Source organism: Amblyomma mixtum, chromosome 6 (assembly GCF_055824585.1).
Source record: "Amblyomma mixtum isolate Tamu chromosome 6, ASM5582458v1, whole genome shotgun sequence".
NCBI classification, from domain to species: Eukaryota; Metazoa; Arthropoda; class Arachnida; order Ixodida; family Ixodidae; genus Amblyomma; species Amblyomma mixtum.
In genome coordinates, this window is record NC_143017.1 from 102,176,206 (window position 1) to 102,312,103 (window position 135,898).

At 46.2% G+C, this 135,898-nt stretch overlaps 4 protein-coding genes across 9 annotated transcripts; all 4 read left to right on the forward strand.

Moving 5' to 3' along the window:
* The first annotated feature begins 1,112 nt into the window (after positions 1-1,112).
* LOC149339874 (transmembrane protein 192) lies at positions 1,113-17,560 on the forward strand. Of its 2 annotated transcripts, XM_089548553.1 has the most exons (7): positions 1,160-1,278; positions 1,767-1,833; positions 3,114-3,251; positions 4,594-4,828; positions 6,388-6,543; positions 12,558-12,666; positions 16,896-17,560. In XM_089548553.1, the coding sequence occupies exons 2-7, from the start codon at positions 1,789-1,791 to the stop codon at positions 17,035-17,037; spliced, it is 825 nt and encodes a 274-aa protein (XP_089404679.1). In that variant the 5' UTR covers positions 1,160-1,278; positions 1,767-1,788; the 3' UTR covers positions 17,038-17,560. The 2 variants fall into 2 exon arrangements, with proteins under 2 accessions (XP_089404680.1, XP_089404679.1); XM_089548554.1 differs by lacking the exon at positions 1,767-1,833 and having other exon boundaries at positions 1,113-1,278.
* A 10,410-nt stretch (positions 17,561-27,970) lies between these two features.
* Positions 27,971-56,401, forward strand: LOC149339875 (uncharacterized). The gene is made up of 10 exons (XM_089548556.1): positions 27,971-28,171; positions 32,475-32,502; positions 34,611-34,716; positions 36,118-36,203; positions 40,650-40,736; positions 43,469-43,617; positions 43,994-44,087; positions 46,985-47,078; positions 54,718-54,810; positions 56,207-56,401. The coding sequence occupies exons 1-10, from the start codon at positions 28,169-28,171 to the stop codon at positions 56,373-56,375; spliced, it is 909 nt and encodes a 302-aa protein (XP_089404682.1). The 5' UTR covers positions 27,971-28,168; the 3' UTR covers positions 56,376-56,401.
* Positions 28,192-31,101, forward strand: LOC149339876 (sorting nexin-19-like). The gene has a single exon (XM_089548555.1). It carries the CDS (start codon positions 28,374-28,376, stop codon positions 30,927-30,929), a length of 2,556 nt encoding a protein of 851 aa, XP_089404681.1. The 5' UTR covers positions 28,192-28,373; the 3' UTR covers positions 30,930-31,101.
* A 16,823-nt stretch (positions 56,402-73,224) lies between the features above and the next one.
* On the forward strand, positions 73,225-120,523 carry Galphaq (G protein alpha q subunit). Of its 5 annotated transcripts, none has more exons than XM_089548558.1 (9): positions 73,225-73,334; positions 73,601-73,828; positions 79,580-79,764; positions 84,620-84,774; positions 91,765-91,893; positions 94,324-94,453; positions 97,826-97,979; positions 109,554-109,661; positions 115,941-120,523. In XM_089548558.1, exons 2-9 carry the CDS (start codon positions 73,708-73,710, stop codon positions 116,021-116,023), a joined length of 1,065 nt encoding a protein of 354 aa, XP_089404684.1. In that variant the 5' UTR covers positions 73,225-73,334; positions 73,601-73,707; the 3' UTR covers positions 116,024-120,523. The 5 variants fall into 5 exon arrangements, with proteins under 5 accessions (XP_089404684.1, XP_089404683.1, XP_089404686.1 ...); XM_089548557.1 differs by having other exon boundaries at positions 73,268-73,334; positions 73,394-73,828; XM_089548560.1 differs by lacking the exon at positions 73,225-73,334 and adding an exon at positions 103,785-103,892 and having other exon boundaries at positions 73,341-73,828.
* Positions 120,524-135,898: the final 15,375 nt, after the last annotated feature.

Consider the following 135,898-nt stretch of genomic DNA (forward strand, 5'->3'; position numbering starts at 1 on the left):
TGCACACTGCTTGTTGAAGGTTATATTGTACCCACAAAATAATTATTCTGTCTCGCACAAACACTTTTTTTCCGGTCAATTAAAAAAAAATGCACGCGGGGCGTGCCCAGAAGCGGGGCGGACTACGTCTCCGTCCGCTTTGTACGTGTGTATATGTAGACCTTTGCTTTCTGGCTTCCGCTTTTGTTTTTCGTTCTCCACTAATAATGACATTGTCGGTGCGTCGTCGAGTCATTTTCTAAAGCACCCGCTAAAGTAAGGATACGGCGTGCACCGCGAACGGCTGTGAAGGTATCAAAGACTGCGAAACAATAGGATATCCACTAACGATTAAAAGAAATGCAAACACGGCGCGTGGCTTGCGGCATAATCGGCACAGCCTCCAACCGCGCTAGTCCGAGGTTCCTAGCGCCACTTTGGAGATTAGCTTCGGCAGCCAAAGCATATATTGCAATGCAACACGAATCATTTTCGCCTCCATTGATGAACAGCTGCTAAGAACTGTGCGCCGCAGGTGGTCGCACTGCTCTACCAGCGCCTACGAGGTACACAGAGTACAGATTGTTTATTTTCCAAAGTTGCTGCTATGCAGAGCGCGGTGCTGGAGGAGAGCGACGGAATGCCTGCTATTCGCAAATAAATGCGTAAAAACAAAATAAATGCTAGCGCCTAGGCGCTGAGAAGCGGGGTGAGCTCTGCGTAGACCTTCCTCATTGCTGTTGTGTTTGATTCGACAACGTTCACCACCTACGTGCATATTCGTTGACATCGCCTTGGAACCTGATGCCTCCACACACCTGGTTAGCACGGCTTTGGGACCACAAAGCAGAATTGCAACGCGAAGTGATCGGACTCGCCCTGACCGCCACCGAGTCCCAAGGGATTCTGTCCTACGATTAGGGGAATGAATGGCGGTTTAGGCTAAAGCCATCTCACCCGTCATTTTTGCCAACTGCAAATAAAAGTTATTTATTTCTCTCGCTCTCTTGGGGCCGCGGCGCCGAGGGAAGCAGACGACGCGCCGCGCTGCGTCACCGTCGCTATAGCAACGCTGCGCATGCGCAAGGAGCAGCGAGGGTGAGATGAAGTGATGAAAGCCTCTCCCTGCTGCCGCGATCGCCACCGCAATCATGGAGAGGCGTTCGGTTAACGTTGTCAAGTGTATTCTGATGTTAGAGTCGTGTCCCGCGTGTGTCACTGCATAATGCTTTTGGTGTGATCGTTTCGAGAATCGAGAAAACAGTCATGGTCAGCTTGTCGAATCATGAGACGTTTGAGGTAAATGTTTTTACTCTCTTGAGTGCCCTGTTTGCGAGCGAGCTTCAGTTAAAGTTTGGTTGAGAAATCTGCCGTAGAGCTCTTTAGGTTGGTTAGTTGTTTTTGCCCACAGTTGCTGGTGTTAATGCACTGGTTTTAAATACTGTTCCCGCAGTTGCTGCATGAATTAATTCTGAAAATCAAACATTGCAATTAATCGAACCATTTTCAGCGACTCGATCCTGCTTGTATTCATTACTTTGCATAAAAACTCACCATCTGTCTGACCGACGTATCACTTGTGTAAAAGCGCTGCTCAGCTGTTGCGATCCATGGGTGACGAGTTGACAATGTTATCATTGTATTCTAGAGGTAAGAACGCCGTGGCCGTATCTGTGGACGCAGTTCAATAGTCCGTCTCTAGCCCTCTGGCGCGTCGATCGTTTGCCTACCTAGAGGGGCAATTTGGAGGGCGAATAATCCTTGTTGTAGCCAGTTTCGAATTACAGTTGCGGTTGACAATCTTTGATCATGAAAGGTGTGTGGGAGTACTTGACGAACCGCGACGACTTAACGGTATGCTATTGGATATTTTCTTCTTTTCATACAGCATTGAATCAGCCGGTTGTTGTTTGGGAAGGGCAGCCGGTTGTTGTTTGGGAAGGGGGGGATTGGGGGGGGGGGGGGGGGGGGGGAATTAATGATCGAGCAGTGTGCTGTCAAGAGAGAGCCGAATACCCCACTGGTGTAAACAATCGCGCTCGAGAGGTGTGGCACTTGGGGATCTAGATCCGATGAGCACGATGTTATTGCTCGGGGCTTTGCCGCTTAGTGTCTCGCCGTTCCATTTTGTGGCTCATCACGTAAATAAATCAGCGCTGTCAATGCATGCGAATAATGCTGCATTGTACTTCGTAAAGCATAAAGCACCGCAGTGGTGCGGAAGTGTTGTTGTTTGGTCCACATTTTGCGCCGCATTTGGACAGAAATGCTGCGCTTCCAGTCCCGAATTCCGTATTCTCAATTTTAATTGTTAGCCTGTGGCTCTTTTCAGAAGTTGTTACGTACAAACGAGAAATAAAAATGAGAAAGTAGCCATCTGGCCGCGACAGGGCCAATAGTTTTCGTCATCCGAGAATTTCCCCCATGTCAGTAGTTGCAAACCAACCCTTTGTTGAAACGATACAAAGTCGATGTGCATGGTGACAATGCCTTCCAATGCTGTTCATGCAATGCTATGCATGCTAGATACCTGTGTATTCTACATTTTACTGACCAAACAATGCACCACAATTCAGCATTGTACTGCTTGATCTAAAACAGTGAAGGTATTGTGCAATCTGTTAAATAAATGAAGTTTTTTTTTTTTATTCACATACCCTAAAGGCCCTTTACAGGCATTACATAGGGGGTTAAAGAAAAACAAAGCAATCGTATTACATAACACAGTGAAAATATCACAAAGCATAAACAAACATGAGCTCAGATAAATAGGGAAGACTCTATTGGGAAGACTCTATGATTGTCATATGACAAAGCATTGTAGAAGAAACATGCACACATGCTTTTCTCTTGCATTAGTGCCACTATGAGAACATTGATTCATTAAATGGTGTTTGGGAGAAATTACCTTCGTAATTCACTTAAGTGCAATCTTCAGACAACACATCAAGAATCTTTTTTTACCGACCAGAAATAATTGCATCAGAAGGTCCTAAGCTAGGCTAAATTTACAACTGCTGCTAAGTCGTGTGTTAATTTACTCGCTGTTCATGCTCTCAGTGCCGCTTTGTGCTGTTTCGTCAGCTAACAGGTGAGCCTCTTATTCTCTGCTTGCCTGGCTACCTCTCTTGCAGGCTTCTACTGCTGAGAGCGTTAACTTTATGTACAAGGATGCGACACCTCTGGTCAACCCATGCTCTGCACCTGACCTTGAGCCACCTTTCAGGATTGTAGCGACCTCAGGAGCTATAATTTTTCAAGCTTTAAGCCTTGTAAGTATGACCAACTTTTTTAATTTGTGCGCTCAGTATTGTGTTCCTCTACCTTACTGCTGTGAATTGCAGCAAAAAGGCGTGAAAATTTTGTGAAAATTCTGCTTTTATTCACTGTTCAAATATTCCTCAGAAAAAGCAGAAACTGCTGGTAGCTCTAATGATGTAGACTGCTAGCGACTGAATGTTGATTTTCAGCTACTTTGTATGTAAACCGTGGACAACGTGCTCTGTACATTGAACTCCAGCAGTTCATCACATAACTGTTTAATGAATGTCATCATGGCCAGTCTTAAAAAATGCCACCCATTAACTGACTTACGTCCGTGGTAAGTTGTCCAGTTTTTGTGAGCATGAAGAAATGTTACTGAGTGCAGCGCTTTATGGATGCAGGAATTCATTTGCGGGCTTTTTCTTCACTTACACATCTGATCTGACACCGTTTTGTCAGACCCTCCTGTGCTGATAGCCTACTACCTGTTATGCAGCACAAAAATTTGCTGAATTTACTAATATTGGCTGAAAGGTTCAGGCTCCACTGTCATGCTACCAACATCTGCCTCTTGTCACCAAGGGCCAATTTGATAAAAGAGATAGCATCACTTTTTGGAGTGACCCCTGCAATTATAACATCCCTCGTTACAACTATACTAGGTTTGCATAGAGTGGTTAAGTCATCCTGAAAGACAAGCTGGAGGAGTCATGGAAATGGCATTAATATTCACCAAAACTGTCACACATTATCAGCTGTTTTCACAGATGTGGATGCATTTTGAACTGTGGCTTCAGCTTGCTCAGATAACATTGTTTTTGCTTGGTTCTTGCAATGCCTGCAGCTTTTCAGACAGAATGTACAGCAGGAAAAAATAAAAGTGCTGCCACTTTAGTTAAATCCATGGAAATGTGAAGCTGTTATACTCTTGTGACGCAAATAAGTGTCAATAATAAGTGTCAAAATCCTTAAAAGACCAGCAGAAGGAACACTGAAGACAGCACCATCCAATTTTTGTTCTTATTAAAGTTTGGTTGTTTTGCTTTTTGTCGCTCTTCTGCCATTCATTTTGGCAGCGAAAATTGTATATATAGCTGAGAAGTTTGGAGTTTAAACTGTGATACCACTTCCCGCCATGTAACCCAAACTTGTGAGAGCATTGGAGACTAAAGGATTGCTGGTGGGAGTGGATCTCAGCGACCTGCATGCGAACCAAACATTGACGTCATTGCACTTTGCTTGCGAAGACGGCTGGTCTTTCCTAGTTTCTTCAATGGTTTTTTTGTCATTGGATATAAGCTAGCTTCATTGTGTCATCTAAGTGGCCCCGCAACCTCTCTGCATGTCCAGGTTGGATTGGTCGTGCTGAGCTTCGTGCTGCCCGGCATACCTAGTGGCAGCGGCCGCTCTCCGGTCGATGCCTACTCGATCCTCCTCTACACACACAGCTGCCTCTGGACAGCCATGATGCTCATTGATTTCTACCTGCACCGACAGCACAGCATTCTTCACTGCTGCGGGTACATATCTTTCTACCAGCTCACCAAGCGCCTCCGCCGGGCAAACGTCTACATTGTGTCAGCCGGTGAGAGAAATTTCGGATCCCTGATTTTTTTAGTGGACTGCTGCGTGCATTCGACTATAACACTGGACTCTCCCACCCTGTCCAGTGCCTGTGTGCATGCTGGATCGTTATTTTGTGTGAGTGGAGGTGCACAGTATATTCTATTGAAGCTATCTTCTCTGTTTCCTACTTGTTACTCTCCTCCTGTGTATCAGTTATGTATGCAGGGTAGCTGTGCACTGCAGGTGCAAAAATGGTGCTCCGAAAATTCAGCATGCAAGCTCTGCAGTGCAGTTCTGCAGAAATGAATGAAGCAAAATGTATATGTGCATGTACCATATTTACTCGTGCAATTTGCGCACCCCCAATTTATTACCCGCGTTTTTATAGAAAACTTTTATGTGCATACGTTACGCTCCCTGGTGCGTCAGACCACCAGCATGCACGCGCATGCGTGCGATGCAGGCTTGGGAATATCAACACAGCTGCATCGTCATGTGCAGCTGCGAAAGGTGCGAGTGTCAAAGGGACGAATTGAGTGCTGTTTATCTAGCTCACTTGCGTTGGTGGTCGCTCTCCCAAACAACCAGTTGCGTGCTGGAATCCAGAACTGCCGATTTGTTTACTGTTTGGTTTATCGCTAGTTAGCTGGGTGCTGCACACGAGTGTGCCATTTTATCACCCTTTTATCTCCATTAGCCTCTGACTGCTGGTTTCACGATTACATTTTTGCGCGTTTATTGCTTTGAGCTGAGCTGAGCACGCATCGTCATGCCATCCTGAGGGGAACTACATAACATAGGATGGGGTGCGAGGGAATATGAGGTTTTTATTTAGAGCCAATTTTTTTGGCCAGCGAGGGTTGCAAGTTGGGGGTGGGTGTGTAAGTGGCAAAATATGGTATATATTGCGCGTTATGACTTTCATAGAGTTTTTTAGGACGTGTTCACAAAATTTTCACGTGATATTTGCACCCTCTTTTTGAAACCTTAATTTAAAGAGAAAAAAAAGTGCCCAAATTATACTCATAAATGTGGTACTTATCACGGTGCAGCTAGTTGCTAGGGGGTCGTTTTGTGTATTGTGTGAATGTTTTAAGTGGGGCTGTTGACTACTGCCAGGTTTGCCTTGTCTACAAGTTTTGACTCCGGTTGACTAGCCTACTGCTTCAAACTTTAACGGTAATGGATAGCAGACGTAGAAGTGCCTTGTTAAGACTCATTCACAGTTGATGTTCCACAAGTTCTGTTCACTGAGACCTGATGGTGTAGTTTTCCTTTTCGTCACTGGTTTAGTACTTGTGGAGCAGGCTGTGCGTATCAGTGGCCGTGTGGTTGCAGGCATTTGGCTGCTGAGAACGAAGCTGCAGGATTGAATCATGCTTGTTTGCTGTGCAATGCCAGTGTAGGTTGGAGGACTCCAGGTAGTCAAAATCAATCTGGAGACCTCCGCTATGGTACCTCTGTCTCTCTGCCTTTCTTCATCCCCTTCATCATCCCTTCCCTCATGGTGTCCACCGAGGAGTGAGCTTATTACTGGACCTTTCCATCGATTGTGACCGGTGTTTATTCCTGTGCCAGGAAGCACCATGCTCGTCCTTCTGGCCGTCCTTGTCGACAACTACTGCCATGACCGAGGTGCCTGCCCGGGCTCGCCGCTGAAACCTGTCCACTATGTACAGATTCTCCTCACGCTTGAGGCACTCGTAGCATTGCCCTTCCTGCTCAAATACCTTGGTAAGTAGTAGTAGTAGTAGTAGTAGTAGTAGTAGTAGTAGTAGTAGTAGTAGTAGTAGTAGTAGTAAGTGGTTTTTATTAACATGGCAAATGGAAGGAAAACGATTGTTGCTAGCCCCGGCATCTGCTATCGCTACTGGAAGCACCTGAGCTGGGGCAGCGGAAATAAAGGATAGCAGGCAGTGTGTAGAAGTGGAATGAAAGAGGTGAGGGGATAGCAGAAAGGACGAAGAGAGGTACACTGGCAATAAATATATTTACATATTAACATAATAACATAATAACATATATACAGGTCGCACGCACGTGAAGGTCTTGCAGAGCACAGTACAAACACACGCGCATGACACAAAGCACAAAACAGCTGGAGTGGGGGCATCCAGCTGTGCATCGTACAAGGCAGCGATGAACAGCTGAACGCCCCCACTCCCGCTGTTTTGTGCTTTGTGTCGTGCGCGTGTGTTTGTACTGTGCCAACGCAGCGTTTTCGCCTCGATGGTTGTGCACTTAAACGTTCGATTAGATTCAGCCTTTTGGGTCCTGCCTGAGCTTGTGGTACAACATACGTGGTTTCTACTCATGACTATTACAGCACTCATGAAAGCTGCATGTCATGCATATAAAGAAGAAGAGATTAAAGTCGAGCTTGGCGAGCTGTAAGCTTGTTTTCAGTAGCATGAAATGTTGCTCTTCGCAAATTCATAACGTTTGTTTTTAATGTTCAGCTTGCGTCAGTGGTGTAATTTTCAAGTCTTCTTCTCCAAGAAAATAATGGTGTAGCCTGTGATGTCGTGCAGACATTTGGTGCAAGCTTTTAAGTGTTGAAATGTATGGATAGAGTTCACTACAGAAGTGTTAGCCGAAATTTTAAAGGAGTATAAAAATCAGAGCCAATAGACCAGGGAGGTGCGGAACTTCCCCCTTTTAGTGCATAAATTTCCGTTTAGGACCACTTTACCATGCACTGTGCTGTGCTGCTTTCCCTGTTCTCTTACATAGCGCCAAGCGGCTGCAGTAAACACAGGCACGCTATGCTGTTCCAAAACACGTCCTATAAAACGCTGCAAAGGTCGTACGCAATATATACTGTATATCGCCGCCTATATGTAGGTCCCCCCTTTTCTCTCACCCCTCGCTGGCCAAACGGGCGGGAACTACATTTGCACGAGAAAGCGTTCAACGGCGGTAGCCACGTAGGCTCTTCCCTCCTCCCTCCAGCGATTGCAAGGATCATAGCACTTGGTTTCTACGGGCGTACATAAAACGATTTCGCCATGGTGGTCCATTTGCGGCACTTAGGACGAGGTTTCACATCGGTTGCCTCAAAGTATTTTATTTTTGATCGGACTTTCGGGCATGTTTTCATAGTAAACACCTTCTGGATGACGAGAATTCTATCATTGTATCTGTTATTTCGGCAATGATTGTGTCGTTATATATATGGTTTGTTTTCACAAAGGGGCAATGGGAGAATTGATAAATGTTAAAAATTTTGATCGTTATAAAGGATATATCGTTATATCTGGTATTGTTATAGGTCGAATATCACCCTGTTGTTATAGGTGGAATATAATCACCCTGTACCAATTCCGTTCCATTTTGTTTTATTCCCCACCCTTCACCATTGGCCTAAGCAGTGCTATGGCCGCGTTTCGATAGAGGCAAAATGCAAAAGGCATCCGTGCACTGTGTGGCGTCAGTGCAGTAAAGATCCCTTGCTGGTCTGAAATTCCGTATTCTCTAGACTGTAGTCTGCCTCCATTTCTTTTTTCATTATTTTTGTTTTTATTATTTTTTCTTTAAGTTTGTATTTCTTTATGTGTATTTATTTTTCCTCTTTCTCCCTCCATTTTTGTCATTATTCTTGTTTCTATTTATTTTGTTTAAGGTTTGTATTTCTTTATATATCTTTTAGTTTCCTTTTTGTTTGTTTTTTTGTTTATTTACTTATTGTTTTTAATTACTAACTAATGAGTGAGCCTTTGTGTGCATTGTTATGTGGCTAGTGTTGTGTTGGATTGGCTACGTATCTGTGTTGCCAGACGAACGCCACTGATCACCCAAGAAATGCTTTCGCATTTAAAGTGCACGGATGTGGGCTGCTTCCCTGAAACGTCTGAAGAAAATCTGGGCTACTCTCTGAAAGATCAGCAGACTATGTAAAAAACTTATTTTCAGCCGAAATGCATCCTTGTGGACTATAGACCGGGTGTTCACTATTAACTTTCTATTTTAGCTTCGAATTTCTCCTGCAGACTATACACCGGGTGCGGTCTATAGTCAGGAAAATACGGCAATCTAGAGCCCTCCGCTACGATGTCCCTCGTAGCCTGAGTCACTTCGGCACATTGACCCCCATGTATCGTACCGTACCATTATCAGTGGGATTGATCCAGTAATGAAAAACAAATGCGAGGTAATAAGGGAGTAATTACTCGTTGACATCCACCCAAGCACAGCCATACGGCTACAAAGGAAAGCTGTGCAGCTTTCTCAGAAACTTGGCAATTAAAAAAAAATTCGTCCTGGTCCGGGGTTCGAACCCAGGACCACCGCTTCACCGGAGCAGTCGCTGTACCAACTGAACTAACCGAGACGGCAGGCTTATGGTAGGGCAAGAGCGAATTGATGGGTGGAGTTCAATGAGTAATTACTCCCTTATTACAAATCTAATCCACCTTCGGGGATTCCTCTAAACATTTGACCAGCAAATGCAAGGTGTAGCATTGCTTCAGCCTGTGATGAAGGTTGTGGAATACAAAAATGAAATCAAAATGGTTTCAGAATCCCTGTATACTACTTCAGCCCTTGTTCACTTCAACTTTTATGTTAAGGAGGTGTGCGGGCCGTAAAACTATATATTTTTTATTTAAGGTGGGATTGTTATTACAATCACACTGTTTTTTTTTATGTAAAGTCGAAATATGCAATTAGAGTTTAAATAGGACAATTAGAGTTTGAGTTATGAACAGTTTTAAGATTTTAATTTGGCTCTTCGTTGCAGGTCATTATCCAAAAAAAAATTTATAAACTATTTGAAATATTTACAGAACTAAATCACCCAAGATGCACTTTGTGTGGTGATGCTATTTTTGCACTTGCCTCTATGAAAATACATTGGTAAAAAATCTGTAAATAGAACATACAAAGTGGGTTGGCTAGTAATTTTGGAAAGAAACTAAGTTTAATGCATTATGTAAAAGCCAGTAAAAATAGCATCACTGCACAGCTCTACTCTTCACGAATAAATTGATGCCGAGCTCATTTCAGTTGCACTAGGGAACCAGAGAGAAAGCCCGTAAGGCAGCGACTGTATTTGTAAAATTATGAACTGAGGTAAAGAGGCTTGAAATCTTGTGCACTCATTGAGTCGCAGGAAAGCGAATTGTGAGAAAACACGTGTAGCTGATGCCACCTTGAGAGGTGACAAACGAAAGGGCACGAAACGAGTTTTCAAGCGGCAGCAAAGTGGTGGTGGTCAGAGAGCGGTTTTGTAATTGCAATTGCATTAAGCAAAGCGTCATTTCGAAGCTCACGTAATATTCGTTGTAGGGCTGGTTGGTCCATTCCGAGTTCTTTTTAGCACCCTGTCCTGTCTTCTTTGTGTGCGCTAAAATGTACTCTGCAAAGCTCACGCTTCATTTTTAAGCCGTGTGACTCTCTAAATATTCAGTTTTTGCAAACTTAGGGATCGTTTTGAACTTGAATATTTTGTGGAGATATAGTTTGAAGTTTATTATTCAGTACGAAAAACTGTTTTTTCTTTTTTTCGACCTTAAAGGTGCACTGAAGAGGAATCTGAACTCGTCTTTTTGCCGCGGGAACTCGATCTACACATTCCGAGCTTTCTCAGAAACTTTGGCTTATTGCCCCTGTGTGGCCGATTTCCCTAATTAAATCGAATTAACGTCTGGCTCCCGCCTTTTTCTTTAATTCTCCCTCATACGGTGGGCGGAGTCGACCAACGCGTGGAGTGCCTTGCAGCCAGCTCCGCGGAAGCTTTGTTTTCGCTTTATTTTGTTTTTGAGGTTTCCGTGAATAAATAGTTTCAGTCGCAGATAATATAGCCGCGAAATAAGCCCACAGAAATAAAAATATGCGCGAACTATTTGCTTCTACGGACTACTACGTATTATTCCGCCGATGGCAGAGCGGCAAGCCGCCGCGGAACTGGCTGAAAGGCCCTCCACGCGTTGGTCGACTCCGCCCACCGTACGAGGGAGAATTAAAAAAAAAAGGCGGGAGCCGGACGTTAATTTGATTTAATTAGCAAAATCAGCCACACAGGGCAATAAATCGAAGTTTCTAAGAATGCTCGGAACGTGCAGATTGAGTTCCCGCGGCAAAAAGACGAGTTCAGATTCCTCTTCAGTGCACCTTTAAGACCTGCATCCCCCCTTAGTTACCATTTGAGATGAATCCATACAGCATTGGGACGACACAGGAGAGGTTGCAGAAGTCTTCCATCATGTTCTGTGGAGTTGCGGAGGCATAAAGCCGGCAGAGTTGGGAGCCTAGGATTGCAGTTGCAATTTGCGAATTGCGAATTCATTTTAGTCGTAACTGAAGATACCGTGGCGTGTACAGGTGGAAGCAGTATGAGAGGGAACACGGGAGCACGTGGCCTCTGCACTTTGCAAAGTGCTGCCACCAACCAAAATGGGTGGCATGCACAGAAAGAGCAGCTGGCCATGTTTACTGCCTTTGCCGCCGCTTGGCTACAGCGGTCCGTGAAGAGGGGCAGCCAAACGCTCCCGTGTTCCCTCTCGTATTTGTTCTACCTGTACTTGCAGCCACAAGCTAAATTTTCTGCCCTTTTTTCAGTCATACTTGTTTGCATAGTTGTCTGCAAGGTCCTGAAAGTCCGTTTGATTTTCTGGTTTTCATTACTAGCTTCTTTTTGGACTAGGCGAGCATTTTTGAAAAGGTATTTGTTGTGAAACATTGAAGCAGCAAAGCTTGCATTTTGAAAATGGAGCCGAATTCTTGAAATTACAGTCTAGCCCGGTTATAACGAAGTCGGCGGGAATCGGAAATCACTTCGCTATATCCGCTATTTCGTTATATGTGGACTACGAAAAAAAAAATGCAAACATCGGCATACCGATTTATTGCCGCTGAAAAAAGTCGTCCAGCGTCCCCTGAACACATTTCGCGAGTGCGGACTTCAGGATTGCGGCTTCCATACCATCCAACTGCGAACCAAAGATCTGGTCGAACTCCGCTATAACGCGATAACGATAAAAATGAGCCACGCTTCCAACATGCACAATACTGCCGCGCTTTCTCCCTGCCTTGGCACCGCGGCACCGACACAAAACAAAGCGCGCGCTGCCACACCTCCTGCAGACCACAGTCCAGCCATGGCGCCGACTGCCTGGGAGAAATAGAGAACCGAGATTGGCCAAGACGGCCGCTCTCTGCGACGTCATTGAAAAAAAAAATCGTCTCTGTTCTTTTTTACATTTTTCCCCTGCACGGCGTGCTCTACTGCTTTACTCCGTGACGCCGTTCAAGGACGGCGCAACACGAGACCGGCGTGCCATGCGATGCAGTGAAGCAACCTTTCGCTCCGCAGGAGAGCAGACGACGCCACGAAAGGACGCCGTCAGCCGAATTTTGCTCTTAATTTCGCGGAAAAAATCGCCTCAAGGACGCAAAAATGTGTTGATTGGCAGATTATTTTTCGGTTGGTATTAAATCTCTTCGTTATATCCGCTGACGCGCTCTTATTTACTTCGTTAAAACTGGACCCAAAATGTATTGAAAATGCAAAAATGAGAATGGGAAATTGAAATCCCTTCGTTATAACCGCTATTTCGCTATAAGTGGCTTCGTTATAAACGGGCTAGACTGTATTTGTACTAAATGTGCCAGTTAATTTGTATTTTCTTTTGCCAATTTAGTATATGTTTCAGCTTGTGCAGGGTGCTGCATCAGAGGGCTGCGTGTAGCTGCGTATTTCAAGCGGGAATGTTTTGTGATGTTAATCACCTATCCTGCATTTTTTACAGTGATGACAGTGAATTTTCACAAGAACAAGTACAGGCTAGATGTGCAGCACGATGAGCTCCTTCTTAGCTTCATGCATTCGCAGTCCTCCGTCGGTGATCTGGGCTTTCGGTAAGTGCCACATTGGTCCACTGCAGGTGCAGAGTTAACCTCGAACTTTGTGTGTGGCGTTTAGTCTGAGGTGCTCCAGTATGGATTACCTGGCTGACTGGTGCAACATGCCTGTTTCTGTGACAGCAAACAAAGCAAAGATGGTGGACAAATAAAAGAGAAAATGATGCTGCGCTGACTGTACACCATTCAGTGCACGTAGCTGACCGGTTTTTCAGGGTCCAATAATTCAGACTTGTGCGATATTTCAGACTTCATTGAGAACCCGTTGTGCGCTTTGTAGGAACATGTACTGTCGAGTGCAAAAGTGGTGCATAACACCCGTGTCTGCATGGTTCTCTTGTGGCGCCTTTTGGCATGTGCGCCAAGCTGGAGAGCCACGCATCGAAACAAGTGAAATGACATTCTTGTCGGGAAAAACAGTGCTAACATGAGACAGAGGAGAGAGGGGACACGACAGCGTCGTGTGCCCCCCTCTCTCCTGTGTGTCGTGTTAGCACTGTTCTTCACCACAAGATCGTGCACCAAGCAGCCCAACTTTTCACCTTGTTGAAGGGACATTACTCTGGATGAAAACGGTCTCCTCTTAGTCTGTCTGGGGTCTAGGCTTTGCTGGGAAGTGGCGTAGCAGTCAAGTGTAACTGAAGCGCTGCTGTTATATATACCACTTTTGCTCCCGACAATTCATATTCACAAGTAATAGTATTTCAGATTCTGTGAAGTCCATACGTTCAATTTTTTTCGGACTAAAATATATGCCAGTAAGACTGTTGTGTCCAAAAGTTCTATTTTTTAACCTAACACAGACATGAGCAAATATTGCTCTTGAATTCAGATGGATTTAATCCAACAGATTGGCTTGATAGTCTTAGTAATTTCTGCTCCTGATTAGTATTACTGCTGGAGTTAATGGCACACACTTCATCCCTATTGAGGTGGCTTACAAAGAAGGTGCGCGATCGTATTGGTAACAGGATGGCCGCCGCAGACGCCGCTTTCTGTGGTGCGAGAGGTGGGGGGGGGGGGGGGGGGGGGATGATGGCTGTTGGAGGTTCTCGCTTCAGTTACTGTCATTAGGAGTAGGCCAAGAAACGGACTCTGCCCTCGCATTGCACTTGTGGCGATGTGCTTTGTGGCATGCTAGTGTGGAGTTGGTCCTTGTTGCGGTACATGGAATGATCCGCTATCATGTCGCACATTTCAGTGTCAGTGACACGTGTGGATGTGGCGAAAGCATGGTGCTTACTGAAATACAAGCTAATACTAGCACCTGCAAGCATAACACTAGAAATGGTGAAATTCACAATTTTTGTAGCTTTTTTTTTTTTCAGCAAAGTGATTGCTTTGAAAGTCGGGGTTTTTTTTTATCTGTTGAGTTATTTGGGCCACTTCTCGTGTCCCACCGAGTCCGAAAAATCGGTCAGAGACTGTATATATATACACCAGCATGTCAGTGAAATGAAAGACAAAAAAAAAAACATCTCACTTTTTAGAGTGAACTGAAAATGCATTGTGTTCCTCTGCTTTATCTTACGGACAGATCCGTGTTTAATTAACTAAGGGGACAAATTGCAAAGCATGATGAATAACCTAGACAGGCAAAGCAGAACGATGGGTCTAAAAGTTAATATGCAGAAAACGAAAGTGATGTTCAACAGTCTCACAGGGGAGCAGCAGTTCACGATAGGTAGGAAGATGCTGAAAGTGGTGAAGAAGTATATCTACTTAGGGCAAGTAATGACTGCAAATCCGTACCACGAGTGAAATAACTAGACAAATAAGAATGGGGTGGAGCACATTTGGCAGGTTCCTTAGTATCTCTCATGAGACAAGCATATATAAGAGCTGTATCTTACCAGCACTCACCTATGGAGGCTAACAAAAAGGGTTAAACTTAAATTGAGGAAAACGCAGCTGTGTAATGGAAAATGATAGGTGTAATGTTAAGAGGCGGGAAGAGAGCAGAGTGGGTCAGGAACAAACTCGAGTTGATGGCATCTAGTTCAGAAATTGGCTGTGGTTTAGCACTGGTTAATCCTGGTTGGAAGTGATAGCTTCGTACCACTGGCTACTCCTAGTTTCGCTATGGCCCAGCTTTTAGTGGCTAGCTTTGTTTTTCTTGGCTGACCTTGGCATTTCTTAGTTTCTCTTGGCTGACCACGGAGAAACGGTGTTTCCCCAGGCATTCGATGCGTTCTTCTGCTGTCTCCTCAGCGCGCCGTCTACGCTTGGTTTCATTCCATCGTGCAAGTGCCATAGACGGCCCATTGTCCTCCACAAAGGTTCATCTACTGGTGAACCAACTGCCTCTATATATACAAACCCCCGCCAGGCGGCTAGATAATGTCATACCAGATAGCGCACCGAACACTCTTGCCGATGGCGAGCTCAACGGTTAGGCGGCGTCATACCAGATGGCGCAGCGAAGCACAGGTGCGGCGGTTGCTAGGCAACGGTTCTTGTGGCGGCTCCAGTGCACAGCTGCCACCAAGGGCATACAGCCAAGGTGCGACCACGCTTGACGAGGCGAAGCGGCTGGCATAGTGAAGCTATCGCTTCAAAATCAAGAAATGGACATGGGCAGGGCATGTAATTGCAAAAGCAAGATAACCGATGGTCATTAAAGGGATACTGAACTGAACTTTTGGTGCTGCTCTTTTACATGTAAACAAGAGCTTGACTGCTAAAATTGATGAATGCGACATGCATTTTAGCGGAAAAAGGCGGATAGCACGTTTTTTTCGTGATTTATTGCCATATCGTTGCACCTAGTGGCCGCCTGTGGAAGCTGCGACTAGACATAACACCCACGTGCCCACTGTGCCCGTAGGAGCACGATTGCCATCGCTACTCGCGGGTTTTTCAGTTTTCCGTCTGTGTGTCGTCTGCTCATGGCGTACACAGATATGGCAAAGTGTTAATCGATGCTGTCTACATATCATATCCATGTGCACGCTTACATGCACTAAATGCAGCTATTTGTTGCGGACCTTACGCCGTTTCTAACATTCTCACTTTTAAAACAGAGGCGTGACGATGTTTAGACTAGTGGCGCCATCTGATGGTTAGGAGGGGAACCATTGTTGTCAACAAACTGATGCCCCTCGTAAGCCTAAAAGGGGCAGAATCGTCACTCTAAATAAAAAATAAAACAAATTTATTACTGGTGCGTTTTCTTATGAGCGACAGGAGACGAAGCGAAAGACCGGTGGCCCATTTATGGCCATTGAATGCGCTGAAGAAGGCAGTAACAACAACAAATCCAGTCCGAAGCGAGGCGTCCTGCATCGAAGGGCGCCACCATATTTGTCGCCGTGGGAATGCAACGTCGTACTCACGGCCGATGGGAATCGGCGGAATTTTTGCCGGCGGCAGAAATCGGTCCTTGACCGGTCGGGCTTTCAGCTGGATATTTCGGCGGAATCTCTGTCGCGGTGGCGGATTCTGCTCGCTCTTGCCGCCGAATGTCCAAGTGTGAATGTGCCTCTATCGCTTGGTCTACCCAAACTGCAGTGCGACATCGCGCTTCAAGTGACGCAACCGGTTACCTGTCGGACGAGGGTGTCACGATGTCATGCTTTTCACCTCGCGCCAGCCGGGAGGGCTTGGCGCGCACTCATAAAACATCGAAAATAAAACCATCCGCTGAAAAATATGGGCAGTGAAGACTAGATTTCGGTGTAATTGCATTCCGGGAATCTATTTTCAGCATTTTTGTTCAATTGTAAGATTTTGCTTCAGTATCCCTTTAAGGTTAACGGACTGAATTCCGAGAGAAGGCAAGCATAGCAGGGTGTGGCAGAAAGTTAGGTAGGTGGATGAGGTTAGGAAGTTGGCAAGGATAAGATGGCCGGAGCTGACACAAGAGCAGTTTAGTTACAGAGATGTGGGGGAGCGCTTTGCCCTGCAGTGGGCATAGTCAGGCTGATGAAGATGCTGATAATACTGATGACGTCATGGTTAATCTCATAGGTCATGCTTCTGTGTCTGTAGGGGGCTGGTAGATACAAGGGCATTAACCACGGCTTCATGGGATTAACCACGTGATGACGATTGATCGATGCCATTGGCTGGAGAGCCTTCTTTGAGGACCATCTGCTGCTTCAGCCATTTGTTGTATCTGAGTAGAGTATAACTGAAGATTGATAAGTTTAAATGGGAAGTGTGAGAGATGGAAGTGTTAAATGTGAGTTAGCAACTGTGTGTTTAAAATGATGTTGGTCTTGCAGGGATGACACCTATCTGGAAGATATGGTGGAAAAGCAGTCGGACATGATTCGATACTTGAAGAAGTACAACGCCTTTCTTGGACGGAAAATACTAAATCTCAGCGTGGAACTGAACAACTTCAGGTCTCACACATCCTGCTAAGGACCCATGATGTGTTCCAACAAGTGTGTGTGTTTGTATGTGTGTGTGTGCACGGGCCTGCATGCTTTGCTGGCCTGCTGAATGTTTGCTTTTATTGAAGTGTTAGATAGTGAGGTTTTATTGAAGCTATTAAAAACTTTAGCATGTTGTTGTTTCTTTATTTGTATTCTTGTTCTTACTACTGGGTTCATGCCTTCAGTTGAATGTTACCATTTTTACTGAAGGTAGTTATGTTGCCTCAAGTGAGTGCAGTGCCAAGTTACTCCTTTCTGTAACTTTCAGTGGCATTTTGCTGTTTGTTCTGTCATTGCTTGAGGCTTTCAAATGGTCTGAATATGCTGATTGCTAACATTACACAAGGCTGAACTGAGGCCTACATGCTGTGATTCAAGATGTAATAAGATGTAAATTTGTTCACAAAGGCTGCATTTACTTGTCAAGAAGTTGGCAGCATATTCTGATTTTGATATGAAGTGCTTTGCTTGTAAGTTTGCGAAAATAAACCTCTTTTGTTTTAAGACTGCACGCTGTGTTGTAGATGTTTCTTAATATAGGATTGAGGTTCCACACTGCAGTTGAAATGACACCATTTCACTGTTTTTGACTGGACCAATGTGTCAGCAAGCAGTCTGTCTGGAAGGAACGAGAACATTTCTGGGCGTCTTGCAATAGGTGCAATGGGTACGTTTAAGGTGGATCTTCACAAACTCGTATGGGGCCCTTTTTTGGGGATGTATGGTGTCCTTCTGTGTTCAGATATCACTGATGTGGATCTCATTATGCAAGAAATTCTCAGTGAGATAGGTAAGAGTGCATTGTGTTGTTGAGTCAGAGATCCATATTTCATTGAATGATTGATGGCTTGAGGTGAATTCTTGGTGTTTACTTAAGATCCTGAACCGTGTAGGCCGAGTAAAACATATGCTTCTCACCTTATGGCAAAAAGACATGAGCTAACTGGAAGTGAAATCAACACTTATTTTCTGAGGCTCCGAGGACAATGCATTTCCTATTTGTCCGATTTTGTGCTGATTTGGTGATGTTTGTTTGCGTTCAAAAGACAATTTATTGTTTAGGAATTGTAAGTTGAAAATGAGCAATTTTTTATTCCATTTTATTCATACACATGACACTGATGACGTTGACAGGATTGTAGGCTCTGTGATAGGTGGCTGGAAGTGTACAGCACGATTATGCTGAGCTGGGCACCCAGCTCAGCATAATCGTGCAGTACCTTTCTTCTACATCGGGCTCTTTTTCGTGTTTTAATTCACTTTTCTCAAATCCAGATACATTGGCTTCACTTTTTGCCATTTGTGTTGTTAAAGCAAGAGCAGCCTCTCGGTACGCCAAGCAAGGTCCAACACTTGTGAAATTCCAGAACCTTTGTGAGTTCATAAAGCCTTCCACTGACGTGCCAACCATCTACTCCACTCTGAGTGGTGGCAACAAGCCATACACTACAAGGACTGCCTTCAACTGGTGTGTGAAAACTTCAGACTTCACTCCTGCAAGCGTCATTCCTACCGTGTATGGATCGTTGCTGCGAATCAAGCTACTGAATTCCTCCGGGCTTCGGTGCGGCCACATCTCCCGTTGAAGAAGAAAAGATTTCCCCTGGGAGGAGAAAGTTATCGTCCTAGGAGACCAGCCGCTACCAAAGGAACTTCTCAAGACACTGCAGCTCGGGCCAAAATATGCCTTTCTACCAATCTTTCCCTTCGACAAGCTTGCTTTGGCCAGTTCAATATCTGGCCGTGCTCGGGACGATGTGTGCACTCGTTGTGTGGATGTTGTGGCTGAGACATGCGGCCCTGATATAAGTCTGCTCCAACCAACCATTTGGCTGATTTTCTTGTCTTGCTCAAAAATGAGAGTGCTTATTTCAGACTAGGAAGGTTTTTTTTGTCATTATGCCCGAGGATATATATCTGACAAAAGCCTGAGATGCTGTTGAAAAGAATTATAATGAAGTCTCAGTCATAACGGCTAAGGTTAAGCAAAGGGCAATTTCCCTGCTCGAGCAAATGAAGCTCGATCGTTTGCAACAGCAGTGAAGGGCGCAAAAGGGATGTGCCTTGATATATTTTTCTCAGTAAGACACATAAGCCGGACTTACCTCCATGCGATTATTTCCAAGGCTGTGTCATGGCAACATGTTTTTCAGGAGGATTCCTGCTTAAGTGCCTTTCAGTTTTGGTAACTGATTATCCACTCCTGGTTCCTAATTCAGACAAAACCGTGCAAAACCTACAGACCACTAACACGATGGAGTCACTGGCTATCCCCATTGATATCGAAAGCTTGCATTATGACATCGCCCATGACGGCCTTATGCAGAGCTTAAGGTTTTGTATTTCCGATTTCAGTGGTGGAGTGCGCTTCATCAACCACTGTGGTATTCCCTGTGGAAAGTTTTCTGGAACTAGTTGCCTTTTACCTGAAGTCTGCTTTTGCTTGCTGGAGAGGTTCGTTGTACCTGCAGAAATCGGGCACCTGTATATTGGTTTCCGATGCTTTCTCACATTTTTCTCAAGCAATTAAATAGAAACATTAATGCTAACCTTGACGGTTTCTTTTCGAAAATTTTCTGCTATGTAGATGATTATTTAGTGCCAATGTTCGTTTATTTGTCTTCTGTTCGTTTCAACATTTTTAAAGGTTTTTAGAGAGTGGACTAGGTTTTAACTTCGCATTTGAAATGGCAAGTTAGTTCCCTACAGACAACAAGTATGTTTGTTGCTGCTATCACCCTCGCTCCACTAAACCTTTACTTCATTTTCACTGCGAGCATTCTAAAGAAGTAAAAAATGCTATAGTCACTCCTTGTTTGCATTCTGCTTTTCTTAAATTTTTTAAACACAAAATGAGTCCAGGCTTTCTTGACCAAGTGGCCAGATTGCCCAATGCTGGTTACCCTATTGCAATGATTAGTAGCAGGTGCAGTAAGCTTCTGCTTTGGGTAGGAGGTCATGAAGCCAAGTAAACATTGTTGCCAAGCATCAAGAAGCCTGTTGTTCTTCCCTATGTACATCGTTTCTCGCATTAATTATGCAATGTTGCTAATCGTTACGATGTGGGAACTGTCATGTCTGCTCGTTTAAAGTTATCTGGTTTGTGTAGTTTAGTTCATATAAAAGCAGAAGCTGTAATAGTGCACGTCGATGCTGAGTCAATCATAAATCCAGGTTTGTACTGTGTCGAATGTAGATCATCTACAAAATTCGTCTGGCAGAAGATTCTGTCGGGCAAACTGGTCGCTGTTTAAATGTCTGTTTGTTCGAGCATAGGAATTCTGTGAAGCCAACTGTGCTAGAAAGTTTGCCAAAACATTGTACAAATTATAAATGCCAACCCCTTTTTGAGGAGACTGTTGTGTTTGGTAAAGCATGCACCAGGGAAATTATCGAAACCTCCCATATCTTCAGATAGCTGTGTAAGCTACACATCTTTATCCGAGAGTAAAATTGCTTACCTGGAATCAGTTGAGTGATCAGCCTTGTTTTCGCGTGTTTGGCTGTGTTTATCATGACTTGCTTTTCTAAACTTATAGCACATTAATTTTACCTTCGAAATTTCCGGAGCCCTTTACTATGGCGTCCCTCATAGCCTGAGTCGCTTTGGGACGTTAAACCCCAATAAACGTAAACCTTTTTGTTTCCATTTTTTTTGTCCTATATATTCTATAGCCTTCCTAATAAAGATTCAGTTGTGAGACAGCACTCCGCTGTGTCTTCTTCCTTTGTACTCGTCCCTTTGTTTTGCTGAATTTCTGAATTTTCCAAGATGCAAGTGGACAGCAGTATGGTCTGGCCTCAGTGACCCACAAAAAAAAAAAAATGTAGCTTGCTTTCAAAAAGTGCCTGTGGTGGCAGTACCAGTATTCCATTTTCTGGCCATTTTAGCTTCTAAAAGCTCTGCTCTCTGAAAAAGTAGCCTTTGTCACTGTAATGATGTATTAAATCAGTACAGGCGAACTTCAATTTCTCTTCGTATCCCTTGGAAAAAGTGCAAAGAATTCCTACTGCAGTGTCAACCGGCTGGCTGAGGGTTCTACTTGGAAGACCTTTGAAGACCCACTGCAAAGACTGAGTAGTTGTAGCACTCTGCTGCTGAGCACAAGGTTACAGGTTTGATACGTGGCCTCCATGGCTGCATTTCTGTGGAGGCGAATTGCGAACACCAATGCCCTCATTGTTCAGCTACTGTTTTTTGATGACCACCAGGGAAGGATCAAGTGGCCATGATTAATTGAGCATCTTTCAGTATGATGTGCCTTGTACCCAAAGCTGCCATAACTCGTAAAAATCCTCAAACAATTTCAAGAAGGTTGTGAGTGTGCTTCGTGAGAAACGCCATTTCATCATGATACCGCTCCTATTTATGTTGGAAAACCAAGCCTGCATAGTGGCCTGCTTTCTGTATGCTGGAGCCTGGAAACGGCTGTCAGCTGCAATAATGGCCTCTACACGCTGTCGGAACTGATTGCAGGCTGTAATGAGATGGGTCTTTGGAATGTTTGCCATTGCATTCCCAACAGCTACCTTGATGCCTGCTGGAGTGCTTTTCAACCACCCCGCATACGTAGTAGTCCATTGAGTTAACATCTGAGGAGCAGTGGGTATGAAGATCTTTGGAACTCCACGTCGGATGGTGGCCTTGTCAACCTGCAGCTCCTTGGTGAGTGCCCTCATGGTCCTCCCAGGGTTCTTATCGACGGCAACTTGGAAACGACTTACGAATTTTGGGAACCCAGTAATGTAGGTTCCTGCGGAAAATGGCAACATCGCCCCTGCCGGCCCCCAGTTCCCTCTGTACTTTGAAGCTGAATGACCGGGCGACTATCAGAAATGCAGTGATATAGTGGATTTGAGGAAAGGAAATTGCACCGTAACTGTCTCACTTCTCAGTGGACACCTCAAGTGTGATGTTGTGAGGGAAGGGAGGAAGGTGGGAGTGAAAGAAGAAAAAGAGATGCCATAGTGAAGGGCTTCAAAATAATTTCGACCACCTGGGGATCTTTAACATGCACTGAGATTGCAGAGTACACAGGCACCTTTTGCGCTTCGGCTCCATAGAAACGCGGCCGCCGCAGCCAGGTTTAACCTCGGGTTCTCAGGCTCGCGCAGTAGCCCAGCGTCCTAATCACTAATTAGACCAAAATCTGCCGCTAATCCGTCCATACAAATTGCTTTACAAGGATCCCCGTCGCCACAACCCTCTGTATCCTTGACCGCTCTACCTGCAGGATGCCGAGCACAATGGCCATGCCCTTAAAACACTCAAGGCTTCCATGAAATCCAAGTTGCTGCTAATATGCCGCATATCTTCCTTGCACTAGGGTTTAGACGAAGCGGAGAATATGAAACTGGTACATGCTTTTATGCTTAGCCACATTCTATAAGCCACCCCATATCTCAAGCTTAACGCACGGAAACTGAGCATGTGAATTGCATGATCTGTCTTGCAACTAAGGCAGCCCTAAACGTGCCTCATAGCACTATCACAGCCAAACTCCTTGCACTTGGCATTCACAACGCCCTTCATGAACTCGGTGACGCACAACTTCAGAAGCACTACCTAAAAGTTGCCATGACCACCACTGGCCGCCATATCCTTGCCTCCTTTCGCATCAATATACCCGCTAATCAGTCAACCCTAATGGCCATCCCTCAACACATCCATACCCTTCTCGTTGTTAAACCCTTTCCTCGAAACATCCATCCTGAGTATCACATCCTTCATCGTACAGCCCACGCTAATGCCCTTCACAAGTATTACGGACAAGCCCAGGACGCCATTTAGGTAGATACCGCATGCACAGCGCATGAGGCTGTAGCAGTTGGCTACAATCCAACCCTATCCCACCCCCTAACTCACCGTCTTCCCTTGGGCTCTACGCCTGACGAGGCAGAGCAGACAGCTATCACCTTAAGTCTGGTTCACATGCAAGCAACTGAGCAATTGAGCGGCGCGTCGGAGCAAAAATTTCCAACTTTTTGGAACCTTGCCGCTCACCACCATGGCGCTGGGATTCGCTAGCATTTTTGCTTGCGTGTGCAACAGGCCTCAGCCCTTGTACATTCTGATGCTAAATACATCTTAAGCGATTCCAAAACAGCTCTGTCTAATTGCCAGAGGCAGGATTCACACCCCTGCTGGGCACTTCTTGAACACCCCAAAGAACCAATCCTTATGTATAGCGTTCATTGATTACGAGAAAGCATTTGACTCAGTGGAAACCTCAACAGTCATGCAGGCACTGTGAAATCGGGGTGTAGAAGAGTGTTATGGGAAAATATTGGAAGATATCTATAACGACTGCACAGCTACCATAGTCTATAGAAAGGGAACCAGTGAAAATAGACGCAAGACAAGAACAAAGAAGGCACACACCACAACGCTGGACTTACAACTCCAGTCCAGCGTTGTGGTGTGTGCCTTCTTTGTTCTTGTCTTGCGTCTATTTTCGCTGGTTCCCTTTCTATGCAATATGAACCAACTAGCCCAGCAGTTTGCACTCCTAAACTACTACCATAGTCCTTCATAAAATCAGTAATAAAATTCCAATAAAATTCCAACACCACCTGTTTACAGGAGGTGTTCCAAGGCCTGGATTTGGAACAGTTGAGGATAAGAGTTAATGGAAAATAACTAAGTAATTTGTGATTCACTGATGACATTGCCTTGCTAAGCCACTCAGGATATGAACTGCAAACCATGATCAGTGAGTTAAACAGGCAGAGCAGAACAGTAGGTCTTAAAATTAACTTGCAGAAAACCAAAGTAATGTTCAACAGTCTTGCAAGGAAACAGCAGTTCACAATTCGTGGCAAGGTGATGGAAGTGGTAAGGGAATACGTCTACTGAGGGCAGATAATGGCCACTGATCCCAATCATGAGAGGAATAACTAGAATTAGAATCGGATGGAGCGCACATGGCAGCTGTATCTTGCTGGTACTCACCTACGGGGCAGAAACATGGAGGCTAACGAAAAGGGTTCAACTTAAGTTAACAACAACACAGCGAGCTATGGAAAGAAAAATGGTAGGTGTAACATTGGGACACCGGAAGCAGGCAGAGCGGGTGAGAGAGCAAACATGGATTAATGACATCCTAGTCGAAATCAAGAGAAAGAAATGGGCTTGGGCAGGGCATGTAATGTGATGGCTAGAAAACCGCTGGTCCTTAAGGGTAACGGAGTGGATTCCAAGAGAAGGCAAACATAGCAGGGTGAGGCAGAAAGTTAGGTGGGCGGATGAGATTAAGAACTTTGCGGGGATACAGTGGCTGCAGTTGGCAAAGGTCAGGGTTAATTGGAGAGACATAGGAGAGGCCTTTGCCTTGCAGTGGGTGTAGTCAGGCTGACGATGACAAACACCCCCACCTAAAATTTACCGCGCAGGGTAAATTTTACCGCCCAGGCTCACTCTGGGAACCCCGGAAAAGAGGCTGCTGACAAATTGGCCCGAGGTTTGATATGCCGGGCTCACGACAGCCTCGATACGGGCTTCTCGAGGGAGCGAGCACACACTTACCCTCCCCCCCAACCCATCCCTTACCCACTCCCAACAGATCCTCTGCAGACACCTCCAGATTCGCTCATTAATCATGGCACCTCCCCTGCATGCTCACTATGCAGAGACCCTCACGCAACACTCCCACACCCTTTTCAGCTGCCCTACTGATCCTCCTCCGCAGGTACAGCTATCTTGCTATCTGAAGTTGGAAGTACTGGGAGGTCCTGCTTTAGTCCTGGAAGCAACATCGCAGCTTACTGCGGTGATTCGGCCAAAAGAGACATTAACGTTTTGACATAGTGGGACTGCGCTGTTGTCCAGGGACCGAGGGGGGTCCAAAATCACTTGGCGCATTAAAGTTTTTGTTTGTCTTTCAGAGCCACCACGGCGGGTAGCGGTCGGTCGATCTCTGAATCGGAGTGCAGCAGAAAAGGATTTAACAATAACAGTAATTTTATTTAGCATTGTTGGCACGTGGCCCTGGCATATGTGGGTAGCAGAAGGCAATACTACCCATACCACGGAGGCTAGCTGACCCTTTGCAACTACGATTTGGCGGCAGTTTGAAAATGTTTTCTGTAAACGAAACTGGACGACAGCTTACGATGCTTGAGGAGCTGTGATGCTTTCGACACTACCTGGCTTGCTTGCGCATTCGCTTGGCGCATGTGAACAGGCCCTCAAGATACGCTGGCGAGCAGAAAAGGACGCGAATAGTGCAAGGAATTCCGCTTATTGCATTGTTGACTGTTAGCTTAACGTACATTTGCATTACGAATGGCAAAAACTCATGCACGCTGTCAAGTTCTTTCAATGGTAATTGTGCCGTTTTTAACTTTCAAGCTCGAGCTGTAGACAGCTTTTTTATGTAGTTGTGGTTTGATCTGTTTGCGTCCTTGATTGAATATCAGTTGCGCAACTGATGTAATGAATTGTGAGAGAACCGGCACTGATTCTTGAGCCGACTCTGGCCATTTGAATGAGATGGGGAATTGTATCCTTCCAGCACTGCTTGTTTCAGCACATTCATGCATTTAACGACAGCAGTGCACCGTCCATATTGCCATAAACGAAGAGTGTATGATTATAGAAAGAGCTAAAGGCAGTTTATTTCTCAGCGTTAAATGTTCACCGCTGGAGAGCTGGAGCAAGTAACCGAGGCTTCCACTAGGAAGTAAACGAACTTTATTTTGCGATAAAATAATGTTCACAAATAGTGATAAAAGAAGGTCGCAGATTAAATGTATATGGGATCTGTCATTGGTGCAATTCAATTATGCTCAAAGAAGTACATGGTGCATGCAGTGGATGGTAAATTAATAAAATGGCGAATAACACAGTTCTGTTGATTGTAGGGCAGAAAAAGTATAGAACAAGTCAGCTTTGAAATAGAATGGGTTTGAGTACGTGCGAGGGCAGGCAGGTGGGCGCAGTGGTCAAGTGTGGGTTAGGGAGCCGTATTGTATATTAACGGCAACAAATTTATTACTGTTGCACGTGTATATACTGCATGATGACCAACTCCCTCGATATTGCATTACTAGCGCATGGAGCCGCCATCACTTTCATACATTCTTGCTTGTTAATTACATATACCTTCCGCCCAAATAAATTTTGTGCGTAGAATCACATCTCGTAAATTTTAGCTCACTATGGGACAAAAGCAGATTTAGGCAGAGTCGGGGACAATGCGTTGTGCAAATAACTTCTACAGCCTCCTATACGGCTCTTCATGCAAGATTTTTCCATAATGGTTCCCTGGATTAAAGTTATTAGGAAAATATTATTAGGGAATGTTTTCTTGGAGAAAATAGCCTCTCATTAGTAGCAGACTTTTCTGAATATATGGTATTCTGCACAGCGCAAAGTAACTCTTCAAACTGACTTGTAGAAATATCCCGGTCGGGTAAGAAGTCCGGACTGGCAAACACGTGACCAGTTTTTAAGCGCCATCTTAATTTCTTTGTCCTGCGTTGTTCCCGCGTTATGATTACTGTGTTCTGCCCCAGCCTTTTCTGTTCTTAATTTCTAAACAAACGAATCTGGGAACCGAGATATCCTTTATAATAAAATGTCGGAAATTCGTGTCTTATGCTTTCTGGCCTAAATTACTAGTATATATCCTATGGCTGCATGTAATAACGGACTGAACTGAAAAGCCAACACGCAGACATATGCCGTGTGTTTCTAGTGCGCAGTGGTACTAGTTAACAAATATACTTCGAAAATATTGCGCTTCGTTCGTTGGCGCTGTTCATTCCGACCTGCTAGTACACGGGTCGACCGTTATGCTTTGCAGTCCCATGCCTTCATCCTTCACGTGTTTTTCCGCTGCGACGGGAATCTGGCAGGCTTCGTAGCAGAAGAGTACCAAGTGGTCGCGGCAAACCTAGCTCATTGCAATTACGCGCGCTCGGAGCTTGCGCACGCATGTTCCGCAATTAAACGCGCGCCGCAGCATGCTTCTCTCAGCTAAACTGGCGAATATTTTCGCACAGCAATGGCACTTGGTCGGCAGAATTGTTTAATACCATAGTTTATCGGGCTACATGCCTGAATCAATAAGAAAAAGTCGGATATTCGCATCGTCTGCGGCGACAACGAAACGAAACAGGCCGCTAACTCAGCGATTGCACCGGTGGCGCCATCGCGTTCGTCGGCTACGAAGATATGCTGTACCACGAAAGTCTTCAAACTTAGCGCAGTTTTAGCAAAACTAAACGTTTTATGATTATTGATAAAGCAGTTGCTGAAGAGTCTAAGCCCCCGCAAAAGATCCCCGTCCTTCGCCTACTTCCACGGTCGACCAACGAGAAGGCGCCACCGGTGCAATCTCTGAGGGAGCGGCCTGTTTCGTTTCGTCGTTGTCACAGACGATGCGAACACCAAACTTTCTTATTGATTCAGGCAAGTACCCTAAAAATGTGGCGTTAAACAATTCTGCCGACCAAATGTCATTTCTGTGCGAAATTTGAGCTCGTAAGCTCGTACAACTCACCGGTTTAGCTGTGAAGCATAGAGCTAATGTACCTGTGAAGAGCTGGATTCACTGTAGGCCATGGTGGTGTAGAAGCGCGCGCCGCCCGTTGGCGTCTTGACGCACAGCGCAGGTCAACCAATGCGCACACCTTCTCTTCTAGCCACCATATTATCGCCAGACTTCGAAAAAGCACAGGAAAAAGCAACGCAGAAGGACACAGGTTTCAGTGGTTATTACATGTTTTTAGTCTGCCTGCTGTTTTTCTGTCTTAAACGAGTATCACTTGTCCTAAAGAAACGTAAAAAAAAAGGCTCGGAACGCGCTTAAAATAACAAGCGTAGCAAAATGCGAGACTTAAATATTTAAGTAAGTGAAAAAATTCAAATTTGCATTTATTTTTTTTTAAGTTTTAAAATACGTTGGTGTACCGGAACTGAGTCCGGTGAGAAGGCTGAATTAGCAGTACCTGAAAAAACTGAGAGCATGTGTAATAGTTTTTGAAGCTGTTTACTGTGTCTGTTTATCAACCCATCAGCATTTATTGTTGGACTGATAGCAGGTGTCTACCCCACAAAACAGCCCACAATCGTGCGCGTCATCTGGGTGGTTCTGTGAGATACCGCGTGCAAAATGGTAAGCCGATAGCGCCGGTTTGATTTCCGTACATTTCTAGCAGCCAATGAGCATCGCGGATTATCGGGTTATGCAAGATGGCGTATGTAGCTGTTGTCAGTGCTGTAGGTTGTGCCGACTTTATTTCATCGCCGTTTTAACTGGCTGCCTGTTTTTTTTTTCTGTGGAAGTATGATTGGGAACTATCTCCATCTCAGCTGTGATGCTTTCGACACTACTCAGCTTAGTTGTGCTTGCGCTCGGTCTGATGCTGTGCCATAAGTGGAACCCCTTTCTAGGAAGCGTAGTATGTAGTGTTATAGCTTTCTACGGTGTCAAGAAGTTGCTTCAGGGAAAGCTAGACAGCGTGATTGAAAGGTTTTCCAGAGCCAGTGCAACAAAATGTCGCCTGCCAAAGGACGCCTTCATTCTGCCCGACAGCACCGTGCAGTTTTTAAGTCATCTGCACGGCTTGTTCACTGGCCAGGAGGCTCCAGGCACAGATTCGCAGAGCGGCAACACTTGCCTCGCTTTGCTTGCCCGAGGGGAAGACGGCGACGGAGAGCGTCACCACACGTCGGACTGCGTGTCCGCAGAGGTGAAAGCATTCGTGGACAACATAAAGAGCCGCTACATCGACTCTTGGTACAGCGCCGTGAGCAGCAATCAGGACTTCCCCAGGGAACTGGAGTTCATTATCGAGGACGTGTTGCGGGCTCTGTACCTGCGGCTCGGTTCCCTGGATCCCTGTGACCTCCTGGAGCAGATGGTGACCGTGGCACACGCCCACTACAGGAAGTACAAGGCGTGCCTGGCGGCCGTCGAGAGGCGCAGTGGCGACGAGTCGTGCGAAGCACTGCGACGTGAGGCGGTCAGAAAGAGGTTCCCCATGAAGCACGTCGCCTTCGAGAGCGAAGCCTCGGAGCAGTGCTACTTGAGAGGCATCACTTCGGTGCTGGTCAAACTACTCGAGCCGCCTCACCTACTGGCGAGCCCGGCGACGAACGCGCTTGTGATAGACATTCTGACTAACAACGTGCTTGTTCCTACAGTCGACTTGCTGTGCGACCCCGAGTGGCTCAGCTGGGCCGTGCTTTACCTGGTTTCAATGGAGGAAGATGCAGAGGTACTTGCCACGAAAAGCCGCGGAGATGCGTGCTGTGGTGGTGCTGGCGACTGCCTTTGCAATGTAGACGCGCCTGCTGCTGCTGCTGCTGCTGCTGTAGAGGGCGACAGCGGCCACCAGTCTTCCAGTGCCATGCAGGACCAGAGGTCTAGGCCTGCACTGCCTTATCAAGGTTCTAGCTCATCGAGCCAAAGGTCGAGCAAGGAATCTGGGAGCGATTACTTGAGTCTCCCAGATGTCTATGTTGGCACGCAAGATGATTCGGTCAAAATTTTTGGTGCCAAAGACGTTGAGAAGGGCGTTGAAGCAGAAGTGTTTTTAGGGTCTTTGGTGTTCTCAGACATCTGTATAACGCGCACAGAGTCGAGGTCGGTGCCTGGCAAGGGAGTTCACACAGTCTACTGCATCAAGTATGAAGTTTGTAAGAACAGTGAGGTTGCAGCGGCACCCACAACCGAAATCCGGAAAGTGTGGAGGAGGTTTCGGGAATTCCTAGAGCTACAAGGGAGTCTCGAAAGCAACCCACAGCTGAGGAAGCACCTCAAAGGCATTCGTGGGCCCAGCCGGGGGCTAGGCAGTATGCTGTCTGACAAGAAAAATGTCCAAGAACGGCTTGTGTTTCTGCAGCACTACCTCAAACAGCTGTGTAGCCGTGAAGCAATTGTCAACAGCAAAGAGTTTCACAAGTTTCTCGATTATTCCGAGGATGCAGAAGAGCAGCAGCAGCAGCCACTGGTCGAAATGCGGCGGCAAGCTTCCTCAAGCCGTCTGGACCGGGTCTTGGTGCAGGGCGTCAAGAGTACTTTGGAACTGCTCAAGACAGCCCTGCCTGGGGATGACCACAGCATTCTAAGCCCTCTGTCCCCTCTGGAAGGTAGCATGGTGCTCCTCTCAGACTACCTGCCCGCTGATCTTGAGTATTCATTCGCCGAAGGCAGCCGGCCTCAGCAGCTGCAGCAGTGCATGTACAACTTTCTGGACAACTTTGATCAGGCGTCGTCTCCCGAGTTCTCGCCACCGCTCACACCAAGCTCCTTACCGCTGCCTCAGGACCACTCCCCAAGCACCGGGTCTCACAAGAGTTCCCAGGGGTCGCCAACTCCTGAAGTCCACTTCCCACCGACCGAGCAGGACGTTGTGCCATTGTGGAGAGGCAATGCGCCCCAGACACCCTTTGAGCGAGTGGCTGAGTCTTTGCACCTGGATATCCCTCTGTGTGCATCAGCAGTCGACTTCATGGTGGACTCCCTTGAAATTGGCCACGCTTGCAAATCGGCCCAACTTGTACTGTTTGTTGAACTGCTGTTGGGTAGGGCACTTGAGAAGACTCTGAGGGAGCAGTTCACTGCACTCTTTGGCGTGGCTAATTGCACCGTTTACTTGCACAAATTGCATGAACAGTTGTGGGGTTCAGAAGCCAGGGCTGGGGCGTTCACTGAAGCACAGGTTGCTCGAGGATTAATGAAGTTTGTCCCTGCATGGGCACACCTTGTGTTTGGTGTGGACAATGTGTGCCAAGCAACGAGGACAGTTGCGAAATCCATTCAGATTCGAGACGTGAATAAATGTTTAGTTTACCAGTTAGTGGACATCTTGGTCGATTCCCTGCTTGCTCAGGACAACTGTGATGCCAGGCTGGAGGACAATGCCTGATAGATTTAGTCACTGTTTTACTCTTTCTCTATTAATGTTACTGGCTGCCATGTTATGCCCTCTGTATAGTATGTATTGCGAGCCCTCTATTTATTTACTGGTTTCCTAGATACCTTTCGATGTTTGTTACATACACCCTGTGTGTACAATAAATTTGCTTCTCTGAGTGAAAGCACCTGTTGTTATGTGCAGTGCTCAGTAACACTGCTAGCTTCAGATCTGTGTTGACTCTCAAAGCAACTGTTTTTTCCGCTTGGGCGCATTTTCAGATGTGCGCTTCGGGCAGTTGTGTCATGTGAAAAGTATTCAACGACACAATTTAGTGTTTATAGGCACGCAGGACGCTTCTATTCATCTTAACTGCTGTCATCTATTGAAATCGACACATACCGCCGTAGCGGCTCAGTGGTTGTGACACTCGGCTGCTGGCCCGAAAGACGCGGGTTCGATCCCGGCCGCGGCGGTTGAATTTCGATGGAGGCGAAATTCTAGAGGCCCGTGTACTGTGTGATGTCAGTGCACGTTAAAGAAGCCCAGGTGGTTGAAATTTCCAGAGCCCTTCACTGCAGCATCCCTCATAGCCTGAGTTTCTTTGGGATGTTTAAACCCCCATAAATAAAAATCAAACAAATGATGTGTTTTGGCTTTAAAGTTGCCACATGCCCTAGCTGCAACTTTAAGCCTAGCTTGCAAAAAATGACGACCTTGATACCAATGGGATTCTCAGCTGCATAGTGAGGCTTTGTCATATGGCAACAACATAAGCAATGGAGATTGGACAATGCTAGATGAGCCCGTGTTCACTCGGGCTCCACATCGGGCTTCAAGGTCTAATGCACAAAGAAGTGTTACAATCAACAGAACATGATTTCAACATGTGAATGTGAACATATTGTGACCTCTAAGAATATAGGAACCGGGTTTAATTTGATCTGTGTAACAAACTATAGGGTTCGTTTTTAATGAGATAGTTCTCCGGGGTATAATAGTGAGCTATGAAGAATTAATCTCCCCAGGTGAGGGATTTTCGCTGAAGATTAACTATCTTCTGCTTGCAGTATTTTGGTTTTGATACCCTTTTAGGTGGTCACTCATTCTATGCTTTTGTCTTTTCACTGAAACTGAATTATGGTTGCTTTCATTCTACTTTTATCAATCAACTTTCTTTTGCTTAATTTGCAAACCTGAATTCACAAAGTATTCACAGCATAGTAAGTCACTCCTGTTCATCTGTTACTACCGCTGTTTCTTTAGGAGTACTAGGAGCCATATGCAACAGTAAGGTTACAAATGCCAGTGTCAAAAATGCAGTGTTATTTTTTATGCCTAAATGATTCAACTTTGTGTCTGTGAAGGTCAGTCTGTGTCGAGATGGTTTCTTATGCCTTCGTACTTGAGACATTGGAGAACTTGTGCAGAGCTTATTTTGCCCTCTCAAGCACCATGGAAAGCAGCAGAAAACTTTGATGACTTTACCATATTACCAAAGTGCAGTTTCTTGCTGTTAATGTGCTTTTCATCACTGTGCCCTTATCTTTGTTTCAGTATTCTGTGTTGTTTAAGCAGGAACTGGGTAAGTGTTGGTTCTTGGTTTTTTAACGACAGAGTACTCTCATTTGCTGGGGTGGAGCAATACATACTCTAGTGCATGTTTTGGGTCCGCCGATGATTTTGCCTGAGAAAAACCGCGCTGCAACAAAGTACATGACCCAAGAGCAAGAGGCAGGACAGCAGCAACAAAGCATGAGGCATGTTGAGCTTGAGTGAAAGTTGAAAAAGCAGATTTTCAGCCTACAGCCCACACATTGTTTTGGTGCAGGCGCATCTACAGGGTGTTTCACCTAAGACTTTCTGCAATTTTTAAAAATAAGCTATTTGAATTAGATGCCCGCTTTTTCTGGCATTGCATTGTCAGTGGTGTAGTACATCATAATGCAGCTAAGACGTGCTAACTAGCAGGCTTGTTAACCAATATGTAATAGTTAACTTTTAAACTATTACCCTTGGGCTCCTTAATTATTGAGAGGCATGTAGCCCACCGTAAGTAATGTCCATATCCGTTTTTAGAATTTCGAGAACGCAATTGTCCTCGTCGCTGTGGCCCAACAAATTTTGGCTATTTCGGTGAGTTAGGTTCACTGGAGAGGTTGCTTTGCCTGCAAGCTTCTCAAACCGCATGTATTTTGGCACGATGTAGGCGAAATTTGTTGGGCCACAGCGCCAAGGATAATCGCATCCTCGAAATTCTAAAAACGGATATGGACATTACTTACATGGTCATTACATGGACATGGACATTAAGGAGCCCAATGGTAATAGTTTAAAAGTGAACTATTAAATATTGGTTAACAAGCCTGCTAGTTAGCACGTCTTAGCTGCATTATGGTGTACTACACCACTGACAATGCAATGCCAGAAAAAGCGGGCATCTAATTCAAATAGCTTATTTTTAGAAATTGCAGAAAGTCTTAGATGAAACACCCTGTATAGAGAGGGCCCAGCCAGATATAAAGGTGTGCCCATGTGTGCAGTGTTGACCACATCTTTTGGAATAGGAGAGGTCTAAGCTGTGTAAGCTTACTTGTCATGTTGACGCTAGTGTTCTTGCAGGTCTTTGCAGAGAGAATCAGCCGCTGCTCAAACAAACAATAAATTGGTGTAATTTAGTGAAGTAAGCTGGGTACAAACACTAGCATGACCTTAATAAAAGGATCACGAGGGCAGGGTACAGATGTTTTAAGTTTGTGAGTTCATCATCACATTCAAAGTGATGTTGGCCACGCAGTGAAGTGCCCAGCATGCATTTTCTAATCACAATGGCATTAAGTATTATTGGGAAACTGTGAATGCCTGGGTATGGTGCATGGATGCTTAAATCTTGCTCTTTTTTCTTCTGGTGATTTTTTTTTTTTTTTTTTCAATGTAGCCAGGTGCCGGAAGTAGTAAGAGAATATGTCTACTTAGGGCAGGTAGTAACCGCTGATTCGGATCATAAGAGCAAAATAACTAGAAGAATAAGAATGGGGTGGAGCGCATATGGCAGGTTATCTCGGATCATGAATGGCAGTTTACCAATATCCCTCAAGAGAAAATTATACAACAGGTGTATCTTACCGGTACTCACCTATGGGGCACGTGGAGGCTAACAAAGAGGGTTCAGCTTAAGTTAAGGACAACGCAGCGAGCTATGGAAAGAAAAATGATAGCTGTAACGTTAAGAGATCGGAAGCGGGTGGAGTGGGTGAGAGAACAAACACGGATTGATGACATCCTGGTCGAAATCAAGAGGAAGAAATGGGCTTGGGCAGGGCATGGAATGCGAATGCAGGATAACCGCTGGTCCCTAAGGGTAACGGAGTGGATTCCAAGAGAAGGCAAATGTAGCAGGGGGCGGCAGAAAGTTAGGTGGGCGGATGAGATTAAGAAATTTGCGGAGATGCGGTGGCCGCGGCTGGCGAAGGACAGGGTTAACTGGAGAGACATGGGAGAGGCCTTTGCCCTGCAGTGGGCGTAGTCAGGCTAATGATGATGATGATGAGACTTAAGAGTAGTCATTCTTTTTCGTTGCATTCTGTCAAGAACATATGACTTATTTTGCTCTTGGCTAGTTGCTGCTTTGCTCTCGAATGTGTGGTCACTACGGGGCCGGCGACTGCTTTGTCGTGCTCATTTTCTTCCCAGCCCATGATGATGCAATCTGGAGCTGTGCTTGGTCAAAGTCTCCGAAAGACGGCACCCACCATATTTTGACTGGCTCTGTTGACGACACTGTCAAAGTCTGGAAGTGGTAAGCTGGACCCTCTAGCTCCGTCGACCATTTAACTCAACTAAGTGTGAGTTTCTTGCTTAGATTTAAGCCTGGCAAAAGAGTGCAGGTGCACAAAATTAATTTCATGATAGCTAGTCTGTTGAGCAGGCCTCCTATACGTGAGTTCTCCAATTCTCTTTGAAGCAAAGCCGATTATGACAGGTGGATTTATAATGTCTCACGGAGAGAGATGCAGAATGAAATATGGAAATAAGTGCTTGTAAACAAATTATTCAATAAAGAAAAGTCAAAACAATAGCAAAAAGAACGTAGGTCTAAATTTGGTTTGATGCCGTCCTTGTCTTCCACTTCAGTCTACTTATGGTGCAAACGTGCACTGTCGGTTGAAGTGGCCTGTCGGCGCATGTGGTAGAACTTTGTATTTCGTAGTTGCCTGTTCATTGTAACTGGCCTTACAGCAAACATTACAGGCTGATCAGCTTATTGTTTATTGCCTATGAGGGATTCACTAAGGTAATCACTAAACGAATCGGGGCAGCCTTCGACTTCAATCAACCGAATGATCAGGCAGGCTTTCGTAAAGGGTAATCGACAATAGACCATATTCACACTATCAATCAGGTGATAAAGAAATGCAGAGTATAACCAACCACTATATATAGCCTTTATAATTTACGAGAAAGCATTTGACTCAGTCAAAACTTCAGCAGTCATGGAGGCATTGCGGAATCAGGGTGTAGAAGAGCCTTATGCAAAAACACTGGGTGAATAAATAAATAAATAAATAAATAAATAAATATATATTTATAGCAGGTGCAGAGCTACCATAGTCCTTCATAATGTCAGCAATAAAATTCCTATAAGAAAGGGTGTCAAGCATACGGATGCCTTCTGGCTATTTTCATTCGTAGAGACCAAGTGTAACATAATTTAGTGCAATTTTCACCGTTGCCTGAAATTCCATGTGTGCAAAAATCGGCATGGGTGATACAAAATCTGCAAAAAAAAAAAGAAAAAGTCTCGCAATTAATTATTCCTACTGTGCTCTGGCTTTCTGAGTGCATTTTCTAGCAATCTGAGCATGCAGAAATATTTCAAGGAGAATGCACTGACATACAGGAACTGTGTGTCTGTACCCCTTTGAATGCTCATTTCGCTAATCCTTCAGAAATTTGGCCTCTGCTAGGAATCAGTGCTTAAATGTGTGTGTGCTTGGCCATGCAGGCATGAAATGTTTAAAACGATATTTTGAAAATTAAACAGGTTAGACAACTTTCTTTTTGTGCTTGTGGTACTAGAGCGTGTGTTTGCTAATAGATGCTGATCATGGGCTGCGGCTACAAGTGCAAAACGGCACAGGTTACTTCCCTCTGCCAAGAGCCATCTCCTAGCTTTATTGTGTGGCACCCATTCTTTCAGGGACGATGAAAAACTGGAACTGCTGCATGTCCTTGAAGGCCATGCTCTGGGCGTTTTCTCAGTTGATGTGTCTCATGATGGGAAAGGTGAGTTTCTCTTCATCACTTACTGTCCCACCTGACCCATTCTCTTTCTTCTCTAACCGTATTCATGAACAGCCCAGCCAGCTAAGCACTAGATATCCATACGTAAGGAAACCTTTGAGCTATTTCAAAAAGAAAGAGGAGAGATGCGTTAGCGTGTAATTACTTTCTATTCACTGAATAGTGTGCCTGCCAAGGTATCCAGTATCTTTCCTCTAACTGTAAAGCGTGCTGCCACGGTGGCTTAGTGGTTATGGCTCTCGACTGCTGACCCGAAAGACGCGGGTTCGATCCCGGCCGCGGCGGTGGAATTTATATAGAGGCAAAATTCTAGAGGCTCATGTCAGAGGCGATGTCAATGCACGTTAAAGAACCCCAGGTGGTCGAAATTTCCGGAGCCCTTCACTACGGCGTCCCTCATAGCCTGAGTCGCTTTGGGATGTTAAACCCCCATAAACCTAAATCTAACTGTAAAGCGCCGGCAGAGTGAGTCACAGCCAAAGATAGTCAATCAAAAGCAAACCAGGATCAGAATTTTTCTATTGCAGTACCCAGGCTTGAATGAAAAACAGTGCTCAGTAGTATAATTGATAGATACATCACTGAAAAAGAGTTCAATGCATTTGTCATAGACCCACCGTGGCAGCTCAATGGTTAAGGCGCTCGGCTACTGAACCGGAATTTCAGGGCTCTATCCTGGCCGTAGCGGCGACTTTTTGTGTGCTGTGCGATGTCAGTGCATTTTAAAGATCGCCAAGTGGTCGAAATTGTACCCTCCACTACGGCACCTCTTTCTCTCTTTCTTCTTTCACTCCCACCTTCCTCCTTTCACTTACTGTGCGGTTCGACTGCTGTGACCGGGATCGAACCCGCGTCTTTCGGGTTCTATCCCGGCCGCGGCCGGCGGTCGAATTTTGATGGAAGCGAAATTCTAGAGGCCCGTGTGCTGTGCGATGTCAGTGCACGTTAAAGAACCCCAGGTGGTCGAAATTTCAGGAGCCCTTCACTACGGCGTCCCTCATAGCCTGAGTCGCTTTGGGATGTTAAACCCCCATAAACCTAAATCTAACTGTAAAGCGCCGGCAGAGTGAGTCACAGCCAAAGATAGTCAATCAAAAGCAAACCAGGATCAGAATTTTTCTATCGCAGTACCCAGGCTTGAATGAAAAACAGTGCTCAGTAGTATAATTGATAGATACATCACTGAAAAAGAGTTCAATGCATTTGTCATAGACCCACCATGGCAGCTCAGTGGTTAGGGCGCTCGGCTACTGAACCGGAATTTCAGGGCTCTATCCTGGCCGTAGCGGCGACTTTTTGTGTGCTGTGCGATGTCAGTGCATTTTAGAGATCGCCAAGTGGTCGAAATTGTACCCTCCACTACGGCACCTCTTTCTCTCTTTCTTCTTTCACTCCCACCTTCCTCCTTTCACTTACTGTGCGGTTCGACTGCTGTGACCGGGATCGAACCCGTGTCTTTCGGGTTCTATCCTGGCCGCGGCCGGCGGTCGAATTCCGATGGAAGCGAAATTCTAGAGGCCTGTGTGCTGTGCGATGTCAGTGCACGGTAAAGAACTCCCGGTGGTCGAAATTTCAGGAGCCCTTCCATACGGCTTCCCTCAAAGCCTTAGTCGCTTTGGGACGTTATCCTCTGTGTGTGTTTAAGTGTTGTTTTGAAGTGCACAGCTTTCAAAGGCTCTGCGAGAAACCAGGACAGAGGCAGTGTGGGCAGAAGAGCGACAAGACGCCAAGTGTTCGTGCAGTGCTCGACCGTGCGAGTGTGCGAGCGATATGTGCGGCTTTATCAATGTGTATTTTAGCCCTCTGCATAAGTTTTCTGTGTAAATATAGTCTTTGGTGTTTTTCCACATATTGGTTATTTGTCTTGTAATTTGTAAATTTCTAACAAATGGCAATCCAGTCATCAGAAGTAAAGTTTCGCTTGTGTTTCCTTTTTGATGGCTCTTCATTTCACTTCTCTTAATTTTTCTTTATTGCCAATAGCACTCCCTTTTATGAGAACAGCTATAAGTACGAATATTTGTGCATTTATTACTGCTAGCTAGACTCCTCACGCTGAAAAACCAGCTAAGAAAAACTGCAAGTGACTTTCGACCTCACAGGAATACCACATTTAATAACCTAGACAAAAAAAAACAATAACTGACCTTTCAAAAATAAAATTCGGCAGAAAAATCCCAAGACTCCAACTCCTATCCATAAGTTAATTATTCGGTACTGTTCTTCATAACCTGCTTGTTCTAGAGCGAAAAGCTCTACCCTCCGCGTACAAAGCTCAAGGTCAGAACCGCTTGACAATGACCTTCAACCAGGAGGAAGGGCAGAGGTGTGGCTGTCATGTCAGATCATGTGCCTCGCTCGCCGGTGTGCTCGCTCCTCTCCGCTGCCTCTCTCGCCTTGAGTAACACGTGCACCTCCGCTCGCCGAATCATGTGCTCAGAGTGGTGAGGGACAAGATAAAAAGTGGCTGTCTGCCAAAGCCTTGCTAGATGGCATCATGGCTGAACAGTGTGCTGGACCCTCGCAGCAAATGATTTGCAATCGAAGGGAAGCAGAGTCTGATCATCCGGCTGATGTAGCTCGGAGACAAGCTGCGTTACAGCGAAAACGTGTGGCATACGATGCAGAGACGGATGAAGAACGGGAGCAGAGGCTCGAGAAAGTCGCGAAGAAGTGCGTGAACATAAGGAGAGAAAGCGCTTAGCTGAGGCCGCTGCCTCTGCTTCACTTACAGCAAATACAAGGCAAAACCGAAGCAAAACTGTGCCTAACCTTGCTTAGCCATGCATCGCCAAGCTTTTCACTCGTCTTACTAGGCTCAGCTGGGTTGAACCACAGCCAATTTTTTGATGGTCTATTGCAAGGGCTTGCAATTGGACTATCCGCCTGTCCATGCAAATAATTGCTTCCTGAAGAGCAGCTGCTCTTTGGAAACCTAAGCTCTGTCTTCCATGTGTCTGGCACAGTGCTGCAGAAGATCTAAGTGTGCACTTAATGGATAGTAACACAGGCCTACCTTTTCATAGCGCTGTTATGGTGACTCCTTGCTGAATTAAATAAATGGTTGGTTTGGTTTATGGGGTTTAACGTCCCAAAGCGACTCAGGCTATGAGGGATGCCGTAGTGAAGGTCTCCGGAAATTTCGACCACCTGGGGTTCTTTAACGTGCACTGGCATCGCACAGTACACGGGCGACTAGAATTTCGCCTCCATAGAAATTCGACCGCCGTGGCCGGGATCGAACCAGTGTCTTTTGGGTCAGTAGCCGAGCACCATAACCACTGAGCCACCATGAATGCTTTGAAGGAGGAGACATACATCCGTATAGATTCTTATACAGGAAGGCCATTAACGGTTCAAAGAAAGGCAACAACAAGTGCTGGTTGAATGACTACTATCATTGGAGGCTCACCAGGCCATTTTTTTTTTACTTCTAGACTGAAGCCAAATTATTTATTTATTTATTTATTTCAAGATACCCCTAAAGGCCCTCTTTCACGAGGGTATTACATAGGGGATGGTAAAAATTACAAATTGTATACATAAAAGGAACATTTAACATGAGTAACGGCAAAAAAGAAGCAAGAAAAGAGCAATAACTGGTAGTCAGCAACAATCGAAATGTGGTGGAACAACAAGACGCAAAAAAAAATAAATAAATAAAAACATCGGAATAAACAGAACGAAAAGCGAAACTCAAACACATTACGGTAAACAGAACAGAACTAGAAGAAAACTACACATCGCTTTGATTTTTTAAAAGTTCATGAAATGATGTCGCGTTAGTTTCAGTTGCGATTGTGGAAGGCAGCCGGTTCCAATCAATAATGGTTTTGGGTATGAATGATTTGGCAAAACTTGAAGTGTGACATGTGATGCGTTTGATCTTGAAAGGATGGTCACGGCGTGGAAACACTGCTGTGGGTAAGTGAAAGAAATCGTCGTGAAGCAAAGGATGATGGTAAATTTTGTGAAAAAGAGTTAATTGGGAGAGTTTACGACGATGGGAAAGGCTGTCAAGACCAACACGAGCTTTTAACGCCGTGACGCTAGTAAAACGTGAGTAGTCGGAATAAATGAAACGAGCAGCACGGTTTTGCAGGGCTTCTATGTTATCTTTGATGTAGGCTTGATCTGGGTCCCATATGGCAGAAGCGTACTCAAATTTTAGGTCGAATTAGTGTAATATAAGCAAGTTTACGTGCGTGTGCCGGAGCATGTCGAAGTTCATATTCTACAATAATGTACGATTGTGGCTACACTAGTAAGTACACATGATGGTGTCGTCTCTGGTGTAATGAAAAGAAAATTACAGAAGAAAAATGATAGAATACTCATTCATTTTAACCTGCTGAAATGATCAATTTTGTTAGTGCTGCTGAATGGAATGTGCCTGTGAAATGAAAAGTTTCTGCTTAATGCTTTCAGTGGCTGCCTCAAGTTCTTTGGACAGCAACATAAAGCTCTGGGACTTGGAGTCTGGCGAAGAAAAGAAAAACATTGATGCTGGCCCAGGTAAACAAATGTCCAGTTCGATTTTTGAACTATGGCCGCACATCTAAAACCAGTCACCAGTGAGTTTTGATAAGGTTGCATCTTACACTGAGTAAACTGTTTTGCCTTGTTTGGAAGAGCAAGTTTAAAGATGCTAAAGCAAAATTCAAGTTGGGACACTAAATTTGTTTCATTCCAATCGTGTTGAAAAATAAAGTTTTCAAGAAATGGTATGAACTGCCACACTCCAGCGCAGTGCTCATTGCAGTGCATGGTTGAACTGCGCACGACCGCAGCCACAGGAGCTCAAACTGTAGTGTGTCGATGACATCAGATACATGGCTGAGTTTATTTCATGCAGAAGCATACAATGATATGCTACCCAATCAAAAGGCTTCATGTTGACATGTATGCCTGATGCTAGGGCAGTTTAGCAGGTTGTGTTGTTTGGCTAAAAGTCCCATCCTGTCTGTTTTGTAATCATCTTAAATGAGCACCCCATCTCGCTGGTCAAGCAGTGTTCCAAAAAGCAGTACACCGACAGCCATGGAGTTGTCAGTACCTCTTGGAATCACGACTAATGGAAGGCAACTAGTGGAACACCATTGGATTGGACTTTACAAATGAGAGGTCGTAGTGTACTCACATGACTGATCGATGCATTTGAGGCCCATTCATGTCTGCCTTGCTGTTGTGATTTCACTGAGGGCATTACTGTTTCTTAACACGTTTCAAATGCTGTGTGCTGTCTTAACTTGGTATTGATTTGTGTACGCTGTGATATTGAAAAAAATGGTGGGGTTTTAAACCCTTTGAGGGTCGAATTATTTTGAAGAAAACTTTCCCACGTGGTCAAATTACTTTATTGCGGATCTTGAATCTACAAAATGTATATAATCGAGAATAAATAGTAAAAAAAAAATTAGGAACAGTACTTTGGTGACAGCATCACTCACAACTGGAAAATGTTCAATAGAATAGAATAGCAACGGTGATAAGCAAGCTAAGAGCAGCACCAATAAAGATAGAAATCAACTTTCGCCGCCTCTGCAAAACAGTGCCCACAAAGAGAAAACACGTTTCGCGTGACTCCGTTGCGATCCCCCGGCGGAATCGAAACCGCGTAGGCGCGTTGCCGCAGAGGGCGAGAATACCTCGCGAGCAACGGTGATAAGCAAGCTAAGAGCAGCGCCAATAAAGATAGAAATCAACTTCGGCAGCCCCTGCAAGATAGTGCTGACAAAAAGAAAAGTCAAATTTCGCGCGACTCCGTTGCGATCACGCGGCGAAACCAAAACTACAAAAGGGGTGTTGCCGCAGTCTGCGCCGCCGCGCTAAAGCTAGACATAAGTTCTGCTTATCTCCGTAAGAAGGCAGCACAAAATTCAAACACTTCTTGTAAGTCCTAAGAGGTGGCAGCACCCCCCAGTGAGCACGCATTGTTCTTTTGGCACTAAATTTCAAACGGAAGATCGAAACCGTACCCGTACGGCAAAGACCTTGCGGGACAGAAAACCGCCGCCGTACATATACGGCAAAAACCTTCAAAGGGTTAATGTAGTTAAACTGAGTAGACATGCGAAAGCATGTGCTTAGCCCGATTGGCTCATGGTTTTGCTTTGCTGAGTCGTATGCACATCTGGCGACAATATTAGACTCAGGTTAAGCTGTGATTGAAGTTACGCTGATCTGAGCTGTTCACACCGCAGGTGGAAGTTGAAGACGATGGTGTGCAATGCACAGCGCGAGAGCGTGTTGTGGTTTAACACGAGGTGTGATCAGCTGCAGCAACAGCATAGTGCTTTTATGCAGTGGCCAGCGAAGCTGATCTGTTTGCACCACCGTAGGTTCGAATCCCAGTCGTGGCAATATTTACTTCATTTATTCAAGCTCAAGGCTTCAGTGATGGCTGGGCTTTTGCAGCTTTGGCTGTGAAGTAGAACTTTTGCTCTTACAAGAACCCAGCACTGAATGTAGCTGCAAGTGTCTTGCAAAGCTATGTGTAATGTAATGTAATGTTCAACAGTTCAAAGCTAATGTAATGTTCAACAGCCTAGCAAGGGAACATCAGTTCGCAATTGGTAGCGAGGTGCTGGAAGTAGTAAGAGAATATGTCTACTTAGGGCAGGTAGTGACCGCTGATCCGGATCATGAGAGGGAAATAACTAGAAGAGTAAGAATGGCGTGGAGCGCATATGGCAGGTTCTCTCAGATCATGAATGGTAGTTTACCAATATCCCTGAAGAGAAAAGTATACAACAGCTGTATCCTACCGGTACTCACCTATGGGGCAGAAACGTGGAGGCTAACAAAGAGGGTCCAGCTTAAGTTAAGAACAACGCAGCGAGCTATGGAAAGGAAAATGATAGGTGTAACGTTAACAGATCGGAAGAGGGCGGAGTGGGTGAGGGAACAAACGCGGGTTAATGACATCTTAGTTGAAATCAAGAGGAAGAAATGGGCTTGGGCAGGGCATGTAATGCGAAGGCAAGATAACCGCTGGTCCTTAAGGGTAACGGAGTGGATTCCAAGAGAAAGCAAACCTAGCAGGGGACGGCAGAAAGTTAGGTGGGCGGATGAGATTAAGAAGTTTGCGGGGAAACAGTGGCGGCAACTGACAAAGGACAGGGTCAATTTAAGAGACATGGGAGAGGCCTTTGCCCTGCAGTGGGTGTAGTCAGGCTGCTGCTGCTGCTGCTGATGATGATGATGATGATGATGATGTGTAATGTCCTCCTTTTTTTTTTTCGCAGTTGATGCATGGTCTGTGACATTCTCACCTGATTCCCGATTTCTGGCATCTGGTTCCCATTCGGGCAAAATTAACCTCTACGGTGTCGAGTCGTGCAAGTTAGAATCCTCACTCGACACAACCGGAAAGTTCACACTCAGCATTGCCTTTGTAAGCCCCTTCCTGCATTTCAGCTTTGGGCATGCCTGCATGCAGAATGAGTAGTTTTAGAAGCATGCAGCCAAGCGGTCCTGTTAAGAAATGCAAGTTCGCAAAGACAGACAGGAAAAAGAAACAGGCAGTGTTCTTTTTGTCCTCTCCCTTTTGAGTATCATATTCAAGGATCCTGTTTTTAACAGCTTTATGCAGTGGAATGAAACCAGATTCTTACTGCTGCATGTGCAGAGTGCAGAAACAGCAGCTACCATTCTCCGATGCCTTGCTAATGTTCTCTGCATTGTTTAATGAGAGAAGTTGAGAATCACCGTGCTCAGTACTGAAGGCTGCATGCATTCTCTAGCTCATGCCATATTTTTTTATGTTGCAGAGCCCAGATGGAAAGTACATTGCCAGCGGTGCCATTGACGGCATCATCAATGTGTTTGACATCTCCACAGGGAAGCTGGTGCACACATTAGAAGGTGATTTTCATTTTTTTTTTTTCACACTGCAGTTTTGTTTTCATTCATCTCATGACTGGCTCAGCGCAGCAGTCAGCAGCTGTTGCCTTGCTTTCAAAATGCTTAATGAAATGGAGAAAAAGAATGGGGTATCAAACCTGACATGGCGAATAATTTAGCGGTTAATGCTTCTAATCTTTTTCTAGCTGTGTGACGGGAAAGAAACGAATACTAACATGGTGTCCCTTGAAGATGTCATTAATGAATGCTCTCTTGTCAGCGACTTCTGAGGTGCAGGCTGCAAAATTGCTCTGCTGACTGACTTGGAGTGTTAATGGCATCCTAAGATATCAGCTTTATGTTGCCCCTCCCAAATGTAGGCAGGCATAACCTAATTTAACCAAAACCAAGAAACAAATAAGCGAGGGGGGGAGGGGGCTGGTGAGCAACCATTTTGTTTAAAAGTAGGCATGTGAAAATAGCGAATTTTCAGTTCGAAGAGAATATGAAGTGAATAGCTATTTTGTTTGAATAGCTTCGAGACTATTTGCGAAGCGAAGCAAATAGTTTGTGGCTGGAAGGTAGTAGTGAAAAAACAAGTGGCAAGTCATTAGCTCTGAACAGCATGCGCCAAAGACTGGGTCAGAAGAATTTGCAAAGACAACTGAAATAAAAAAAAATGAAACAAGAAGAACGCTTTCAGACTTGCATTACGCAATGTTCGATCAGCAGCAAGTCAAAGTGCACTAAGTGTGATAGCCTTAAGCCTTACCATGCAGTTCGATTTGTTACATTCTGCTTGTCGTAAATATAAAAGTTGCTGACAGATTTTTCAACGTTGAAACTTCGGACATGTTTCATACTCCAGACAGTTCAGTGTATTCAAACACAGCTGAAATTTCGTACGCATCGCATCTGATGCTGCAATTTCTCCTTCCTCGTTCGTACAGCATATGGTCATGTGACTGCACCACACTGTGCATGCGTGCTGAACCATGCAGCCATTCAAGGCCGAGTTTGTGGCCACATGCCGACATCAACCGATGCAGTCGTGTGAAAGTTTCAAAACACTCAAATGACCATTGACTGCTTCTTCCAGCAGCTTACTTTCCTGAATTCCCCAACTTCAAAAAACTCCAGAAATATTCAAAGTTTTCGAATATTGCTATTTGGTTCAAAGCCCAAATCGAATACCGCATTATTCGCGTCAATATTCGAAACGTTGAAATATTCGCACAGCCCTGATTTAAAGAAACAGTGAGGACAGACTGAAGTTGGCCTGTATTGATGTGGCACCTCACTTAATCACCAAAAACGGACCTTTCATAAGCTAGAAAATACAGCAAATGAAATACAGTGTCACCACCGCCGGCCAATTTTGCAAGTAAAATGCATGAGTCACGAGTCCGAGAGGCTATGTTTTCACCTCCATTCACCTCAGATTGGTGGCAATGCGTACTGCCATTCGGTAAGGACGTCAAAAGTTTGAATCGAGTGGCGGGAGGATTTTTAAATTTAATTTTTGACCTCAGTCAATGTATCATTTGCTGTCAGACAAACATTAACATACGCAGAAAGAACCTGAGAATCAATTTTTTCTGAGAACTACAAATGCATGGTGTTGTCCTCAGTGTCCCTTTTGAACCTTTGAAATGTTTATAATTTTTTGCAGGTCAAACCTTGGCTTTGTTTTTAAATAGCTGCTGTCACTCATGTGCTGTTTGTGGCAGGTTTTCTGCATGCATGTTCAGCATTTGATTTGGAAGCACAAATCAGATGTGAGAGGCATAAAGCATGCTTTGAGTTTGGTAGTCGCCAATGCATTGCTATTGCTGCCTGCATCTCATCTTATTGTCTTCAGTCTGGTAGTTTAGAAAAATTTAGTACTCTTGTTTATCGTCGTTAGCCATACCTTGCATTGTGAGGTAATTACGAAGGCGGTCAGATTTAAATTATCCTCACTGGTTGTGCAAAGTCTTCAAGTTTGTTTTGCGATTATGAGCATGCTCTTTCGATCAAACTTCTGATTTACTGATAATGTGCATGGATTGCAGAGCCCTTTTTAAGGCGAAAGCCTTTAATGCCTCATCGTTGTCGACAGAAGGTTGTCAGCAGAGGTGTCACGCTTTTCGGTTGGTCGAAATGGTTATGACGTCAGAGTGCGCGGATTCGAAGTAATAAGGTCACCCACGGATGCCTGACGCCCCCTTTTGGAGCAGAAGACAGCTAATAAAAAATAATTGTCGTCCACTCCAACAGGGGGCGTTAGGCGTCCGTGTGGGTGACCACATTACATATCTCATTACTGCGAACAGAGCCATGGATTCAACCGAACTCATTGAAGCAGAGAGAGAGTCGTGCTAAAGAAGCAGTCAAAGTCGGCAGTCAAAGTGTGTAGTTATAACGTGTAGTCAAAGTATGTAGTCAAATAAAGCACTAGTACAGCACAAACAGTCTCGCAGCCAATGACAAACAGTGCACCAGGAAAGGCTTTTGCCTTGCAGCACTTTAGAGAGCCAAAGTGCCCCCTGAATTTTTTTGGTTGCTCATTGACCCTTCAGCATGCTTCAGTCCAGTTGTCTCAGTATTTAGGAGGTAGATCAGCTTTGATGGGAAAGAAAACCTCATCAAGGAATAACTATACGCTGTTCCAGTAATACTATGTCACGCCCCACCCTCACAGAACATTTAATAAATGGCAACTCATCTATTAGTGGGCTATGTACACATCAACCATCAGCTTGTAATGATGTTTTCTTATTGTGTTTAATGTGTTTTGACATTATGCAGCTCGAAACGTGTATTTCCTTTGTGCACCTTCTAGGCTTGTGGTGAAAATGCATTATTGAATTAATGCATAGTAGGTTAGACACCTTGGTGCATGAGCGGTAGTGAACATGGCCTCTTTCTGGTTGCAGGTCACGCAATGCCGATTCGGTCGCTGACCTTTTCACCTGACTCTCAGATGCTGGTCACTGCATCCGACGATTGCCACATCAAGGTGTATGACGTGTAGGTGCCTTCACTTTCTTAGAATTAGTGAAGTACACTGGTGCACAACTGGGAACTTTGTTGCTTCTTCCTTCGAGCATTGCAGTGGCACTTTGCGAATGTGTTGGATGTACCATACCGTATTTTCCGGTGTATAAGACGCACCCCCCATATATGCAGGCTGTCATTGAAAAAGTTATTGTATAAGACGCACCCGTGTATAAGACGCATCCCAATTTACCCAGTTAGGCTAGTGAGGCTTAATTAAACATGCTTATGCGACCATTGCAAAATGCACCTTACCTGTGAGAAGTTCTTAAAGGGGTGGAGACACCAAATTTGTGGTTCGCGCGTTCTTAGTTTCAAACGTTTCTTATGGCTCCAGGAAGCATGATACACACTCAGAGGTTCATATATTCACAGTGAATAATTTATTATCGCATTTTTAGGTGTACGATTTTCGGTTTCGGTTTCGGAACGCCGAGTTGGACAGTGACGTCACAGAGGGGGAAGATCAACTACTTCGCTTGGTCACGTGGGTCCACAAAAGTTGTGACGCACCTACTGCTGCATCGTCTGCTTTCTCACACACGTGCTGACCAGCGCATGAAAAAAACAACAGCATGTCTAGTACCAGCAGCTCGGATTCTGACGGATCTGAATCCAATGAGTGAGGACATCGACTTTTTTTTTTAGCGCACGCTAATATCACCTTCGCGGGTTCGCGTGAGGATGCGAAGCACTTTGCAAAATGCCAGTAAGCATCGCTGCGCCGCTCTACCCAAGCTGCGCCCACAACCGGTGTCACACTTCGCCGCCGTGCAGCAGCACCTGAGCGCTGCTTGGGATGGTGTACAAATATCACAAGAAAAGACAAAATCGCCTTGTTATCAGAACTGCCAGCTATACTCGAGTAGCGACAAAGCATGCCTGCTTATGTTGGGAGCTTTCGGCAACGGCACCGCTCGCGGGCGCTCCGGGCGACGAGCTCTGCTGCTGCCTGGCTGCCGTGGTCGTCGCTAGGCCTATAGCCTGTTTCGCAAGCGGCCGGCGCTTCGGAAGTCGCCTGCGCTATAATAAAAGGAATACTTTTCACAAATAGCTTTAGTGTCAACAGCATCATCTCACAATAAAATAATAGTATGGTCAATCTCCTCGACGCCTTCGGCAGCGGAGCTAGCGGGCGCCAGGCGAGCCGGACCCCAACGTCGGGCCAGCGGCAGCTGCGAGGCGGTTCTGGCAAGAAAATTGCTCATATCACCGTTGTTACCTCTACCAGCAGCTCAGTATTGGTCAGCGATCCTCAAAAATGACACTTTTTTCACATTTCTTGTACCATGGTTTATTATTTACGTCAAGAACACTCCTTAGCTCGCTTTTATGATGTCGGCAGACGGTATCCAGGCTGGCCGACCGGCTGGCAGGCACGGCGTACTTCACATCCGCACAAAACAGCCATGCTACCAGTAAGGATGCTTCCCAGATTCGAGATACGACAGCATGACTGTACTAAAAGTGGATCTTTCGGCAACGACACTGCCTGCGGCAACGCCGGGCGACGACCTGCGCGCTGGTCCCAGACTGCCCTAGTCGTCGCTAGGCCTAAGCTGGTTTCACATCCGACTCCGCAGCTGAGGGCGCTTTGGGACTGTCCAGCGCTCAGAGACGTGCTCCGCTCGGCACCCCTTTACTGTGAACTCGTCCCACAATAAAAGATATGTTCGATTTCCACGACGTCTTCAGCAACAGAGCTAGCAGACGGCAAGCGAAACGCACCAGGTAGCAGCAGCACAAAACCGGCTATGGGATGAAATTTGCTTGCATCGCAGTCATCACTTCTATCAGGAACTCGGTATTTGCCAACGATCGTCAGAAACGATGCTTTTTTGATATTCATATATCCCAGGGTTTGCTATGAACGTGAACAAACAATACTGTCGCGTTCTTCGGATGCCGGTGGTCGGCACGAAGACTGGCGCAGGCCGCCCGGCTCCAAGGAGTGCGCCCTATTTCATCATGACGCTGCCGCTTTCCGGGCTCGCATTGGCTGCCGCTTCCCGTCGTTGCGTTTGTCGCGAGCGGCTCGCCGTTGACATCTAGCAGGCCGGACGCAGGCGACGAGCTGCAATCGGACGCTGCGACGCTGTTCGCAACGGCGCGCCGCAAACAGAGCGAGTGGCGGTTAGCAGCAAATGCGGCTTGCTGGTGAGTCGACTGCGTTCACGCGGCCGTGCCCCGCTCATCATACGTCACTGCATTTTGGTATGACGTCACTAAAACTTTAATTTGTTTACCCCCTTGTGACGTCAGCGTTGATGGCGCTAGCGATGGGTCTAGATCGTGAGAGTGAGCATTTAGGTAATCTTTGGAACCGAATTAAAATATTTTTTAAACGTTTGTTGCGTCCAACACCTGGCTGTGAGTGCCCTTGCATACATAGGAATCCCATAGCAGGCTTTTCATAGCTTCAAAATTTGGTGTCTCCACCCCTTTAAGCACCGCTAAGTGATCGAAAAAGGCAACACGCACGCCATACCCACCCACGTTTTAGCAAAAGAAAAGAAAAAAAGAACAAAGGAACTCTTCTTATGTCCATAAGAACATTTTATATTAACTTAAAACCTTCGAAGTCTTGATCTTAAGATGTGCTATCAAAAAGCACGCCCATTTCTGGAGGTGACCCAGCTGAAACATTTTCTTCGCACTACGTACACGGAGCAAACAAAGTTTCAAAGGGTGACTGAAAGAAACGCCGGCTTGTCTTGACAATGGCGAGAAACGCGATTGTCACCATCTTTTGGCATTCACATTACTTTTGCTTAGGGCCTGCGAAACTGTCGCGGGTTTATGATTCCGGAAGCCGTCATCCCCACCGTTTAATAATAAAGTTGCTCTCGGTGGTCCCCGTATTGAAGTATTAACCGTGTTAAAACCGCGTTATTGGTAGTGATGTTTTTTTCGGTGAAAAAAGCTTGAACATGGACCTGAGTAATTTCTGAACTCGCAAAAAAAAAACGGAAAAAGTCGCATATAAGACGCACCCGTGTATAGGACGCACCAGCAAGATTTTTGAAAAAAAGCCGCGTCTTATATACCGGAAAATACGCTAAATGTCATCGCACTCGTAACTGAGCCGACATGAGAGGCTGTTGATTTTGTTGCGCAAACCTCATTGTGAATATACACATTTTATGCAAACCTGCTCTTCACTGAGTACTGTGGATATTTTAACAATACGTTGGCTGTGGCTTCAGCAAGGAATTCTTTGAATTCTGATTGGCAAATGCAAGTGGTTCCAGTTAATCATCGAGAATTAATTCCATCCCTGTTATGTGCGTTGGCCATTAACTCATTACATGCATGGCAAAAGGTGGACAGAAACGATAAGACAGGTATCGTGGCAGTACCTGTTTTTCGCAGGGACGAGACAGTGTGGAAACTGTCATTCATATCATTTGATTTCATTTTTATTTCCTTAGGACCCCCTTTGTTGGGGGTACTGCGTAAGGGGCAGTATTAACATATGAAAGTGTAACAATCTTTTTCATGATGACAGGTGCGACGTGACTTTATATAGGAAGGTGGATGGGCAGATAGATGATGACTGTGATTTCATGGGGAAGGTCATTGGAGGAAAAAATGACTTGGAAAAAATAGTCGTAAGGGCACGTTGGGGTGAAACTTTCAACAGATGACCAATGCAGTGAGACATGCATGATGGCGGTGCGCAGTTGTATGGCTGCTGTCCGACTTGGGAACAATAAAATTTGAGAGGTAGACACAAGCTAGAAATGCAGGGACGGAGGGAAAGACTGGATAATTGAAATTGTGGCTTGAGAGATGAAACACTAATAACGGATGAGTATGAGCGATGAATGAAACAAGCGACTCTGTTTTGCTTGGCTTCTAATGAATCGATGAGGTATGCTTGTTGTGGTAGATGCATACTCAAGTTTTGACCTTATCAATGATTTATAAGCAAGTGACTTTACATTTCGAGGGGCGTCGCGAAGATGACTTTTAAGAAAGCGTAGTTTTTTTATTCACAGATGAGATTAGGTTTGTTACATGTTCATGCCATGATCACTGCTGATAGTGACGCCTAGAACGGGACAAGTTTGACAGGAAAATCATAAATCGTATACGTAAATTAATGTGGGTTGCGACGGCAATGACAAGACATGAGCTTACACTTAGTTGGATTAAGTGTCATCAACCAGAGATTGCATCATGCCTGAATGCGGTTAAGGTTGTCCGGGAGGAATTCTTGATCAGCATTGTTAGTAACAGGGGCATAAATAACGCATTTGTTGGTGTATAGATGGATAAGACATTATAAATTTTGTGCCAAATAATTAATATAAATTAGAAATAGAAGGGGACCAAGGACAGCTTCTTGTGGAATGCCCGATGTTACCGCTGGCAGTTAGAGAAGTAGTTGTTAACAACAACAGACTGTGAACAGTATGTGAGGAATTCCTTTATTATGTAATAATTTATGGACGCAAGTTTAGTTGGGAAAGTTTTAAGAGTAGACGTTTACGAGGTACCTGATCGAATGCTTTGGCCAAGTCTAAAAAGATTGAGTCAGTTTCTAGATTAGCATCAAGGTTGGAATGAAGATCATGACGGAAGATAGCATGCTGCGTCTCCCACGACAGGCCTTTTTGAAATCCATATTGGGATGGGAATAAAAGATTTATAGAGTCTAGATGCTGTGTGATCTGGGGCAGAAAATGTTCACACACCATGGACCAGTCTACCCTTGACCACCCGCGAAGTGTATCACCTCCTTCCAATTCCAACCAATATGGACCCCGTTCCCACGCGGTGTATGACGGAAGGCCCGAGCCAAGCAAATACAACATAAGGTCATACGTTGCAAAGCAAACATTCTTTGCACTGACACCAGCTCCTACCAAGGTTGGGTGGCTGCGGTATCAACCGTCACAACCGACCTCGGGGAGGAGATAGTCAGCGCCATGGTCCAAAGCCGAAACAGCATAGTGGGCACCAAGGAAGTCGCAGTTGTACTTGTCATCAAACACACTCACTCCACCGAGCAGATGACTACGATCATGAGCGACTCGCAGCAAGATGTAGTACCTCAATGGGGAACTATGCCAAGCGGCCACCCACATCATGAGGAATCGCACTCCCGGTAAACACGCCCGTCAATGTATTCTGTGGATCCCAGCCCACGGAGGCAACGAGGGCAATAAGGCGGCTGACAGGATAGCTTGAGGCCATACATTCCAAGGCCCGGCACCGTCCACCTCCGAACCTTCGTCTCCACTAACGTACGGCAAAATTGTAAACTACCACCGACTTAGTCGCAAGAAATACGCAGCCCCCCACAAAGATCTCGCTCGTCGGGAAGCCACTATATGGCAAAACCTGCAAGCCCGCACACTACCAAACCCAGCTCAACACAGTAAGATTTGGCCCGCGCAATACCCGCTAAAGGCATGCGCGACCTACGGAGAGATTTCTGGCATCCTCCAAATGGTCTGGAACTGCCCCGAGCAATGTAAAGCGTACAGTTTATAGGAGCTCAGCTATGAGTAGTGAGAGGCGAAGCTGGCTCGCACAGAGAACCCCATTCAGCACCAGCTGACCTGTCAGGCCGGGAGGGCTGTATTCGCCAATGGATTCGCGGACCTGGGTGAACCACCAGTGTAATTACTTTATATTAATAATGTTTATTCTCTCTCTTTGGGAGTGGATGACATGTTCCATGAATTTACAAGGGATGCTAGTCAGCGAAATGGGGTGATACTTGATTGACGAGTCTTTGTTACCTGGTTTCAACACCGAAACAACCTTCCCCATCTTCCAGTCTTCTGGCATGATACCTGTGCAGAGTGACTGGGAAAACAACAAGCACAAAAACTTAGAAGAACTGTTCTTGATGTTCTTTTGAAACTGAGTTAATTTAGTCGATCCCAGCTGAGAATGAAATTTTTAATTTGTTGATTGCATACGAAATGCCATTTGCAAGAAAAATGATGGCTGGCATTGCCAGTTCAGTTAATGGTAGGCAGTGAAAGAAATAGTTCATGTTCTCTCGTGAATACTGTACTCTTTCTCATCTAGTTGTCTGTAAATAGTTCCCAATATATTCAGTCTACGATTCTCGTTGTTCACCTTCATTTCTGACCTGTGGAAGTGTAATACACTTGTGCACCGACTGTTTGCATTCAGCTTTTGCCAATTCATTTACACTAAAGGGGAGACGCGAGTCTTGAAATGAAGTTTTATTGTTAAAGAGATCGTAATGAAATTGGGTTTGCATATGCGTTTCTTGTTCCTGTTTTCAAGATTATCATTAGTTTCAGTATACCTCAGTTAGTTCTCATGTTATGAAAAAATAACTCAAGCATAATTAGGTAGTTTCTTACGGGTAATTAAGACGCTTTCCTTCAATGTTTTTTGGTTTCGACTGAAAAGAAGCTGTAGCCAAAGGCCTACCAAGCAGAGCTATGCTATTTATATTGTAATTTAGATACTATATCATAATATAAAAATGTTGAGTTATGTCCAAGCACCGTAATTCTGAAATATAGTTAGGTAACATTATGGCTCACAAAATTTGTTATTTTCGCCTGAGCCAAAAAAATATAGCACAGCTCCACAGTTTAGCTCTTTCTGAATTTAGCGTCTTACGATTAATTGAAATTGCACGTAAAAACTTAATAAAAACTTCCATATGTCTAGTCATATTGGCAAAAAACACAAGGCTGAGAAAATCGCATTGGAATGCGCGCGCCAGCCATTCGAAGGTCGGTGTAGAGGTCTGAAAAAAAACAGTGGAATGTGGACGTTCCAAAAATATTTCACAGCAGTGAGTCATGCCAGGATGTGGGGGAAGGGGCAGAATTTTCAAACAAAACCAAGATGACTGCCTTCGGGGATGCGATCATGGGAAGCGACGACTGCGAAGTTCTGCCGCATTTCGCTCCAAAATCACCGTTTTCGCTCTTCGTAGGCGCGAAGTATATAATTTTCTAGTAATTGGAGGTTGAATCAGGCCTTGAAACTTCTTAGGCAGGTAGGTACTTTAGAGTGCCTGCCTGTACTTGTCACCATTTTGAAAAATCGCAATTTTCGCATTTTTTTTTATCTTTTCAAGACCCGTGTCTCCCTTTAAGATGGGATTGAGCTAAGTGTAGTGTGTTCACCAGTCAGTCTGCACACCGAGCTGTCTTGTCTTACCAGTTGAAAATGTTGGCGGGCATGGCCCCATGTTTACAGAAGGAGTGGGGTGCTGATTGGTGCAAAGCTTGCTGGTCCTGCAAATTTTTGCGTCACCTACAGTTAGCAAAATGGACTACTCAGAACAGCTCACAGTTTATCGAGTTCTAGTAGTAACTATTAATTCAAAAGCTCACTTCATATGACTGGTCGGCTGCTAGGAGATGAGTTAGTTGAATGACTGCTAGTTGAAGTGCTGTTTCACAGCTAGGTTTATTAAAGCACTAAAGTGGCTGTTTGGGCTTGTTGGTCAGTGGTCATGGTTAAAGAATGCAGCGCAAAAAGATAGGGACAAACGACAAACTTCTTCGTTTGTCCCTGTCTTTTCGCGCTGCATTCTTTACCCATTATTAAAGCACTTTGCAGTTATTTTCCGAGCTTAATGTCGGCTGCCCGTCTGTTGCAGTCAACATGCTGGTCTTGTGACGACACTTTCTGGCCACGGCTCGTGGGTGCTGCACGTGGCCTTCTGCTCCGACAACGTCCACTTTGCCTCAAGGTACTGTGTTGGCGGCACGACTCTAACGTGCTTTCTGGATAGCACCCCCTGGTTATGGCTTACGCTCTCGATCGCACGCTGTCGTATCACGCTCAGCTAACACCCCTCCAAACATGTTCAGCACATGCGTATGGGCGCGTCTGAGCACATACTCTGAGCTGAAGTCTGCGGCCGCTTTCGTGAAAGGCCTTGAACATCATCGCAGTATCAGCCAGGTGCACGACATTAACAACTGAAATATTTTGTGAATCGTAACTATGCGATCATAATATGAAGCGAGCATTTGTGCTTGTGAGGTGGTGAGACGATCAAACTGCAATCACACACAGGTATGCAAAACAGATAAACAGCAAGAACTACTGCAGAAGGTACCATTACAGGTGACACAGACGATATGCACCGTGACCTACTCGAAACGAGTGCCTGTATTGCGCAGCATATCCCATGAAGAACTGCGGTCCTTCGAGTCCATATAAAAATGGCCGAGCACGCTTCCCGCTACCATACCACCTCTCCTTCGTCTGCTAGCTGCCCGAGCACTGCCAGCACAAAATCAGTACTTGTTCAAAGGTAAAAACAGCCACGACAGGAACAGGATGTGGAAAGAGATGTGGACAGGACGAGTGGTACCACTTGTTTCGCTTGTCCTGTCCCCTTCTCTTCCCACGTCCTGTTCCTGTCGCAGTTGTTTTCACCCTTGAACTAGTCGGACCAACTGGCTTAGAACATCGTCATCCTGAGCTACAGTATTCACTCTGGTGTTTGCACCAAGAAAAGCACATGGAAAAAAAGACAAACTGTAAACCAGTCTCAAGATTTGCAATTATGTTATTGCTACTGAGAACAATGCTGGGATTAGCCAGAAAAGCATGTAAACACAAAATACATACACCTTCCTCAATTTGCTCATTGCTTTCGTGTGAAGCACTATTTTGATAGTCTTTCGATAGTGTTTTGAATGGGACATTTATAGTAACATCAAAACAGGAAAGCATGCAGCGCACCAAATGCTGTTGAGAAAAGGGAATGTGAAGCATTGTTTGCATTGCATGCAGGCCAGCTGGCTGGCTTAAGAGTTTTAATGAATTCAAATGATAAAGTTACAATTTTATCGCTTGTTTTTATTTCTCACATGACCTGGAGTGAACTTTGAGATCAAAGCCACCGTTCACTGTTGAAATCAGGACTGAAACAACATGGACATTCGGTTATAACCTGTTTACCGGATGCAGGTAGATTCCACATGGTGATCCATGTCTTACGCACCGTTCCAAAGAAGAAAATGTAAAATAAAATTTGGTGGCTATAATCCCTGGCCTTATTATGAGGTCTTATGCATGATGGACAAGTCAGCTAAGACAGGCAAGTAAATAACCAGTGCCCTGTGGACTTGCAGCTCATCAGACCGGACAGTGAAGGTGTGGGACCTCCCAGCAAAGGAGTGCGTCCACACCTTCAGTGAGCATTCAGACCAGGTGTGGTGCACCAAGTACAACCCCATGGGAAGCCGCTTGGTCTCCGTCTCTGAAGACAAAAGCATCATCTTGTACGACTGTCCCGTGTAAATAAACTTGTCTGATGTCTGCTCTAATGGCGCCCTGTTATAGCCAGTGCCTGTGGCACTCTGCACAACCACTGGTGTAACCTAGCATTAAAGGGACACTGAGGAGAGCACTATTAATATTTTTTTTATAGTAAAATCCGATAGTTCGGCATGTCATGGCTTTGTTGCCACTTGGCCGGCAGCGAAAGATGCATTTATTTCTAAGAAATTTGGATTCGAAGTTGAAAAAATTTTTCCCGCCACTCTGATTCAAACTTGGGATTCTCCTATGACGACACAGGACTAAGAGACGTGAAACATGACGTGCACATGACGTAGTGCAGACTCCGTGATTTCTGGCGGCCAGCAGTGCGGCCTAGCAGCAGCCGAAAAGAAAGCTACCGCCGGCCGCACGTTGAAGGCATCTATCGGCTATTGCGGCCGTCGCTACAGTCGCTTCGATTACGTTTGCACTGGCGTTTTGCCAGCGTTACGATGGATCTCGTTCTCGAAGTCGTCAACGAAGTTCTCGCAAATAGACACCTTTAGCATACCGTATACCTTGTTACCGCTAGCGGAATACCGGGAGCCCGCCTACCGCCGGAAAACAGGCGCTGATTTGTCCCGATGCTTCAGGAGCGCGCGTAGCTGCTGGGCACGTGGCGCCATCTGGCGACGTCAAGGAGATTTGCGCATGCATTGGCTGCGCCTCAGTGATTCATGGGTTCTCGGTTCCTGGTGTTGCTAGAACCATTCGTTCTAGCAACACTGTTTTGTCCTATGACCTCATCACGCTTGTACTTGCGAGTTTGGCCTGTGGCGGCGATACCTGTATTTTGGTTCTTGCTCTTTTCTACGTTACAAGAGCTTTGTTGTCAGTATGAGTGGCGTTTTTGTAATCAGGAGCTGGTATTCTGTCGATACAAGCCAACTTCAATTTCTCCTCAGTGTCCCTTTAATGCTGAATAAACTGGCATTAGAATCCTATGAGGTAACTGGAGAAGAAATGGCAAATCCCGCAACAAGTAGTCCTTGCGGTAGGCCATCTTCTAGCTTCTTTTCATTTTTGTTGCATTCATCTCCCTGACCTTCCTGGTGTCTTGCTTGATCACGTCGAATTCAGCGAATTCAGTCCGCCGGCACACATCAAAATTCCAGAAGGTGCACACGTCAAGGAAGGGCAACCAGTCAGGAGGTTGAACTTGCGCAGCAATAAAAAATGCACTAAAATGCACTGCTCTTTGAGCAGTAACTTCATTGAATGTGGCGGTTCTGCGTGTATAACAATTATGCCACTTTTCCACACTCTAAACAGTCCTATTAACACGAAAAGTTCACACGAAATTCTGGAACCTTGCGTCACAGGCAGAAATCTTATAGCTTAAGGCATGATCTCATCTTGTTTTTTAGGAGTTTGCAAAAGTATGTTCCACAAGAATGCAGCATCACGACACAACCCAAATTATTTGATTGCTCAATAGTTTCTCGTTGCTCGCACAGGTAGCAATTCACTGACCACGGCATAAACGTCTCCTTGGCACAAAGGCACGTCCTGACGTGTGAGATCCACGTTTCAGTTCTAGAAAAGGTTTTTGCAGCTGATTGAATCTACAGCCGCTGAACTCTCCTTAATACACTGGTGTCAAGAAAGGCTAGGTAAGGCTGGAGGTATATGGGTAGAGGAAGTAATGATTAATCAACCTTTCTCATATGCCTTGTGGAAAGGCCGCAGAGGTAGTCTAAAAGCGAAGAGCGAGGAAATCAAATGCATCAACACAATTCTCTCACTACCATGTCCAGAAAAGACAGACGAGGGATGATCTATTTTTCTGAAAAGTGAAAACCCTGAAAGAAGTTGGTGGACAAAAAGGGCATGACAGATTCACCAGAGTATCAAGGAAGCAAAAAATTCTGTCGACGGGGTGTAAAACAGGGAGGGTACAAAGTTTGGGTGGTTTGGGTGTTTGATATGTCTTTATAATTATAGCAGGAATTTTAGAGTTTAATGCACTAAAAACTCTATGAATGATGGATGTCACTAGAAAAACGCAGATTTTTTTTTAGATTAAAATTTTCTTCCTGGTATTTATCATTGTACGACTGGCATATACCGTGACTTGTATATTCATGCACCACACTATATTTTGCGCCCCGCCGCAGTGGCTGAGTGGTTACGGCGCTCGGCTGCTGACCCGAAAGAAATGGGTTCGATCCCAGCCGCGGTGGCCAAATTTCGATGGAGGCGAAATTCTAGAGGCCCGTGTACTGTACGATGTCAGTACACGTTAAAGAACCCCAGGGGGTCGAAATTTCCGAAGCCCTTCACTACGGCGTCCCTCACAGCCTAACAATAAACCCCATAAACTATGTTTTGCTATGGCGTAATCGTCCATTATAAGTAAACAAAATTGCATGTAGAACAAACATGTACTAGTATTCTTTTTTTCTCAAGGTCTGTATGAGATTGGAATAGGCTCTTTGAAGAGGTAGCGTCAGTTATGCCAGATGATTTATCACTTTATCTCTGTAAATTCCCTGTTCTTGGGCTGTAGTGGTGATCTGTCGCAACTACATTGTCTGTAAATCAGTTTGTTGCCTGTTTTCATATCTTTCATATGTTATTACCCCCCACTGTAATGCCATATGTGGCGCTGTGGATATCCGAATAAATAAATAAATAGGCTCCTCAGATAGCGCCTTAGGAAAGTCACAAAAAAATCTATGTAGTTCATATACCTTCTTCCTTGCACAGTGCAGCACTTGCCTCAATGTTGCAGCGCAACATCGCAAAGAACGTCACACAAACTTGTGTCCATGCAGAAACAAAGTGTTCCCAACCTGTCGAAGCATGCTTTTTTTTTATCACACTCTCTTTATCAAAACACGAGGGCAACGTCGTCAGCGTAGGCGGAAGTTTAATTATACACTGTACTAGTGAGAACCCACGATTAGCAATGTTTTTGAAGATACTGTGCTGTGGGGGCTCGAAATACATAACGCAAGTCACAAAGCCAATGTTGAACAGGTGATTTAAATAAAATATGTTTAGGTAAGCTCTTGGTTGTTAGGGAGAGCCAGTGTTCCCACGAGGCTCTTGTTGGGGGGATAGAGGGGGTCTCGCATATGTGGCCTAAGATATGAATGTTGCAGGTGTGCTGCGGGGTGGCAGGCAAGTTGGTTTTCGGGCCGCGGCAAGGTGTCTGTATGCTACAGCTGAGCTGATGACAAAGTAAGGCTTCCTCAGTGTGTGGTAACAGTGTGTGGTAACGTAGAGGGCGCATGCGGCGGTCCTGACTGCGCCCATAGGAGATGTTCCCGGCTGACAAAATGTCGTATTGCTTGTGCAGTGGAGCCTCCGAAACTGTGGAAGCTGAAGAGTTTTTCAGATGTAAAATCTACCAGCCTTTTGCCTTACATACCTCTTCAGATGCATTCTAGTGTATATATAGCCGATTTGCTGTAATTTTAAGTTCATTTCATTTTGTGACTTTTGCCGTAAGTCTTACCTTTTTTGCGCGTGGACAGTAAAGACAGTAAACTTAGAAAACATCTCACAGTAAACAAATTTTGCATTTTTCATTTTATATACCAGTCGCACACAAATGTAAACAGCATAATAAGGTTGATTTAAACCTATGTACGTTCAGACTTTTCTTTTTTGGTTCTCAACCCGTTTGAACCCACTCGATCCTTTACGAACCAGTAAAAACCGAAACGGAATGCCGTACCGGAGCCGAACCCGGAACTGAACCCGGATCATGTCCAACAAATTTGGAAAAAACAGGGGGCCACCTTCCGCTGCTGGCCGGATTTATATCTGCTTAATCCATGAACTGAGAGCAAAATTCACCGAGCTCGCATCTACCAGGAGAGGCAGGTCAAACAGCAGCGGGCCGATGCACGAGAGAGAAACGAAAGCGCAGAAAGCGCAACGAGGCGCTGGCGCGAACACGAGTTCGCCCGTTCTCTGAAACGCGCGCCATCTTCGGCCTCGGCCGTCTGGGTTTGAGAGAAATGCCGCAAAAACAGAAAACCGAAAAACCCTCCGGGGTCACATCCGCCAACCGTTCTCCTTTCCACCTACTCTCTGGGCGCGCATGCGCAGTTCTGCAGAGTTTGCTCTCTCGATGTTCAGGTGATTTATATGCTCCCGCAGGGATACCTTTGGTAGCATATACAGTTACTCTAGCCGGATTGGGAAGCTGCGAAACTGGTTCAGTTCTGGTAGGGTTGCTTAGAGCCTTATTAAATTCAAGTGACTCTGACATATGAGGTCATGTCAGGAACCACTTGAAAATTGGGAATTAGTTTTGAGGAAAGGAAGTGTCATAGTAACCCTCTCAGGTATCGGTGGACACCTGCACGCGCCATGAGGGAAAAGATAAAGATGGGAGTTAAATAAGAAAGGAAGAAAGAGGTGCCTTAGTGGAGGGCTCCGCGCGCGTGCGTACCACTTGCTGTGGACTTATTTCGCGCACACGGTCTGCGGACAACCTTTCCTTGAGAGATCGGGACGCCCGGTGGTGCCATGGGCACAATGGATACAAACATTTGAAATACACTGTTAGCAAAAAACACCCAAAAGGGAGTAAATGGCTTGTCCTCTAACGCACACCCAAAAGGAGGTTTTTTATGCGAAGCATATTACTAGAGGTACACTACAGCCCTTCGCCGTGGTTACGCGCCGTGCACACCACATGGTACAGTGACGTCACACCACGTGACACATGACGTCACGACAGAGGAAGACGGAGGTACACTACAGCCCTTCGCCGTGGTTACTGTAGCCGTGGTTATGCGCCGTGCACACCACGTGGTACAGTGACGTCACACCACGTGACACATGACGTCACGACAGAGGAAGACTGAGGTACACTACAGCCCTTCGCCGTGGTTATGCGCCGTGCACACCACGTGGTACAGTGACGTCACACCACGTGACATACCACGTGACACATGACGTCACGACAGAGGAAGACGGAGGTACACTACAGCCCTTGGCCGTGGTTACACGCCGTGCACACCACGTGGTACAGTGACGTCACACCACGTGACATACCGCGTGACACATGACGTCACGACAGAGGAAGATGAGGGTCCACCTCGCGCCGTCGCTGTGGTTGCACGCCGTGCAGACCACGTGGTACAGTGACGACACACCACGTGACATATCACGTGACACATGACGTCACGACAGATCGCCGTCACGCGCTGGGAGAGGGAGAACGATGCCATCGCACAGACACCGGAATGTCCTCGAGCGGCATTCCCGCGCATTTCAAACGCGCGTTCACACTCTGTGTAGGTGAAACGCTCGCTCCACCGGGCAGGCGGACGCGGCTTCCGTGGCAATCCAGGCGCCCACCCAACGCGCGTCTCGGGGTTAGTCGGCGTTCCGCTGTAGCAATGCCGTTGTCTTCCCCCACGACGAAGGCTTCTAGTGGTTGTATTAAAATGACCAAGTATTCAACCAAGGAAAGCCATGTATTACCAAGCCTAGCCATCAATATGCTTCGCATCTGACCAGGGTTAACCAAGTTAAGCCTCAGCCATTTTTTTACTCCATATGTATGTTTTTTTATTTACTCCCTTATATAAGGGAGTTATTAAAGAGTGAAAAGGCAGTAAATTTTTTACTCCCTTACAAAACTGTAGCCCGAAAATGGCGTGATGTTTATAGTTTATTTATCCTCATTCAGGCTCATTCTTACAGTGACAGCGGTGGAAACGGGCAGTAGCTCTGCGGGCCGCCGGCAACCCAACTTGGGAAACTGCGCTGTCCTAATGTAACTCCGCGTCGCGCATTCTATTCGCCGTCTGCAAGCCCAGCGGCGGCGCAGGCGGCAGGAGTCGTCTGCTTGTCGTCTCCATTTGCTGTACGAGCTCGTTTGGTTGGCCGTGTCTGTAGATAAAGGAATGTAACATGTAACCCCTGATGGTAGTTTGGAATGGCAGTGTTTGCTTCCATATTCACTTCATTAAGGCTTGGCTTTTCAATATGACTGAGGAAAAATGTAGCCTCATGAGCTCAATCAAGAGCTCAGGGTTGACTCTATGTTCTATCACAGTTTCATGTTCATGAAACACATAATCTGCTGCAATACATTGCGAGGACCACACTGAAAAAAGCCTGTGAGAATTAGGCCTAAGCGGGGCTGTAACGGGTTGGTGACACAAACAAAGGAAAGTTAGGTATGGTTAGAGCACTGGAGGCTTCACAGGAGCAATTCAATTATGTACCGTACTGTAGCGGAAAACGGCGACAAGCCGATATCTTGTACCGCGGCAGGCGCCCGTGAAGGAGCAGAAGTGAACGGAGATCCAGCGACGATGGTAACCAAGCGGTCTTCACTCACCCCTATTATCCATAGAGTTTCTTAAACTCTATGCTATTATCAGACGACTGACCAGAAGCAGACGAGAAGCTAGGTGGCGGGGCGGACTGCACAAAATGGTGTTTTTTTACTCCATTTCGGCACTGGTGGAGTATTTGGCACAATTAACTCCCTTTCTAGACTGGAGTAAATGCTGGTAAATCCTCATTTTAACTCTATTATTCCCTCATGGGAGTAAAATGGAGGACAGTCCACCTTTTTACTCCCCACTCATAGAGTAAATGTTTTCGCAAATGGAGTAAAAAGCGTAGCCGCCACCATTTTTACTCCCTTTTGGGTATATTTTTGTTTACAGTATATATTCGAACTCATCCGGTAGTTCTTCAGCATCGCAAGAAAGCGCTGTTGAATTGTAATTTAGGGGACGAAGGTCGCAGAATTTGTTTCGCATGCACTACGACCCAATCGGAGATTGTGCACGCAATCAGCAGCGTCTACAGAGGCGAGACACTGTGCCAGACGCATATTACGCTGCGGTAACATAATTGATCAGGTTTTTTCAGTGTTGACAAATCTGGTTGCAGAACGACGTAAATTCTACAACCGCGTGCAGTAACCAGATGAGTAGGTCAGAGAATACATACACTCCGAGACCTCGCAAATGGTCCAGTTTTGCACTCCCAGAAGAGGCAGTGAGAGACAGGTTCGTAACCGGCGTCTCATTGCTACGTGTTCGCGAACGTCTTTTATTAGAAGAATCCGATATCTCCTTCGCAGCAGCTTCGGATATAGCCTTGCGGTATACGAGTAAACGGCTCGCTAAGCGCGAAAATTCACAGCCCCAGTGCAACCAGCTCGAGAAGGCATCAAGTTCGTCCTTCCCCGCCGCAACCACCGCAACTAAAGCTTATCCAGGGACTCTAAGCGCAACAACACATCGTAGCACAGTCTACGGGTAGACGCAGCCTCAACGGCGTTGCTTGCAGCGTTCCGAACGAACGCGACTTTTCCGCCAGCGTCCCATCAACGAACCCCAACGGTCGCGCAACATGTTTGATCAATGGCCACATGTCCACAAGTCAATGGCCACATGTCCACATGTCAATGGTCACATGTCCACAAGTACCTACAACCTATTTTTCCAATGCAGACAGGGACCCCGGAAGAAACTTTTTGGAGGGCGAGGGGGGGGGGGGGCAAGCTTTGTTGTTTTTGTATATCGTGTTTTTATTCTTATTTTTATATTTTATTTCAGTATTTATAATAACTGTATTAATATTTAATATAGTTACTTACATAAATTTTAGGATTTTATATAATTTTGCAATCTACTGGACAAAAGCATTTTTCAACGAGAAACCGTTTATGAACGCAATTTTTTTCATATAATTTCAGATTTCACTAATCAATATATCCACAATCACCCGACGGCAGTCTTGTATATATTTTTTTTAATCAAGTGAGTATCGTTGTAAAACTTAACTTCCTACGAGACAAAACTTACCGCAAACGAGCCAGCGGTTGAGGGGGGAAAATTTTTTGAAGTCTTCAGGATAAAGATGCACAATACTGTGTCGCATTTTTAATCATGATTGATTACAAGCTTAGAAAATTTCGCAGGTTCGGTCTTGGTTTCTGAGGAAAGAAAATGGCGCAGTAACTGTCTCACATCTCAGTGGGCACCCGAACCCATGCCCGAACCACCCAAACCGCGCGTACTGGTCGAAAATCGGGTCCGTTTCAGGGGAGGTGGGCGCATGTACCGCTATCCGCCTGCTCTGCGTGCGGCCACGCGCCGCGCTTTACATGGGTTTTCGTACACCATTTCTTTCCTGCTGTGGCATGTTAAAATTGGTTACGCTGCTGGTAAACAATCGTAACTGCAGCACTGCGCCAATGTACGGAGAACAGAGAACATATTTTGCACGGTTTAATAACACACATATATTCTTCTTTCAGTCTAAAAGAGATATTTCTCAGAATGTACACTATGCCCATGCTACAGCATTCCGAACAATACAGATAATGTGTCGACGCACCAGAGGTGTTAAGTACTCTCAAACGACGCAGCTAACATATGTGCGATCATGCCGCGCATACCGCGTTCACGCGATACAGCTAGAAGGATCATTCTGAGCAAAGTGAGTGCACGCAATTTGATGCATGCACGATGTGCGTTACTACAATCGCAGATAATTGCAAAAAAAAACTTGTTTAGTGCTTATGCAAACGCGTGAAAGCAAACCGTTATCACGCAATGGTTTTCAGTGTCCGTGCTAATGCATGTGACACCAGGAGAATTCAGTGAGTTATATAATCAGTTTCCACGATATGCCGACTCTTCTGCGGCCAAACACGATGACTGCATCGTCAACGGCAGTGACTATACATCATAGTTCATGATTCACGGTGCCGAAATGAGCGGTGGCTCCCGAGAAAGCGAGCGCAACCCATGGCCAGGTAGCACGTAAGGTCTTCAAAACGTTTATTTTATATATAAAACCGATAAAAGGGATTTTCGACCAAAACTTTCAAGAGATCTCTTACCTACAGGATTCGATCTGCACAAACTATAAGACTTTAGAGACGGGTCCTGTCCCTGCCCTCTCAAAGGCGCCGATTGAAGTTTTGGCGGGAAAGGCATCTTATTTTGGCGGGCTTTTTGGCCTTGGTATGGACGACAGAAGTTTTGGCGGGAAAGCATTCAATTTTGGCGGGCCTCTCGTGAACGTACGGAGTTGAGGACAGGTTCTATTACTGCCCTCTTTAAGACAGATAATAGACGACAAAGGTTTCTGCAGAAAGGCGCATCTAATTCTGGCGGGCTGTTTCGGCTCAGCGTTTTTCTCAGTGGGCAGTTGCCTGTCTTGACGCTGGCAGGCGGCGGCGGCCCTGCCATTTTTGCTGCCTCCACGATGCATTTCACAATTCCTGCCCCAATCCTGTTTAATGATGTGCAGATTCTTCATCGTGATGCTAACTTTGGGGGCACCTGTGTTCGCACGTAACTCGTACCACAACTCAGCCGTGTTTCAGCAGCGGATCCCTCATCTGCATGACTTCTCCGCTGCACGGCGGCCATTGCTTGTGCTTTCGTGCGCTCGCCCTGCTCTTCGCGGCACTGCTACGCTTGAGTACCCTGTGAACCTCCCATCGTCGCCCGGTACTCATCCTGTAGCAGTCTTCGTGAGAACCTTCGCGTGCCTGCAGCCCTATCCGCATCGCTGCCGATAGGCTATAGCAAGGTTACACCGGTAGTTCCTTTGTCCTTCGTGCAGTTTCCTCGCTGTACGATGGATATCGCGCCTTCATCCCATCGCGCCACAACTGGCATTCTCTGTTCGACCTTCCCACCGTGCAGCGACCACTGGGCGCGCACACTTCTTCGCACCATCGCTGTGCAATGGAATTCCTCGGCGGTCTTCCCCTGTTCGCGCGACGTTTACACCCTGCTGCGCCCGCGCGCCTCTGAGTGTGCCATTCACCAGTGCCGCTGTCCGACCTCAGGGAACTACAGCCACCTCTACGTGCGCCTCGTCGCTCACACGCCCTCATCTGGAGCTGTTGCAGCTCACTGGTCTCACGGTGTCTCCGTGCTCTGCTGCTACCGGGGCGAAGCTGGTGGCGGTGCTCTATGGTGGATCGTGCTTCCTGGATGCCGCAGCAGCAGATGAGGTCTCCATTACACCATCGGGTGTGGGCCCCTCTGCTCTTTCGGGTGTCATATATCCACCGCATGTCCCGCCGCCCGTTGTCCGGTACCAGCTGGGGTGTGCAGTTCTAAGTGTGACATTCGACCCATCTCTTCCAAGGGCCCTGGATTATCACTCAGGACCCACAATTACTCCTACAACCTCCACGTCCCCCTCTGCCTCTATGCCTCATACGCACCCAATCCCTCCACAATCCCGTTCTACAATTTCGAGTTCCGATCAGTGCTCCTTTTAAAGGGCAGCAGAATTGTTAGGCTTTATGCATGCTGATGCTCCATTCGTCGGCATCAGATGCTGGTGATATGACTTATTCCAGGTGCGCCCTTTTTTCTCCACTGCCCCATTTAATGCAACCATCGCACAGTACACGGACCTCTAGGATTTCGCCTCCATCAAAATTCGACCGCAGTGGTCGGGATCGAACCCGCGTTTTTCTGGTCAGCAGCCGAGCACCATAACCACTGAGCCACCATGACGGCTCGTTTGTTTTGGATATTTTATTCATCGTAATAAAGAGCGTTGTTTTAATATTTTCTCTTCATCTACGCGGAGTAGCAGCAGCTGACGCCAGCCAGCATCAAGTTTGCAGCTTCCAGGAGAAGTTCTGCCGTGCACAATGCAAGCTTGGTGTGCTGTCCTCTTTTGCTGAACAAAACGAACAAAATTCACGGGAATAAGATGGGGGCTACAAATGGTATTTCAAACATCTTCTAAACTACCTGAATTCTTATAGAAAAGGTCTAACTGTTGCTCATTCCTAGACGTTTTCTTTTGCGACGTTTGATATAGGTATTCTGTAGACCACTTTTAGAAGTTTCTTGACAAGAAGAGGGATTCTGAAACGTCTTTTGACCCGGACATTTAAGACGGTATAGTGCGGGTCAGTAATTTAAAGGGGATATAGAGGGAGAGCTTTTCTGCGTTCAGAAACTTGTTGCGATTAGATCTTGTCCTTTACAACAGATGGCAGCGCCAGCAGTTCCTCCTTCAGTTACGTTCATACGAATTGTGGCGCAGTTACGACGTCAGCGGAGGTTTCTCCAATTAGTCTGGGCGGAATTAAGCTGTACGCGCTTTCCTCGCCCTGGTCGTATCGTACTATATATAGATATTTCCATTGTTAATTCCATCTAACCTCGTTTTAAGTAAATAAAAAAAATTCTGACACGCTGACTCTAAATGGTAATTTTTTCTAAAGTTTATTTCTTCTGAATTAATAAAGGGAACAAGAAGGCAGTGGAACAAAGAGAAGGCAAGAGTAAAACATTTGGCACATGTGCGCCTCGTTTGAACATGCCGCGCTTGTCAACATCATCAGTCATGCAACAATGGCCGCATTAACGCTGTTTCGCTGGGCAAGAGAGCGATATTTCGATAATTTTTCGAAAACCAATAAGTCCAGCTCTTTGCTTATGTTCATGAAGGAATCCTCCATGCTTATGTTGAATTCCAAAGGCAGATCTGGGTCAAGTTTTTCTCCTCAATCGTACAATTTGGGAGCGCGAGTTGTATGTTCCAATGGTAGAAGGGGACCACGCGTCGATATCGGATCGCTCCGTGGAGCAGTGATATTTGCCCCGCCGAAATCTACAGATACTTGGGCAGAATCGTTTTCCTTCCTAAAATTTTTAAATTTCCTATTTCGTGGCCTTAATTGGGGAGATTTCAGGGGCACCCTTGAGTGTGTACGACGCACGGCCGGATATTCGCTCTGCGTTTGCTGACGGACTAAATTTCGAGACGGCGTTTGGTCATTTCAGAGAAATATATAATGACCCAAGCTCTCACTTACAGCCGCCAGTTTAGCCAATCTACAGGCGCACGATAGATTTTGTGGCGGTATCCGTGACATCATAAGGCGGGCTGTTACGGCGTCATCGCTTGGTCGAAACTGTTTCGGTTTCCTATGATTTTTTTTATATACTTCGTATTTTGAAAACGGTCTTTTGTGCTGGAGCGAGGGGACTCTAAGGAATGTGATGCGATTTTCAGCTCAAAATGTTCAAAAAAACCCCTAGCTGGCCCTTAACCTCACCATTAACTGCTGTGGGAGCCCATGGTATTAGCAGAGTCCAGCTTTCGGATGTGAGAGCGTGTTCCACTAGTAGCTGCTTGAACAGCAGATTCAAAGTTAAAATTTTCACCTGGGTCTTGAGCGAAGAACCATGCGAATTTACACAGCAAGCTTGACCACTGCCAGGGGCAGATTGATTTACGGTGGTCACACTTGGAGGGGGCTGGCCTCATCTGGGCCATGTATTTCTTCAACTTTTTTTTGATCGAAAAAAGGGGTTCTGCATGATTTTCCTATGTACAATTTCTCGCTCATTGAGGACGTCCTGAAAATTAATTTGTGAGGACGTTGCGTTGTCAGGATTTCCTCTGCCGATCCTCAACAAGTCCTCACCTGATCGATCCTGTTCAGACCCTGTACATCCTCAAAACATCCTAAAAATTGCTATGTAAAACCTTTCTGGTTTGTTTTCAGGACATAAGATGACGATCTGGTTCGGAGAACGAGCGGTATTTGCTTGCTTATTGTGGGAAGCATTCATAAGAATTATGAAACAGCCTTTTCCTTCTTTTGTGCTGGATTTAAAGTTCGGCCACACTCAGTAAGTCTGACTGGCTTGATCACGACCTTTGTCAGTGTGCACGGACTGTTGTTTCAGCAGTCTTTCACAGAGTGATGGCTAAAGCTCTCTCTGGACTTCAATTTTGCCACCTCAGTGACAAAGCCACTTTAGACAAGTACATCTGCTGTGAGCTAGAAATTGTGGGGTTTAAAATCGGGGAGATAAACACGTTCTCCCCGATTAAGCGCGGCTGACATGGTTCAAAGCCGCGCAGACCCCACCCCGTGATCGCGAGCGCACGCCGACCACGGCGGGCCTTGCTCTGCGGGAACAAAGGAACGACACACTGGCTGACACAAACAAGGCGTTTATTGCTATAACAACAATAACGCCAGCTAGCAACAAAATACACTGGGGAATCGAGGATGTCCGACTCACCAGCAAGGTTACGAGCGAATGTTCGCCCACGGTAGGGCAGAGGGAATATCTCCGAGGCCGGACGGGACGAGCTGAGGGGAACACGTTTCCACACGAGGACGCCCGCGGCGAAGAGCGGAGCTTTGCGCGTGAACGTCCAACACGCTTCCCTGTCCCAGGGAGAAGAGAGCCAGCTATCCCTCGCGCGCGCGCAGCAAAACGCCATCCGTGGCGCTGGTGTCGCTGCGACGCGAGCGCCCTCCCCTGTTAGTCAAAAGTAACCGAACCGAGGAGTGCTTTGCGGGGGAGCTAACCACAGGGAACTAGTGCGTTGCGGGAAAGCGAACGCAGGGGACGAAGGCGTCCCCACAAAATCGAAGTCCGACCCTAATGGAAACATGCAGTAGATAAGTCCTGGTCAAACATCAAAAGAATTTTGAGATATATCCTGAACAAATACCATTTCTTGGATTAGAATTATTCTCTTTGTCACCATTACACACAAATTTCTTTTAATTAGACCTGCACAGCTGTGTGTGCAAAGTAAATCAGGCTTGAGCTCAGTGCAATCTCACAATATTTTCCTGTCAAAGGACGTTTTTGTCCCTGCGTCATTCAGCAGTGTACAAACTGAAGGCAACCTTTCGAGAACGTTTGGCCAGTGATGCTGTCAAAAGGTCTCAAGGACATCCTGTTTGGGATGAGGACGTGTTAGCCATTTGAGGATGTCCTCAAGAGGTTTTGGCGTTTCCTGGGCATTGCCCCTATAAATCTGCCCCTGAACACTACGATTATCCATGTGAATAGATTCACCAGCTATCCAAAAACGACTACAACCTGCAAGTTTTATGTTCCAAGAAACAAACTTAGTGATATACGACAGCTTGCAGTAGTGGTTTAAATTAATTGTTCCTATCAGAGACAGCTCTACTATATTGTTAGCAAACCTCCCAATGCATGGCACACACACACAACGGAAAGAGTGCAAGGAAGGCGACTGTCAACCGTAGGGAGAAAGACGAAGGAGCCAGAGGCAAGATGGACAATACACACCCATGTAATCACTTGTAACTTAACCCTATTAACAGATAGTTCTTAGAGAAAGTTTGAAAGGCATTCGCAGTTACTTTGCACTCCAACACAAGAATCGCCTGTAATATGTACCGCATATGTTCATTTTTCTGCAATTCTTGCACAATACAAAATTTCTGAAGAAAGCATACGAGCCAGGAAACCAAGTCGAAAAACCAATCTTGCAGTATGAAGTTTTTAATTACTACCCAAAATGCTGTAATGGGATAAGTTTCTACACACATTCGTATTTACACTATTGCACTGTGCCAACGTTTTCCTGAAGAAAGCACAGGGGCCAGAAAACCATCAATATTCCTTACCTAGAGCAGTGGCAAATAGGCCACTATGTGTACCGAGTGCATCCCTTACAACATTACAGGAGTACAGACATAAAATTTCGGTTGTTTTGTACTTTATAATGATGCGCAAGACATTGCTATACATGTATCACCACGTGATATTCGCCTACGACTGCTAAATAATTTAAAATTGAATTTCTTCCCTCACTTCTTTCAGTTTAAATAGCTGAGCGATGGCTATGACGTCAAAGGTCAGTGTAGGTCACGTGAGGCATGAAGAAGACTGCAATATAATTGCTGCTTCTTCATTTTGTTTTAATCCCAGCTCTTCAGAAAGGCTGACATTAGTGTTGTAGTGATTTAATATGACAAAGCAGAGATTATAACGCAGTTTTTTATGCCTCTTCATAGCAATCACTTGTCTGCCAAAACTCAAACAATTTGTTGTGCTTCGAGTGATCTTGATTAGAGCAACAATGATTGAAATCATGCGTTCTTGGTAAAGGTGAGCTGACTCATTTCACACGCAATTTATGCAGTAGTATATGTGACACAATTATATTAGCACATGCAATCAGATAAACTTTGGGACATGCCAGAATTAAGGATCATCAGGAGGTGGCAGACTGCTGCTGATGGCTTTGTGGACAGCCAAGATTCCCTAAAGATTATCTTCTTCATTCATTTGCATTATACAAATGAATTTTCCATGCATTCCTAGCATATCTATGCATAGCGTGGTATTGGCCATTTCACCTAGGGTTTGCCAGTGCAAGATAACGCAGGCATTCAGGAGATATAGCAGATATCTTTTAGTAGCAGATATGGGTTTTCGAGACATGAGAAGTAAGCCATGATACATGCAAATGTGCATTGATGATAATGCGTTGCTTTGAGGCCTAGGAGTGTAAATGATGCCAGTGTACACCTCGGTGAACTGTTTCAATGCTTGAGACAAGTGTGTGGATGTTGGCAGGTTTTTGTGCGTACATGCTGTTGCTGCCTTGCACCACTTTACCTGCTGCATCTTGTCTGACCTAGCATAAGTCACAATGCTGGCTAATGAATTTTAGCATGTTTTATGTTTACCACATCTCCTGTCACTACGCATCCAAAGGACTGCTGCGAACAGTTTGCACAAACATTTTTAATGTGGTCCATGCATGGTTGCTGTTCTCATGAATTATCCAGGCCACAGTCACCTGCAGCTAATGATGCAAGACACAGATATAGCTGCAAAACCTAATTAATGAGCCTGACTTGAGGCAGCAAACCTTATGGGTCATGTCTCATTGCATTCTTTTAGCCTTTGCTATCACAGGAACTGCTCTACAACAAAAAATGTTGCGTTAGAATAACAAACAACCGAATGAATTCCCATAAATAGTTTGTTAGGTGCATGATGGCAAGGGTAACACACAATCAATGCCGCGATTAATAAAGTTCTAGCGAAATGCTTTTGACATACACGAGTTTGTTGGAGCTCTTGCCATGACACACTTATCACAACCAGGTAGGCACGACTACGAAGTCCAACATCACACGACATTTAGACGGCAGCTCGTTTTTTTCACGTTGCACTCGCAGCTCGCTCCGCCAGAGTAATGTTTGCAAGGAAGGCAGTGTTATTGCTGTTTTGATAAAACTCTCCCAGCCTTTTCGATTTTAACTGTACGCAGTGTGCAGTTTCCGCAGTTATTCAGACTGGACCAAATTTCCTTGGAACAGGTACGTACATAACGTTTCCGTGCGACAGAAACGACAGGAACCAAAAATGTAACGCAAACAGAGCACCGGAAACGCGTTTTAGTGAACGCAAGCAAGTCATCTTGACGTGCTTTCTTTTTCTAGAGCATAAGAGGCACGGTCGCTTTGGATCAGGCAAATTAAATTGTAACAGAACTGCTTGCCTGCTAAACTTATAGACGCCAGGCAGCAAAGTTAGATTGCACACAGCGTTTCGGCTCTTACATGCAACATATCGTGCTGCGACGCACGCAGTGCTAGCCTGGCACCCATGCACATGAAAAACGGTGGACAGCCGCAAAAGCCGAAGTGCAAACGACGCCACTGATCGCATACAGCCGCACACATTAAGAAACCTTTCAGCAGCAGGATATAAAAGCTTTATAGATTGCACTGGCAGCTAGCGGGAACTTCCGTCACACATTTGTTTACGCCACGCAACCCCGCCGCCCGCACAGATTCAAATCCGGCGCGGATGTGATCGACAAATGTCGAGTTAAAATTCTTTTACCGCGCGCACGTACGCATCAACCTACTAAGCAGGGGCTGCAGACGCTCTCACAACAGTCATGTAACAGTTTTCAACGTCCGGTGAAGAAAAAATAACGTAGTTTCCCTCTTTTTTAAATGGATTACTCGCAGACGAACCGGCCGGCACATATGAGCAGTCACGTGGTACTCACGTGACCATTTCAGACACGACCTCTGTCCCATGATGCTTTGCAAGGCATTCTGGCAGCGGCTGTTCGCTCAGTTGCGTGAACTCCCTGTGATGATGTGCTTTCTTTCTGTAGAAATTGGATTAGGAAGCCTTTAAGCAGGTACGTTTTCTTGCATAAGCCTGCATCGGCAGCTAATTGATTTATGCGGCCACTTTTAGTGTTGGCTGAAGCGATCGACATGCGGCAAAGAAGTTAGTCGTTTGGCGGACAACGGGGGGACTCACGCAAATTTCTCGGCTATCACCACACCCAGAGGAGTAAAGGAAGCTTGAGAGTACGGCGGTGAGGGTTGATTGGGTATCTGTGACGAGGTGTTCAGAACTAGGGTTTGTTTTTTTTCTTTGTTTTCCTCATTTCTCCGAAAGGCTGGAGCACTTTGTGGATTGTCCGGCGGACGCCAATTGTGAGTGCGGCACCACGGAGTCGTCGGAGTGACAAACTGGACGGCGGGTGTTCAGAGGAGTTCGCGATCATGATGGCGTGTTGCATTAGTGAAGAAGCGAAAGAACAGAGAAGAATCAATCAAGAGATCGAGCGACAACTACGAAAGGATAAGCGTGATGCCCGACGGGAGCTCAAGCTCCTTCTGCTCGGTAAGTTGCACGGATTGCATGCTGCGCGCGGACCTACTACAGGGGAATTACATGACAGGCTCTCCGTATGAGCGGCCATGTTGATTTAGGCCTAAACGCTGGCCGGTACTAAGCCTATTACGGACCTCTGAGTATCGAAAACTTCCTGCATCTCTCCGGCCGATCGCGCCACGATTCGTGCGAAACAGTTGGACGGAGTGTCGTGCACGTGAGAAATGCGACAAAGCCCTTCAGGAGACAGCCTGTGGCTCTACCGGTGTGCTCTCGCGAGCGCCTCGTATAGCCGATGGTTAGAAGCGCTGCGCCGGCTGCAACGCTCACAGGCACGATCATTTCGCGTTGTTTTCGTGCTGCTTTCGCCTTTGGAACGTAACATGTGCCGGTCGGAAATCCGTAGCGTTTCCGACTGCAGTGGCGAGTACCGAAAGGTTTTCGGCAACTGCGGTCACGCCTCCAGTGCGAAGTGCTGATTTCGGTTCGGCGGTGAATTTTTTTTTGTTTGTTTCTAACTTTTTTGCGAGGTTGTAGCCTAGCTGAATGAATGTTGGAGGAAAGAGCAGTAGATTCTCTCCGAGAAGAATCGTCGCCGACGTACGATCGGGCCTCTCATTGCGCGAACGTCGGGAACTCGCTCCACTTGCACGATTATGTGGCAGGGTTAGGAACGAAATAGGTGCGTGCATTTTGTCTGGGCGTCGCTATTTTGGTCCGAAATCCCGTTGGAGCGTCGGGCAGCACGTGGGAGCGGCGATATTTTTCTATTTCGAGAAAAGCGCACGAGCCAGTCGAGTAGGCGGGGCAGGCGCCTTGGCACGCGCGGTCTCGTAAACAGCCGGACGCGGCCGAGAAAGGAAGAGAGGCGCACCGCCGGCGTTGAGGTTAAAGGTTTCAGATGAGTCCGCGATCGCGGTGACCTGGGGCTGCTTCTTATTTTTCCAAAGGCCGCTTTTTCGTGATTGTAGGTCTGGGCGGCGCTGTAATCGTCGATGTAGTAGTGGTCTTCCAACTTTTGACTGAGGCTACACATTCGCCTGCCTGCACTGCCGGCTAGGCCAGTGACCAAGTCCCTCTTGACGCAAATGCTCACGCTTGTCGAAGTCACCGTTGCTATCTTAAAGGAGGGTATGTCCTCGGTTATTGAGCGAGCACTGTGTGCCATTGTATGCTTATTGTAGTGATGATAACCATCATGTGAGTGGGAGATCTCTGGGATGGGTGACGAAAGCACGACCTGCTTTAATGTTTTTAACCTGCCAATTTTCACACATGTAGAGCATCTTGGCAGTTCTTGCTCGCTTTAAGCCCTGTGGTGCTCTCATGGTACAACTTTTATGCTGCTGTATAAAAATGTTACCGTAAATGGCATGCGCAAAACATAACTGTGTTATTTGTGAGCACTGTTGTGTCATTGCGTTCAGTGCTTGTGTAGCGCAATAGCATTTGTTTTTCTTGTTCTGTTACCTACTAAACCATCTGGTTGCTCTAAGCAGCACCGGGTGCGTGGCAGGGGAAGTGTGGGATTGTAACGCAGTTGTTATACGAGTGGCATTTTATGTCACCAGGTGGGGAATAGGGCAGTTAAATTTGCTATGCCATGGACTAAGGTGCTGGTTACTGCATGTTTCCGTGTTTGCGTGCTACAAATTATTCTGAAAGCAGCACAACTGTTGTGCTGTGCTTTTTATTCAGGAGGAAAAGTTTTAGCTTTTTGGATACCCCCTGCAGCTTCCCTCCTGTGCCAGGGAGCTGTGTTGTGCTGCTAAATAGTTTAATGCAAAAAGAAGCAGTCTACAAGTCCGGTTTGAGGCAAAATTTAGTCTGACTAGTCAGCATGAAAACAGTCCTCGGAAGTCTCACTACTTGGGGTCATCAGTATACTGTCGCTGTTATCACCATTTAGGTGCAGTAGATGAAAAATCAATGTTTGTGATGTCTTCGTACTACATTTTTTATGCTAGACGTTCAGTACAAAGTATACTGTAGTTCAGTCAGTTGGGAGAAAATTGGTGCATGCAAATTGTTTAGTCTGGGCATCTGAATTTCAGTCATGTTTGTTCTCTCTGCTTTGTGGCAAACATTGGGCAGAGGACACTCATGACATGCTTGCGTGTTTCTTGAATTTGTATGACATATCAGCTGAAATGTGCCGCAAGAAGTTTCATATGCGTGTGTTGACCTTTAGGCAGCTTCAGAAGCGTGTTGTAAGCCGCAACAACTGTGCTGCATCACTTCGAGCCGGGGATTAGCAAGCGGACATGCAACTGTTATGAAACCTCTTGAAAGACTGCTTATTGTTTTGAAACATCAACTCTCGGACTGTACGTGTTGTGAAGATTTTGTAATATGATGAGCAGCTACATTTTGAAGGCATACTAAAACTAAATATTGCATCTGATTCAGGCAGCTGTTATTTTCATCGCTTCCTATGCGGCGTTTCTGCTTCATTATCTTGTCTGCAGGATGCACAAGTATAGCACATATCTCTCTGGTAGAATCTGTGACACCCCTGCCTTGTAGGGTCTTATTATGCAATAGCATGGGAAGTACTCGTGTGACATCATCCACAAGGGTCGCTAGTGGCCGGCATTCGCCATATCAGTGGTCATGCGCGTGACCTGTGAAATGTGAGTGTATTTCATGTTACGTCGCTGATTGTGACCGAGTGGATGCGCCATAAACAGCACGAAACAGTAAAGAGCGTGCACACTGAAAAGGTTCTGCTTTGCGAAAACATTCACCTGTGGGGATGCGGAAGGCACCGGTGCGGTGTGCAGCGTACAGGTCTGCTACCGCATGCTGAATTCACTTATATCGAGGCCCACCTTGTGCCCAGCTTAAAGGTGCACTGAAGAGGAATCTAAACTCGTCTTTCTGCCGCGGGAACTCAATCTACACGTTCTGAGCATTCTTAGAAACTTCGATTTATGGACCTGTGTGGTCGATTTCCCTAATTAAATCGAATTAATGTCCGGCTCCCGCCTTTTTTTTTTAATTCTCCCTCGTACGGTGGGCGGAGTTGACCAACGCGCGGAGTAATACTTAGTAATCCGCAGAAGCAAATAGTCCGCGCGTATTTTTATTTCTGCGGGCTTGTTTTGCGGCTATATTATCTGCGAATGAAACTATTTATTCATGGAAACCTAAAAAACAACATAAAGCAAAAGCAAAGCCTCCACAGAGCTGGCTGAAAGGCACTCCACGCGTTGGTCGACTCCGCCCACCGTACGAGGGAGAATTCAAAAATAAAGGCGGGAGCCGGGCATTAATTCGATTTAATTAGAAAAATTGGCCACACAGGGCAATAAGTCAATGTTTCTAAGAATGCTCGGAACGTGTAGATCGAGTTCCCGCGGCAAAAAGGCGAGTTCAGATTCCTCTTCAGTGCACCTTTAAGTTTGCCAACAGACCAAGAAATTTAAACATTGCTTGACAAGCGAGCGAGCCCAAGAGCCGTGCTGATGGCCGAAGTGTCATTTTTGGAGAGGTAATTAAACGTTTCTATTCATTCAACTAGCTCAACTTGTCACCTCTATGTGCTGAAAGTGATGTGTTACTACTGAATCTAGCGGAATCACTGCGCATCGCGTTGCTGCTAACCGGCCTAGATTCCAGGTCTTGCGCATTCGAAGCAGCGCTACATTCCTACAGTGAAAAGTGCAAAGCATTCTCGCTGGGTCTGCCATATGTGCTGCGAGCGCATGACAGTATTCTGTTACGTAAATAAAGCAGCTATGACGCTTTGCCTTTCTGCTGAAGCACTGTACGTGAAGCGTCAGCAGTTCGCAGACTACAGCCGCTGGAAATGCCAGTTTTAGAAGGCAGTTTTGGAACTTGGGTAATTTATCATGTGAACTTTATCTACGATCTATGCGCAGTTTGATAACTAGCTAGAGAGCTCGGCACTAACATGTGTACAGTTATGGACAGATGTTTATGTGGTGCGGAGCCTCGGAGAGTATTTGTACTTGGCATCACTAGCCATTCAACTGGTATTCATTCCATCTGGGGGAGCAGGCGTGGAGCTTCATGCTTCTATGCTTTTAATTGACTGGGTTTACCTGACCGTGCAAAATTACATTTCCACGAGCCTGCCTCTAGCAGACTTTTTTGTCTGTGACTGCGCTTAGGATTGCATGCAATGAAAACGTTGATTGGTAAACTTTATTACTCTTACAATAAAGCGTACACTGCTATATATGCTCTGAACTGGACCTCACCATTATAGGTGCACTTCTTGAATAGCAGCGAAGTGCTTACTTCACCGTCATTGTAGACACTCATAGTGTAGACATGAATTTCAGCACAGAAATTTGGCTGACTCTTAGTGTGCGTTTACATCACAAACAGATTTCAAAGCTCACACTTGCCCAGTGTGCATGCATGTTCTGTGAATGTTGAAAACCAAAAATCTCGCCCACCGTATCCCTCCGATTGCCCTTCATAATGGCATTGAGACGACCATGGGCCAGCCTTCATAGACGGTTGTCATGCCGCTCTCAAAACATTGGTGTTTTCTTTGAAAAAGCCCCTCCCTGCAATGGACTTAGAAGTGTTGCTGTGCAGGCCGTGCCACGCAATAAGCATATCGTCATTCGTGCTGTATGTCCACCATCTATTTCAAAACATGCTGACAAATGCCGCTGTGATTGGCCTTGCTAGAAGGAGGCAATAGGCTGGACAGGTGCTCCTGAATGTACTAAGGGGGCTCTGCGGCTGTTTTCCAACCCGTCGCCTACCACGGTTCGCTCATTGATTTTCATCTGGGAACTGTTTTGATCACTGTAGGACTGGTAGGGAAATAGGAAAGGTGCACTGCAAGTATTGTCAAGTTAAGAGAATGCCACCCAGTTGGCCTGTGCGAAGTCTCCATGCACAGTACCTTCAGACGCACAAGCCATACACAAGCTCTCTCAAGGTCATTCATGCTCTTTCCGAACTGCGAGGCCACCGTAAGTGTGACGTGTGGCAAAGTGGTGTTCATGGCAAATGGTGGTGCCACCTGCTAAGTGTTGTAACTGAGATCTGTCAGATAAAGTGTTCTCCTAATCAATGGGAAAAGCATTTTTGTTTTTGTTTGTTTTGTGCAATTCTCCAAGTCATGGATGCTTGTCATAAACATGACTAGTGATGTAAGGAAATCAGGTATCTCATTGGAAATTTTTGCATTAATTCAGTCATCATTTTATGCAGAAAACAAGACTGATAGTGTTCCCCGAAGTTAATTTAACTGTCTAGGGTAGCTTTTTCTTTTCGTTGGTTCTTCTGAGTGTCCCCTTAATAGCATATCCGAGGGGAATGAATCCATGGCTACACGTGGATTTGGAGGGCCTCAAAGATGCTGTTAAAATGCAGTACACTTTGGTGGGCATTGTTTAATCATGGGAATAAAACACTTTATTAGCAATCTTTCTTTTGCCACTATTTCTTTAGAATAATGACAGAACATTGTGCTGGCGTGGCAACTTCTAAATCCAGATTGACCCAAAAAGAAGCATAACAGTTGTGGAACCAAATTTTCGACAGAGTCCGAATTGTTTGTGGGTCTAAGCCGTTATGAATTTTAAGCTGTTAGCAGAAATAGTGAAATTTGGATAGTTTACAGTAGTCAATGTGTGTTTTGTTGAAGAGATCAGCAGGGGCCTCTTTTCTGTGCTGCTGCTGTCGTACCCTCGAGGGGTGAAGTTGTTTTGAAGGTTTTCATGTCACCCACCTTCTCAAGTGTATTTTTTTGGCTGGCGTTGCTTTCTGCAGGCACAGGAGAGTCGGGAAAGAGCACCTTCATCAAGCAGATGCGAATCATCCACGGCCATGGCTACAATGACGAGGACAAAAAGGGCTTCATCAAGCTTGTCTATCAGAACATCTTCATGGCAATGCAGAGCATGGTCAAGGCCCGGGAAATGCTGAAGATCCCCTTCCACGATCCGACAAACCAGGTGCGCCCCTCTCTTTCGAGATTTATAGGCGACTGAATGGTAATGCTCTTATGATTTCTGTGCTCTGGCAAAGCATGAAGAAAGAACACACACAAGGGTGAGGGTAAAAGTGCATTTAACCGAGGAGCCAGTGTGTGGGTTGGCTTCTTGAGGAGTGTTACTGGAAGTGTTACGGTGGTGTGGACCCATAACACATTGTTCAGTGGGCTTCGGGGCATGTCAGGTTAGAGCACTTTCCAAGCAGGTGGTTGAACAGAGGCCACTGGAGTTGGCGTGCTGGGTTGACATTAGCTTGTTGTCTCATATGAAGGCTGTTTAGTCAAAGTGAGGAAGCATAGACAGCTCAACTCAGTGTTGTCGATTTTGGGTTGAGCTATCCAGGATGAGCTATCTTTCACTTGAATTGAGAATGTGTGGCAGCAGGAAACAGAAGGTTTGTCTGTTGAGCACCCTGTTGTCGGATTACTGGTTTGATTGGGATCCCTGACCTCAACTAAACTGAACCGCTGTTGCGCTTAACGGATGTTGGCGCTGCTTTGCAACACTGCCAACCAAGCATTCAGTTAAACTTCCTATCAGCTGAGCTGGCATTGAAAATAGCAGTGTAACGGGTATAGGGATCCCACTCTGCTCTCCACCGGAGACACCATTATCTTTGGTTAGCAGGTTGTCACCACTTTTCAAAAGGACCCTGCAACACAACACTTTTTGAATGTTGTAAATAAATTTTCCCAGGCGTAAGATAGTGTTGTCGCAAACATCTCAGCTAAATATTACATACACCTCTTCACACAGCAGAGAATGTAAAGTTAAGCTCGAAAGCTGCTTGCTTTTTATTCCACTTCTTAAAACAACTTGCACCCTCTTTGTGTAATGCATCTGCATGTGTAGGCTTCGAAATGGGTATTTGTCAGATATCTTTAGGGGTTACTTGGGTGTTATGCAGTAGCTAAAGTGGAATAGGAACTAAAATAATGAATTTGTGAAGCACAGATGGGCAGCATCTGTTTCCTGGCCAGTCCCATATGACACGACCATGCTCCGTTTCACACTTCGCGTGCAGCATTATGGAAGCTACGCAAGTTGGGCAATGAATCACTTCTCTCTGCCATGAATCACTTCTCAAAGCCTTGGTAAAGGTTTTCTTGAAAACACCTAGCGGCATAAACAGCATGCTTGGCATTCCAAATTGTGGACAAGTCGGGTGTTCAGTTATTAAGGCGGAAGCCTTTAATATCTCATCGTTGTAAGCAGCAGTTGTCGACAGAAAATGTCACGCTTTTCAATTGGTGGAAACGGTCGTGACGTCACAGTGCGCGAATTTCAAACGGGGCCAATTGTACTTTGCCTAATAACCATGCAACCAATTGAAGGGATCGTATAGTGATGCTCCAATTAAGTGGGACTGAGCTTAGTTAATTGCTTAATTACCCAATTAGCCTAGTTAGCTGTACTAGTCAGGCCATATAAATAAATAAAACCGATTAAGAAATTGGTCGAGCTCAGGAATCGAACCCCAGTCTTCGGCGTGAGAGACGAGCATGCTATCCACTCCGCCAAGCCAGCTCGATGGTTTGGAATGAACAAAGGCTCGTCTAGTGAATACGGTGTCTTCACTCACTCTCATCCTCCTCCATTCCCTTCCCGCGAGGTTTAGGTGTCCACCGACGAATGAGAGACAGATACATTTCCTTTCCTCAAAAACCAATTTACTGACGAGCGAGGCGTAGAACCGAATGGGCGATGGCGTTCTATGGACACCTTGGCAGCGTTGCAAGACGCTGTCGCGTTCCACTCTTAGGGGTATCAGTGACCACACTTTAGGTCAAAAAAGTGCCCCCCTGAATTTTGTGAGACAGTTACTGCGTAATTTCCTTTCCTCAAATACAATTTTCATTTTCTTCATTACGGCTCCTCTTTATCTATCTTCTTTCACTCCCACTTCCTCCCTTCCTCTATGGTGCGGTTCAGGTGTCCACCGAGATGACAGAGAATTACTGCGCCATTTCCTTTCCTCAAAAAGCGTTGCGTTCAAAGGGCAAGGCATCGCGCTGAACGGGTGGTGTTCCGTGGACTCCCTGGCAGCGCTAAGCGTAATTAATTAGCAGTTAATTCGTATTCAGGCATTAATCAGTAATTAACTATTAATTAGTGATTTGTCATCACTTAGTAATTAGTACTCAATTATATGTGACGCCACCGGTGCCACAGAAACAGCGAAGGTGGTGCGGAAAACTCGTCCGCCTCTACCCACTTTAGACAGTCAAAGTGCCCCCTGAATTTTTTTGGGCACTGATATTTACTGATGGTGAACTACTTTTTGTGCTTGAATGGAGTAAGGGCAAATAGGCATGCCAACTGTGTATCACTACGCCGCTTATCACTCTTGCTTTTTGAGGTCTCGGTGAAGGACAGCACGAACACCTGGTAAGAGGTGCAACGAAATCCAGGATGTTGCCAGCTTGAGCTTGTCACCACAAAAGATGTATTTTGGACATTGACAAACTACTCTTCAGGAGTGGAAGTAGCCAGCGCGAAGAGGTACCCTGAGAGGCACCCTAAGTATTAAATGTAGTATAGAAGCAGCTGTCTCATGAGAAAGGTAGAGAAGTGAAAGAACATGATGATGTCCACTCGGTTAGACTGATGAAGATGTGCCTTAACTTTGAGTACGTTGGGGATCATGAGAGAGAAGGAAAGGTGCAAAAATTGTGGGTGGATTTTGATTCCCGACAATGTTTCTACGCGGCAGATTAGAAAAATTCTTGCTGGTAGGGACTGGTGCAGCAGTCACACCTTCTTCGAAGAGTGTCTCAGGGCCCCTCGGTTGTTGATGTTACAGTCAAGTCCACTTATAACAATACTGGTTATAACAATATATCGGATATAACAATGGTCGATCATGGCACCATCAGCTTTGCCATGTGTTCTATGGTAAAATAAACTGCTTATAGCAATGCTCTCAAGGCACATTATTGGTTATAACAATTAAATCTGGTAATTGAGTGTCAACCATTACAGAAAAAGAAAAGAAATGCTACAACCACACCAGCAAAACCATGCTTACAACACAAAAGCGTGCATGTGTGGGGCCGACCAATGGACTAAGCTGGCGCAGCAACGCCACGAAAGCAAAAGAGGCAGGTGTCATCGCGTCAGGAGAGCTGCTGCATTGCTGCATTGGCTACGCACGCCATGCGTACCCCTAATCAGTCAGTGCAGCGCGCGTGCATGCAGCCAGCGCGGTTTTTCTCTTGTCAGCTGTCACCGCACCCTTGGTTCTGCATGCTTCTTGAATTTCCCATAAGAATAGCTTCCAAAAAGCCGGCTTGATTTTTGTGACGTGGAGGTGCGCAAAGCTCCTGGTGGCGCAGTGATGGCGGTGCTTTGGTCATCGGTGAACGGTGAACATTGTTCCGGTTCCCTGAAGTTCGATTTAACGAGCTTTTACAGGCATTAGAATAATCAAACCCCTCTGGGTATTTACTGTCAATAAATGCTCTGAAGTTTGTCATCCTTTCTTTTTTTTTTTCGGCACAACCCTGTTATAACAATTATTGGTTATAACAATGGTATTTCCATGGCACTTGAATATTGTTATAAGTGGGCTTGACTGTATTTGTTTCAGTGAAGGTTCCACAAACAGCAGTGCTGTGCCCACCATGATGACTTGGTGGCTGTGGCATTTGGCTGCTGTATCCAAGGGCGTGGGATTGAATACAGGCAACGGCAGCTTCATTCCAATTGATGCAAAATGTAAAGACACCCTTGTGGTATGCGATGTCAGTGCATGTTAAAGAGCCCCAGCTGCGCAAAATTAGTTCGGAGCCCTTTCTGAAATAAGCACCGCAAAAAGTTTGCTGCATTAAAAAAATAATAGAAACTGCAGCCGGAAAAATCGGAGAGAAAAAAAACGAAAGCACTACTGTAAAATTCCTACTTCAAATATTGGTGTTCCCAAGAAGCTGACCCGCCGCGGTGCCTCGTGGCTTTGGCGTTCGGCTGCTGATCCCAAGTTCATGGGTTCGATCCCTGCCACGGCAGCGGTACTTTGATGGAGGTGTAAATACAGAAACACCAGTATTCTGTGCGGTGTCTGTGCATGTTAAAGAATCCCAGGTGATATAAATTAATCTGGAGCTCTCCACTACGACACCCCTCTTAGTCTGAGTTTCTTTGGGATGTTAAAGCCGCACAGTCCACATTCTAAAGAGTTGGTTATTCCAGAAGTTGTGCTGGTGGTCTTAGCACCATTCTCATTTCATTGTGCTGAGCTGATCGATCCCCATACTTGAGCACTTTTCTTTTTATGATTTGATCTGTGCTGGCATGTTAATCACAAGTAGTGCTCTGGTGATTTCAGTTGCTATTGTTGGAGCAGGGCAAGTCCGCAAGCCTCTCTTTTTTATTTGTCTTCTCCGTAGTCAGTATTGCACCAGTAGTGCATTAAAGACGGGGTGGAACGGAAACACAGATAAGATTCGCTGTTGGTGCACAATGAATACTTACCACCTTTCCCGAATTTCAGCTTAAGTCTTCTCGGTAGTCTCATATTCCACTTAAGCGGATGCAAACAAGACTGGGCTCTGTGGTAACTGTACGAGGGACATTCTGTGGCACATACGGTGTAAGAGTAGTCTTCCACATCTGAAAACTGCTGCGTTCACCTGCTAGCCAGCAGGAATATTGGCCGGGGACAAGTGGGTGCCCCCACCCCCTCCTTCCCCGGTCACATGATGCAGATGGTCCTTGGGAGTGAGAAAGATTCTGGTGGCGTTATTTTTCAGTGTCTCATGTATACCGTGTGGTCATTTATGTGATGCTGTCAAACAATGTGACACTGTGTTTCCTGCAGGAAAATGCCAACCTGGTGATGTCTGTGGACTACGAGACAGTCACAACCTTTGAGAAGCCCTATGTGGATGCGATCAAACAGCTGTGGGCTGATGCGGGCATCCAGGAGTGCTACGACAGGCGTCGCGAGTACCAGCTGACAGATTCTGCCAAATAGTGAGTCGCTGAGCTCCGTTTCTCGTATTTGGCCTTCTAATGCTGTGCAACTGGGCTGTGCGGGGTACCGTATAAACGCATGTAAGGGCCGCACTTTTTTTTCTTGATTCGAGGGCCAATTTTTGGGATGCGGCTATGTACACAGGGGAATGAACAGCATTTATTCTACATTCAGTTGTCACTCGCGGAGTCTTTGGACTTCGAGCTGGTGCTGTGCTCTCGTGCATGCTTATCCCACAAAGAGTCATGCAGCATGTCTGTTGTCAACGCATAGCAGTTCCGCATTTCCTTCACATAACAGAGCAGCTCTTCCAGTCTGGGAAACTTGCATGGCTTGCCTCGGAAAGCGCACTTTTTGCAGCTTTTGTTCCTCAATGCGTCCATCCTTCTGGTTGCACCATTGTCGGACACACTTCTTGTCCACGCCGAATTTCCTGCCCGCCGCTAGCTTGCCTTGTTCAAGGGCAAAATCTCAGCCATGTAGCTATTGAGGTGCTTGCCCATCGTGCTAAAATTGCAATGCTTGGCAGCAGCACACGAAAGCCACTGCTACGGTGAACTACCACGCTACCACAACTCCCGTGCCTTTGACAGCCACAAAAAGCTTGAGCTGGTGGTACCGATGTTTATATGGATAGCGTAAGCTTGCGGCGGAGGAAAATGTTGACGATGATGACGACCCGCGGCCTCGGGCGCTATTCGTGGACGGCACCTGGAAGCTCCTGTGTGCGCGCATTTCGAAGGCTATTTCCGCGTGGGTCGTGGAAAGTTTGAGTGTGCCGCTTAAATGGATCTTTTTTTTTTTTTAATTTTTCCTTCGGGAAAACGGGGTACAGCCCGTAAACGGGTGCGGTCCTTACAGGCGTTTCTACGGCAAGTTCTGCTTCAGTGCATGGTGGAAATAGTGAAGTGGAAATTAGATGACACCTTGGGAGTTCAAAGTGTGTTATTCTGGTCATCATTATCTTTGCGTTGTATTTTGGAGCCCCTGGTACACATGCGTGATGGCATCTCATTGCATGATGGCACATCTTCTACTGCGATTCTTTGTGTTTCAAGGACCGCTAGTACATATCCGTACTTAGTTGCTGGTAGCAGTTGAAAGCGGCTTTACATTCTTCTCATAAATTCATCAAATACAGTAAACTGTAAGAAACGTCAGTTGGGTACGTTGGCACTGTAAAACATGAGTGCACCAAAAGTAAAAAAGGCCGTCACAAATGTCTTGGCACTTTTGCACTGCCTTTCACTGGTGTCCTGCTTTAAAAATACAGGAAAGGAAACATCTGGTTGGGTTGGTTGAGATTCGGTTTTGATCGCTTTATTAACATGACAGAAATACATCGGCCCCAGTGGGCTCTGCCTTTTCACCCTTTACATTCTCCAGACGGCGAGTTTCCATTTTAACAGTACGTAAATGCATTGACGGAGCTTGGTCCCCAGAAAAATTGCCCATGATTCGAGTCTTCCATATCAACTGTGGTCATACTAACGGGGCATGACTGTATTACACAGTCGCATTAACGCGCATAGCATGCTGATAATCGATCACATGGCATTAACAGAATACACTGTCTGGCATCTTGCGACAGCTGCATGGTCAGGAGAGTTTTGCTTGCACTTCTAAGATAACTGAACACGGGCGAAACTGAATATGTAGAGAACTGAGCTGTAATCAGTGCATGGTTCTGTAAATGGATGATAGTACACATCATGGCTCGACCGATCAAGGTTTGTAGATAGCTGGAGTGCACTGAGTGCGCAATGACCATGATTTGCCAGTATATTATAGAGAGCCCTTCCTTGTGGCCGGACTACATGCTTGAGCAACACCGGTATACGCTGGCTGAGAAAAACTTGCGACATCTAATTGTGTCGATATGTTTTTGTCCGATCGATCATGCGCTGCGAGAGAGCTTTAATGTATGAAATTGGCACCTCTTTTAATCAGAGACAACAAATAGTAAGGTCCATATTGCAGTTTGAAAACGTTTCACCCATAAAGCTTTGTGAATGATCAGTGCAGCAAACAGAAGCTGTAAATGGGTCGGCCCGCTTACACAATACTGTATTTGGTGTTATTAAAATGTTCAAGCAAAGTAAAAAAATAGTAAACGAGAAGCTCAACTGTATATGATGTGTTCAGGAGCCGCAGAGGGCATCGTCATTTCACCTTCCACACGAAGTGCAGCCGACTTTACCCAATGCCAGGCAGTGGTGTTGTTTTCTCAGCCGAACCAACATGTTCTTGCAGTGCCAAGAGATGGCGCTGTGCATTTCATACATTGTCTGTTCATCCACTGAAAAGCTTGTCGGGCAGTTCCTGACAGCTGGCTGGAATGGCTGTGTTGGATTGTTGGAAGGGGCCTGACTAGGGGCTGCAAAGGGTTTATTCACCGAGGTTGCCAAAAGTGAATGCCCCTTCGAAGCATCTGCCTCATCACTGAAGTTATTTAATGTAACAGTCTTTGACGAGTAACAGATATAAACAGTGAAACGTAATTTCATTTGAACCGGGACAATTTCTTCTGAGCGTAGTGGCAGCAAGACAGCTATAGAAGGAATTGGTTTTATTGCACTTGTCGCCTCATAGCGAATTTGTGCATCTCTCTTGGTGTTCTGTGCCATTTGTGTGGAGCCGGAGTATGTGGGCGGTGGTAAATGTTCCTTCCTGTTGTTAATGCATTAGCATCACAATCCCCGTGTTGGAAAAATTTGTCTGCCTCAAGCCTCGGTTGGCAGGTTGCTCCACTTTCAGAGAAGAGGGAGAGGGTAGGAGGTGATGGGTCCGGGAAAAGTGGAAAGGGGGTACGGCGTGCATGATTTTAACCTGTCAGTGGCAGCTGCTTCTCCGTCCGGGTGGAACGCCAGTGCTAACACACACTCTACTGGACCAATCACGTCTGTCGCCCACAATTTTCTTTCTCTCTGATCCTCTCTCTTTTTCTGTGTCTCTTTTTCTGTCTCCTTTTTCTGTGTGACAGCATTAGAAAAATCTGTCTATCTGAAGCCTTGGTTGGCAGTTGGCAAAGTGGAAAGATGAATATCCTCTCCGCTTTCAGGGGAGAAGAGGAAGAGAGTGGGGGGGGGGGGGGGGGGGGGGGTGGATGGAGAGAGTACGGCATGAATTGCTTTTTAATCAACCTTCAATAAATGTACGTTTCAGTCATTCGCTACCCAAACAGAACATAAAAAGAGAACATTTTTGCCGCATCGCTTACAATAGCCGACCGATTTTTCAGACTCCAGTAATTCGGACTTTTCGTGCTTTGCTGAGGCACTGTCGCGCACCTCATAGGAACGTGTACATTTTCCCGACCGATATTTTGGACTTTGTGGAGTCTAAAAGTTTGAATTTTCAGACTAAAATAGACGCAAACAATACTGCGGAGGTCGTTTTTCAACCGAAAGTTTGTTATTTCAGCCTAATACAGTTGAACCTCGATATAACGAAGCAGTACGTTTCGGGGGAAAACTTCGTTATATCGCGAACTTCGTTGCATCGAGGTTTTTGTCTTTCAGTGCCGCTAATGAAATTGTGCGTTCAAACAACATTCGTTATTCTGTTTTATTCCACTCATGTGTGTTCGTGACGATATTGCAACCGATTTTAGAAGAAACGACAAGCAAATAGAGCGGCACTAGTAGTTCAGTCAAGCTTCGTTACCTCGAAATCGCAAATCTCAAAATATTGCTTCAGTTGAAATTTTCTTTCGAGCCGAGCTGCTTCCTGCGGCGCCGTGCATTTTGTTAGCCATTACCTTAGTGTTTTCTCAGCGAATTGCGGGCATCTCGAAATCTTTACTGAGAGATAAATGCCGCCATTGAAAAATTAAAGTGAGCTTCGCGTGTTGCTGCGAAGACATGCCACGAAGCGTACGGCATCACCGAAAACGAAACCGAGCGGAGCGGAAATCCATTAATGGCGTCAAGCAACACTGCAATCCATCACGTGCTCTCTCGGGGGCTGATGGGAATGGGACGTGCAAGTAGGAGGCCCCGCAAAATAGCGCAGGTGGTTAGGCTGGCTTTGTGCGGTGCATGCGGTGCGGGGTGCGATTTACTGACTGTCGACTGTAACTTCACAGAACAGAGCGTAGCGGAGGGCTCCGAAAATTACGCCCACATGCGGTTTAACTTGCGTTACATCACGCAATGCACGGGCGCCTTGCATTTCGCTTCCATCGAAACGCAGCTGCCGCGTCTGGATCAGCTTTCCAGCGCCGTAACCACCGAGAGCCACTGCGACTGGGCGAGATTGACGCGAGTTCAAAAACGAAGAGCCTTTATTGTCAAATCTTTGCAAAAGGCAACTGACTTCATGACTGCATCAACTCTATGATGAAGTCATGAAGTCGGGTATTTTTGCCTGACGTTTGCTCATGAGCGTCGGCGTAATGAGGCGTTCATAGGTGGCTACCACTACCAATGCTTGTTCATGCTCTTGCAAGCCGGCATGCCTCCGCAAAATGTCTATGGCATTGAGTACTTCTGTTGTTGTAGCGCTTGCGTTGCCTCCTCGATGCCTTGGTCGATGTCATCACCGTCCTCTACAACGTATTTTTCTTGAACGCTTTCAATTATTGCCGTGTCGTCCAGTTCTTCTGTTGTGACAGCATATTCATCACTGGTGATGAAGTCTGTAAGGCTTACATTCTCGGGAACGCCGCCTTCGTCGCTCAGCTGCTGCCACTAATCAGTGAAATCTTACTATGCAAGCGCTTCTCCTTCGCTCGCTTCATCGTTGTCTTCCGCATCCAAAGAGTCGCATACAGCTTTTATGCCAGCCTTTCTAAAGCACAATAGTTTCCTTGCTCGTAGACTGCCAGGACGCAGATAGCATTTCTATGCCCATAAACACGTCAGTCTTGGTGTCCCGTTTAAAGCGCATGTTGCGCAAAATTCTCTCGATCACGCGCTTCTTGTAAGCACACTTTACGTTGTTTATTACACCTTGATCCAGTGGCTGGATTAGAGATGTGCAACTTGTGGGAAAAAAATTCCATTTCGACGTTTGACAGCTCCACGTCAACATGATGCGCTGAACAGTTGTCCAGGAGAAGGCAAATTTTTCTGTTCTGCTGGCCTATTTCCTTATCCAGCTCTTTAAGCCAGTCACTGAACAGGGCTCGTGTCATCCAAGCCTTCGCATTACTGACGGCATCGGCCTTCCAACGAAACAACGCGGTCTTCCACTAACTCCGATAACCAGCGGCTTGTGTTTATCAGTTCCATCCATGTTCGCACATAGGAATGCAGTTAGACGTTGCTTGCTCTGTTTGCCGCCATGGCAACGTTCATTTTTCAGAGCCAGGGTCTTCTTCTGCAAAAGGCGATAGAATAAAGCTGTTTCATCGGCGTTATAAATGTCCGCGATGTCATAGCGGGCGAGAATTCCTGGAATGCAGTCACGAAGCCAATCAGCAGCTCCAGTGGCATTCGCCTTCGCACTTTCACCGCTGATAACTTTGCCAACGGTATTGTGGCGCTCTTTAAAATGTTGTAGCCACCCGCTGCTAGCCTTAAATTTGTCGCACCCAAGCACACTTGCAAAGTCCAGGGCTTTCTGTTGAAGTATGGCGCCACTCAGAGACATGTTCTTAGCGCGCATTTCCATGAACCACATGACTGTGGCTTTCTCCACGTCACCATACGTAGCCGTTTTCAGCCTCTTCCTTGTAACGCTCAGGCCGCTGTCGCTGACAGTGCACATTATGCTGGCCTTCGCCTTTAAAATGGTCGAAAGGGTACTCAGCGTTATATCGTACCTGTCCGCCACTTTCTTTTTCTTCTCGCCGGCAGCTACTTCTTTGATCATTTTCGCTTTAAGATCAAGAGAAATCACTTTCCTCTTCCGGGGCGCACCACTCATTGTTGTACAAAAGAGCACCACGATCAGAGAAAGAAATGACTGCCGCAGCGTGCCTTCCCGTGCCAACGACAACGAGACGCTCTAGGCTTGGATTGGATTGGATTGACAACATTGCTCTAGACGTGGAAACGTCAGAGGGGCACTATATACACGTCTGTGCACCCGGGGCACAGCAGTGGGGAAACATTTTCCTCTACAAAAACGTTTTTACAAATAAAATTTGAATTGACTTTAAAAAGTAGCAGAGTTCCAAAATAGTTTTTCTGTGCTGCCGAAAACTTCGTTGCATCAAAACTGCGGCGCGAAACCACTTCGTTAAATCGAGGGACAAAATACATGCATTTCAGTGGAAGCAAGAAACTGAAACAAAAAAAGTTTGTTGCAGCGCGAACTTCGTTCTATCGAGGTTCGTTATATCGAGGTTCAACTGTATAGACACAAGCAGGCATTGCAGTCACAACCAACTCAATCCCCGCCACCGTGAAAGGCGCCGTCTTGGATTTAAACGGAATCGGCGGGCGCAATCGGACTGGCTTGGATGGGCTTGGCTATTTGTTCTCCATCGTTGCCATACGAGATAATGGGATGCTCTTCGTTGCCTTTGAGATGGCCTACAAAGAGCGTGCGAATGCATTGAAAATGGTACAACGGGACAATGGGACAGCTGCAGCGTCAGCCGTGGTTTGGACCCCCCCCCCCCCTTTCTGTGCGGGGCAGCAAACGCGGTAGAGGTGGGGAGGGGGGACTGCATTCGGAGGTGCTCGCTTCCGCTCGCGCCTTCCCATGGGTTACCCATCGGGGTCTGACGAAAGCATGGCTATGACTCTGACATGACGCAAGCATGGCTATGACTCGGATAGAGGCTAATATTATTACTTGTAGGTGGAACATGGGGAGCGGCGATTTTTGTGATTTTGAAAGCCGGTTTTTCGCAGAAAAGTTTTTTTTTTTAAGTTCGCGGATTTTTCGGACTGCTCGATTCTTTGGACCATTTTCCGGGTCCCGCCGAGTCCGAAAAATCGGTCGGTGACTGAACATTGATTGTCCTCTGAATTTCATTCTTTCTTGTTTTTTGCTTACTAGAGCACTGAAAATGTGTATTTTCTGTCACTGCACAGCTACCTAACGGACGTGGACAGAATAGCTGCCGCGAACTACCTTCCCACACAACAGGACATCCTGCGGGTACGAGTGCCCACCACGGGCATCATCGAGTACCCGTTCGATTTGGACTCCATCATTTTCAGGTGAGTCATAGTGCACTGCCTTTTTCCATCTCTTTCTCCTGCCTACCTTTTTTTCTTCTGGTGGTCAAAAGGCCCTGATCTGTGCGGTGGTAAAAAATTCACTATGCTCCCGTAGTTGGTGGGCATTATTCTTGGAATGCATGGCTTTACAATTTTTTTTGAAAAAGGCTTTAACAGCGCAGTTAGTTATCACGTCTAGTGATATTGCCTTGTTTCTTCGTGCCGTGGCCCCTTCGGGTTCTTTTCCTTCATCTGTCTGGGCAAGTAGCTGTCAGAAGCGAAATTTCCCTTTCTCCTCCTCTTTTTAGGGCGAGGGATGAAGCGCTCATGTTATAGTCCCACCTTGTCAGATATTTTTTTCCTTGCTTTTTGCCTACTGGAGCACATGTAGCGCTGCTTTCATGCTCGTGCCTGTGAACGTCTGTGCTATCAAGACAGCGCACTTGTGTGAAACGAGGTTACCTATCTTTGAAGGGTGGGGGCACAGAAATGCGAGAGCACCTGTAATGGTGCACCCACGAGCGCAGCAGTACAGGAAGGAATAAACGACGTAAAAGATAAATGAACAGCACAGAGACATAAAGCGACTGGAAGTTTTGGGACCAGTCGGAGGACGTCCACAGCGTTCATGAACTGCCTCGGGTTACTACAATGTCAGTTCTAGGTCGATGCCCAGATTTTTACTGGACTGGAACACGATTCTTCTTTGGGCATGTGGAAGTAAATCTTGCCCATATACTGTCGAGACACTACAGAAACCAGCGAAACCAGCGATGCGTGAAATGGCTCCAGGAATGAACTAACAGACCTAAATGGAAACGAAACTTAAAGGCGGATGGCTGCCGGCATTTCATGCTAAGGTGACGCAGTTTCATCTGCACAGTTTCATCTGCCTAAGATGGAGCAGAATCGCACGAAGTGCAATTTTTTTGAGCGTGCCATCCCCTCGGCTAACACTCTGTTGTGAGCATACTGCATTATAACCTTAACTTCGTGAGTCTTTCAGAAATTGCTGTCTTCTGAGAAAAATACAAGTTATGTATACAATGAAAGTACAGTCTCTAAACTACCCACTAGGTGGCGCAACAAGTTATTGGCGGCTCCAGTGGGCCAAAATTATGCTTAGACTCCATCGATCACCGTTGATTGGTGTATGTTGACGTGGTAATGACAGAGTTGTACCCCTGTCACACTAGCAAATTTAATGTCATTCGAACCTAATGGCATTCGATGCATCGAATGTCATTTGGTCTCTTACGGCGCTACACGGGAAAAAATAATGTCATTCGAAAATGATGGCGTCGACGATCAGTGAAAAAAAAAAATAGTCAACTGAATGACATCAGCGCACATAAAAGATGTTTGAAATTGTTGTGCAGTGTTTCAAAAGCGGGTGAGAACATTTGTGTGCCGCATTATAAGCTTAAAATATTATTTGCGGCCATTCTGCACCACTTTAGCCATCAAAAGCCAAGCCAAGTACAAATTCAACCACAAATCCGATAAATGTAAACAACCAAAATGGCTGACACGGCGCGCGGACACGCGCGGAGCTTGGAAATGACTTCCAAAAGGTGAACTGCTAAGTTACATATTTAGGTACCTCGAGCTTAACGAACATGGCACGCCAACCAGCAAGAATCACGCATCCCAAAATAACCGAAGGTCGCGGGAAAGACGCTGCTTCACGCTCGGCCGCTGCTGTAGGCTGCTGAGACCGAGAGTAATAGCTGTCCATGACAGCCTCTAGTGTGAACAGATTCACACCAGCATTAACTTTTTTCAGCAGAACTAAATAAATGCACTTTCTAGGTTTGGCAGTGTGCACATTATTTTTTCACGTCGCTTGTTCCTGCTGCGTATCTGGTATCCAGAGTACGCATTCGGTTTGAGATCGAATGCGAGTGAGTTCCCCCAACTCATTCGATGGTGAATGTCATTCGAACCTAATGACATTGCATCTTCCCGTGTAGCAGTCGATTAATGACATTAGGTGCTAATGTCATTCGATTCGAGTGACATTAAATTTGCTAGTGTGACAGGGGTATTAACTATTCTGCTTGGTCTACTTGTGTTGTGTGCCTGATATGGTTGTTATCTCTTTTCCCGAGAATCATTATGCTCTCGCATGGAGCATGCATTGACACTCAGCTCCCTTGTGATATTTGCTGCTATATGTGTCACGTGTTTTTGTTTCACCCTCTTCCTGGTAGTTGTGGTGTGATCCCAGTGTCTGCTAGGTTCGCACATATTTCACTTCATGTGGCTTTAGTGTTTCATAATAAGCAAATTGTGATTTCTAGCTCAAAAAAAAACATAACGCAAAGTGGATGTGCTTTAGGGAGTCAAAGAGTTTGAGGCTTGAACTCTTTTTAGTTTATAATATTTGTCTAAAGTTGAGTTGAAGCATTCTTTTCTTTTTCTTTGCAGAATGGTGGACGTCGGTGGCCAGCGATCTGAGCGGAGGAAATGGATCCACTGTTTTGAGAATGTGACGTCTATTATATTCCTAGTAGCCTTAAGTGAATATGACCAGATTCTTTTTGAATCGGACAATGAGGTATGTGTTTTTAATTCATTGTCTCTTGTGGCCCTCTTTGTTTGTTTCTTTCTGAAGCCCGAGTCACATTGCGGAAACAGTTGGCCAAACCGTCCGACAACACAGTGGTTTTGTCGGGTTGGCGATCCTGTCTTGCCGTGGCAACGGGAACGATGGAGAAACATGTCACTGTCACCCGCCAGCATGCGTCGGCCATATGTGCGCCACTTGTTCAGAAACTCCGTCGCACCAGAAACTAGTTCCGTCGCGTTCCCCGCCGCTTCTCTGCTCTTGCTCGTGCGCTCTCCTCCGTGCGTGTGCACAGCCGCGGAAACTGGAGTGCGCTGCCGTAGTTACTGGTGGGTTTGGAGGATATTGGACAAACTATCACCATGCGCGGGCGGCTGCTGAGCAGCAACATTGCTGCTCTACTGCGCCGTCGATTCTGGCTCGGATGACAACCGGAGAAGAAACCATGCTCCAAAGGAGTGATGCACTGCCTGTGAAGGGCACCCGAGCAAGGCGCTTTCGAAAACTTGATGCGAAACTTGAAACACGGGCTCCATGCGTCTACTCTCTGTGACCTGCGCCTACTTCTATGCATTTCGTATTGTGCGCTGCTGTTCCACAATGCATTACCACCCCGGCTGGCTTTCTGCCCTGTTGAAGTAAAATAATAAGATGTACCACCGTAAGTACAGATCACGTCGCAATCTCGGCATATTCATCAAATTTGTTCCACCCTGTCAAGAGTACTAAAAAATGTATAATTATGTGCATCATTATTGCAATGAAATAGGAATCTAGTAAAGTTATGCTGGTTGCTATTTCAAAGAAATGAACGCAGCATCGCTTTCTTGTTTATCTCATGTTCAAAAATAGTACGACATATAACTCTCGCGCACCTGTGAAATCTGGTCCCAGCCAGTGATCTCTTCTCCGAGCGAATATCCACGCCGTTGATATTTTGAGTCTGTTATATCCTGTAGAAAACGTCTCTCTTCAACCTCTGCGATCAGGTCACTTTCCTGGCGGCGCGAGAACGACAGCGGCATGTTCACATGAGCAGCTGGCACACTCGTCTGCCGGCTCAAGCATGGGTGGTACTTGCTCGCAACCTTGTCAAGAAACTACTTTAGCTTGCGGCCCAGGCAGTCCCTACACAAGGCACAGGGCATTTCTTTTGGCTCCCCACAGAGCCGCGTTTGTCAGAAGTGTATGCTTGCTGACAAGAATGTGACGTGGATCGTAGGCAACGTGCTTTTCCATGGTGGCTACATCCAGGGGCCACGGCAGCCTGCCTGTTTGTGTGTGCCCGTCTGCAAGACTCCGTACCGTGGCAGACAGCATTGAGACGAAAGGAAACATTCTTTTTTTGCACTTTTGCAATTGAAACGACGTTTCCAAGCACGAAAGGCACAAAAGCGGTGAATCATCGCAAAGTGCTTGCTTTGGTTGGTGCGGTGTCTCAAGGAAATTCGTCCGGCTGGCGAAAAGGGCAAACTGGGTCCACAAACTATTTATTGTTCTGGTTCCCGAAAGCTGTCTCATTGAGGCAACACCCCAGCAACCTCTCTTGTTTCTCTGCCGTTCCTGTTGTGACAAGAAGTTGTGGAACGATTTGGTTAGGTGACTTGTTGACAGCTCGCTAGCGAACGTGTTTGGGTAATGTCACTGTTGTGTTTCTGCAGTGTGACACGGGCGTGTGGCCGTGTGAGCTTGCATGCTGCTGACCGTTACTGGTCCAAGACAGTCAAACAAGTGTGCTGCATATCTTCCTAGGCACATTGTTCTCTTTCATTTCTGAAAAAGGGGCATAGCATGTCCATTGGGCAGCAGTGTTTAATGAGAACAGTTGCAACCTGAATTTTAAAATATGTGTTTTTCATGTACCGTACTAAAACTTTTCACATGAAATAATCTTTCTATCTAAATACAGTGGAACCCCAGTTATGTGTGCCCCATTCATGCAATGACCCACATTTTACGACATATTGACGTGCACCCAGCAAATCCTTCATGAAGGTAGCTAAAACTTTAATGTAACGAACCTCCATGTAGCGAATTCCTCTGTATTACATAGCTTCTCAATTTCCCAAAGCTGCCCCCATCGAAGCCTGTGTATTTGACTCTCTTGTGTCAAATATACGAGAATGTCGTATATATTTGAGCATCTCTTTTGCTTTTGCAACGTCGTACCAGGTGACACTACAACAGTTCATGTTCAGAAGCTGCGAAAAATATCGTATGAGCGCATTTAAGGGAAATGAGTCATAGACGCGTATCGACGCGTCTAAGGTGTGGAATGCTGAGCTTGGTTGCGAAAATGCCCGTGTGTCCACTCTTAGTGTTGCGCCTGTACTGCCCCAGATGGTGTGGCCAACTGCGTGCTTGCCACTCTGATCATCGTATTTGCGTCTGCCTGTGCACTCTGTATGTGAAAGCTGGGTGGCACGCTTCGGCACACGCTCCGCTCAACCACTCCCGTCGCGCGATAAAAGTTTTTCCTTAGGTTCATTTCCAGCCAGCAATGAAATTTCGCAGCATTGAAAGTGCGGCAAACTACTTATTTGTATTGAAGCTAAAAAAGTGGCTGAGGCTTAGCTAAGGTTAAGCCTAGTCAGATGCGAAGCATATTGATGGCTAGGCTTGGTAGAGTTCCTCGCTTTGTTCTTCAGTTGTTGTAGAACGTTGTCGCCGAGCCGCATATTGAGCACGCCGCTTAGCCAGACATTCATCCCGCTCTTCATCGGTCTCTGTGGCACGCTGAAGCTTTCGCTTCTCGTTCAAATCAGCCCTGCTTCTAGGCGGCATCCCAACACCTGGCCGCCTCGTAAGTGCCCGGAGAGCGAGGCAAGCTCAGCTTTACACCGCTGCTGTAGCGTCACGTGGTCAGCCGCCGCGCCTCTGATGTGGAGCCTCCGCCCCCGCAGCCGACCGCGCGAGCCGGCAGGCCATCTCTCCTCTGCTGTGACGTCATGTTGTCACGTGGTGTCACGTGGTCACGCTAAAGGTCAATGGTAGCTCCACCGCCGCGCTCGACGGGCTGTAGTGTAGCTCTAGTAATATTCTTCGCATAAAATACATGTTGTTCCATGGACGTGAAGCTGTGAAAACTGAAATATTTCGTTGCATTGGAGTTCGTTACATGGAGGTTTAACTGTACTGTGTATTTCAAGCTGCCTAGTTCCGTGCCCGTTTGCCTGTCCTTGTCTTTGCTTTCCCTATTCCACTCAACGGCCTGACATGTCTTCTTTCCGTAGCCACCTTCTCGGTTGCACCTGCTTGCCACGTGATTTGTCCCCAGGGTCGTTAAAAAGCTAGCTTCTCCTAGTGATTCTTGAAGGGGACATGGCTTTTTGCGGCAAGGTAACTGTTTTCCTGCACTTCCAGAACCGAATGGAGGAGAGCAAGGCTTTGTTCAAGACCATCATCACATATCCCTGGTTCCAAAACTCGTCTGTCATCCTATTTCTAAACAAGAAGGACTTACTAGAAGAAAAAATTATGTATTCTCATTTAGTGGACTATTTTCCAGAGTATGACGGTAAGTTGCCTCCTGCTTGTCGCCTGGTTGTCTTTTTCTTACTGCCAGCAAAGTGCCCTTGACCAGTGGTGTGGAGTAGTGGCGGGTTGGACAACCTGCATGTGGGTGTCCCACTTGCTGGAGGAATTGACAACTTCGCTTTTGAAATGAGTGATGGCATTGAATTGTTTTTGTATTGAGCCTCACAGTGTTTCCAGGTTTGTTGTTTTTTGTCGATTTCAAGCATAGTGCCGTTTCTTCTCTTGGACATTGTTTGCAGATTCATTTTTTTTTGTCGCGATTTCAAGCATAGTGCCGTTTCTTTTCTTGGACAGTCACTTGTGTATGATAATGGAAAATGGTCCTCCGTTGGCTATGGAAGCAACAAAAAAATGCAGTCAGCTAAAAGATGCTTTTTTTTTTTTTAAAGTGTGCTTTTGTATCTTCGCAAAACGTAGCGCGAAAAACAAGACACAGGTAAGGTGAAGACAGGACACGAGCGCTCGTGTCCTGTCTTCACCTTACCTGTGTCTTGTTTTTCGCGCTACGTTTTTCGAAGATGCAATTGCTCCGACTAGCCCAGTTTAGCTTACTTGTGCTTTTGTAGTGCGAACTCGAATAAATGTGGCTAACAAGTGCTCATAGAAGGGTAATTTGAAAAGCCTCTGATGTGCATATTACAGTATTCCTGCAATGCATTGGACCTTGTTAATTTTTAAAGGTGCATAGTAATGCATCAGTTGCATTATCGTAATAATGCAGCATTGCCCTTTTACAACGGACAGTGCTAGCCAGGTTTTGTTTGCGTGTGTGCGCATATGTGTGTGTGGAAGGGGGGGGGATGCGTGGTAGGGTGTGTGGTTTTCAAGGATGATTTTCTCAACGAAATCAATGTTAACTTTTAAAAAATTCTCAAATTTTATTTATTTTTTGTCAGAAATGCCCTCATCAAAGTGGTGGTGTGTGTGCGTGCATGCATGTATGCACATACTTTTTTTTTCTCCTTTTAACGACCTCTTTTGGGGGGGGGGGGGTCTGAGAATCTCATTACTGCTTTGAGTTCATCCTTGGGCAGTTTCAGAGCAAATGCCTTGTACGAAAAGTGAAGAAGTTGTTCTGTATCAGAACGCTGCCTTCACGACTCTGCAAATTTTTGGTTTTTGCTCCCTAACCAGGGAGGCGCTGCTCCCTTTTTGTTATGGCAATGAAAGTGGAGGGGCCTGCTTTCGAACCCAGCAGGTTGGCAGCGGCCACCTAGAGAAAGCGCATCTACCCCCGTGCAGTGCCCCACTCCATACTGTCTTGTTTGTGCTACTGCAACCAGCTGACATCCTGAACCTCTTGAAGGGGCAAGCCACTTCTGTGTATCTGGAGAGCCTCATACCGGCAGGGATCGATGATGTGAGAGTAAACCCCTACAAAAACATTGATGTCAAGGAGCGGAGCGCACTAGGAAATTTGACCACCATCACCAAACCCAACATCATCAGCGTGCGCCCTCTTATCCTCCAAGACAGCGGCACTACAGCTATTGTAATATACAACACTGCCATCTGTAACGCTAATTTGCCCACCCTAATCAAGCTGGCAACCAACAACATTTCAGTAGTCCAGGTTCAGTGCCTTGGAAGATCTTAATGCAACAAGCTGTGCTTCAAGGGTGACTGTATACCATCACACAAGGAGGTTGGGCACTTTAGATACTCACTTCGACCTTTCGTACCAAAGCCGCAACCGTATGAAGATTGGTCACGGGAGCGGCATCTGCAGCAACTCCATCATGTGCGTGAGATGCTCGGAACCGCACAGTGGCGACGTTTGTCGCGTGACTGCCTTGAACTGCGCCAACTGTCGTGGCTCTCACGACTCTGCCTTGAAAGACTGCTCCCATCTGAAGACTGAACGGGAGGTACTGAAACAAATGGTGCGAGGCTAATTCACGCACAGAAAGGCCACTGCAAGGGTGTGTCGACGTCGTTCGCACCGCCGAAGGTCCTCAAAAAAGGCCATTGCATTTGAAAGGAAGGCCTCAGGCGCCACTGCATCTTTTCCGCCTCCTCCAACAACCGCACGAAACCATGGGAGCCCGGCATCTGGTGACACCGCAGCTACTGGCTCTGATGTTCTTTGGCCACCACCACCGAAGTGTGTTGCACGCCCACTGGGTTGGGTGCGTTGTTGCCGGACTCCCAGTGTCCAACGCCCACGACTGACCCAGGCAAGAGCCGCCTTCTCAAGTGATTGCAGTACTCAAGATCTTCAAGTGATTGCAGTACTCACATCCTTTTATGCTTGTCTTGCGTGCTCTGCTTTCTAGCCTGCGCACGCCAGCAGTACACAATGCACTGCAAATACTGGACGCGCTGCATCCAGTTCTTGTGGCTCAACTCAACTGCCACAGTTGACTTGAGCCAAGAACCTCGACATGAATGGACACTTCGTTACCGAAGGAAACCGCAGTTTTGCTGCCTGCGAGCGATTGGCTTGAGGGACATATTTTGACTGCGCTCCTCATGCCTTCTCTTTTTCCCTTTCGAATCCCCTCGTCCCTCTTCGCCAGTGCAGGGTATCCAACCAGAACATCCTTCTGGTTAACATCCGTTCCTTCCCCCTTCCTCTGTCCCCCTCTCTCTTATGTGGAATGCCCTTGCACAGGGGAGATGGGAGTCTTGGAATGGACAAGAAAAGGAAAAAAATGTGTTTTCTGCATGTGGCATATGGCAATGGCTTATGGCATATGTCCAATGACTGATGGCAGATTGCATATGTCCAGTAACTAATGCCATATGGCAAGTATTCAGGTTTACTATACTCTAGAGCACTTTCGTTTTGCGTTTTCGTTTTGGAATGTGCCCACGAGTACGCCTGTGTGCGGCTGATGATAAGCGGCGGTGGCAGCTGGATAATGCTATTGTGTTCTGCTATTAAAAGCGGAGCTTAAGTGACCAAGTTTTTTTTTTTTGTCCTGACATGATATGGGGGAGGGCGACTTACAATAGCGTAAATACGTTAAGTGGAGCTGCCACTATCACTTGCTTTGAAGTTGCCATGGCAGAGGTATTGCTTCCTCCGCAGACTTTTGTGCTTGCATGAACCTGTTACACTGAGGTCCGCACCGTGCGACTTTTCAGGGACACCTGAAAACTTGTGTGCAAGTCTGCGAGGGCACAGCAACTGCAAGTGAAGCTAAGCTGCGATCAAGGGCCTTTATAATCGAGGGCCATCGTAAGAACCTTTGAACCCTGCCGGGAGTATTGATGTCATCATTGATGGATCCTTGATGACCCGAGGTCGCTGCTCCCACATCAGTGTGCGCTGCATTTTCAAGCTTCACAATGGCTTTGTGGCTTACCATATCGTGTGCTCAAACTTTTCTCACGGATGTGCCTTGAGACCACAACCACGAGAAGGCTACAGTGGCTGGCTCATGACCCACGTTAGCCAGCGAAGCATAGACTGCAACTCTGGCCGTATGGAAGCGGAGGCTGTGCTGACCATGTTTCATAGTCTATGGCCACGCATCATTTACGCTACACAACCATCCTGTCTGATGGAGACAGCCAAACTTTACGTGCCTTGTCAGAGGCAGAAGTGCACAGATTCATCAAAAGTGACGAAAAGGATTACGTCAACCACTGCACTGTGGAACCTTGTTGACAAAAAAAAACAACGTGTCACAAGTAAAGATCAAGAAGGTCACAAACTACTGTGGCAATGCTGTGAGGAGCAGCAGCGATGATGTTTCAAGCATGGTGAAGGCGATGGACTCCACCCTCGTGCGTATGACTTCCACAGACGATTCCGTGAAACATACGAAGTGCCCCGACGGCGCGGCTCTTGGCCAGTGGCGAGCTTCAGTTCTTTAGCAATTGTCGTTGGAGCTTTGGCACCCTAGCCCTGCACTCCCATTGTCTCAAAAAAGTTGGATCATAACTTCACACACAATCATTTTGGTGCGAAATCACTTCTAGCCGCACCCACTGGGTTTCAGCAATGTGCGTCTTTGTGAAGCTTCTGAGTAGGAAGTGTAACTGGCTCACAGAGTTAGTGGACACCTCAATCGCATTGTGAGTAGGTGGTGGCGTCCACAGTTATGCCCCTTTCCTCTTCTAAAAACTAGCGGAAGGTTTAAACTGTTCATTTTGAGGAAAGTACAGGCCTATAACTAGCTCCATGGGTCAGTGGATACCTCATTCTCGTTTCGAGGTATGTGGCAAAAGCCCATGCTTTCTCACAATATTTCAGGCACAGTAATGCTAAACAGTCATTTTTTACGTCTTTGAGATTTAAAAAAAGTGTTTCTATGGATCGAATAATACACTTGTGTTGTTTTGTAGGGAATGATATATCTAGATAAAATCTGTTGTAGAAGATTCTGTGCAGAATTCTCTGCTGTGTCAAAAAATGCAATTTTCTCAGCTTTGTGTTTTGCCAACATGATAATACCCTTACAGAAGTTTTCGTCATGTTTTTATGGTGCAATTTCAATAAATCTTACGCTGTTGAATTCAAAACTTAACTGTGCAGCTATGCTATTTTTTTTATTGCTGAGTCAAACATTCAAATCTTGTAAACAATAATGTCTCCTGTTATATTTCATAATTATGGTGCTTTGACATAATTGAACATTTTTATATGATAATTGACCTCAGTAACACTGTAAATCGCATATCTCCGCATGGCAGGTCTTGGTATATAGAGCATCGTTTCAATTGGAACCAAAAAAAATTGGAGGAAAGGGTTTTAAATACCAGTACAGAATGACCTAATTAGGCTTCAGTTAATTTTTTCGTAATATGGGCACTAATCGAACTGTGCTGAAACATGTTTTTGAAAACTGGAGGAAGAAATACATATGCACACCTAATTTCGTTACGATATCTCTAATAATAATTTTTATTACAAGACTAGTGTCTCCTCTCTGTTCCTTTCAGTAAAAACTTTTACTTTTTGTGCTGAACTCATTTGTTGTGTGTAGGTTATCGACCCAGCAAGGTGTGTGGGTTTGGTGCTTGTTGGTTTTTGTTTTTCTCAAATTCAACTTTTTTCTAGTTTATTTCAGAATGAGCTTTTTTTTTCTTTAGAAAATATGATGTTCTGCAGGAGGATAGCCATTTTTTTTTTTTGAAGTGCTATATGTGGTACACCTGCAGTGCTCGTGTTTCTAACCTATGCCTTCTGACGAGTGAAAGTCCTTCAAGGGCTTAGCAAATATTTTTGATTTCATCTGTTCATGTTAGATAGATTAAACATGGTACGAACTGAAGGTCATTTCTCCCTTTGTGTTTACGGTCCCTTTTCATTGACAAGGTCAGCTTTTATTTAAAAGTGATTTCGTAATTTACAACAGTTGATGGTACTAATTTTTTTTTTTGTTGTTGTGTCAGTTTGGGAGCTGTTTCAAGTGAGCCTGAAAGTACATTTGGCCCACATTTCACGCAGTGGGCTGCTGTTCGTCATTTTGTGCTGTGCGTCATTCGTGTACTTGAAGGAGCTCTACGTGGAAAATGGGACGATAGAACTCTGGCCGGAAGGCTGTCTCCCGTATTCCCATTGCCTTCTACACTTGAATCCTCTGCTTGTCATTAACGGGCTAAGTGTAATGAATGCCATGTAGCGGCAACATTCCTTCGAGGTTGTAAAATGCTGTAAGAGTACTAGGAGTGGAATTTAATGTCTGGTGGCCTGAAGGCCTGAGATTTGTCCCCACACTGAAGAGTAGTCGTTCATTGAAGGGGCAGTTTCGTTTGTTGGATTGGTCAGAAGGATGACGCAATGCCGTTCTGTGCACTTGACAACAACATTAATCTGGTGTGGCTACAACAGGTCCCAAACAAGATCATGTGTCTGCAAGGAACTATATTCTCAAGCTGTATCTGGATCAGAATCCCGATAAGAATCGAATGGTGTACTCCCACTTCACTTGCGCCACAGGTCAGTTAGGCTTGGCGAATGGCACGCCGAAAAAATAGTGGCTTTGGTCCAGGTCCAGAGCAGACTTTTCCCACGCACTGTTTCTGCCTTTAGTAAGCCATCTTCTGGAAGCCATCACAGTAGCCTGCTTGTGTTAGGCAAAAGCTGCATGGCAACTTGGGAGGTGCCTGTAGAGCGCAGTGGGTGCATTCCTTACATGTGTGCGTGTGGTCCTCACTTCTTTTTCTCGTTTAGTGCAAAATGGTGTCTGTCCATGACCACATCCCTATTGTATCAGGCGTGTGCATCAGCAGAGAGTTTCAGTGAAAGAATTACAAAAGTCTTTTTTTTCCCCTCACATAGGACAACTTCTTTGCCCATTTCCTTCTCACTGCACTTAGGCGTTTAAGGGGACTGGCAACTGACCAAAACATGTCATGAGATCATGGTGTGAAGAGATCCAACCTCATGGTAGAGGAATTGAGCGTTGCAATATCTTAGAAACGAGGATTTGTAATTTTAATTTGGCAAATAGCGTAACACTAGCTAAAGCAACATCTAGTGGTGAAACCTGACCATTTTCAGTGTATCCCACCATGTGACCACATTTCAGTAAAATATGTTAGTTAACACCTACTGGCTGGCTAGTTGGTTGCAGTGTATAATGACTACAGCGCAGTGGTAACAAGCGCTAGTGTTTTGCATCCTTTGCTTGTTTTGTCCTTGTTACTACTGCGCTGTGGTCTTAAATATGTTAGTTTAACCTCGATATAATGGAAATCGGTAAAATTCACTTTGTTACACTGAAATGTCTGCATCAAAATTTGTTTCCTAGCATGCAAAGAACTGCTGAAAATATGGTGAAATTGGTCTGCTACTCCTGCATGTCCTTCGCTATCAACTTGGTGGCTTTCTTCTGCCCATAGAGATTTCACTCTACCTTGCCTTCCGAGCTTGCGAACTGCCTCGGCACATCTGTCATGTCGAGCGTTCTTTGTGTGATCTATCCATTGCATCTCTGTCATCTTCCGTTTGCCGCTGCCCCGTGTGCAGGGAAAAGGGAAGGAGGGCCGGCGGCGGTGTGCCACGCCGGCTCCCCGTTCCCTTCCTCCCCTCCTCGTTCTCTCCATGTCGGCAAAATCAAGACGTGTCCTCATGGGTTTCCTTCAGTCAGCACCCAGTGAAATGAAATCAGGCTCGCCCCGTGCCTCGTTGCTTAGCCGCAAGCGTGAGCGTACCTAGTGCCTCGTAGTGGATTTGCTCGACCCCACGTTGGCCAGCTCTGCCCGTATTGCTCCGGATGGCGCAGTGGTCATGCGCTCGCCACTGTGGTTGGCTGTGATCATCGTCTCACATTTCTGCCTGCGGTAATATATGCACTGTTCAGCTGTCAGCCTGGTGGCATCTGCTTTCATGCTTGCGCTCCTCTGCGTGTTTTGGTCACTGCTGCACAGCCACCTGAGCTTGTGGCACAATTTTTTCTCGTTCATTTCTAGCCAGAAGTGAAATTTCGTTGCATTGAAAGCGCGGCAGAATTTATTATATTAAGGCTAAAAGTACAAGTTGTTGTGTGAATAGAAAGTAATATATGCACTGTTCATCTGTCAGCCTGGTGGCATCCGCTTTCATGCTTGCGCTCCTCTGCGTGTTTTGGTCTGTGTGCTGCACAGCCACTTGAGCTTGTGGTACAATTTTTTCTCGTTCATTTCTAGCCAGGAATGAAATTTCATTGCATTGAAAGTGCGGCAGAACTTACTTTATTATATTAAGGCTAAAAGTACAAGTTGTTGTGTGAACAGGAAGTGAAAGCTGTAATAGTACTTCGTTTTCTTCAAGGGTTTCAGTGCATTGAAGCTAGTTAAATCGAGGTTTAAGTGCGTAGTGTTGTTTACCTCAGAAGTATCTATCATTAAGCACTTTGCACTGTATTATTCGATAAAAAACAATGCTCCCCTCACAAATGAAATCGTTCTAGCTTTTGTTATTAGAAGCGCTACGGTGCACTAAAACAGTCGCTGCTGAGGTGTACTTCACTGTGCTGCTTATGCTATACAGCTGATGATTGAAAATTTGGACCCCTGATTTTTCGGGATTGCTTGATTATTCGGACTTCCTGTGGCACTGCGACATGGCCCACAAATTCTACAGATTCAAAATCTGCATTTAGACAGTGCAGACTTTGAATTTGTGGTGTGCGGTGTCTCTGGAGACCTTGTTGCTTGAAGCTTTAAGGTTTTAAGGAATTTCGAATGGAATGAATGGGAAAATGGGTGCTCACCACCCATTTATGGGGGTGGTGAGCAGCTGGGTCTGAGCAGCAGCGACAATGATAGCGATGAAGGTTCTTAAAAGTATTTGCAACTAGGTGTCTGGTATGCGGTTGTATTCTATGCCACGATAAAGCAGTTCCTCAGGAATACAATTGAAAAATTGCGCTTAAGAATGCTGCCAGCGATTAACGGTCACAATTGTACAAAATCGCGCAAGAAAAAGCAGCCCTTAGTCGAGTGTACGGTAGCTCACCAATTTTAGTTTTTAAAGCAGTCAGTTAACACACCAAATGTGCCGCATTATGTTGTTAATGGCTCCTGTGCCGTAAAACCCTGAAGCTCCAGTGTAGTGGGTGTCCTAGTAGTAGAAGGTTATAACTGTTTCCAGAGGTTTTTTTCTTTGTTCAGTATATATATATATATATATATATATATATATATATATATATATATTGTTATTTGCAGAGCAGACAGTAGAGTAACTACACAAACTGAGTGCAGTGTGTGTATCTGCTGGCTGCATTTGCGGATTAAATGCCATTGTCATAATTTGACTCTTGTGTGAGATTCACGGCAAAACTACTGAAAAGTCAGCTGAGTTAATGGAGAGAGAGAGAACAGATGGAGTGCAGACTTGGTAGTCCTTCCGTTAGTGTGTGTTGGCTTTTTTTCTTTTTGTTCTGGTATTTTTTGTCGTACATCAGTTCTGAGGGATTCGAATTCTCGTGGAGGTTTTTTTTGGTCCTCCTTTTACACCTGACACTACTACCTGACCGCCTGCCTGTTACTGCCAGAAGCTTATACATTTTGATGGTTGGCCGTCATTTCATTGATGCATTGCCTGATAGTTTAGGGCCACCGAAGTCAGTCACTGCGCATAGAGGTAGCCTGCTTCTTTCATGAGAATGTAGTATGCCATCTGCCGCAGGCTCTTGGTAGTCTGCCCAAACCTCCATAGATTTCTTTTGGCTGAGTTTGCTTTCTTACTCTTGTGTTTTAGTGTGTGTGTGTGTGTGTGTGCGTGCGTGCGTGCACGCGTGTGCCTTAGTTTCTTGAACTATGCTGCAAAGTACTTAAGATGCACTGTCTGTGCTGGAAAAAAAAATTGTGCCCTCGTGAAGAATGCATATTGCACCTTCCATTGCTAAAATATAAAATAGCAATATTTTTTCTTGAATGGATGTTCAAGAGCACATTTTGTTGGCGACTGTATGTGCTGAGACTTTAACGTGTATTGACCCTTTCCGGTCAGGTGTAGTTTCCCCACTGACTACTGCACCGGTCAGCATTCTTTTGGGCCTTCTACCCCCTCACAAAGAAAGGGAGTGCCACAACATGATTTGGTTATAAACATTTATTGAAGGCATTTTTCTTCAGTTGCTCTAGAGCTTCAGCGGAACTTCTTTGAAGTGTGGAACCATTTTAAGCACTCTCCTGGGTGGAGGCCGTCCCAGTCGCACCCCTTGCAAAAGAATACAGTCTCCCTTCTGTCACTGCAGACAGTAGTTAATGTAGTTAAACCGAGTAGATGTGCAAATGCATGTGTTTAGCCTGGTTTGCTCATAGTTTTGCTGTGCTGGGTAGTCGGCACGTCGGGCGATGATATTAGACGCAGGTTAAGCTCTGATCGAGGTTAAGCTGATCTGATCTGTTCGTTCCGCAGGTGGAAGTTGATGAAGACGACGATGTGCAGTGTAGAGCACGAGAGTGTGTTCAATTTAGTACGAGGCGGGACCGTCTGCGGCGATATCATATTGCTCTCGTGCAGTGGTCAGCGAAGCTAATCTGTTCACACCGCCGCGGGTTCAAAATCCACTCGCAGGAATATTCATTTTGTTTCGCCGCCTTCAAAGCCAGGGGCGCCACAAAATTCTTGGTTGGGTTTGACACCGTGAAGTAGCTTTTGCACTTCAAGCCATAAGCACATTGAAGAATACAGCTGTCTAAAATGCAACATCGTCACCTATTCTTGCTCAAGTATGCTGGTAGGCTTTCGAATATCTATGGGACGGCTCCAGGCCTGAGTTACAGCTTCTCGCGTTGCAGCGACACTTTCTCCGTTGACCACAAACTCGTGATGCCGAATTAAATCCAGGGGGTCAAATGGCTCTCGCAGACACGGACACGCTTTCAGTCGAAGCTGAATGCACCGCTTTGGGTTGTTTGCGAACGAAGACAAAATCAGAAGAGAAAATAGTTGCTGCCACACCGCTCGCATCCCATTCCTCCTGTCGTCTTGCGGCCATACAGACGCTTGCTTGCTCCCATTGTTGCCCCCACAGGACTCTTAGCACCGCCTTGTGGAAGGCGCGGTCAACATACGAAGCTCTCGTATAGCGTTACGGAGAAGTTTCGTGACCATAAAAACATTGAAGGACTATGGTTGAAGCCTTGCATGCTGCTCTGTTTTTGGAGGTAGCAAGACAGAACTGAGCTATTGGATGTGTGTCGAGTGCCTCGACTTGCTTGAAAGTGGTAATCATATGTGGGATGGTGAAAATTGTCCTGTTGACACCACAGAACGAGGGGCATTATGGTGTGGCCTTATTGGTCACCAGGGGATGCGGCTGCAATAGAACCAGGGGAGGAGGTTCTCCCTCCTGTATGCCCCTGTCCCCTGATGCGGTGCCAAGAATGGAAAGCAGTAGTTGGCTGAATAGGCGTGCCTTGTGTAAGCTGGGCTTCCATAGGCCTAATGGCACACATATACTTGGCCATAGCGATGTGGAGTCTGCTAATAGTCGGATACAGCCCCACAATGTAGTGGCAAATGCCCCTTGAAGAAGGCATTCCAGCCAGTGGCATTGACTGTCATGACATTGCAGTTAATTAGTTAATTCGTGCTTAATCCTCTAGTGCCTGCTACCAGGTGCAAGAGGATTAACCATGACGCCTTGGGAACCAGTTTATGCCTTTGCCTGGAGGGCTTCCTATAAAGGGCATTTGCCACTTCATTCTTGGGTTGTATGTGACCATAGTATGCTGTGATTTAGTGTTCTTTTCTTTTTTTTTTGCTTTTCGTAGATGTGTTAATCTTGTATTGGGTGGTGTTATGCGTTCAAAGGCCTACTGGAAATAATGGAATGTTATTTCTTTTTTTTTGTTCCATTAGTTTCGGCGGTGCTGCCCTCTCTCTCTGTTTTAATTTTTTTTTTAGTGTGTTGCTCAGGTCAGCATTTCAGGGCTGGTTCTTGAAATGTGCTGTGACCATTCGTTGTGATTACGATTGCTGTGATCAGTTGCTTCTAGTGATAAGTGTGCAGATGCTTACATGACAGGTAGTGGTGGCTTGTCACTTTTGTTGCTGTGCGATTTCAACACTCGTTGATGCCTCCTCCTCCTCTGGCTCAGCCTTTTTTTTTTGTTTTGACCTGTTGATTCCTCATGCCCTCGCTTCGTTTGCTTTTCGTAGGACCAAAGAAAGACGCCATTCACGCTAGGGAGTTCATCCTTAAAATGTTTGTGGACCTCAACCCGGACAGTGAAAAAATCATCTATTCTCATTTCACGTGTGCAACAGGTAGGGGAGAGCGTGGCAACCTGTTCCAGTGGGTCTGGGCCCCCTCCCAACTCACGCTGGTGTGCTCTCTGGTTGGGGTACTGCATGGTGGTACCACTGTCTTCCATCTTTTGCGTTTGCCCTCTCCTGCTTGCTCTCTTGGTATGCTCTCCTGTCAAGGTTTGCGAGTCAAGCTCTGGACAGGTGGCTGCTGGCTTTCTGGGGCCTGGCTTGCACTGCCTGCGTTGCTGCTGCGGCTGCCCTTTAGGCCGTTCTGCTGACTGTTGTCCTTGATGTGTATTCTCATTGCGTTCTCACTCGTGTGCATCTTCCTTTCTGCCCTCTTACTGCAACCTGTGTGTTTTTTGGTACACCTGAGAATGTTGTTCCTTCTGTTTCCTTTGTTCTCTTGAGCGAATTGACTCTTGTCTCATATTTACTGCCTGTGTATGTGTGCGTGCCTGACCTGTTGTTTTCTTCTCTTTTCCTTTCTCTTCCTCCTCCTCAATGCATGCCTTGCGGGCGTAAGACACGGAGAATATCCGGCTGGTGTTCTGCGCTGTCAAGGACACCATAATGCAGAACAACCTTAAAGAGTTCAACTTTGCCTGACGCTCTCTCACCTTCTTTCTCTTGTTCCCTGCGTTCCTTTTTGTGCAGCACGTCCTGTGGTTTGGATCGGTTTGTGACTTGCCACATTTTTTCTCCCTCTCTTTTTGTGTGTGTGTGTGTGTGCATGTTCTGGGAGAAGTTTGTGAGAGTGTTGGCCACAATTTCAGTGTACATCCAACATTTCTGTAGGTTTCTTTCTTGCCCTCAGAAGTGCTGATAACATGATGTTTTTTCAAAACTGCTATTGGTTACGTGACCGGTTGTGCTCCCCTTCAAAGGCGGAAAATTCCCCCTGGAATGGTGGATGTACCTTGCATTGTGGACATTAGTATGCAGTCAGCTGTCAATAACTTGAACTTGAAGGGGACTGCAAACGTGTGCAAAACATTAGAGTTAAAGTTAAGCAGAGCGTTGTCAATGGACTAAATGTTATGGGGCCAAAGTTGGCAGTTAGAATAAAGTGTGAATTGCTACTCAAGATACTTCACTGTATATAGAATGCTCGGCAAATTGGGCTGCTGCTCGAAGGAAAGAAGCACTGCTCTCCCCTGCAATGTCAGTTGCCTTGCTTTTATGGCTGTTTTAAAGGGACACTGAGGAGAAATTGAAGTTGACTTTCATCGACAGAATACCAGCTCCTGATTACAAAAACGCCATTCATACTGACAACAAAGCTCCTGTAACATAGAAAAGAGCAAGAACCAAAATACAGGTATCGCCGCCACAGGCCAAACTCGCAAATACAAGCTTCATGGCGTCATAGGACAAAACAGTGTTGCTAGAACCAGTAGTTCTAGCAACACTAGGACACGAGAAGCTACGAATCACTGAGGCGTAGCAAATGCATGCACAAATCTCCTTGACGTCGCCAGATGGCGCCACGTACCCGATAGCTACGTGCGCTCCTGCAGTGCCGGGACCAATCAGCGCTTGCTCTCAGCGGTATGGGGGCTCCCGGTATTCCGCTAACGGTAACAAGGTACACGGTATACTAAAGGCGTCTATTTGCGAGAACTTCGTTGACGACTTCGAGAACGGGATCCATTGTAATGCTGGCAAAACGCCGGTGCAAATGTAAACGAAGCGACGGCCGCAATAGCCGATAGATGCCTTCAACTTGCGGCCGGCGGTAGCTTTCTTTTCGGCTGCTGCTGGGCCGCACTGCTGGCCGCCAGAAATCACGGAGTCTGCGTTACGTCATGTGAATGTCATGTTTCACGTCACTTAGTTCTGTGTCGTCATAGCAGAATCCCAAGTTTGAATCAGAGCGGCGGGAAAAACTTTTTCAACTTCGAATCCAAATTTCTTAGAAATAAATGCATCTTTCGCTGCCGGCCAAGTGGCAACAAAGCCATGAAATGCCAAACTATCGGATTTTGCTATAAAAAAAATATTAATAGAGCTCTCCTCAGTGTCCCTTTAACTGCCCAAGTTGAGCAGCTACCTGGCAGCATACTTTCTTCATCAACTAAATAGAAGTAAGAAAGGTGCCAGCATTTTGTCTCTACCTGTGACTACATTAGTGATGACACGCACTGTGCTGTGGTGTCTGTGAGGGTGGGCTTCTCTGCCTTACTGTTGCAGCAGTTTTGGAAAAGGTTCATATTTCACTGGTAACACCACTTTTAAGTATAGGCAGAAAGCTGTAACACTGCCCATGGAAAGAAATGAGAGACTTTTGCACTGGTGACTAGCAAGGTGCCCATCTCTTCGACCTAACTGAACTGGTTAGTGCTGCGACATTGTCGTACCAAATGGAAATTGTCTAAAAGGAACTCACTTGCTGGCAGCTATGTACCAAAAGTGAGACCCACGTGAACGTTGACCTCCGCTCATATTTAGTTTTTTCTTTAATGAACAGGTCCCCTCACGTTTAGTTGGCATTTCACTCTTGTAGCTTTGTGTGCCCTTATATATTCAGCACTGGCTTTTGCAAACAGCCCTGACAAGGTACAGTGAACGCTAGGCTGTGCCTTAGACTTCTTCTGTGCTGGGCAGGCTTCTGTGGAGGTGAAATGGAAAGTTGGACCGTCCTTCGAGTGTCCTTTGCAGTTATTGGCAAAAATCACTGTGATTCGTGTAAGCCTATTTTGCTGTGGTGTGTCTGAAGCCCCTTGACCCTCTGCCAGAAGTGCGCCAGTTCACTGCAGGCCATCCAGAAGACCTCTGCAAAGCACTTTGCTTGTCTTTGCTTAGTGTTTAGTTGGCGTACAATTACAAGGTCATGCTCAGTCTTGGCTATTTGGCCATGATCCACATGGATCTGTTGGGGCTAGTTCGGGAACCTCCTTGCCGTGGTTATCACTGAGTTAGTGAATTTCCTTATCCACTCTGTGTTTAGTTTTTTGAAGCAGAACCTGGAACTTGAGACAGCCAGGCACTTTTTGGGTGATGCGTTGGTCTTTGGCCGTTTTGCTCACCGGGGCACCCAGCTCTATCGGTCTTTGCTTGTCCTAGGTTAACAATGCCCACGACTTGTCTAGGGGTGCTTTGGTGCCGTTGTGTTAGGCCTTCGTTAGCGCAGCTCTCGAGTTTGCCGTTCCTTTGGTGGCATCGCGGTCCTCAGGCAGTCGTCCACAGCTTGCAGTAGCCCAGCTGTTGAGTGCTTGGACTCCATTGTTTGTTCTGTGCCAAGCCATATGCATCTCTGTTGTACCCAGACCGCCAAGGCAGCTTTATATGAGAACAGCGCGCTCATCTGTGTAATGTTCATTCACATGTCCGAGCACATCAGTGTTTAACTGGCTGCTTAGTTATTGCATTAAGAGGGTTTCAAGTTAGGCTAGTTGGTAGTTAACATGGTCAAACATAATTGCACTTTTGAAAAGACGGGACAAAACAGGGACGACACAAACTCTCGTGCGCAAACTGTCAACTGAAGTTTTATTGCGATGAACACACACATATATAAGCTTCACGTCATAACATAAATCTCCAAAAAACGGAGTTAAGCAGCAGTTTTTCAATCATGTCAACAAGCATCAAAAAAAGAGATTTTGTCCCAGCTGATTGGATTACAATCGTTCGCACTGATCCAAGAGTTGCCTTTCCTGTTTGGAAAGCAAAACCGAGGGGTCACTTACACAGGTCCCTTTTCCTGATTCCATGCAGTAAGCTTCCCACAGCTCCCTGATTGTCTTATCTCTGGATTTCAGCAGAACTGTTGTCTGTTGGAAGTGGGGTTTGCAGCTTTTTTTTGATGCTTGTTGACATGACTGAAAAACTGCTGCTTAACTCCGTTTTTTGGTGATTTATGTTATGACGTGAAGCTTATATATGTGTGTTCATCGCAATAAAACTTCAGTTGACAGTTTGCGCACGAGAGGTTGTGTCGTCCCTGTTTTGTCCCGTCTTCTCAAAAGCGCAATTATGTTTGACCATAGTTATTGCAGTCTGTGTCGCACTTCTGAAAATTGTGCTTTGTAGCTAGTGTCCTTTACATAGTGTTGGTAGCGGGGGACCACCACCCCTTGCTGTGGTGCGCCTGGTCGAAGTTGTCCGCCTCTTCACGCCCAGAACAGAACAAGGCATTACAGATGACGGGCAGCAGGAAAGGTTACGAAGACAAGCGCTGACATATTAGTGTTTAGCCAAAGGCCTTTTCATGGGCTAAGTGAACATGTCAGGGGCTAGGTACCGAAGTGAGTGCAACAGGGCTCATTGCGAAAAATGCCTGTGTGCACGCTACAGGACCCCAGGTGGTTGAAATTATCTGGAGCCCTCCATTACAGCGGCTCCATAGCCCATGTGCAGCTTTGTGATGCTGAAGCCCACATACCACTGTCCAAATGCGGTCCAGTTTTCTTAATGAAGACAATGGTGGCAGCTCTTCCTTGAATTGTACTTTTTTTTTTTTATTGCTCAAGCCAAGAGCTGTGTGAATCCCGCACACTGCTTGTCAAACACTAACCAAAGTTCTGCTACAAACACTGGAGCAATTTTAACGTTTGGTGCAGAATGGGCTACCACTAGAGTGGTGTCAATTTCCAGGTGTAAACCTAAAAAGGAATTTAGATGCCACCCACCATTGTTAAGGCAGCATCCTGTCATTTTGTTCATGGCCACAGGCTTGCTGTGGTTATTTTTAACACTGACTTGCTGTATGTTCATTACATAAAGGCACTGTTTAGGCTGTTGTATTTCACCAACCAAAAAGAGGTATGTAGTATTTTTGAGCTAGTTTGTTTCGAATTAATTTTGGGGATTCTTGTTCACTGTTCTTTTTCTGTGTCAAGTTTAAAGGGACTTTTTTGGGATGAGGTGGGGGGGGGGGGGTGCAACATCCATATTAACATATTAACACATTAGTCATCCATATTAATGGGTGTCATATTAATGGGCATAACTGTACTCCATTTCACATATAGGAGGCAGTGCTTCGGAGGCTGCGGAGGTAGTGCGTCCGCGAAACCAATTACTCTGGCACGTATCGTTTGTTTCTCACGAAGCCTTGCTGGTTGTTTGAATGAAAACAGAGAGCTCTAGAAAACGGAAGTGGTAGCACTGAAAATTTGTCGAAGCTGTGTGGCACTCGTTCGGGCTCTGTGGCTATGATCCGAAAGCGAACTACATTTTAGGCGCGGATGGAGTAATAGCGATTCACCTTCCTACTGCGTATCGTACCACCACATGTCATACTTACTTCTTAAGGGGGGACATGGGTCTTAGAGCATTTTTTTTTTATTTACAGACCAAATGCAATGAAACTGCACATACTTATTCAGTTTTTTCTGCTGATTTCAAATATGCAATTTGCTTAGTTCTAGACCAATTAGTTCCTGAGATATTAATATATATCATGCCATTGTCTGCTGAAACAATAGAAAAGAAATGGGCCACCAGAAATTTCATTTTAATGTGTGGGTAGATACTACAATGTGTGAGGAATGCAACGCTGGAAGCAGTTTTCAGTTTTTTGTCCGTGTGGACAAATGGGCTTAATAGTTAGTTTTCAAGTGAGTTGACCAGACATACAGCGCCAGAAAACATGACACACATGAAACTAACTATTAAGCCCATTTGTCCACACGGACAAAAAACTGAAAGCTGCTTCCAGCGTTGCATTCCTCACACATTGTAGTATCTACCCACACATTAAAATTAAATTCCTGGTGGCCCATTTCTTTTCTATTGTTTCAGCAGACAATGGCATGATATATATAATATCTAAGGAACTAATTGGCCTAGAAATAAACTAATTGATATTTGAAATCAGCAGAAAAAACTGAATAAGTCTGTGCAGTTTCATTGCATTTGGTCTGTAAATAAAAAAAATGGTCTAAGACCCATGTCCCCCCTTAAGTCTCGATGGGTTGCGGGATGAAATTGTGACAAGAAGTAAAACAGATTGAATTAAATATACCTGTGCTCACTTCGGTTGTATGGCAAAGTACTTTTTTTTGCCGCAGACTTAGCCTGCGCGAACAGGTGTGCTAGCTTTGGCAGCATTGACTGCTATGTTTGAAACGGAGTATAGTTAATTTGAGATGAAAAAGGCTTGCAATTGCTTGTCCACAGCTGCGTTTCTCGTGGTGACCTTTTCTTGACTGGGGTTTGACTGTTTAGTCTCTAACGTGCTTCCCCCCCCCCCCCCCCCCCCCTCTTTCTGATTAGGGTAGATTGACTGGTATTGCGTCCAGTCTTTCTAAGCAGAACTTTCTTTTCTCTTTTGCTCCCTCTGGCGTGCAGACACAGAGAACATCCGGTTTGTGTTTGCCGCTGTCAAGGACACCATTCTGCAGCTGAACTTGAAGGAGTACAACCTAGTGTAGGGACGCCTGAAGCCGACCACAGGTTTCTCCCAACTTGCCCCACCAGCCTGGGAGAAGGCAGGCTGCGCCCTCCCCCTCATCCCTCTTCCCCTCTGGGCCGCCGGGGGTGGAAAAGAAGGTGGCGGTGGCCACGCCATTCCTCCTCTCTTCCCGGTGGAGGACGCCGAGAGCGGCACGCCACTGTGCATACTTCTGGCGCACACACGGACAACACACCTGCTTGTTTTGTTTTCCTTTTTTTTTTCCGGACTGTGACTGCATTGGCCTGTGAGAGTCCCTCCCCGCGACAAGAGGGTGGCGACATGGCGATTGTGCGGTGCCATTTATTTTGGGGAGGATATGTGGGAGTGAAAAAAAAAGCCTTGTTGCCACACTACTCCGGGGCAGAGAATGCTTCTTCCTTTTCTCTCTATCTCTGACAGACACACACAGCCGTACTTGTTTTTAGCCCTGCTGCCCCCCTTGTTCTGTAATTTCTGCCCTTTTGTTTTTTGCCCTGTCTAAGCGTTGTTGCTACAGTATTTGTTGAGGTTCCTCCTCTGTTTCAGCCATCAAAGCACATGCTTCCATATGGGGAGCAGCTGCTGGTGGCGTCGCCGAATATCAGTTATGCTGCTTTGTCAGCACTTGCACGCCCGAGAGCAACCTTCTTGATGTCTGCAGCCTCTTGAATGTTCTGAGCGGGTTCTCTCTGCGCGTGCATTTCTTTTTTTTCCTTTTCCTGCCTCATGAAGGAGTGCCAAAAAGCAAAGATGGGGGATTGCCTGCCAGTTGCATGAACTCTTGCCGCTTCATTCAGTGCAGCCAGAGAAGCACCAGACTGTCGGGTGGCAAGGCATTGAGGCAGTTCAGGGGAGCCAGGGTGGCAGGGTGGCACGGAATTGCACTCACTGCTGGCTAGTAGATCCACTTTGCCCATGGAGCAGCTCAAGTTGTGGGTTCAGAGGTGGAACAAATGGGTCCGTGCCTGTCGTCTCTGCAGCCTGTCTGTGACTTGACTGCCATGTGCTGCATGTTGATAGTGGTTGGCACACATTGGTGTGCGAGTTCCTTCATTTTTTCTTTTTCCTCGCGTTGTTTTCCACCCGCTTGGATTGTGAGCAGGTTTTTTTTATATATATTTTTGTCTCTTCTTGTGAGTGTATTGTTTGTCCCCCTCCCTTACTCTGGCAGTTTATTTTTGTTTTGAACTCAACCTAGTCAACGTTTGTGTACATAGGCAGTGTGGCTTGTGGCAGTGTGTGTCAGTCGCAAGTTCTGGAACAGCTGTGGGTCCAATTCTGCTCTCTCTGGCAAGCACACCATTCTGTCGGTGACACAAGGCAAAATGTGGAGGAATGTGTGTGGTGCAAATGTTTGGGGGGAGAGGCGCGAGCAGTGGTGTGAAAATCGGAAGGGGGAGGCAGGCTTTGTTCGTGCGAGGATATGCCTGCAAGTGTGCCACAGGGGGCCTCATAGCCGAGACCTGGCAGCAGTATTTCGGACGCGCAGCTCTGGCTTCGTTTTTTTTTTCTTCTTCTTTTTCTGCCGACGTGCGTCTCTTCTTTGAGGTGACTGTGTTGTGCCTGCTGTTCCAAGCGTGCTTCTGCGTTCGCATGACTGTGTGTGTGCATGTGTGTTTTAGATACTGGGCAAACCAACAAACAAAAAACTCGTTCTCTGGAGGAAGGCTCTGTCAGAGGACTACCTCCTCAACCCTTAGGCTGCTGAACTAACATGGTTCTTCTTCTTCCGGTCTTATCTATAAATATATATACACATATATACGCGTTTTTTTCTTTCTTGACACTTTGGACTCGTGCATTCAGAATTGGTTGCCAGTGGCCACTGTGATCATGGTAGCTGGCATTGCTTGCACAGGAGGGCCTCGTTGAGAGCCACTGTATGGCGCGTGCCGCTGAAATTTTGCCTTACTTTTCTCATCAGTGTAGCTGTTGCTTGTTTTTTTAGCCTTGGTATCAGCTGGTCATTTTTGACGAAAAATTCTTTGGTGAGGTGTGCATTGAATGCCAATTGCCACTGTGTTGAAAGTCGCTCATTTAATGTGGACTCTTGCATGCTTCGCGCGATTGTCTGATTGCAGGTTATACGGTATCGCCAAAACACATAGGTGTATGCTGTCTTTTCGTGTCTTATTTCTTGTTTTTCCTTAGTGGCGTTGCATTTTAGGAGCAGCCTAGGAGTTTTTCAGGGTACAGAACCCTTTCTCTCAAGATTTTCTCTCCTCCGAGGCTGAGGGGGGCGGACATGATTCAACTACTGCCACGTTGCCAATACATTGGGACGCGAATGTGTGAAAGCGAGCGAGGTGTGTGTGTGAGGGGTTGGGAAGAAAAAAAAAAAGCTAGTCCTTCCGCTTAGAGCTGTGCTGACTTTTGACAGTAGTGGGCCCGAGGGTTGGCTCCTGCGTGATGTGCATGTGCTGAAGAAAAGCTTCACCTCTGTTTGTTGCTGCCCCTGTGCCATGCTTCACATTGCTCCTGTGACCCAGTGAGAGGCGGCAAAATTGATGACAGTGTTTCGCTATTCTTGCGGGCTTTTTCCTCCTGACTGTGAAGGGGTGCGCGTGTGTAGTTCTGGTTACTGCAGAATTAGTGTGCCCATGAAAGCGAGAGGACAGTGCGTGCTCTCCTGGTTACTTTAACCTTCATTCTCTCAATCCCAGACCTTTTCTTTTCACAATGCCTTCTTGCTGCTGCTGCTGCTGCTGCCGCCTCTCGAAAGAGAGTGAGGTGTGTGTAGGACTGTGAAACGCAACAGCAGAAAAAAAAAAAGTGAGGTGTGTGCAGATGTTTTTTATAAGCTTGCGCATGCGCGCATTGTGTGATTGTGGCATGTGTGTGTGTGACAGGGAAACAACAAAAAGTGTGCAAGTGGGCTTTACGAAGTTTCGTGCGTGAGAGAGCGGAAAATGTGTATCTCAGTACGATGTGTGTGTCAGGCCTATCTTTTTTTATATATATATATATATAAATATATATAAAGAAAACGCTAGTTATTTAAAAGAGGACAGTGTGTAAAGAGTATGATTAGTGTTTTATAGAGTGATGCATACGGTCCCTCTTAACCGTCTCCTCTCCCCTCTCATTTTCCAAACTTGGAAGTGCTTGTCCCTTTTTGTGACCTTTCCTTTCCTTGACATGGCCTGCCCTACCTTCTTTCTTCCCTAGTGCCTGTGTTTTCATGCTCCCTCCCCTTCTGTCCCATTTTCTTGCCAGTTTCCCAGTGTGCAGTCTTACAGCAGTCTCTCGCTCGTCGGTCTTCTCTGGACCTGTCTCGTCCCCCCTCCCTCCCTCCACCACAATCCCTTTTGAGTGACCTATTCGATGAAACAAGAAAAAAAAAAAACATACTTGGTACCTGATTCTTGTCACACAAGGCAGGAGGACAGAGTTTTTTCAAAGCGCTGGACTTCGCTTTCATACGTGCATGGTGCAGCAGATACTTGGTAGTTGTACTCTCTGGGACGGCACACACCGATGATCCCGATTTTCTGGGCGGGGGGCCCGTGCCTGGCTGGGAGAAAAATTGTGTGCGCTTGGCCGGTTATCTCTTTCGTGTATTCTTGTTTTCTTTGCATTTCACTGAACACTTATTGTCACCAGTTGCTTGTTTCTGACAGTGCTTCAAACGCTTGCTTCTTAACGTTAGCGTGTAAGAAAGAAGGCGGGAGTTGGGGAGGTTGCTGCTTGTGGCAGAAAATTTTTTCTTTTTTTACAGCATAGAACAAACTGAATTTTGATTTTATAATTAATATTAAAACTGCTCCTATGTTTTGTACAGTATTGTTTGGAGCACCATTTACAGTTGAAAAGAGTATACAGCAGTGTCATAGACTATTTGTTGTGTTTTTACTGCGATTTTTTTTTTTTTCATGTGTCACGCCTTGCCAAACTTTTTAGAGGGGGTCCGCTGTCTGAATGCGGAAGTCAAGCTGGTGTTTTTTCAGCTGCTTACGCTTGTTGCAAAGTATGTTTTCGCCTCAGGGCCTTGTTGTTTAAGGTTGGAAAGAGGCGAATCGTTTCTTTTCTTTTGTCGTGTTGTTTGTTTGTTGGCTTGTTTACTTCGTGCAGCACACACATCCAGAGTTTTCCTTTGTTGATTGTGTGTCGTGCGCCACGCGACAAGAATGGACTTCATATATTGTATATGGCGCTTCCTCGATGAGACACGCTGCATCGAGAAAAACTGCAGTGCGTGACCTTTGTGCTGAAGATAGCAGCATCAGACCGAGAAAAAGAATGGACTCCCACCTAGTACGGGACGTGTGCGTGTATTGTGTGTGTGCGTGTATATATTATACATATATATATAAATATATATATAAAATGGTATGAGCTCTCGAGGAAACAATGCTTTGTCAGGTCGTTCAGAGTGAACTCTGAGACACACTTTGAGGACTTTACCTTTATATGGATGTGTAAATTTGTAATATTCAAATTAATGCAACCGTTGGGTAAAGTATTGAATAAATTCTCTTAAATTCTCGTTTGAAAATGAGCTGTGTTACTTTGTTTCGACTTGAAATGCGAAGGAATGAAGCTTTGAGCCTCAGTTAAGGCTCGGATGTGTCGTTCCATGTGTGTTTCCATAATGTAATCTGTGCTTTGGTTGCACAGGTGTGCCTTTTTGTTTGCACTGACGTACCATGTGTGTATTTGTTTTTATTGAACTATTGAAATTTTTTCACATTGACACTGAACGTGTCAAAGCTTCAGCAAAGCTTTGGAACAGGCAGATAGCTGATGAACAAAAAAAACGCAGAATCGTCTGCATGTCTCAAGTCGAACCTATTGTTAGACGCATGTAGTTACGGCCGTGTGCCATCTTGGTATTAGCATTTCCTAATTGCGGTGTCATTGCTGTTGACGCTCTGTGCTTGCCTACATTGGCGTTGGAAAGTATAGTCGAGCCCACTTATAACGGCTGCAGTTAAATGAACACTCGCTTATTACGAACGAGGGCGGTGATACAAATTAAGCATGAGGGCAATGGCACTTAATGTCAGATACAGTGAAGAACCGTGGGGGCGTAACACGGTTGTTCATTCAGGTTCATGTGGCATTATTCCTTTGGGCCAAAGTATCGTGTCTTCAATTGCTGTCGTGTTTAGCTTAGAATGGAGCATGCCACACTCCCCACCAAACATGCGGAAGACGTAGCAGGTCTCAACTCCCAAAAATGTTCGTTTGGATGTGCCCTGGAATCGCTTTGAGACAGCAGTCAGTGTGGATGTTTCTTTTTTTTTTTTTACCGTGAGCTGCATCTTGCAGTTTAAGGAGAGTCTCCTGGGCCAAACCAAATTCCAGTGAGGCACTGAAGTCAACAGTAGGAGGGGGGGAGTGAAAAAACCCCTCCGCACGAAGCACTAAGCAGTGCCATTTGGTCCCCTACGCTCGGCTGCTGGGCCGGAGTACCCAGGTTTGAACCCGACCACGGCGACCGCGTTTCGATGGAGGCGAAGATCAAAAGAGGCCTCTGTGCTGCGCGATGTCAGTGCATGTTAAAGAGGAGCAGGTGGTCAAAGTTATTACGGAGCACTCCACTACGGCACCCCTCTTTTTTTTCACTCCCACCTTCCCACATGGCGTGGTTGAGGTGTCCACCGAGAAGTGACAGTTATTGAGCCATTTCAGTTCCTCAAAGAACCACAAAACCATGGGGTGTTCGCACTGCGCTCTCTCAGACTCCCGGTCCCCCTCCTCACGTCCCAAATAACTATACACAACACCACACATTACTGCAGAACGCTGCACGTACAGCGTGGAAACAAATGGATACGAATATAAGCAAGCCAGTATTAACCCATATTACCGGACTTCAGAAATTTGAAGAAAAAAAAAAATTATCAACACCGACTTTTGAGTTGCCCCAAGTGTGTAGGGCAGTAAGATTTGCTACCTGTTATGTGTTGTAAAGCTTCAGGTAGTTGCCATCGACATTAAAATCAGCTCGGCCCGTGGTTGGGTATTGACATTGGCCTTGCACGAGCCGATCAGCGCTTGCCGGCGCCGGGCCATGCTCAGCCTTACGGCGGCCAAACGATAAACTACTTTTTATACTACGGAGTACATACACTAGAATGGCAGCTGTACAAAATACACGAAAAGAATTTGCAAAGCCTAATTTGCATTTTCTGTAATTTAGACATGAAAAAGGAAGGTCTGCAGCCTATCACAGTGGAGTAGTAGTTTGGTCCAATGCCGTCATATTTAATGGTGAAATCTGAATAGTAATATCACGCTGTCATGAAGGCCAATGGGTAATGACAAGCAGATGCGACACGCAAATCAAGTTATAGAAACAGTATACAAACCGGAAAAGGTCATGCAACACCAACATGCTGAGCATACATCCAGAGAACGAATTTTCACGAGCTTATATACTCCAAATATAAGACCCTGCTGTTGTACCCAGTCACTCTTGCACGTTAAGCAATATTATTTCATTCAGTTGTGATTGTGATGACACAAACGAGAAATGCAAATGATCAGACACTGCAAATACCTTCTGTTAGAAAAAAACCTAATAGTCCACTCTGCAATATTTATTACGAACATCGTGTAAACGTAATGAGACTAGGTTTTCTCAGGCACCACTACTGTGCGACATGCGCGTGTTATGAAGGTCATACTTCCGTATTTTTGAAAAACGTCCTGCCGGCTGCTAAACTTACGATCAAGACATGCATGAGCGTTTTCAGCGTCTGTGCCCTAATTAATCAATTATCTCAAAATTTACCCAAAGTGGTAGGTGGCCCGGCGTCGGCCTGTGTTTGTATGCCTACGCGTCGGCGGCCAACTTTTGTCAGGCGTTTGCCAGTGGTCGGTTGTTTGCCTTTTGCCAATCACAGGCCGGCACAGCAGTTGGCCAGCCGCTGCCCGACGCTGGCCCGAGGTAGATAGGCCGAGCACATAGGCTACCAACTCGAGGCCGGCGGGTTACCAACTCTAAGGCCGATGGCAAATTTCACTTGGGTCAGTGGTTATGGCGCTGGGCTGCTGACCCGACAGACTGGTTAGATCCCGGCCGCGGCGGTCGAATTTCGATGGGGGCGGAATTCTAGAGGCCCGTGTACTATCGGCAACGAATTAAACGCGAACAAGAAATCTGTGGTGGCAACCCAAAAACAGCAGCATATTGGCTCCTGGGGAGTAATTGCAGGCGAGTTTAATTAGCACTTCTGAAGAAGGGTCCTTGCGCTTTCGAAGTGAAATTATCATCTGTAAGTATTGAACTTTCCCTGGCTAAGAGCTCCTCACTTTTCTGTTCGTGCCTCTGTTGTCTTCGCGTTTCATTTCTTGCTGATAGTACTTACTGTGCGATGTCAGTGCACGTTAAAGAACCCCAGGTGGCCGAAATTTCCAGAGTCCTTCACCGCGGCGTCCCTCATAGCCCGAGTCGCTTCGGGACGTTAAACCCTCGTAAACCAAACATTTCTCAATGCACGCTGTGGTTTTCTTATGCGCAAAAATCTTTCTTGCACAGTTACTTAGATGGGGTCCAATTTCATAAATGGCGTCCCGAGAAATGTGGCGGGTGAATCTCTGAACGCATACAGCGAGCAAAACTGAACGCCCATAACAGCTTTAACACAGGAAAAGTTTACGCCATCTTGAACTTACGCTAGCGGGTGCAATCTTCTACGCAATAAACGTATTCAGTTTGCGCAAAACAATGTCTTGCATGTAACGCTGGGCATATATGGGTTAAATCGCAACAGAAATGCGCACTTCAATCACGCTATTCTTGCCAATGAGTGAAATCGAAAAAGATCTTTAATAGTGAACTTATTAGTGTAGGAATGGTTCTCCAGAACTAGCCAGATTGCTCTTGATACAACCCTGAAGAATCAAGCTAGCCAATCAACATTTCGCTAGTCTCTGCTAGTGGAAACAGTGCGGCCTCGAAACTATGGACCGTTCACAGCGCGCCGGCGTGAACGCAGCGACGCAGCAGTAAAATATCGCGGGTGGCTGCCGAATGTGTTCTTTCTACAAAGATGTGGTAAGGCAGAGGAAATACGTGCTATGTTGTGAATTGCGACAGGGAGTGAAAGGTGTGGTATGAGACCTTTTGAGAGCTTCACGGCCCGAACTGCACGTTCGCAACAAACACGCACAGGGCTGCGAAACACTGCTTGAGGGGATACCGGCTATACTTCAGGTGGGTTCTTTATGTCACACAGATGCTGACTTAAAAAGAATTACAGGAATCTATGCACAGGAACGGGAGTTATTCAGAGAAGAAATTTCAAAATACAAGCAAACAAAACGCTGCCCTCAACTCGATTTTGGCGGGGCTTCCCACTCCTAATCCGCTCTCCCAATGACGGCACCTGGCGCAACCAACCAAAACAGCCAGCCAGAGCACGTCGCGGAAGTTTGTACTCCATGGTTGCCTGCTCTCTCTAACTCGTTCTTGCTGAGACTGGCAGCGTCGTTTCCATGCCAGAGCGGCCCTGGTGGTGTATTTTTATTTTACTTGCTTTGCAGGGCTTTTATCTAAGACAAACAAGTTGTTTTTGTTGATCTAATATAAAACGCAGACAGGTGACAAAATGTGTCTCTATTTATTCACACAATTTGCAGTATATTTACTGTTTGTCCGATCATCAAGCTCGCGCCAGGTGATGTCATATCCGCTGCTAAAAACCTGCCACTGTGTGGCGACACCATCAGAGCCATGAAGTTGTTTTTGGGAGGACATTAAAATATTAGAAAACGGAATATACGCGGTGTTACCGACGCTAATAGCACCCTTATAACTCACTCTATGCAATCAACAGGCAAAACAGTTAACTAAGATTGTGTTTCTGGGTGGCCACGTGCCTGCAGAGTGCCATTGCATACAACCCGTTCATGAATCAATGCAGAGTGGCGCACGAGAAGAGGGATCTCGACGTGGTGCTTCTGCCCTTTAGCACGGGTTTGCCACCGGCTTTGTCGAAATGGTGCTCCGCATGTGCGCAGCCACGCGTAGCCGTGTTCCCTCTAAGCGTGACTGACCCTGTACATTCGCCAGCGCTAGACAGCTAATCTAGAAACGAAGGTTTCGATCTTGGAAAGTTTGCGAGGGTAAGCGCGCAACACAGCCGCATGAACAAGCTGTTTCGCTGCCGAAACCGTGACGGTGTGCTGTTAGTTGCTGGTGGTTGCGTCTGCTTATCTAGCGAAACAGCATTGCTCAAAAGTGTGGTGATCAGTAACAGAAGCCGCCGAGGCCTAATCGCGAAAAAAAAAAAAAAGGGACGACTTGCGGTCCTGCGTACCGCTACTGTAGATTATGCAGTGCACAGTCGTACGAGCGCAGTATGCTTACCGTCAGTCCATGTTACATGCAGTTGTGGTGCTACTGTTGAAATTCGCTCCGGGAAGCGCGGTTTTCGTGGACCATATTCGGAATAAGGCATTTTCTTTACGGCTGCTGCGCTGGCTGGTTGCCACTTCCTCGCGGTCCATGCGAGACTGTCGCTAACTAAGCTCGCGGCCAGCACTCGCAGTGAAGGTCATTACTTACCACCAACGAGACCTCGAGCATTTTCGTGTCCGCATATCGAGGGTGTTGTGTACTACAATTTTGTGCGAGGCTGATGTAATTGTAAGCTTAGCGTGGCGCATAAACGCGCTGCCATGCGCGTGCTGTTTCATTTATACCGGTGAATTCTTCGAAACAATTGCACACCACCCACTGAACGCAGAATATCTTGTAGATACCTTGATACTTCTCTAATGGTCATAGACATCTTTACATCTTGGGCTACAAAAGATATCTACAAGACGCTGGAGCAAAATCGTGGTTTGAGCTAGTTGGTACATCTTCAAAGTTTCACCAGCGCTGCGACTAGGAACAAGAACAGAGAAGGAAGGACAAGGACAAGCGCTTGTCCTTGTCCTTCCTTCTCTGTTCTTGGTGAAATTTTGAATCTGCAAGACGCTGTTTGATACGTGTCTAGAAGACATCTTGCCAATATTTCCTGGAGCTGTCTTAGGAAAGATTTTTTCACCTTGAGCAGCTACGCAAGATGCTTACTAAGGTTGTCTTCAAGACATTCTTCAGAAGCCTGGAGAGCTTCCTTACAAGGCGTTTTACAGTTTGAGCTGTGTGCAGCTGCAGTGCTATATTTGGGCTTAAACAGGAGACACCTAGAGAAGCGTGGCCATCAGAAACATGACGACAGAAAAAAAAAAATTCACATGTTACCAACACATGCACGCATGCATAACTGCCTACGGCAGGGATTGGCAGGAAAGTTCTATTGCTCCTTACATGCTATTCCGATTCCTGTGCCACATGCATGACGAAACTCTCTGCCCACTGAGCACCAATCCATAAACAGATATAATGTTCTTGCTGAGATGAACAAGCCGTTTTAAGGCGTCTCAACTGACCGCTGCGACAGTTATTAAATATTTATAACACGTCTTGCACATCTTGTCCAGACGTCTTACAAACATTCAAACAAGATGTGCAAGACATCTTCCAGTTGGTTACAAGGCATTTCTAGGCATCTTGAAACGCTTTGTAGACACCTTGTAGCTCAGCTAATGAACCCGGTTTTTTGAGCTACAAGACTTCCTGTAGATGTCTCAAAGTTAGGGTTCTCACATGTTCTCTGAAGCTTTGGACAAACCCTAGCTTTGGACAAACCCTAGTGTCGTCTTCCTAATTCTTCACAACCGTATCAGTCGAAATACCGGCTGTCAGAACCGCACCACCAGACGCAGCAGTCGTCGCGACGAGGCAATCGCCGAGCAGTCAGGAGGCGTGTAATGGCGGTGTGATCACGTGAGTAAATAGGCTGCTCCCGTGATAAGACGCTGTAAATAGTCTATAGTGCTCAGCAGTTGAAACGTGCCGAGCACCTGCAGCTCGCCGCGGGAATAGGGGTGGGGTGAGCCCTTTGCTATGACTGCCAACAGTGGGTGTGTGTCATCTTTCAGACGACCAGCAATCTGGGCAAGATGGCCGACCTGTCTTGAAGACGTCCGAACTGAATCACAAAGCAGTTTGTAAACGTTTGGAAAATATCCTGGCTAGACATCTTATAAATGGCTTATAAGATATTTCCAGATACCTTTCAGGCGTTCTGTAAATGTCCTGTAGCTCAGCTAATGCTCCGCCTATTTGAGTTACAAGATGTTTTTAGAGAGCGCTTCGCAGCTGACTCAAAGATAACTTCTAGACGTCCACAAAAGTTTGTCAGACTTATTGTAATCACCAAGACACGTCAACTGGCTTCTGAGTCGGTTACTTATTGTTTATAAAATGTCTTAAGATATCTTGTCGACTACTTGCAAGAAACCTGGACATTTTGATACATCCTGTAGCTATTTCTAGCCCGGCTAGTGCTTCCACAAGATGTGCCAAGATTTCTTGAGGATGTACTGTTTAATAAAGACCGCCACAGTCATTCATGCATACACACGAAACATCAAGGAATACAAACCCCTGCACTCACCTCATTCTACCAGGAAACCTTTGCTCATCCTTGTATTCCCCACTCCAATAGCCTCTGGAATGGCCATGGGGAGAACTGCCGATCAAGTTATTGTGTCAACTGTGTCAAGTTATTGGTGCATTGGAATAAGTCTGGTTTAAATGTGACGCTCTGTTAACTGAAAGTCTCCGCTCTTTCCAGAGAAGAAACAGTGAACTCAAAATTTAAAGCTATTTTCTGGGCATAAACACGCATTCTACATAAGAACGCCAGGTAGAAACGTCTTGTTGACGTCTGTAAATGATGTCTTAATTTCTCCTAAGAATCGCTTTTAGCATTTTTGTGTCTAAGATGTGCTGTGCTCAGCGAGCGGCCAGGCAATATACTTTTGGGGACAGCCCAAAGTCAGTTGATGGGGCTTCTGATTGACATGTTTTCTGTAGTAGACGGTCATTCAAGCCTTTGTAGACATCTAGAATTTGTATTTGAGGTACCTGCAAGAAGTTGGTCGAAATTTTCGGAGCCCTTCAATACGGCGTCCCTCATAGCCTGAGTCGCTTTGGGACGTTAAACCCGTGTAAACCATGAGCAAAGTCTTGTAGCTCAAAAAAGTGGGAGCGTTAGCTGAGCTACAGTATGTCTACAAGGTGTTTCGAGATGCCTAAAAATGCCTTGCAATTATCTGCAAGATGTCTTGCATATCTTGTCAAGACATCTTTTAAACATTCAATAACTGTCTCGGCACCAGACACTGCTCAGCTCACTTCGAGTCAAGCGCCATCGGATGCTTCGGATACCAAACGGTCTGTTTGCGTAGCTGCATGGATAAGTACACCACCACAAAGCGCACAAAACATCAATAAAAAAAAACGTGCTGAAAACGAAACTGAACAAAAAAAATTGCCGACGATTACATTACTTCCTAATGCGAAATTTGAGCGCAGCACATCAGCTGTTTCACCTTTTCGATAGGTTGATGCAAAGAATTCGAGCAAGACGTGCGTACAAATATAGACAACTTATTTTTCACACATATTCCTTCCTCAAGAAACACTCCGCTAACAGTTCTTGATTGTCATGAAGGAAGCTTTGTGGTCGGAAAAATAAATATATGCTTGACTTGCTGCACCAATGCCTGGTTCTCAAAGAAGAGGTCTATGCAAATACTTCGCGAGGTTGTCATAGCCGTGGGTGGCGTTACGAGCGAGAGGAACGAGATGTTCTCCCACATGAGTGGTAAGGAATTCCTGTGTGTTTGTCTTTATATCTAAATTAGAGTTCCCACCCACCCTGCCACCCTGGCAGGTGGCAGTTAATGGTTGATCGCGTGAATTCGCTCACCGTTGTCAGCGCTAACCCATACGGCTAGCCCACATCTCTCTCATCACCCCTGTTGGGTCTGGGTGTCCGAGCCAGGAAACGGTCGAGGCGACGGTGAGTCAAAGGACTTTTATGTACAGTATGTACAAGGGCTTTTACATGATACAAGGGCCAAGAGCACCACGGGCTAGCACAAAGAAGGAGGGCGGCCCCGGCGGCGAGCGTAGCTCCGGCGTGATGGCTCTTCTGCTGCCCGTCTGCTGCGCGGGTTCAGCGCGGCTCCGTTTTTAAAGCCGCCGGTGTCCGTTGAGGCAGCCAGCCGTTCAAATCCTCCAATCAGGTCACGGCACTGGCCGCCGTTCAAATTAGACGAATGGTCTAGAGGCGGGCGGCCGGCGAAGCGTCGTAGGAGTTCGCACCGACGGTGAGGAGGGGAGGAGGAAGGGTCCGCACCAGGCGCCGGCGAGGCGTGATGAATCACGCTGCAAGCCGCGACATGTCCGAGAGAGTCTGGGCCTGCTTTGAGCGACGGCGGGCGCGCAGCGCTGGTTTCCAGAGAGGCCAGCCAGCGAAATGTGGGCGCCGGCACGACACCACACGTACAGGGTCAATCACACTTGGAGGGAACACGGCTCCGCGTGGCCACGTACCTGCGGACTGCCACTGCATCTGACCCGCTCATGAATTAATGCAAAGCGGCGCATGAGAAGAGAGACCTCGACGTGGTGCTTCGTGTGATCTGCCCCTTTACGCGGGTTTGCTACCGACTTGGTCGCAGTAGTGCTCCGCATGTGCGCAGCCACGCGGAGCCGTGTTCCCTCTAAGTGTGATTGACCCTGTACCTATAAGCGCGATTCAGGCGTCCACTGTCCCAGGGAGCCAGTTATGCACATTTCCTTTCCTTGAAATGATCGAAGTGTAAAACGTCGTGAACGCCAAAGCCAATGAACACAACGAACTCCGAAGGCCTATGGCTTCAGCGCCGCGTTTCTGGCATAACGTTGTCAATGCCAACGCATGCAGCGTACATCTGTCACTACCGCCATGTAGCTTAAAGCACGATTAAAGTGTCCACTGTTCCAAGAGGTCAGTTATGCGCCTTCTCTCTGGTTCAGGTGTCCACCGAGATGTGTGAGACAGATAGTGCTCCATTTCTCTTCCTCAAAAACTAATTTACCCATTTTCGCCCTCTACTTTCCAAGCTCCCGCTCCATTGGTTAAGGTGTCCACTGCTGGTTACAGCGGACAACGGCGACGGACCACGGCGACGGCGACGCCGTGAAACGTAGAAACGGGCGCCAAAGAGCGCAGCCATTAGCACAGTCAACAAGCCACCCGATGTCAACCCAAAGCGCTGTCTTCCCGGCATGCCTCGGGCGTCCATGATGGATTAAGTGCAGATCCGCCAGCTTTCCCTATAATCTACAGTAAGAAACTATATGTTTCTGGCTTAGTGCGCGGGGATGGTCATTTCCCATTCATCTACATGTTCTGTTATTGCCAGGCTATATCCCTTATTTTCGTTCCCCCGAGTCCTTCAATACACACACCGGGAAGAGCAACTGACCATCTCTGTGCCACTGACCAGCAATGGCTGGTCGATTGGGCAGAAAGGCTGGCCATCACCACTAGGCCCTCAGTCTAGGGGCTCTTTGAGGGGAAGGCATTCGTTATTTTGTGGCAAGAAACCTGGGTTCACTTAAGAAAATGGCGGTAATATTTTGACGGAAGCTGAAACGGCCGGTTTATTTTCGATTTATTTACGAAATATTGAATTAACTGGTTGTAGAAGTAACATCGTGAAAAAAGGTGATGACCTCATCTGTTACGTATGTTGTTTTTTCTGCAAGCTGTTGAGAGGAGCATGTTGAATTGCTTTTTCTGTATTCGTAAGGGAACATAAAATAATAATTTGGAGTGCCAAGGCCTTGTTCGCTGTCCCTCAGTTTTCCCGCGGTGTCATACATCACCTTAATGGACAGGTGATGGCACCGACGCTTTCATCTATACCTTCACGGTGCGCGCGTTCAATAGTGGCCGAACTTAAACTGCACTGTTATGCTGACGACCACCAAAGTATCGCTAGCAGAGACGTACATAGAGCGCTTTATGAACTATTTTAGTCGTTTTTTTGCTGAGGTGCTCGGCATGTCGCTTCGTCAAAGTAAATGATGCCGTCTATTGGCCTACACTGTCGCACATATTACGGGCACGTCGACCTGGCTTCCAACATGCATGTCTGCTTGTTTTGCACTCCGATTTACTTAACTTTTCGAGGCGTAGCCCATTTTTTTGTGTTTTCTTTGCGCGGTTGCATGGATGAAAAAGGGTGGGAGGGGCATAAGTGGTCTTGTTTGAGCTGTGTCCTTGGCAGAGACGGTGTCTGTTTTTTTCTCCTTTCGGCCTGACTACAAGATAAGAAGTACGGTAACTTTTTTTGTGCGTCTCAGGCGTTTGCTTTTCTTGTTAGCAACGCAAATTATTGGTTGGTTCTCAGAACCCGAGGAACGCAAGCACGTGAACGCACTCAAGAGCTCTTTCAATCGCCGTCGAGCAAGCCGAGCAATTCTCCAGGCTTCTCACTAAAGGGCTCAAGGTGAGTCGGCCAGTTATACAAGCTGTTCATTCCCCTTTGCGGGCCCTACAGCACGCAGACGTTATCGCACTAGTCGCTACAAAAGAAACCGTTGACACATACACAGGCCACTCTCTAAACGAAACCACCTCACTGTGAAAATGGCGAGATTTTACGTGCCAAAGCAAACACCCGAGCAATGAAGCACGACACAGTGGTGGGCTCTGGATCAACTTGGATTATGCAGGCTTCTCTGGCGAGCACTCAAATCCAGGCACACGGGCGTTTTTTTTTTTTTCATTTTGACTTTGCCATTGTGCGGGCGTCGCGGCTGGCAATCGAACACAGTCTAAGCAGCTGACCGCTGTAGCCGGTGAGCAGCCTTGGCGAATACAGCGACCACATTTTTCTCCCTATTCGGCGCTCATTTAGGAGAGCAATCACTTTCCTCTACACGAACATTAGATAGTGCCGACAGGGCTAGCAAAGTGTTAACAAGGACTATCGCCCACAGTCAATCTGATGTCATGGTAACCCGTGATTGGATCCAAAAGTCTCATGATTTGTAGACTACTGTTGACTTTGAAATCGGGTTTGCGGTTCGTTGTGAGTGTAAACAGGATGATTGTTCTGTGTATAGAACAATATCATAGTGCTGTAGGCTGCTGCATTGTTCACCAAGCAAGTTGCGGTTGCATTCTTTTATTATTATTATTATTATTATCAGTAGTAGTTTTTAATTAAAATAATGATAAAAGGAAGAAAAATACTTTTGCTAACCCCGGCATCTGCTATCGTTACGGGAAGACCTGAGCTGGAGCAGCGGAAATAAAGGGATAGTAGACAGACTGGGGAAATGAAATGAAAGAGGTGAGGGGACAGTTAGAAAGGGGGGGGGGGGGTGAGAGATACACTATACAAGTAATCTATTTGCATTTTAGCATATACACAGGTCGGGCGCGTGTGATGTTCTTAGTTAAAGTGCAATAATAGCACGCGCGCAATACACAATGCACACTGCAGCTGCAGTGGGGCGTACAGCTGATAACCGTCCAAGGTAGCACACGCGGAGCGTTCGGTCACTGCGCGTCACTACCTGGCGGAGAACAGACGGGACGTCAAACCCGTCTGTTCGAGGAAGGCACACAGGGTTAATATGCACTATTCCGATGGGTAAACTCCGAGCAAGATCTTGCGATGTTTGTGGGTTTATGTCAAGTGAAATTAATAAAATTGGCAGTGGTTTAGCTCTGCTTAAACCTGGAGGAATGCGAAAGCAACGCGGAGGGAGAGCGCGCGGCAGCGGCGGCGGCCCCGGCACGCTAGCTATGCGCCGCTAGTGCGCATGCGCAACTGGCGAGCGCGGCGGCGGCACCTCTGAGTCACCCGCGCAGCGACGGCGCGCCAGCTGTGCGCCGTGTGACGTCACTGCTCCTCGCGCATGCGCAGTATGGCCTTTCCTCGGCTCTGCGAAATGGCGCGGTGACTTTCGCAACAAAATAAAAATTAACGAAATAAATATCCGCGACTGGGATTCGAACTCGCGGCGCCGCGAAGAGATTAGCTTCGTTGGCCACTGCGCGAGAGCACCAGGCTATAGTTTTTTCTTTCATGGTATTTAGTTACATGGTTTTGTACAGAGATGATATATTGTGAGACAGGAGACAGAGCGCAGGATGGAGCGAGCTTTAATGGCACCCGCAAGTATGGCGACCAACCCTTCGAAGAAGAAGATGATCGATGATGATGGATATGTACAGATGAAGACGAAGGTCGCATGTTGTGCTTTGAGCGATGATGATGGATATGTACAGATGAAGACGAAGGTCGCATGTTGTGCTTACACTTACAATATACACATGTGTGTGTGTGTGTATACACACGCACTAGACCTCGTGTTAGACTGCAACACACCCTCGCGCTGTGCATTGTACATCGTCGTCTTCACCAACTAATACTGCTATTAAACTAACATTCGCGCTTTGTGCTGTGTGGTGACATAGAAATGTGCGCTGCATGCGCTGGCGTGGACAACCTTGTGGCAGAAACACGGCGCTAGAGAAATACGCGTTGGCGTTGGCAACATTGCTGCAGAAACGCGGCACTGGAGCATAGCCCGCCGGCGTGCATTGGGTAAACTGGCACCGACGACGAAGACGCGCATAACCGGCTCCCTGGGTCAGTGGACAAAAACACGTGGTGGTGCTTGCGCACAATATTTCTTGCTTAGCAATGTTAAACCGCCAGCCAAATTTTTTTTCGCGTATTGTTGTTGCTTGTGTCAAGTAATCCAATTTTTCTTATTCTTTCACCTGCCTTAATGCGAGATAGGAGAATATAGTTTTTCTTTTCGTTCAGTCTTCTTGGCCCCTCCCTTGCCTCCCCCCACACGCACGCACACACAAGCGGCGTTTACATGACGGGATTGAGTTGAGTTGAAAACCGGTTACTGGGTCCATGTAAACACTGCAGAGTCGGGTCCGGGATTCGAGGGAGCGAGTCCAGTCAACTCCGTTGCAGGGGGTGGGTTGACTCGCTCGACCCCGACGGCAGATTGCATGTAAACCGGCGAGTCGAAGAGTCGAGTTAGACGGCGGGGATATGATGAATGCGAGCCTGTTTTTCGCTTGCGCCGTCGCGCCTTCAAGACAGCAGTGCCGTGCCACAATCTTGGAGGCTGCCACTGCCCTCTCCCGCTGCGCTGCTCGACGCTTGATGTCGCTGCAGTTGAACCGGTCTCGACTCGTTCATCTAAATACGCAGGGGTCGAGTTGGGCTGACCTTGCTCACTCGATCCCCTGACTCGACCCGCCGCTGCCGGGTTCATGTAAACGAGGCTACATATTTACGCACGCGCGCACACCTGCAAACACGCGCCTCGTTTGTAATGCACGACTATGCTGTAGACAACTTCAGCGCGGGACAAAGTTGCGGCGATCATTTTGTTGAGTGCGTTCTCTCCTCTTGCAGATGCACATCACAGAGCGCAGCCTGGTCCGCGCAGTGATATGGCTCGTCTCTCTTACCGGCTTCCTCTGGCAGACGGGCATCATCCTCAGGATGTACTTCCAGTACCAGTTTTCGGTGACCGTGGTGGAGGAGCTGCAGAAGGGCATTATGTTTCCGGCACTGACCGTTTGCACGGAGAACTGGCAAGTCAGCCCAGTTTCGTATCTCGTTGACTTTCGGTGGCCATCGGGTCCCGTGCGAAGGGCAGAGGCTTTGAGTGCCGCCACTGACGTGCGTTACTTACACGGTTGGTGCCAGCGCTTTGCGCGAACACCTGCAAAGAGAGCGACTCCACGCGCGCCGTTTGTTCGGTGCGACTCAGCCCTGAAGACTTCGGACACTGTGGTTAGAATGCGTAGTGCTTTTTTTGGTTTGTAGACCGGTGCACTCATAGTGGCATTCAAGTGCTCAGGTCGAAGCGGTCTCCCATGTGCACGTTCATCACAGCGCTGGCGGGTTCGTTACCAACATAGGTCGGCGCACTCACTCATGAGTCAACTCACTCTGGCTCACTCAGGCTCATTTCAGATCGTGATCTGAGTCGTGAGTGAGTCCGGATTCACTTTCAGATCAACTGAGTCTTGAGTGAGTCCGGACTCATGTTCAGATCATGATCTGAATCGTCAGTGAGTCTGGATTCACTCTTAGGTCATGAACTGAGTCATGAGTGAGTCTGGATTCACTTTCAGATCATGATCTGAGTTGTGAGTGAGTCCGGACTCATATTCAGATCACGATGAGAATCGTGAGTCCGGGGCTCACATTCAGATCGTTCTTTGAGTCGTGAGCACGGGCTCACAATCAGATCATTATCTGAGTCGTGGTGAGAGTTAGCTTACATTCAGATTGTGTTCTGAGTCTTGGTCAGTCCGGTAGACTGTGGGCCTCTCATATCAGATAAGTCTATGATGTGAGGTTGAACAATCCCATGATCCCAAGTGCGTCCATGATGCCAATTTGGCACGAGTTTGTAACGTTAATAACGCGCTAGGCTTTCCTGTGCACTGCGTCTTTTCGTCGCACCATGCGTGGTGCCGTATCCGCGAAGATAGCTACGGCGGGTGTAGCTTTCACGTTTGGATGGCTAGTGAGAGGTGTGGGTGCGCGATCTGACGTGCCTCTCGCTGTGACGTGGAAGGGCGGGGGGTGCAGTTGAGGCGAGCGGTCACTTTTTTGGAGTATAGTAGAAGGCATTGTGCTGTGAGTGAGGCAGTACAGGGGCGACGTGGTGCGAAAAGAAATACAAATCGAGAAAAATGCGGTAGTTGCTCCATCATTACTTAGTATTTGGATATCAGGTGTTGGCTATGCTTGTAAGTCGCCGCGGAACTGCTAAACGCCGACAATTTCTGCGAGATAGTGGTTCGAATCGTTTGAGCTTCGAGGTAAAAATGACTGGGAGAAAAAATTTAGTTTTGGATGAGCCAATGGCCAGTTTATGACAAACATAAGTGAGATGGGTTACATACAGTAATTGATAAGATGATAAGACAGTAACTGGTAAGACAGGTTAGGATGATGGTACAACTTG

What these genes read in the sequence shown, in the direction of transcription:
- LOC149339874 (XM_089548553.1), top strand. Translation starts at nt 1,789, where the DNA reads ATGAAAGGTGTGTGGGAGTACTTGACGAACCGCGACGACTTAACG. An exon ending in CTTCCTGCTCAAATACCTTG is followed by an intron (nt 6,544 to 12,557) that starts GTAAGTAGTAGT and finishes CATTTTTTACAG; the next exon opens with TGATGACAGTGAATTTTCAC. An exon ending in GTCGGTGATCTGGGCTTTCG is followed by an intron (nt 12,667 to 16,895) that starts GTAAGTGCCACA and finishes TTGGTCTTGCAG; the next exon opens with GGATGACACCTATCTGGAAG.
- LOC149339875 (XM_089548556.1), top strand. An exon ending in TCACACTCAGCATTGCCTTT is followed by an intron (nt 43,618 to 43,993) that starts GTAAGCCCCTTC and finishes TTTATGTTGCAG; the next exon opens with AGCCCAGATGGAAAGTACAT. An exon ending in CACATCAAGGTGTATGACGT is followed by an intron (nt 47,079 to 54,717) that starts GTAGGTGCCTTC and finishes CGTCTGTTGCAG; the next exon opens with TCAACATGCTGGTCTTGTGA.
- LOC149339876 (XM_089548555.1), top strand. Translation starts at nt 28,374, where the DNA reads ATGCTTTCGACACTACTCAGCTTAGTTGTGCTTGCGCTCGGTCTGATG.
- Galphaq (XM_089548560.1), top strand. Translation starts at nt 73,708, where the DNA reads ATGATGGCGTGTTGCATTAGTGAAGAAGCGAAAGAACAGAGAAGAATC. An exon ending in CTGACAGATTCTGCCAAATA is followed by an intron (nt 84,775 to 91,764) that starts GTGAGTCGCTGA and finishes GTCACTGCACAG; the next exon opens with CTACCTAACGGACGTGGACA. An exon ending in CCACTTCACTTGCGCCACAG is followed by an intron (nt 103,893 to 109,553) that starts GTCAGTTAGGCT and finishes TGCTTTTCGTAG; the next exon opens with GACCAAAGAAAGACGCCATT.